General features: G+C 36.9%; 2 protein-coding genes across 3 annotated transcripts in view; both read left to right on the top strand.

Annotated features, from left to right (window-relative positions):
• Nucleotides 1-1439, top strand: part of FBXO30 (F-box protein 30) — a 17900-nt gene extending 16461 nt beyond the window's left edge. Inside the window, exon 3 of the mRNA XM_045544525.1 lies at nt 1-1439. This exon is cut by the window's left edge and continues 764 nt beyond it. The gene's annotated coding sequence lies outside the window, so the exon portion shown is untranslated.
• A 28811-nt stretch (nt 1440-30250) lies between these two features.
• On the top strand, nt 30251-101209 carry EPM2A (EPM2A glucan phosphatase, laforin). Of its 2 annotated transcripts, XM_045544523.1 has the most exons (4): nt 30251-30551; nt 57185-57359; nt 92739-92980; nt 99403-101209. In XM_045544523.1, the coding sequence occupies exons 1-4, from the start codon at nt 30251-30253 to the stop codon at nt 99678-99680; spliced, it is 996 nt and encodes a 331-aa protein (XP_045400479.1). In that variant the 3' UTR covers nt 99681-101209. The 2 variants fall into 2 exon arrangements, with proteins under 2 accessions (XP_045400479.1, XP_045400480.1); XM_045544524.1 differs by lacking the exon at nt 92739-92980 and having other exon boundaries at nt 99403-100070.
• The last annotated feature ends 42970 nt before the right edge of the window (nt 101210-144179 follow it).

Below are 144179 nucleotides of genomic sequence, written 5' to 3'. Positions count from 1 at the left end.
AATGCCGTTTATCTTGATTTAAAAATAATCCACAAAGATATTTTCATCTTATGTACTTATAACTATTATACAAAGAGTAACCAACCATATGCAGCTTTCTTTTTTGTTAGATGCCACATCCAAAGACTCATGGCAATGTGTTATATGACAGGTTAAAGCAAAAACAAACAAAAAGCAAGCCTGTGAATGTAAGTTAAACTGTTCATGTTATTACATATTTGCTATTTGGTGTTTGAAAAGGAAATATACCTCATTTTAAGTTTGAATTGGGCATATTGTGTGAGTAAATTTAAAAAATTCAGAATGCAGAGGGCTTAACTATTCTTTTACATAAGCATTTAAAATTTTTGCCTTTTGCTTATAAAAGTTACAACTGTGTTTTATGACATCTAAAAATGTGAAATTTGGCATCTTCTTTGTAAGACGACAATCATGCAGAAACCTGTCTTGGTGGACAATCTCTTCGAGACGTTTCCAAGTTAATTTCCCATAGACTTCTCTACCAGGAAAGAAAGAATTGCACCTTTGTATAAAAATCAAAGTATAGTAGAAAAATATTCAAAGACCTATTTTTGAAGTATTTTATTATTGTTTTCAAACTGATTTATACTATTAACCTGATGTGGTCAGTTTAAAAAGTGAATATCAGTATTTAGAAATAAATTGCAGAGATGGGGACATAAATAATTTCCCTAAGTAAATTCTGACATTTGGTAGTCTGAAATAGTGACAAATTACTTTGTTAAAATTGTCAAAACTCTATCGCGTCTTCTGTTCCTGCATTTGTCCCTGTGAGTATTCTATGGTTACTAGGTTCTTGATTCCCATATATGGCAATCAGGCTGGGTAGAGACGTTCCTTGGGCATTAGACAAGAATTCTGAACTGCTAAAGACTTGTTTTGGTTGGATCAAGACCTTAGTACAATTAAAAAATGTAGCATTAAAGACAAATCAATTGTTTGGCCTCACCTGTCATTTTAAGTAGAATACTTATTTCTCATTGCTTAAACTTTTTTTCAACTATGAGATTGATGCATAAACAATCTCTATTTCTATGAAAAAGCCAGAAATAAGATCAAATACTGTAAAATATAACTCTGCCTTTTAAAGTTTTGCTGAAGAATGTGTCTATGGTTAGGATAGCACAAGCATTAACTTTTTGTTTTATAGTTATGCTTTTTAAAATCTATGGTTTTTAAGTTTACACTTCTTATTTCCACACTGGATCATGAGATGTTTAACATTTTTCCCACCTTATATTTCTTTTACACATCTTTTGCTGTCTTTTTTGTTATGCCACCATACTATTTTGTTAAAACATTTTCTTTGTGAAACATTTGTTCAAGTTTTAATAAAATTAACATTTTCCCTTTATATGGTTCAGTAACTTAAAAAGAAAAACTTTCATTCAATAAAATTTTAATACTTGTTTGACAAATTCCAAACACAATCCTGTTGTTTCTATAACGTGGTGGGTTTTCTGCATGTTTTTAGGAGTCACTTGTTTTATCATTGCTCACCCATGTTTTACTGGTGAACATTAATTTTCTTAATGTGACAAACTCCTTAGTTAGCTTTCTGTGCCCCTTTGGTGTCTTGAAAGTAGTCTCACATAGGGGTATTGAAAGGCTGAAGAGTTTCTGGCATGATTATATCTCTAATATGTGTAATGGGAACCATGTATTTAGCCTCTTAAGCATGTAAACATTTGTATGTTGGCCTAGTAGATTGTCATTTGAGAAGTCTTTGTTGATTCCTTAATCTTTGCTAACCAGCAAGATAAAAGGGCAAGCATCAGAATGAAGGGAAATATTTGAATTCACTTTTATTCTCTGCCTCCTTCCCTAGTACTACTTGTTAGCTTAATGTCTCCCTCCTTGTTTTTCTCTCCTTCTCTCTCTCCCTCTCTCATTGGCTTTTGAGACTCACAGATACTCTTACAGCAGTGATTGCCAAACTGTGGTCCCTGGACCAGCAACATCATCACCTGGGAATTTGTTAGAAATACAAATTCTGAGCCTCTCCCCAGACTTAGTGAATCAGAAACTCTGGGGTAGGAACCAGAAATCTCTTTTAACAAGGTCTCCAGGTGATTCTGATGCACATTAAAGTATTAGAACTTAGAGGAAAGCCTGGGACATGCCAGCTACCCTCTGATGCATTCTTGGAGTGGATATATATATATATGTATTTGTACTTATATGTGTAATTGAAAATTAAGAGTGGTGATAACAGTTAAATTAAAAGATGTGTCGTCTCAATCTTACAGCCATATGACAAAATACATTGGGTACTATGGTTGTTGGACTTTTATATTTTAAACTAGTATTTACAAATATTCACTAGTATTTTACTAGTGTTCTGTTGAAGGCAAATTGCAGTGCAAACTTTAATTCATTAGCAGTAACATTTAGCCTAGTCATCTCATTCTCTTGTTTAGTGATTGCAGAGTCATGTGAACGTATTTTTAGGATAAGCAAAGAGAGTAGAAGTAGGTAAATACTGGATTAAATCCCACAGAAACATTTGTAGGGATCCTTTCAATCCTATCAATAAGATAATATTAAAGATTGGGTTTCTTATTTATTAGTAGTATAGAATCTTTTTTGACCGTGTGCTGCATATCCTGTCAGTGTTGTTGCTATCAATATCTGTCCCTTAACATTGGATATTGGGATCTTAGTAATGTGGATGATAATGGGATTTTCAACAAAACTTCCATGTCCCTTGAAGATTTGGTGGTTTAAGTTACTATATTGATAACAGATTTACCTGTGGAGATTTAACTAGTTTTAGGTGTTTGGAAGCAAAACAGATTTCTTCATGTTTTGCATCCCAACCTAAACAGAGATGGAGTTTATTTTTCAAATTTCCTAAGGAAAAGTTATTCAGATATTTAAAAATGTGTTTGTTCCATGCATGACACACCCCACTGGAACTTGCAGAGTTGGTTGTTTATAAGTACAGTAGAAAGAAAGCAATTGGCCCTTATTTTCAGGAGAAAGACTTTTGATGGAAAGAATTTCTCTGATAGGTGTTTGGCTGGTTATCTAAATGTTGCTGTAGGTAGTCTTACTTAACATGTTCATGAGGCCTAAGAAGCCAGAGAATATTAGTTATACCTTTAAAGAAAATCAGCTCATTAGTGACTTGGTCGATAGTGTTTGAAATAATTTAATGATGGGTTTTGTTAGGATTTATCTAAACCTGATTTCCAAAAAAAAAAAAAAATCACTTTAGTAAAGGCCAACTCTAGTGAAATTCTTTCTAAATAAAATAATGGGAAAAAAAGAATGGCTTATTTTTGAGATCACTTTTTACATAATTGTTCCTTTTATTTAAAAGACCAAAGTGAGTTCAAAATGTAAGATCTTTCAAATTTCTATTTTATGGATGAGAAAACTAAGGTACTCAAAGTTTAGGTACTGATGAGTGTATTGGGGAGAAATGTGTCCTGACACAGATCACTTTTCCACTTTACAAATGCAGAAAGAGAAAGGACATTTTGATATAAGGAAATTTGAAAAATATTGTTTCCTAGATTATTTGATTACTAGTGTTTTGGAAAGACTTTTGGGGCTATACCAACAGCAAACAAAGTAGAAACTAACCAAGTGTGGTATGTTGCCCTGAGAATCTTTGCAAAACTAGGACTTTTTGCTGAATTTTACAAGTATTTTATTGCATCTGTGAGTGAAAAAATTCTGTATTTATTTGACATGTATAATCTTCGTAATTAGCCAGTACATCTTTTGATGTATTAATGGAGATATACATCTTGAGATGCTTTGTTACCTTAGAACATTTCAAAACTGACATTTTGTATTCAGATTGTTTTGTATCTCAATGTATTATGTGGAGAATGACTTTATTATAAAGAATCTACAAATAGGTTACAAGGAAGATTCATGAACGTGCTTTTATAGAAAGAAATACAGTAAAAAATCATTGATGTGAATCTTCTTTTTTAAAAATGATTTTTGGTCTTTTAGACATGCTGGACTTAAGCTCTTTTACTATGAAGGAAAGCAATTCTAAAGCAAACTGACAACATAAGGAAGATATGTTTCTTTTTTATTAATACCGATAAAAATTAAGTATTTCCAAAATCATTTTATTAACCATTTGCATGCAAATATCATAAAGTGAAATGATTCTTCAACACAGTTTTAGTGGTGATAATAGTTCATGTGTTTGAAAGTAATAAAACTGCATTTCTATTGAAGTCTTACTAAGATCAATTCATCAGGTAAAATTATTCTTTCCCAAGATAGACAAAATCGTCAGGTTTAATTTTTATCTTTTTCTAATATAAATGGTTAGAATTTGTTTCTCAGACAAGACCTGAGAGAAATAGATTGATATTTGTGTTCATTCTTTGGCAGAGGAACTGACTAGAGTTAGCTTTTTATATCCCTTCCAGGCAAAGGATAACATTTTGTTACATTATTAAGTAGTAGTTATGAGGTGTAATGATATAGAAGAACAGTAGCAATAATTTGTTATTGCTCAAAAGACTGAAGTTGAAAGAAGGGGGTCCTGCACTCTGCTGTCCTAGAAATTTTTTCTTTTGAATTTCTTTTCCATATTGTCATTATTGCTTATCTATCCCATGACTTTTCAATTTTCTGACAAGGTAATCCTAAATTTAGTAGTTGTGTTCAGTAATTTTAGATTTAAGCAACTTATCCCACTTTTTTAAAAGTCCCTTTCAACTCACCAATGAAGAAACAAATTTTCTTCATTTGTTTCCTCAAAAACAGCACATATTGCTAAATCAAATTGAAGTATCAGCATTCAGTTTTAACCACATTATTTGATTAAAAGAAATCAAGCCATAGAAATGAAAATAATAAGAGTACTACATATGTTCAAGTAAGATTACCCAATGAATAATTATGTCAAGTGGATGTCATTTATATCAATTGATGACTTCTGAAAATTGTTACTGTATTTTTAATAAAGGATTTGAAATGAGAGAACAGTATTGATTCCCTACAACATTCCAATAGCTTTGTGATAACAGCCCTGACTTATGATATAAGTTGCTTTGAATAGTTAATAATTCAGTGGACATGAATTCTAAAGATTTTTATTCTTCATAAATTCTAACTGCATTCTGAAAGATAATTGTGCTGACTGACTCACTTACCTCAGAGGCCAGTTTCCAGTGTTCTCTTTTTTTTTTTCGTGATTGATATTAATAGTTGTCATTACCTTAAATGCAAAAGGATATAGTATTCTTTGGGGAAAAAACATGCTAAGTGAATAAAGCTGGACACAAAAGGCCAGATATTGTATGATTCCATTTATATGAAATACGGAATAGGCTAATCTGTAGAGACAGAAATCAGAATAGTGGTTGCTGGGGGAAGAGGGGCGTGACTGTTTATTGGGTATGGGGATTCTTTGGGATTGATGAAAATATTATAGAAGAAGATAGTGGTGATATTTGCACAATGTTGTGAATGTGCTAAATGCCATTGAATTCTATACTTTAAAAAGGCAAATTTATATGTATTTTACCACAACTTAATATGATATTTGCAGTCATTACCAAAGCCAAAAAGTACAGTTTTCCCAGGGTTTGTGAAATGCCCAGACTATGGTTTAGAAATAATTTATAGCATTAATAATGTCACAAATTTATTCAGTTTTAAAGTCCAGATGGAATTTATGGATTCTCTTCACAGAAGTACTGTGGACAGCAGCAGAAATAAAGCTGTAATCCATCATAATTTCCTTATATTTAATACATCTGTGACTGAGTAATTGGCTTCTGCAGCAATATTTATTTTTTACCTTTTGTAGTTTATTGTGATTCCTTGCAGCACATCTCAATCATGCTTTTTAACGATCTGTTTTAAAAATCATACTTTGAAACAAATTTGTATAATTTTCAAGGTTATTTTTATAGTTTTATACTTTGTTTCTTTTAAAGAGCAAATGCAATTATGTATGACTAAATTAATAAATTGAACTGATGTATACATTTTGTATTCTTTTGTATTGTCTTGTGGGAAAAAACTATTTGAATCTTGAGATTGGTAGGGACTTTAATGATCATTTAGTTTTATTTTATATTTGGGGAAATTAAAGCTGAGTTTGTGTGTTCTTTCATTCACCAGGCATTTACTGAGAACTCGTGCTAGGTACTGTGTAGGCTTGATTCTGGAAGGTTGTTTCATGCTTAAAGTTTAACAGGTAATTTGTTTCTCTCTTGTTTATTCCATCATCTAGTAACTATGCCAGACACATGGACAGACAAGTTTCAGAGGAGGGAAAGCAGAGATTCACTTTAAATATAATTCTTCTCCAAACACTTTAAAGAGGTGTTCTTTAGTACAGTAAAGTACACATGATCATAGGCAGTCTGTTACTCAAGGAATGCATTTATTTTCATGATTTTGGAAAGGAGGTATTTTCAGATCACTTTAAACCAATTATTTCCTACTGTTCTAAGGAGCCGACTTAGAATTGTTGATTCAAATCAACCTTAAAAAAGTTAAATTGCTTTGTACATAACTGTGCCTCTCATGTAGTTGGGGGTACATACGCTCTAAGTTGAACAACAATTAAGTATGAGCTTAACAGAATGAGGCTGACAGTGTGAACTAAGCTATCATGATAAACATAGACAAGAAGAGACTTGCACTACAACAGCTTTACTTACACAGTGCAAAAGAGTCCAGAGTCAAAGAGAATGAGAGGAAGGTAAATAATTGTGATAATTGGTGCTCTAACAAATTTGTTGTGATTTTTCACTTTGGTGATTTTGTATTAATTTTTTGATACTTCTTACCAAATAGGTTATTTGACCCAGACTTTCTTAATTATCCACTTTCTCTTATTCCATCCCTTGCATGCTGCATTTCTGCTGCACTGTATTTCTTACCACTTTCCAAACACTTTATATCCTCAGTGTCTCTGAGCTTTTACATATGCTATTTCTTTTGCCTAGAATGTTCTCCCCCAACTTCTTTTCCTGGTTCATTGGTGAGGATCCAATTCTCATCTACTTTTTTCCTAGACCCTCTCAAGGCAATGTGTCATCTATGTTCTTATGTTTTGCTTTCATTTTTTTATCATCTTTTTTCAATATTAATCACACTGCACTGCCATTATCTATTTGCTAGTATCTGTGCACCACTAAATTGTGGGCCGCTCTAGGTAGAGACCACATTATCTTAGTCGGCTTTGGATCCCTGTACCTAGCTGAGAGCCTTACACACAGAAGGCATTTGTTGATCTAACAATGAAAAATGTTTAAATAATTTTAATGCTGTTTCAGTTAGCTTTTGCTGCATAACATGCCACCCCAAAACACTGTGGTTTAAACAACAGTATAATTAGCTCATGATGGGTTGGCGGGGCTGCTCTGGTTTGGCCTGACTTGGCTGATATCCGCCTGGTTGGCTCACACATCCATGGTCAGCTGATGGGTCGGCTGGAGGTTAGATGATCTAAGATCACCTTACATGTCTGGCAGTTGGCAGGCTGTTGGCCAGGGGTGATGGGAATGATTAGGCCACATGTCTCTCATCATCCATCAGGCTAGCCCAGGCTTATTTACATGGCAGTAGCAAGAACAGCAAGAGAACAAGCCCCACTGTGCAAGCCCTTTCCAAGCCACTGCTTATTACATTTGTTAATGTCCCATTTTCCAGAGCAGTCATATGGCCAAACCCAGACTCATGAGGTGGAGAAATAGACTCTACTTCTTGATGGGAGGAACAACTAAGTCATGTTGCAAATGAATGTGTATGTAGGAATGAGGAGAATCACATCCACTTAAATCTACCACAAATGCCAGTGAAATTTCAAAACTTAATAGTTCCTCCACCCCTCTTAAGATTTTTCTAACAAAAAATCCTGAATATTAGAGCCAATTCAAAATCAGAATTATTTTTTGCTTTTATTTTCAAACTGGAAAGAGCATTTTAATCAGGGTTCCCCAAAGAGATTATATATATATATATGCACATATATATATATGTATGTGTGTGTGTGTGCTATAAGTGTGTCCATCCCCCAGACCTCACCCAGTAGGTGTGAATATATCCATTCCTTCTTCCCCCCACACCTGTCCAACACCTGATGAATGTTACTACTATATGTGCACATGGGTGTTGATCAATTAATACCAATTTGATGGTGAGTACATGTGGTGCTTGTTTTTCCATTCTTGTGAAAGTTCACTTAGTAGAATGGGCTCCAGCTCTATCCAGGATAATACAAGAGGTGCTAGATCACCATTGTTTTTTGTGGCTGAGTAGAATTCCACGATATACATATACCACATTTTATTAATCCACTCATGTATTGATGGGCACTTGGGTTGTTTCCACATCTTTGCAATTGTGAATTGTGCTGCTATAAACATTAGAGTGCAGATATCTTGTTCATAGAATGTCTTCTGTTCCTTTGGGTAGATGCCCAGTAATGGGATTGCTGGATCAAATGGTAGTTCTACTTTTAGCTCTTTGAGGTGTCTCCATATTACTTTCCATAGAGGTTGTACTAATTTGTAGTCCCACCAGCAGTGTATGAGTGTTCCTATCTCTCTGCATCCACAGCAACATTTATTGTTTTGGGACTTTTTGATAAAAGCCATTCTCACTAGAGTTAAGTGATATCTCATTGTGGTTTTGATTTGTATTTCCCTGATGATTAGAGATGTTGAGCATTTTTTCATATGTTTATTGGCCATTAGTCTGTCTTCTTTTGAAAAATTTTGGTTCATGTCTTTTGCCCACTTTTCAATGGGGTTGTTTGATTTCTTATTGCTGATTTTCCTGGGTTCTATATAGATTCTAGTTATCAGTCCTTTACCGGATGTGTAACATGCAAATATTTTCTTCCATTCTGTAGTTTGTCTGTTTGCTCTCATGATAGTTTCCTTGGCTGTGTAGAAGCTTTTTAGTTTGATTAGGTCCCATTTATTTATTTTGTTGTTGCTGTGATTGCCTTTGGGGTCTTCATCATAAATTGTTTCCCTAGGCTTATGTCTTTAAGAGTTTTTCCAACATTTTGTTCTAGAATTCTTATAGTTTCATGCCTTAGGTTTAAGTCTGTTATCCACTGTGAGTTGATTTTTATGAGAGGTGAGAGGTGCGGATCCTTTTTCAGTCTTCTACGATGTGGCTATCCAATTTTCCCAGCACCATTTATTGAATAAGGATTTTTTCTTTTCCTAAGTGTATGTTTTTGTCTGCTTTTATTTCTTTCTCTTGCCTAATTGCTCTGGCTAGGACTTCCAGTATTATCTTGAATAGAACTGATAGAAGTGGGCATCCTGTCTTATTCCAGTTCTTAGAGGGAATGCATTCAACTCTTCCCCATTCAGTATAATGTTGGCTGTAGTTTTGCCATGTGTGGCCTTTATTTTGAGGTATGTTCCTTCTATGCTGAGTTGTTTGAGGATTTTTATCATGAAGTGATGTTGGATTTTGTTGAATGCTTTTTCTGCGTCTATTGAGATGATTATATGGTTTTTGTTTTTAATTCTGTTTATGTGGTGAATCAAATTTATTGACTTGCATATGTTGAACCATCCTTGTATCCCTGGGATGAAACCCACTTGATTGTGGTGTATTATAATTTTGATTCAGTTTGCTAGTATTTTGTTGAGGTTTTTTGCATCCATGCTCATAAGAGGTATTGATCTGTAGATTTCTATTTTGTTGTTGCATCATTTCCTGGCTTTGGTATCAGGGTGATACTAGCTTTCTAGATAGAATGAGTTAGGGAAGATCCCCTCCTTCTTGATCTTTTGGAGCAGTTTCAATGAGATTAGTACTGTTCTTTATATGTCCAGTAGAATTCACCTGTGAATACATCTGGTCCTGGACTTTTTTTGTTTTTGTTGGGAGATTTTTTTTATTATTGATTCAATCTCACTACTCATTATTAGTTTATTCAGGGGTTCTTTTTCTTCCTGATTCAATGTTAGGAGCTTGTATGTTTTGAGGATTTCATCCATTTAGTCTAGGTTTTCTAGTTTGTGAGCATATATTAAAATAGTTATCCATAATAGTCCGTGATGAAATTTTTGTAATTCTATGGTATAAGTTGTAATGTTTCCTTTCTAATTTCTACTTGTGTTCATTTGAACATCCTCTTATTTTCTTGGTTAGTCTAGCTAGTGGTTTATCAATTTTCTTTATCATTTCAAGGAACTAAGTTTTTGTTTGGTTCATCTTTTGTATTTTGGGGAGGGGATGTTTCTATTTTATTTCTGCTTTGATCTTCGTTATTTCTCTTCTTCTGCTAACTTTGGATTTGATTTGTCCTTGTTTTTCTAGTTCCTTGAGGTGTGATGTGAGGTGGTTAATTTGTGATCTTTCTACTTTTTTGATGGAGACATTTAATGGCATAAACTTCCCTTTTAGCACTGATTTTGATGTTTCCGACATGTTTTGGTATATTGTGTTTTCATTTTCATTTCTTTTGAAAACATTTTTAATTTCTGTCTTTATTTCTTCATTGACCAAGCAATCATTCAGGAGTGTCTTGTGTAACTTCCATGTATTTGTAAACTTCCTTTTCATATTGATTTCTAGCTTTATTTTACTGTGGTCTGAGAAGGTACTTGATTTTATTTTCATTTAAAGACATTTGTTAAGACTTGTTTTGTGGCCTAACATGTGGTCTATCTTGGGGAATGTTCCATGTGGTGATGAAAGAGTATATATTCTCTAGTTGTTGGGTGAACTGTTTTGTAAATGCCTGTTAAGTACATTTGTTCTAATGTCCATTTTAAGTCCAGTGTTTCTTTTTTGATTTTCTTTCTTGACGATCTCTCTAGTGCTGTGAGTGGGGTGTGGGGTTTGGGGGTGGGAGGAAATGGGGATGTAGGTCAAAGAATACAAAATAGCACATATGTAGAATGACCAAGTTTGGAAATCTAATGTACAACGTGAGGAGTATAGTTAATAAAGCTGTATTATATTAGAGATTTTTGGTAAATAAGTAAATTTTAGCTTATCTAGTTATAAAAAAATATGTGAGGTAATAGATACATTAATCTGTATCATTATAGTAACTATTTTACTATTTCTCTATTTCCCATAACATCATGTTATAAACTTCAGATATATACAATCAAATATATTGTTTAAAGAGTAGGCCCCCATTCCTTCAGGTTGAAAAAAAAAGGAGGAAATAAAAAATTAACAAGAAAAAAAAAGTAGGCCCCCAAATCTCTATTTACATTAATTTGAATTGTTGTTTTGGTAACCTAATATTCTCAATTCTCAGCACTATATTTGCTGTCTAGATTAATTTAATGTCATTTGAACTATAGCATCTTCTATGAGGTAGCAATGAAATCGAAGCCTCAGAATATTTTATCAAAAGTATAAGGTCTTTGGAGTCAAATAGTCTTGCGTTCAAATATTGGCTCAGCTACTTACTAACTTGGAACAGAGAAAGAATTTACTTAACCATTTGCGCTTCATTATCTTAACTAATAAAATGGGATAATAATTTCTAGTTCACAGAATTGTTAATGGGATTTTATTATTAATAGACAATGTAAGCAAAGTTTGAAGCTCAGTGATGGCCACAAGGTAGTTCTCATTAATTAGCAGATTTTATTATTTATTATTTATTCTTGAGAAAATCCAAGTACTTCTGAGACAATTAGACTTTCTCCAAAACATTTTGCATTTTTATCCAGATGTTTCACTTATTTAAACAATTATATGCATGATAGACTGTTGTGTAAAAATAAATACTAACCCTGTGAAATTTCTTCATGCTTAAAATAGTTTTGTTTTTGCATTTTTTTGCTTGCAGAAAAATGTCACACTTCCAATTTTCCAAGTAGAAATTGTCAAATAAGTCCTAAGTAAAAGAGAACTGTTTTCTGAAGTCAGTAAATACAAGAGAAGTTAGTAAAATTTTTCCCTATTTAACTTCCTTTTTCATGGTTACTTAGCAACCAGCTAATACTTTTGAAAAATCTCCTTTGAATACTAAATTACCTTTGAGATTTGTGTTTATTTCTAAATTGAGCATCAAATATGCAGTCACCATTTCCCTAAAGAACACAATTGCAAACTAGGTAGTATTACCTCATTACCACTAAGAGACCAATGTTTTGCCCTTCCTCTTTAGTAATGTTATTATGTGCTATTACTTATGCATAATAAATTCATAAGAAAGTTCATGAGAGTGGAATTACAAATAGGAGTGTGTAATGCAGCCAACAACCCCTCTTTAATATTTAATATGCGCAGTCCTTATTTGCTTTGAGAGCACACACACAAAGTGTTATATGAATAAGGTGACAGTACATTCTGGTTTGCCTGGGATGGATCTAGTTTATATCTGCTGTAAATCAGCTAAAACTGTTATTTTAGCACTTTTCATTCCCCAAACCATCTTGTTTTGGACAATAAATTACATGGTCACCTTAGATTGAAAAAATTTGGAGTTACTGCAGAAAAGAACAATGGAAATAATAAGAGGCATTGGGAATAGCACTTATGAAGAAATGACTAAAGGAATTGGGTTTATTTATTTGTTGAAGAAAAGAGAAAACATAGGGAGATTATACTCTTCAAGGAGCAAATATGGAAGGAGATACCCTGATTTCCCTCCCATCCAGGGCTGCATAGTATTAGAATTCACACACTGGAGGTATGCTGTGTAGAAATTAGAGATTAAGAAGCCATTGTACACATTAGCTTGCACTCCCAATAAAGGTTATTTTTTCCTGTTTTGGATATTCTTTAAGGAACAGATAAAATATGAACATACTCTATGATTTAGCAATTCTATTCCTAGGTATATATACCCTAGAAAAACTTGTGAAAATGTACATCACAATGTACCTACCAGGATGTTATTAGCTTCACTGTAATAGGCCCATACTGACAATAACTCATCTATCCACTAACAATATGATTTCTAAAGTATGGGGTATTTAAACAATGGAATATGCTATACATAAATAAAAATAATTGAAGTATAGATACGTGCTACAATATGTATGTATTTCAAAACCATAATGTTAAGCAAAAGGCATAAATTATAAAATAATACATGCAGTATGATTTTACTTATACAAAACTCAAAAAATAGGTGAAACTAATTTTTTAGTATTGGTGACCTCAGAAGCAGCCCATAGATAAAGGATTCAAGTGCAAGTATTAAGTTGAAACATATGAAAAGTGAAGATCTTCAACCATCATCCCTGGTCTCAAAGAATGGCTTGAAAAAGCTGATGCCTCCCTCAGCAGTGCATTTCCTATTGCTTTAGTAAAAAGAGTATCCTTTGGGCACTCCCAAGGAACATGGTCAGGTGGAAGCTTCTCTGACCCTATATTCTGAATACATGATGGCATGTTCACCCCTGTAATCTTTTCATCCCTTTCTAAATACCTAGGGCAATTTCAATATCTTGCTCCATTTACCATATGCCATCGTTTTTTTCCAAATTTCAAGGAGCCACCCCAATAGTGCATTAAGACTGGCTCCAGGAATCCTTAAGATGTTATATCCTGACTCACAGGACAGTGCCCTCAAATTAATAAACTCACCCTTATCTGGCTTATATTCTACTCTCTCAACTTCAGGCATGTACTCTCAGTGAAAGCCCACCTACGCCGTGAGCACCTACTAGGCTTTCCAACCTAACACTCAGTTCCTGCTTATACACATTAGCCTGGTCTGCAACACATCTGGTAAGTAGTCTGTTTCCTCTTAGAGAAGAGCAGTTAATCTCCAGTCAGACTGTGTCAAGATATAACCCTAGTAATTGCTATATAAGCCATGAGTGGGAGTAGCGACAGATTTTAAAGAATATTTAGATATGTTCCTTCTGTATTGAATTACTTGGGTAAATGGCCATATTTCCCTTAAGTGAAAGAATCGGGGGAATCATTGTTTAAATACTTGCTGTAGCATTGCAAAGTCCTTCCTCAAAGTCCTTCCTGATGTCCTCTTCAATTGATGGGTACTAGTTCTGGCTTGGAAATTGGATAAGAAAATATGATTTTCTGTTGTGGGGACCGATGACTGTCTTCTGAAGTCTCTGCATGGTCTCCAAGCAAGGGGAGGCTACTGTACTCTAGCATGGTGGAGTGCAGCATTTATGCACCCCAGAGGATTCAGAATAATCTGGAGGTTCAAGATTTTCAAGCAAAGAAGTCCAGGTGTTTTTTGTCCCAGGTCTCTGGATCCCATTCCTTCTTTATCAGGACTCTGTGTTTGGCATAGGAGAATTACTGGGGCTGTGAATTTAGTACTCTTTGAAATTTAAATACTTTTACAATTAGATCTTGCATCTGAATTTCAGTCTGCCCTCTCTGCATAGGAAATGAGGGTCTTTTCATGCTGTTTTGAATAATCTTCTGAATTTCAGATCCTGCAGTGGGTTGAATTGTGTCCCCCTGAAAGATATGTTCAAATCCTTAGCCCCAGTATCTGTGAATGTGACCTTATTTGGAATTGGAGTCTTTGCAGATATAACCAAGTTAAAATAAGGTCGTACTGGATTAGAATGGGCCCTACATTCAGTGACTAGTGTCTTTATAAGAGAAAGGAGAGGGAGATTTGGAGACACAGACACAGAGGGAAGAAGGCCACCTGGCAATGGAGGTAGATGTTGGAATGAATCAAACTGTGGCCAAGGAACATCAAGGAACATCCGACAACCACCAGAATCTAGGAAGAGGCAAGGAAGGATTCTTTCCCAAAGCCTTCAGACAGTTCAAGGCCCTGCCAATATCTTGATTTTGGACTTCTAGTTTCCAGAACTGTGAGAAAATAGATTTCTGTTGGTTTAAGCCACCCAGTTTATGGTACATTGTTATGGAAGCCCTAGGAAACTAACATACCTCCCCATCGTTCTGATTTTATAATTACCATTGCTCCATATCTTTTCAATGATAGAGCTATCACATAAGTGTAGGAACCCCATCTTCCACAAGTGAGAGTCAATAAATATGATGCTACACCACCAGGAATGGGATTCTCGTTGCTCTGTGCCCAAGGAGTTAGTCAATTTCCAAATCCCTTCCTGAAGGTCTGCTTCTTAGAACAACTTATGATATCAATTATTTTAGTTTGAATGCTCTCAGAGACAGACTTTGAGTTAAGGACTTGGGTGCATATGGTTTATTTTAGCAGGGGGGCGGTGAAGAAAACACTAGTAGAGGGGTAAGGAAGGTAACCACCTACCATTGTGGACAACTAGAGCTTAAGCCCACTAGATAAACTTAGATAGCTGGTGTAAAACACATTCCTCAGTTATCCGCTGGAGGGACAATGGAGGTAGAGTGTATTTATACCACTTCCTATCCATCATTGTTTGAGGGTGCTTCTGGTATTTTCCTGAGCATTCTGGCCCACTTGCACAGCACAGATCCACCAACCATCAACACTCCATACACTGGCTATGCAGTCCTCTTCTTTCTTTTAATACCTTTCTCTTTTTCTCATTATGTACATGTATTAGATATATTTATGATATTAAATGTATATATACTTATATGCATATATATCTATTGTACACACATAAATATAATATACTTTTTAAATTTGTGATATATAATATTCTAATATTACAAATATGTATTATATAATATATACATATCATATATCTATTTAATAAATTTTTTAAAAACTACTTGAGAATGGTTTACCACAGATATTTTTAGTGTGCATTTTCTAATAGAAAAAGGATGTTCTCTTACATGATCATTATGCAGTCATCAAAATTAGGAAATTTATCATCAATATAATACTGTTGCTCAACTGTAGCCCTTTTACATTTTTGCTAGTAAGCCCAATAATGTCCTTCATGGCATTTTTTTTTCCTGGTCCAGGATCCAATCTAGGACTATAAATTTCATTTAGTTGTCATGTCTTCTTTGTCTTGTTTTGGCTGAAAGAGTCCTTTAGACTTTGTTTGTCTTTCATGGTATTGACATTTGTTTGTCTTTTATGGTACTGACATTTTTTGAAAAGTATAGGTCATTTAATTGTATAATAGAATATCTCTCAATTTGGGTTTGTCTGATGTTCCCTCGTGAAAATATTCCGATTATTCATTTTGGGTAGAAATATATAAAGTTCTTCTTACATCATATCATGTGACCCTGCACACTCTTTCGAGGTCATAGATGGTTATCTGTAGAGTAGCCAGTGTTCTATCAGGAAGTGTGGAATGAGTTCTTTAATGCAGGGTAGTCTCACTGGATTATGACAGGCAAGCCAATCAGACACTTATTCTGCAGGAATCGGAGACAATCAAGAAAAAGGTAGGCATAGCAAGAGCAGTAGAAGACAAAGGAGAATAGCTGAGTCACACTCAATGGCAGAACACCAGAGTAGAGCTCAAAGGTTGCCAGTTTCTCAGCAGACAAGTGTTAGAGTTGTTGAGACACCAGAACCACTTTCAGATCTAATAGAACAACTGTTGTATTTTACACAATATTTTGGTTCCTTGTGAGGATTGGTTTTATAGCCATCTGTTTTATGTGAAGCTCTAATTATGTGAGATAACCTAATTGTGTCTCTCTTCCCTCTACATTAAGAATCATAATGATTTCAATAGATGAGGGCTATGACTTGTAGGATCTTATACAATAGAGATGTCAGTGATGGAGGGAAATAATCAGAATATTTATAAACATGTACTATTTTAGGCCGGGCGCAGTGGCTCACGCCTGTAATCCTAGCACTCTGGGAGGCCGAGGTGGGTGCATCGCTCAAGGTCAGGAGTTTGAGACCAGCCTGAGCAAGAGTGAGACCCCTAGGGGTCTCTACTAAAAATAGAAAGAAATTATCTGGCCAACTAAAAATATATATAGAAAAAATTAGCAGGGCATGGGGGCACATGCCTGTAGTCCCAGCTACTTGGGAGGCTGAGGCAGTAGGATCACTTGAGCCCAGGAGTTTGAGGTTGCTGTGAGCTAGGCTGATGCCATGGCACTCACTCTAGCCGGGGCAACAGAGCGAGACTCTGTCTCAAAAAAAAAAAAAAAATGTACTATTTTAATTTTGTGGAGGTATAATAATTCACATAACACAAAACTCACAATTTTAAAGTGTGCAATTCAGAGGCTTTTAATATATTCACCATATTGTACAATAATCTCCACAATATAATTTCAGAACATTTTCATCACTCCAAAGAGAAACCCTGTACATATTCATGGTCATCACAATTTCCCTCTTCCCTCATCTTCTGGTAAGTCCTAATCAACTTTCTGTCTCTATGGATTTGCCTATTCTGGAAATGTCATGTTAATGGAACCATACATTATGTGACCATTAGTGTCTGGTTTCTTTCACTTAGCAGAGTGTTTTCAAGGTTCATCCATGTTTTAGCATGTAACATACTTCATTCCTTTTATGGCTGAATAATAGTTTATTATATTGTAATGTACAATATTAATATATGTTACAGTTTGCCTATCCATTCATCATTGACAAGTATTTTGGTTGTTTCCACTTTGGGCTATTATAAATAATGCTGTTATGAACTGTCATGTACAAGTTTTTGTGGTAACAGTTGTTTTCCACTCTCTTGGATATTTACCTAGGAGTGAAATTGTTGGATTGTATGGTGATTTTATGTTTAACTTTTTGGGAAACTTCCAAACTCTTTCTACAGCATTGGCATCGTTTATGTTCCTAGCAACGATGTAGACAGGTTTCAATTTATCCACATCCTTACAAATACTTGTTATTGTTCTAATTATAGCCATCCTAGTGGGTGTGAAATGGTATCTCACTGTGGTTTTTACATGCATTTTCCTAATGGCTAATGATGTTGAACATTTTTTCATGTGTTAAATGGCCATTTAAATGTCTTTTTGGAGAAATTCCTATTCAAATCATTTTCCTGCATTTTAATCAAGTTGTCTTTTTATTGTTGATTTGTAAGAGTCCTTTATATATTCTGGATAGTAGACACTTATCAAATATATGATTTGGCAAATATTTTCTTCCATTCTGTGGGTTGTCTTCTCACTTTCTTGATGATGTCTTTTTAAAATTTTGATGAAGTCCAATTTATCTGTTTTTAATTTTGTTACTTATGCTTTTGGTGTCATATCTAAGAAACTTGTTAGGGCGGGAACTCTTAACGTGGGATGAGAAAGAATTCTTGACATAAATATTAGGATAAGTTTTAAAGAAAGAAGTTTATTTTACTTTTGAAGAGAGGAAAGGTCACAGCACGAAAGAAAGAAGTGTTGCCCTGAGGATAAGGAGTCTGGGCTCTTTATTGGGATAGAGGATAGAGTCGTTACTGTTGTAAAATGATAACAGGAGGCAGCTGTGTTTGTTTCTTTTTTCTGCTAGGCTGGCTTTATCAGTTTTCTTGGAATGTGTTCTGGCAGATGTGGAGGAGGGTTACATGCCTGCTGTTTGGTCAGTCCTCTTCAAGTGCTGTAAAACAAACTCTTAAAGACAACAAGGGAAGCCTTGGGTGGTTAAGCAAACAAAAGGGCAGTTGTGTGTTGTGATTTTTCTCCTTTTTTTTTTTTCCTCTGTTAGATAGTTTTTTTCTCTGTTAGATAGTTTATTAGTAACGTTGTCCTTTCAAAACTGTTACCTAATCCATGATCGTGCAGATTTACAGCATTTCCCTTCTAAGAGTTTTATAGTTTTAGCTCTTACAATTAGGTCCCTGATCTATTTTAAGTTACTTTTTTGTGTATGGCATGAAGTAGGGGTCCAACTTCATTTTTTGCATGTGGAGTTGTCCAGACCATTTGTTGAATAAACCAGTTGAAGCAGTTGAAGCATCATTTCCCTGTAGAATGATCTTGGCACCTTTGTCAAAAATCAATTAACCATTGATGTATGGGTTGATTTTTGAAATCTCAGTTTTATTCTATTGGTCCATATGTTTATCTTTATGCCAGTACTACACTGTCTTAATTACTGTAGCTTTGTATTAAGTTTTGAAATTGAGAGCTACTCTATGTCCCACAACTTTGTTCTTCTTTTTCAAGATTGTTTTGGCTATTCTGGGCTCCTTAAATTTCCATATGAAGTTTTTAAGATCTAGCCGCCCAGTTCTGCAAAATAGGCAGTTGGAGATTTGCATTAAATCTGTCAAACAATTTGGGGAGTATTTCTATTTTAATAATATTAAATCATCTATTCCTTGAACGTGGGATATTTTCTCATTTATTTAGATCTTCAATTTCTTTCAATCATGTTTCAATACTGTTTTGTAGTTTTTAGTCTACAAGTCTTATGCTTTTTTGGTTAAATTATTGTTAGTGTACACACATACAATTAATTTTGTGTCCTATAAATTTGCTGAATCCATCTAATAGCTATATTTTGTGTATGTGTGAAGATGTATTGCTTTAATGAAAAATTGGGACCACATTGTCTGGCTTCCACATTTGTGCCACATCACAGTTAAACACATTGAAACAGTTCTGTGCTGTTTTGAAGGAATAGAGTAATAAAAGTCCTCCCTTCTTTCTACTATCTTTGAACAAGGGCTAAATGACTTCTTATCACCTCAACTTCCATTCTCTCCAGTGACTCTCAAGGTACCTAGAAGCCACATAGAAGAGAAATTCAATTATTAAGATTTCTACCTTTATTTTTGTGCATATTTCACAAACATACTTATAAAAATGTCAAAATTCTATGTTCTCTAAAAGATGAGAATTCAGCCAGTTTTAAAAGGATCAGATTGGGCAAATAACAAGATAAATTAATTCATTTCTAAAATTTAGCAGAGTCTATATCCATGTCCAATCAAGTAACTTCATGAAATCACTCAAGATAAAAATAAAACAATGATTCAAAGTGGAACTATGAACGCTGGAAAAGAAATAGTAGCATTATAAAAATCTCAATGTAAATTTGCAGCTAATTGTATTCTAGAGAAATGCAAGAAGTGATAGAAGTGTCCATTCCAAAGTGATAGAAAACTGTCTACATTTACATGTTTAACTCAAGTGGATAATGAAAATATAAGTTTTGTATCAAAACTTCTCTTTTCAAAATGCAAACTTAAGAACACAATGTGAATTTCCAGTTAAAAAATGCAATGAAAAACTTGAGTCTAAAATAATACATAGAGTTTTATACTTCATCTGTAAATTAGTATGTATGTTTTATAGTGTCATCTATCTCTCCATCCATTCATCTACCTAGCCATTTATCCATCTTTCTATGTATCGATCTATAGTAAGTCTAAGGGTAGTTTATAAATTTTATGCTTAAACAAAAAGATACATCTTACCACTTTATATTTAGACTTCCTCTGGCCACCTACACATATGTTCAGGTCCTTCCCCTACTCACTTCTTGAGACAAGTAGATACCTCTAATACTTCTTGTGAATCTGAAACTGCCTCCTACTATTTTTGATTCCCTGGTCTGGATGACTGTATTATGACTAATAAATATTTGCTGCCCTTTTTTGAAAAAGCTTTATATTTTCTTGGATTATCAAATGATAGTCTTGACCATGTGGTTGCTTTAGCCAATGAAGTATGAGCATAATTGCCTTGTAATACTTCAAAGCAAAATCTTTAAGAGACATTTTTCTCTTTTCCCTCTGGCTTAATAACCCACAAAATTCTAGCTAGAGACTTCTACCCACCTAGGCCCTGCAGTGAATGTGATGTAGGGCAGAGATACAGCTAACCCAAGATGGACATGAGACATGATTGAGAAATGAAACTGTGGTGGTTGTTAAGTCATAGATATTTTGGGGACATTTGTTACCAAAGTGTAACTGATAACACCTAGTGTTTCAGCCTTTTCCAAAAAGCTACTTGAAGGGAATACAGAGAAAACGAATACAGTAGGAAATATTTTACTGTTTGGGAGTTGGGAGGAGAGATTCCTCTCAAGTGAAGGGGTATGTGCTGGCTTTCCCTTGGCTACAGAGGTAAAGGACAGCTTCGAGATCAATCCCCACCTACTACTAGGTCCCTGGGAAAATGTGTGTGTGTGGGGGGGGCTGGTTTCTGTCCATCTAGAAGGTAAAGTAACATTCAACGACTGACATTGAGTGACAGGTAGCATAAAGGTCAGAAGATAAATGAAACATCAAAGGACCTGTACAATTTGGGTCTGATATCACATCACAAAGGGCTTGCAACCAGAACTTGAGATAGGCAGAACACAAGAAAGACATGGAGGTGGGAAGAAGCTGGTACTCCAAGTTGGGGAACTTCTTCAGCAAAAGCTAACACGCAGAAAATCTCAGAGCATGTAATTTTAGAGTAACAAAGGACAACGATACCAGAAATTGTTCTTCTAAGATAAGTATATGGCAAACATATATTTTGCCTTACTCAATTATATTTTAGACTACTTATATACTTTACCTTATATGTTTCACATATCACTATTTGTAATAAAGACAATGGGTGAAAGAGACAAACATGTTTATGGTAGTTCTATAAAGAAGAACTGGAAAAGAAAAGAGAAAAATAATGTCTTGGGTATTTAATGCCCAAAGAGAATATCAAACTTATTAAAATCAAGAGGTGAACCATTTCATAGACCTCAGTTTAATATGGAGACATGAGTTCAATTATGCTTAGCACACTGTGAATTGTTATAATCTATTTGCTTATTACCTGGGAATGAGTATGTGTGAGTACATGCACCCACAAGCTTACCAGGCAAACAATATCAATCATGGCAAGGCTAATATACATTTAATAATCTCCTTCAGTTATCAAATTTCTGAAGTATTAGGTACATGAGATTGCTTTTTATAAGTGAATATCTTTGGAATGCAGTAACATTCTTTGTAGAAAGTGTGATTTATTATTACTCTGAGGAAAGGGTTGATTTCCAGAATCTTTAATTTTTGATAAATTTCCAGCTCTGACATAGTCACTGCAGGGCCACTAAATTCACCTGAAAAAACATTCTGTGGTTTAATTAAATATGCATTTCCCTGGTGGAGTAGCAATTGATTCTATCATTCAATTTATAAATTCTATAGAATAAATGGAAACATAACTTATTTCAACAGATTAATGCCTTTAATATTTAGTCAATTTAATATAGTTGTACCACTTTATCCTGGACTAGAAAATCCAAAGAAAAAATCTTTTGTTTTTAGAAATGCAGATTTTAAAGAGCCAGAAGAACATCTGTGTTCCAGCCTCTTTGATCTACAGGGAAACTGAGGCTCTTATAAAACCATTTGTAAAGGTTATTTATATATTTTCATCCATAAATCTAGATTCCTGAACCATGAAGGATTATCAGAGAGACATGCTTGCCCTGTTTCCATGCTCTTCATCCTTACTCCTTTTCTTGAAGGACCATGTATTAACCTCAAGTGTCCGTGATATATCCACCAGAACATACACAATGCATGACTAAGAAAAGTAATTTGCTTCAGGAAAATAAACATCAGTGATGTTTTGGTTTTGTGAACAGTATGTTCATAGAGCTTTTTCAGAACAGCCCCTACTACTCTTTGAAGGTAATGGTTCCATATATAATCAGCATATTAAACCCCACTCTTCTCAGGATATTTCAAGAAGTAGTATTGTCCTAGGATACTGTTCCAGAGCAGTCTTAAAACTTTTTAGAGTAGGGTAATTTATTATGCTACTTTCTTTCCAAGTTACTGCCATCCAAAAGAGGAAGAGCATCTTTGATTTTTCACTGAAGTACAAACCATATTCCATGTGCTCAGTAGTTAGATCATCCTCATTATATGTTACTTTACCTTCTAGATGGACAGAAACCACCCCCTCCAACACACACCAAATTCTCATGGGGGGCTCCAGTAGAGCTGCTGGCAACCCATCTTTCTTTCAAGAGTGCAATGAGGCAAAAGGCACTTGCTTTTTTTCCCTATTGGCTTTATTGACTAATAATTTGCATAACTTATTAATTAACCCATTTAAAATATATAATTCAATGACTTTTAGTATATTCACAGAGTTGTGCCACCATCACCACAATCAACTTTAGAACATTTTTATCATCTCCCCAAAGAATCACATACTCTCTAGTAGCTACTCCCCATTCCCTCCGATCCCCACTCCATCCCTACCCAGTCCTAGGCAATGACTAATTTACTTTCTGTCTCTATATATTTGCCTACTCTGGACATTTCATATAAGTAGAATATTATACTATATGGTCTTTTGTGTCTGGCTTATTTCCCTTAGGATAATGTTTTCAAGGTTTGGCCATGTTGTAACAGGTATCAATAGTTCATTCTGTTTGTTGCCAAATAACATTCTATCATATGGACATACCACACTTTGATGATCCAACCATCAGTTGATGAACATTTGGGTTGTTTCCAGTTTGGGGCTATTATGAATAATGTTGCTGTGAACATTGAGGTACAAGCTTTTGTATAGACATTATGTTTTCATTTCTATGGACAAGTGGAATTGGTGGGTCATATGGTAAGTCTATGTTTAACCTTTTGAGGAACCCTCAAATTGTTTTCCAAAGTGACTGCACTGTTTTACATTTTTACCAACAATAAATGAGGGTTTTAATATCTGCACATCCATGTTTTTTTTTTCTTTTTTGATGCTTATTTTGGGGGAGAGGAACCTCTTGACATGGAAGGATAAATAGCAACTTGTCTTCAATTTCAGAAAGACAATTTGAGTGTTGGACACTGGAGTGTCAGGACTTCAAGCCCACACAAAGGGGAGGCAGCCTCTACTCAGTTCCAGCCCACCGTGTCTTAAAGGTTTTAGTCCCATCTCGCCAAATCTAGTTTTTCAAGTGAAGAAAACAATTTGGAATAATTGTATGAAATTTTCCAATTTTTAATTTTGGCAACTAATTAAATAAAAGTTCATGTATGACTGTCAAGTGTGGTCTGCTGTTTTGAACCTGCTACAGAGATCACCAGTGGTTTTTAAGATCACAGACTTAATGACGTTAAAGCCACTGGGATGACTTCCCTCAGAGGGAACAACAATTGCTACTATTACAATGACTTCATCCAGTGGAACTCCTGTCCCTCTCCCCCATGGGGTGACTATAAATTCTGCCAGCTCTTTTTGTGGTGGTATAGAAGCCTCCTATGAATAGCACCTTACTCCAACAGATCACATTTCTACCTGAAATTGAAATAAAATGTTTTAAGTCAAGTTAAAAAAAACTATTCCCCCATCATGGCCTTCTCTGGCCTCCTTTCAAAGATGGAAGCATTAGAATTCTTTTTCCCCTATTTTACTCATTCTTAGAGTTCCCTGAGCTACAAAACGGCTGTGGAGTTTCTGGTGAAGCTTCTGCAGAATTAATCTTAGCAGAGAGTGCAGAATCCTCCACATGGCAGACCCCCAAAAGCAGACACTTACCATCATAGCAAATGTGTATAAAGTCCAGGCTACCGGTCTAAATCTAGTTAGATGCATCTGTGCTTGTCTATGGTGATATATAAGATCTGAATACTGCTGCAATTTTGTTAAGAATCTATCCCCATAAGTAAAAATATTGAAATTTGCCAAACTGCATTTAAATAGCTCTCATTAATTTTTTTCCTAATACTTTGGAGTCAACATTTGGCTCCCTTTGGAAGAAAGAAATACAGTAGGGAAATGTGCCACCCCTAGGCACTTGCAGCCCCCGCTGCTTTAGATATATTTGCTCCATGGCACTAGGCTTGCCAAGGAGCAGGTATTTTATGAGAAGAAAAAGGCACCTAGAGCAAAATGTTTGGCACATGGAGTGTGGGCTGTTCCTTCAGCCCAGTGCCTCTGTTCAGTGCCTGAGCTACACAACCATGTTGTGTGTCCCCACCCCCCAGCTGGAGAGGCTGTTGGATCAGACATTCCTGGTGCAAATCCTGGCTCTGTCATTTATTAACTGTAGGGCCTTAGGAAAAGCAGTTAATGTCTCAAAAACTTGGGGTCCTCTTCTGTATAATGGAGATCATAACTATGCTGCAGGAATGTTGAAACGAATAAATAGGATAAAGTATGTAAGACACTCAGCATAATACCTAGCACATGGTAGACAGGAGCTCAATTAATAGGAAGATGATTATTATTATACATTGTTAATGATGGTAATGTAAAAGAATGTTTTCAAATTCACCTTCTGCTTGCACCCCAGTTCTAGGCTTAAAATACTTTTAACATAACACACATACACTGGTTAGGAAAAATAAACAAAAGGTGAATTACAGAGAGTTCAAGTTCTTAAACAGTACTTGCCATGTTTGCCCCAGCCACACCCAGAGTCTCCATTCTCTATTTAAGTGTAAATGAGACAACTCTGCTTTCAGCCAGTCCCTTTGCCTTTTCTCAAACTCTTTGAAAGTTCCCTTGGGAGTTTCTAATCATCCCTCCTAGCCACCATTCTTTTATTCCTAGGGGTTGAGTTATCAAGCTCTCTACCCTCTTTGAGAAAGGTGTTAACTAGCCTGCCATTCATGTTACCCAGTCATAAGAAGATCTTTTTACATCTGAAGGAAGCTCTAAACTGCTGTCAGTAACCTTGAGGTCCAGCTACCCGGCTTGGCCCTCTACTTTCCCCAGGCAAAGTCATTTGAGGTCATTGCCTAACAGAAACCAGGCTCGAATGACCTGTTGAGTAGAGGTTCTTAACTGAGAAGTGAGGGGGGGCATGGGTTTTACAATGATGAGGATGGGATGGGATGTGCAAGGGAAAAGGCAGGTGAATGTCTTTTGAAAGGGTATATGCTTCATTGTAATTTCATACTTGGAGAATTTTTAAAATATATATATTTTTATAGTATAAATTGCAAAGAAGGAAGCATGACAAAACGGTGGTGCTAATGCAGCATTTCTCTATGGTGGGATGGATGGAAAGTGGAATTATTGGAATCTACTGGAGATAGGAAATTTTTATATATATCAAAAAGGGATATGAAGTTGAGAGATGTTGTGGGACCTTTGGACAAAGCCTTGGTATAGCTTATATCCTTTTATTGTCCCAGATTCCCAAAGGAGTTTCAAGTAGCCTAACCTAAAATTTTCCAACTCAGAACAAAGTTAGCTGTAACACGTAGAAACTTCTAAGCTGTATTCATACTTTTTCCTTTTTTTTAAAGCAACAAAATTGGAAATAGTACATGTGACACATTTAACTTTTAGATGTGTTCTGTCAAATAATAAACTAATACTTATAACAGTCTCTGAACTATTTGGATGAAATACGGTTTACATTAGTGAGTATATATGTGTATATATATATATTTATACACACACACAAATATTATAAGGAAAGATTTATGAAAACTCACTGACTAGTGAAAGATTGCTTCAGAAAACATAAATCACCAGAGATCCAAGGAATAGCTTTCCCTGAGGGGGCGTCAAAAGAATTTGCATTTGAATTGGATCCTGAAACTCTAAGCTTGAATTTACCACCTATTCTTCAAGAAATGTTGTAGTTATATATAAGATAGCACCATAGAAATGAAATTCAATGACACAAAATTGGTTGCTTCTTTTAAAAATTATCATCAGAATTATGTTACTCTACTGAGCTGATTCTTGCACTAAATTCAGCTTGTCCCCATAGCATCAAGAATCTGACTTCAAATGGATTTCATAAATAATCCTTTTTAATAAATATCATGCTTCTGTGAAATGTAGAAAGAAATATTACGAACCCAACAAGACAAAAGATCTGGGACTAACTCTGCTTAATAACTGGTAAAATTCTTCATATTGGCTTCTAAAATCTGTTTCCATTGCCAAAAAATGGGTATATAAAGGCACAAAAATTACAATTTCTTGTGGACTGAGGTCAAATCCTCTCTAAATACCAAGATATTTATGTCTTTACAGACTCATTGATCAGTTTGGACTGCCACTTGTGATTCATCTGGTCCATATCCCTAAGGATGAAGTTGGCTAGAGTGCAGTGAGCATTGTCATAGCTCACTGCGACCTCAAACTCCTGGGGTCAACTGATCCTTTTGCCTCAGCCTCCTGAGTAGGTGGGTCTACATGTGTGCACCACCACACCTGGTTAATTTTTCTATTTTATGTAGAGACGGAGTCTCGCTCTTGCTCAGGCTGGTCTTGCACTCCTGAACTCAAGCAATCCTCCAGCCTCGGCCTCCCTAAGTGGTAGGATTACGGGTGTGAGCCACCACCGGGCCTGGCCTATAAAAGATTTTTCTTATCAGAATATATATCTATTGAATATATATTAGTTATATATATATTTTGGATATATATAATTTTCCCTTCACCCTTGGAAGGTTTGCTGAAAAATCAACTCACAATAAGGCAGATTAGTAAGAGAAAATTATCAAATTTAATTTAACATGTATAACTGAGAATCCTCATAAAATGAAGATTCAACTCCCCAACAGGATTCAGAAGCTTATATGCCTTTCTGGTAAAATGTGTTATGGGAGGGAGGTAAAGAGGAATTCTGTTTAGGGGCAATCAAGGATTACTAGGGAGGATGAATGGATGGGGAACAAAGATGAACTGCCAAATAGTTCCCTTTGGAATGAAATGAGTCTGAGAGATGGGGCATTATGTTCTTTTTTTTTTTTGAGACAGAGTCTCACTCTGTTGCCTGGACTAGAGTGCCGTGGCGTCAGCCTAGCTCACAGCAACCTCAAACTCCTAGATTCAAGTGATCCTTCTGCCTCAGCCTCCCGAGTAGCTGGGACTACAGGCATGCACCACCATGCCCGGCTAATGTTTTTTGTATATATTTTAGTTGTTTGGCTAATTTCTTTCTATTTTTAGTAGAGACAGGGTCTCACTCTTGCTCAGGCTGGTCTCGAACTCCTGAGCCCAAATGATCCACCTGCCTCAGCTTCCCAGAGTGCTAAGTGTCTTCTTCAAGAGTCTCTGCAGAGGTGGTCACATTCCTGGTCTTATAGGGAGGGGAAGAAAAGAACAATTGTTTTCCTAGGTGAGTCTGGATCTCAGGCAGATAGAGAAACTTCAAAGATTTTGGCAGAAAGAGTGGTGGTGGTGGCGGTAGTGGGGGGGCGGGTCAGAGAACTTGAGGCTTCTTCAGACAGTCCAGCATGTCAAAATGCCATATTTTGGGGGAAAAATATTTCTAATTTCCTTTATTGTACATCTGTATATCTTTAACTACAAGCTGAGTGGATGCCTGTTAGCACCTGGCTCTGCCCATTCCTTGCTGTAGGCTGTTTATTGGACCCTTTTGTGCCTCAATTTCCTCACATCTAAAAATGGTGATAACAATTGTAGTTACCTCATAGGACTGGTGAGAGAATTAAATAGATAATATGAGTATGAAAACCATGTGCACATAATAAGGGCTCAATGACTCTTATGGTTAGTATATCCAAATGACTGACAGTCAAAGTATGATTGAGGGCTTAAAACATGTCCTTTAATCCGTATTTTGGTAGTGTTCTTTCCAGTTGCATTTTGTTTGGTGCACAGTGTAGCCATCAAATTTGTACCATATTTAAATCCATGCCATGAAATAAGCTGTTACATATTTTGTTTAGGGGCTTAAGAAATTATTTCTTCCAAGGGTTAAAATTATTCAACCTTTTCCTGATGACAGAGGAAAGGAAATAACATTTGTTGAACAAATATATCGTTTTCTTTTTCAGCTATTGTTTCATCTACAGAATGCAGAACTCACTTTGGAAGAGGTGGTGGGGATAACGCCATTTGGAAAGTACACAACACAGGCTGCGCAGCAGAGCACAATAAAGTCCCGAACTGTTGGTTAGCTCTCAGGTCCTGAAGAAATGAGAGGGTTCACTGGAATCTGATTTTCACTGTAGAGAAACAGTCCTTTTTGCATGGCCAAATGACTCTTATTTTCCTAAAATTACTCTAAGAATATATTGTAACATAAATTTGAATAAACTGACTCACAGGCCCCTGTGATTTAATGTCTGATTTGCTACTGAATCAGCAGTGTTTGGCCAGTCTATCTTCCCGTTTTTTCTGGATGTTTATCCTTAACCTTAGCAACCAACCAAACTTTGAGTGAAATATCAATATTTAAGAGTGAAATACTGGAAGGCATATCAACTTTGGCTGTCAAACTTCCTGTGCCAAAAAAAAAAAAAAAGAGTGAAATGCATTGTTAGTTTACTGATTGTTCCACAGAGACTGAGTTTGCGTAGTTTACATTTTTGTTCTTCTTTCTGCTTTACTTTTGATATCCTGAATGCATGACAGTTTGGCTTTTTTACCCTTACTATTCATCAACTTCCAAATACTGGAAAACATATGCCTTTGTGTCTTCAATTCACATGAGAGATTTGTGTTATCTTAAATGGTAGTGAATATGCAATCGTAAGAACATGAGAATAATTCTGTTAATGAACAAACGATTAACAAATATGTACAATGTACACAGTACATTCGTTTATCTTCTGGCAGTCAAAAATTGAAGTCCCCTTCACCCCAAGATGAAGTATTTTTCTTTTGGCCAGATAGCTACAACCCTCTGTTTCTAAACCCAGAAATGTTTTAAGTTGAAAAAATAGTGCTCACTTTTACTGAAAGCCAATTTTAAACAGAGTTTTTATTTTTATGCCACTTAAAATATTATAAAAGTCATACACTTATAATCACAGAATTACAGTTTTTGTTTTGACCTTGAAAAGCACTTGACACATACAATATAGTAATTTTCGAAAAAAGTAAGTGATCCTGTGTCTTTCCAGGCTTCATACTGGAGCAGGCAAGGGAAAGGCATGAAATGCTTTTGCATTAGCTCCTGGTCCTTAGCGATGCCTCTCTCACGAGTCAAGGAACCCTTAGAGCTTGAAAGATCATTATTTCATATCCTCATTTTTACAGAAAGAACTTAAGGCCAGAGCGAGTAAGCGACTTGGTTAAGACCTGCAGCGCTCCAGGATCTTCTCCCAACTTCACTAGTAGGAGGCCGCTGTCTAGAGGCCATGCCTTTCTTTAGGACCTAATAAAGATAATTTCGAGTCTCTTGGAAAGATGACTGGACAACAGAGGGGCTTGTGAGAAGATTTCCTCCCTCTCCTAATCCGTCTTCTCGTCCTTTGCTTCTGTTCGCGGCATCCCCAGCGCCCCGGTGGACATCAGCCGCCCGCAGGGCTGCGGCGCGGAAAGAGGCGGCCGGTGGCTCCGCTGCCCACTTGCTCCGGCCACAAGCCCCGCCTGGCCGAGGCCCGGGCTCCCCGGCCGCGTGATGCAGCCCAAAAAAGGCGCAGGACCGCACGTGTCCCCGCGGGCACCTGGGGCCTCCCCCGCCGCCGCCCAATCGCCGCGGCCGCCTTGCGCTCGGGCCACCGGGAGACCGGGCCCGGGAGACGCGCCGCCGCCGCCCGCCGCCATGCGGTTCCGGTTCGGGGTGGTGGTGCCGCCCGCCGTGGCCGGCGCCGGGCCGGAGCTGCTGGTCGTGGGGTCGCGGCCCGAGCTGGGGGGCTGGGAGCCGCGCGGGGCGGTGCGCCTGAGGCCGGCGGGCGCCGCGGCGGGCGCGGGGGCGCTGGCGCTGCAGGAGCCGGGCCTGTGGCTCGGGGAGGTGGAGCTGGCGCCCGGGGAGGCGGCGCGGGACGGGGCGGAGCCGGGCCGCGTGGACACGTTCTGGTACAAGTTCCTGAAGCGGGAGCCGGGAGGAGAGCTCGCCTGGGAAGGTACTGGCGGCGGGCGCCTGCCCCTGGCGCGGAGCGGGGGTTCCGGCCCGCAGCCCTGGCCTGGGCCTCGACCTCGGCCTCGGCCGGGCCCCACGGCCCCGCGGCGCGGCTCCCGGGCGCCCCGGGCTGACCCTCCCTGCCGGCCAAGCTGGCGCTGCCAGCCGCGCCTCCCGCTCCCTGCTGGCTCCCTGGATTTGAGCAGTGCCCTGGGAGCGCCTTCCCACCCCTTCGGTCGTTTGACCCTCCGACCTCGTTCCCACACCGCCAGTCCCAGTGTTTTCCTACCGTGCCAGCGTCACGGGCCAGTTTTCCTCGTCGCCCACGCCCGGGGTCCTCTTCCCCCTCCGCGTCCTCCCCGCGGCTCCCTCGGCTGCCTGCGCCGCGCGGCTGGCGGCTTCGCTGCTCAACCCTGCCTCAATTGCTTTTTCTGCCCTCGTTTTCTTGCCCTAGTTCGCTAAGCAATGATCCAGCCAGTGAAGTTAGCCTGTTCCCTAGCTCTAGACTGCAGCGTGCTACTTATTGCATAGAATTCTTTTTCTTGATTTTGAGAATGAATTTTTGAAAGACTTTAAGAGTGTTTCCCTTTTTGGATTTTTTGGCATCCCAGATATATGACAATTGAGTCATGACCTAATTTCTTAAAATATGAAAATAATACATGCTGGTTGTAAAAAAAAAAAAGTAATAAATATGCAAAGTAAAAAAAAAACTTACACTGTCTCCTCCACACAACACCTTAAGCATGCTGCCCGCCCACATCATATATGTGATGTGTATGTGTATATATAATTTTTACAAAACTTGTATAATATAATTCTGAACCTTGCTTTTTCTCACCAATACGTTGTGGGTAGCTGTCAGTGTCACTACATAAAAGATGTATTTTATTTTTAAAATGACAACAAAATATTCTACCACCTACCAGTGAGCATTTAGGTTGTTTTTAGTTATCATTTTTCCTCTGTCAAGTTGGAAGTCCACATGCAGTTATCTTTGAGCATTTGGGAGCGTTTCTGCAGGGTGGATTCAGAGAAGCAAAATGATTAGGTCAAAATGTAAACTAACCATATTTTACATTTTAATAAGAACTTCCCAATTAGACCCTAAACAGGTGATACCGATGTCAACTTCTGCCAATAATGTATGAATTGAGACAGCCCTTTCTTTAAATGAAATGTGCAAGGTGGAAGATTGGAGTGGATGAATAGTTGTCTAAAGCCAATGAAATGAATATTTCTTTAGGGGTTCATATGAAAAAATGGTTCATTTATCCCATAATGATGTGGAAACAAAGAATCATCAAAGAAGATGAGTGTGCTGGAATATGTTCATATTTTATCCTTGTTCCTCCTTTTTACTGTCAGGTAGCATTTATTGTTTTTTTCTTTTACTATTCCAGAATTGAAAGGTACCCTCTTCAATTTATCCTTTCTTTACAGGGTGGTACTATTATTACTAATAATAGTATTCTAGAATTATTTTTCATGATAAAATAATATCTGATAATTTTAATAAAAATGTAAATGGTGCAAAACAGAAATCTTCCTTTTCCCCACTCCCTCTTTATTTTTAGCTTTTCTTATTCCTCCCAAACCTCTGAATAATTTGCTTATGTTGCTATTTCTTAATTTATCATCTTTAACTTTTGATTTTAATTTTTCTAAAACTAGTTATATAAATTATATATAACATTTTTATTAAAATTAGGCAATAGCTTACTTACATATTCCCCTCCCTCTCCTGACTGTGGTTCATTATTACTTTTACATTATTAGGTTTCCTAATTGTTAGTTTGCTGTCTTGTTTTAGGTTAACAGATTGATTCTAAGAATTGTAAGTTAACAAATAGCATTATAAGAGGCCATGTAGTCATGTGTTTAAGAGCTAGTTTTTTTGGAGCCAGATTGCCTGGGTTCACCAATCAGTATGGGCCCTAGGGAAAGTCACTTAACCTCACAGTGCTGTCATGGAAAGGATTAAACTGCCTAATAAATGAACTTCCTTCATTAGAATAGGATATATATGAAGAATTTAAAAGAGGACATATGTTAAGTGTCAATAATAGGTAGTTATTATTTTTACTATTATTATTAGGAAACCAAGTAGTGCAATTAGACTCATAAAAAAAGAAAATAAAATTTTGTGACATGAAAACCATACCTCTGGAAGAAAAAATTTTCTTTTCTTCACTATAAATCATACTCAAATTTTACTTAAAATGACACTAGAGTTTATTTTACTTCATATTTGGACTGTATTGTTCTACAACTTATTTTAAAATTTGTTGTTAACTTCTTTTAACCTAAGAACTACACTCATTCTCAAAATTTCCTAGCTTAATTACACTATTTGATGAATGCAAATGAGCAAATTGCTTCTTTTTTTATTTATAAAAATTTACGGAGTACATGTTTAATTTTGTTACATACATAGATTATACTGCAGTCAAGTTCAGGCTATTTGGGTACTCATCACCTGAATAAGGTAGCTTATACCCATGAACTGGTTCCTCATCATCCACCCCCAGCACCTCTCACCCTTCTGAGTCCCTTGTCTATCCTTCCACTCTCTACGTCCACATGTACACATTTTTTAGCACCCACTTATGTGTTAGAATGTGATATTTGACTTTCTGTGCTTGGCTTGTTTCACTTATAAATTGCTTATTTCTTGAAAACATTTTTTTTCTCCTTAAAGAGTTAGGATTCCTGTTCTAATTTACATTAATATATAGCTTTCTGAGCACAGCTAAAAACCTGAGATTTAAAAAAAAAATGGACTCCTATGTTAGTTGAACTGTTTTGAATTCTCCGTCTTCCTTTCTCTTGAATACATTCATCATTTTGTTGGATTGTATTCTCAAATAATTTTTAAGAAATAGTATATGGGAGATAAAATATCTGAGTCCTTAAATTCCAGAAATGTCTTTATTTTGTCCTCACACTTGATTGATCATTTGGTAGAATATTCTGGTCTTAATTTTCCTTTTGAGGGCTTAGCCTCAGTACATTCTAGCACCCATTGTGGATGATACTTCTAATGTCAAACTAAGCTCATTTCTTTGTAGGCAATCTGTTTTTCTTCCCCCTTTTAAACTTTTCTTTATATTGTTTTATTAGGATGCATCTGAGTCTTTCTTGTTTGTATCACTTGGTACTTGGTTGTCTCTTTTAATTCCAGGGATTGTTTCCTTCAACTCAGAGAAATTTTCTATTATTTCTTTGAGTAGTTCTTCCTATTTTGTCTATTTTTTCCTTTAAAATGTCTGTTAGCCATAGAGTTTACCTTCTGATTATGTATTGAGCATCTCTTAACTTTTCTCTCATATTTTCTGTCTTTTGTGTTAGAATAGATTTCCCTGCCTATGTTTCCCAGATCGCTATTTGGTTTTTAATAAAATTATTTTAATAAAATTATTTAGTCCTTACACTGAATTTTTCACTTTTGAAGTTTATATTTTTAATCTCCCAGATTATTCTGTTATTCTCTGACTTCTATTTTTTCCAGAGCTGCTTGTTTTTTACTTATGGATATATTTATACCCAAACTTTTCTGAGGACATTAAATAGAATTGGTTAAAAGTTGTTCTTGTTTTACATTAACTTTTTTTTTCCCTCTGCAGTCAATTGCTTTTTCATGATGTTGGTTTCTCTTTAATATCTGGTAATCCTTAAATGCCATTCATTTTTATGAAAAAAGGATATGTTGATCAAGGCAGCTGTGCTGGTTTCCTGTTAAAGTTGTTTATGTTTATCCAAAATCTTTAAATGGGAGGACACTCTTGGTATACTGGTTACTTTGGCAGATTTTGTGGAGGAGAAAGTTTCCTTCCTCAAGGTGTGTGGCTGGGGAGCTCAAGATCTTTACCATTACCGAAGTAAAAAGAACTTTACTATAAGGTGGGATGTTTTAGCATATTTTATTCTTGAATGGAGTTGCCTTTTTCTTTTGCCTGCAGGTCTACTGGGTGGGTCTATAGACATCTCAGAATCTGCTGTACCCAATCTCAAATCCCCACACCCACACTAGGACTCTTTGGAGGAAAACCTTTCCCTGCTGTGTTTAGAGCACACTTATTTTAGGTTGGTGATGGCATAGGGTGGAAGAAGGCAGGTGGGAAACTTTTCTTTCAACTTTTCTTCAGACTGGCATGTGTTTAGTTGTTAAGTTTCCTCTTTTATGTTGTTTTGTACAAGTCTTTCCTAACTACCTTCTTATTCTTTCTCATAGCACCTATTCTTTTTCCTTATACCTCTTATTGCAGTTCAAAATCACATTAGTTATGTTGGCTTGCATTCCTTAGTTGCAAGTAATAGAAACTGAATGTGAACCAGCCTAAAAAAAGAAAAAAACATTCATTCATATAGCCAAACTGAAAGAACCATGGAGTACAGCCTCTTTCTCCTTACATGCTTTCTAACGCTTTCTCTCTTTCCCTCAGATTTGCTTTTTTAAGGTCTTGGCTTCATTTTCTCAAGCCAGTTGACTCTGCCAAGCTAGACTTTCCCACAAGGAGCTCAGGCTTACATGCTTAAAGTCATAGAGAAAAAATATTGGATGTCAGGTGTAGTGTCACACTGCATTCTCTTGGCTTTTTCCTCAAGGCAACAAGATGGTTGCTGCAGCTCTAGTTATCACATCTGCATTCAGTGGAATAAGGGAGGAGAAGGAGGGGTGGAGGTATCAGCCACTGGTATCCCCTTTTGTGTAGAAAGCAAATAATTTTCTGGAGTATCCCTCTATCCCCACTTTTTATGTTTACAATTGGCCAGGACTTTTGTGCTTGACTACCTCTACTGCAAAAGTGACTGATCCAGCACATTGCTGTCCTGAAAAAAAATAGGGTTCTGGTTACCAAGAAGAATGAGAAGAATGGATTTTAGGAAGGCAATTAACAATGTTTGCTACATTTGAAAACAAAAGATACCATGTACATTATTTATTTGTTTGATTTATGTCTTACCACCAGACTTTGAGCTCTATAAGGGTAGGGACTATGGGTATTTTGTTTCATATCTTACAATCATAGTTGAGGCATGGTTGCTGCTCAGTAAATATTAGTTGAATGACTGAAAGCACAGAGCAGAAAGAGATGAGGGTTTTATCATGTTTATAATATACTAATTACTTCTTTAGTCCTTTCAACTAAGTTACTCTTTGTCCTCACAACACTACAGATACTCATTTCTATGTTATATAAATAAGAAGAGGGAGACTTTCTGTAGGGTATAACATGCTGTTAATTCCATCCAGTGAAATTTTCTTTTTTCTTTTTTTTTTGTTTTGAGACAAAGTCTCACTCTTTTGCCCTGGCTAGAGTGCTGTGGCGTCAGGATAGCTCACAGCAACCTCAAACTCCTTGGCTTAAGCAATCCTTCTGCCTCAGCCTCCGGAGTCGCTGGGACTACAGGCATGCACCACCATGCCCAGCTGATTTTTTCTATATATTTTTAATTGTCCAGATAATTTCTTTCTATTTTTTAGTAGAGACGGGGTCTCGCTCTTGCTCAGGCTGGTCTTGAACTCCTGACCTTGAGCGATGCACCCCCCTCGGCCTCCCAGAGTGCTAGGATTACAGGTGTGAGCCACCGCGCGCCTGGCCATCCTGTGAAATTTTCTTTTCAGGTACTATATTTTCATCTCTGCAAGTTTCATTCAGTGCTCTTGTGCATCTTTTCCTTTTGTTCTTATTTAGTTTATGTCTTTCTGTAAATTCTTGACCATATAGAATAGATAGGTAGAGTCCTTGTCTTCTAGTTACCTTGTATCTATCATATTTGAGCATGGTTTCTAACAGATATTGATAATATTTTGCTTCTTTTCATGCCTTTTTTGGCAATATAGCTGAGCTTTATTTGTGGATTTTTTTAACATATGTTGGATCATATATATGTATTGTTAAAAATAAACTGTTTATTCAGAAGAGTTTTAGATTTACAGAAAGGTTGCAAAGATACACTCCTTACCCCATTTCCTCTATTGTTAACATTTTATATTAGTATGGTACACTTGTGAAAATTAAGGAACAAATACCGACACATGATTGTCAAACATCAAGTACCTTTCTAGTGAATTTTCTAGGCACTCCAGTGATTCCTCAACCTGGCTGTGCATTCGGATCACCTGGGGAGCTTTTTAAATGGACAGATTCTTGGGCCAATCACAGACCTACAGAAGCTTCGTGGGTGGATCCTGAGAATCCAGTTTTTAAAATAACAGTTTTATTGAGACATAATTCACATACCATAAAATTCATCCTTTTAAAGCATACAGTTCAGTGGTTTTTAGTACAGCTGGCCTTCCATATCTGTGCGTTTTCACATCCATGGATTCAACCAATCTCAGATTGAAAATACTCAGAAAAAAGAAATCTAGAAAGTTCCAATAGCAAAACTTGAATTTGCTGCCTGTAGAGTGCTGCACTGATTCCGCTTGAATAAAGTGATGTGTAGGCATTATAATATTATATATTATAATATTAGGTATTATAAGTAACCTAGAGATGATTTAAAGTACAGCAGATCCTCGAATCACGTCTTTCCTATAACGTTGGTGAGAAAAAAAAAAAAGAATTGATCAGGCTAAGATCCCTGTCTGTGTGGAGTCCGCAGTTCTATCCATGTCTGCCTGGGTTTTCTCCCGATACTCAGGTGTTCTCCCACATCCCACCTGTGGCCATAAGGTTCATCGACGTGTCTCCACGGTCCCAGTGTGAGTGAGTGAGTGTGAGTGTATCCTGGCCAGGGCTGGTGCCCACCTGGCACCGTGAGCTGCCCTGTGGGCTCCAGCCACCTGCCACCAGAACTGTAATGAGAGGGTTGGAAAATGAATGAATGAGTGCAAGTGATTGTAAAATAAAAATTGCTAAAGTCTATGATAATCGTCCAAATGCACGACAATAAGCAATGCGGTCCAAAAGAGCTCAGGCAGCTGCTGTGTTTGGAGCAGGGTGATGGGAGGAGGCGTCCTCATAGATTTTGGTTTGCAAACATTTGTTCCTTGATCTAACCCACCACTAGGATGACTGCCCTCACTCGCTGATTCACCAGAAATTGGGTAAATAATTATCTTACTTGCTTTTATTGATCTTTCTTAAATGTAGGTATAGCTCACATTTACTTCAGTGTGTAATATTACAAGAGTGTTGGTCTTTATCTAGAAGTTTGGTGATGTTTTTGTGACCCATGCTGCAGGAACTTCACTCTTGTTTATATCACTCAGCCTATGGTAAAATTGGTTTTGTTATATGTCATTTCACTTAAGGTCACAGTTTCCAAGAACTTATGAATGACCTTGTGAGGACTTGCTGGGCATGGGAGGATGTGTGCAGGTTATAAGCTAATATTATACCACTTTATATCCGGGACTTGAACATCTGCAGATTTAGGTATCTGCAGGGGGTCCTGAGACCAATCCCCTGTGGATAACAAGGACAACTGTATGTTCATAAAGTTTCGTAACCATCAACATGAATTCTACAACACTTTTGCCACTTTTAAAAGAAACCCTGTGCTCATTACCAGTCAGCCCCTATTCCTCCCTTCCCCGCCCTCTGACAAACACTAATGTAAATTCTGTCTCTGTGGATTTGCCTATTCTGGTTATTTCATACAAATGGAATCAAACACCATGTGGCCCATTGTAACTGGCTTCTTTCACTAATTGTAATGTTTTCAGGGTTTATACATGTTGTAGCATATCTCAGTAATTTCATTCACTTTTATTGCTGAGTAAATATTCTGTTGTATGAGTGTACCACATTTTGTTTATTCATTCATTAGTTGACGGACATATAAGTTGTTTTCACTCTTAAAATAATGATGCTATGAATATTTGTGTACAAATTTTTCTGTGGACATATGTTTTTACTTTATTTGAGTATATACATACCCAGAAATGGAATGGCTGAGTCATATGGTAATTCTATATTTAACTTTTTGAAGAACTGCCAAACTTTTCCAAAGTGACTGCACCATTTTCTATTCTTGCCAGCAGTGTATGAGTTTCAATTTCTCCACATTCTTGTCAACACTTGTTATTGTGTGTATTTTTTATTTTACCCGTTCTAGGGGATGTGAAATGTATCTCATTGTGGTTTTGACTTGCGTTTCCCTAATGACTGGTGACGCTGAGCACTTTTTCATGTGCTTCTTGACCGTAGGTCAACATGGAAGATACACATTTGTGTGAATATCTTCTTTGGAGAAAAGTCTATTCAAATCCTTTGCCCGTTTTAAAAAATGGGATTATTTGCCTTTTAATTGTTGTCTTGCAAGAGTCCATGGTTTTTACAAATCTACCTCAGGTGACATTGTTACAAATACTTGTTGGATAGGCGATAGGAAACCTCAGGGTAGGCAGCTGATGCACCTAACTTGGGCTGGACATTGACATTTTCACTTTGAAATGCATGATTTAGTTTTGTATAGTGCTTTACTTTGTTGTAACAAGGAAATACGGTTTAGTGCTGGTTAAGTGGAATTATCTGTTAGGTACATTTATCCTTCCTTTGCCAATTTTATTATTATAATTTTTCTGTGCACTATCTTTAAGTGTAAGCGCTCTTTGAGTTTCTTTACTCAGATCACTTCTTATCTCAAGCTAAATTCTCTTTCTGGAGGACTGCCTCTGATCCTATGGTGATGTAGCTCTAGCTCTAACCTCTCTTCTGGGCTCTACACCTATATGTCCTATTGTCTATTAGACTTTTAATTCTAGATGTCGCATAAGTACTTTAAACTCATTATGTCCAAACCTCAATTCATTATCAACCTTTGCGAAGCTTCTTTTTCTGTGTTCCTGATTTAAAGACACTGCAGCTCCTTCACTCAAGCTCGGAGAAACATAAGAACTTCTTAGGCTGGGCTGCCTGCATCATAAGCCCCTGAGGTATCATAAGCATTTCCTAGGCCACATCCTTAGAGATTTTGATTTAATAGTTCTGGAATTGGCTAGGGAATAAGAATTTTATAACTTCCACAGGCGCTTTTGATAACCAGCTGGTCTGGAAGACTGCTGTTAGAGATTCTGCAGTTGAAATATTTCAATCCCCCAGTTTTTTAAAATTTTCATCCTATTGCCTCTGCTCTAGATTGTTTCCTTATCATTTCAGTGGCCTTTGACATGATCCAACTCCTTTGCCTTCCTTCTCTGTTCAATCCTTCCTCTGCACTGCTACCAGAATTACCTTCCTAAAATACAGATGCCATCAAAATTCTTTGATAATTTTCTATTTTTTTTAATAAAATAAGTCCATGCAATCCTTTCTTAGTGTTGTCCTCTTTTCTTGCATTTCTGTCAAAATGGTGGCAGTTTTAGTTCTACAATAAACCATGCTACATTTATTCCATTGCTTTGGTGTAATAATATGAAAAACAATTAGAGATATTGTCTTAGTCTGTACTGCTATAGCAAAAATACCTTAGATTGGGTAATTTGTAAATAATAGAAATTTATTTCTCACAGTTTAGGAGGCTGGGAAGTCCAAGATCAAGGTACCAGCAGAATCAGCCTCTGGTAAGGGGCTTGCTTTCTGCTTCCAATATGATGCCTTCTTGCTGCGTCCTTACGTGGCAGGAGGGGAAAAAGGACAAACTCACTTACTCAAGCCGTTTTATAGGGCACTATTTCCATTCATGACGGTGGAACCTTCATGACTTTGTTACTTCCCAAAAGGCCCCACCTCTTAATACTATTGCATTGAGGATTAAGTTTCAATGTGAATTTTGGAGGGACACAAACATTTAAACTATAGCAAGTAGCCTCTTCAAATAATTTATATTTATTATACAATTCTTAAACACAAATAATTAAATAATATAAACCTATCAAATCTATTTAAACAAAACCTTCATATTAATATACCACACTCACACATGCATTACACATTCCTTTAGACTAAGGACAAGCACTGAGGATCTTAATCTCTATGTGGTGTCTGCCATGGACTATTAGTGGCAAGGTATGTGTACTTGCTCTCTTTTTCTCCAGTGGCTACCTGGGTCATGAGTATTGACTGGATTCAGTATGAAGGCTTGCATTAGAGCTTCTCTTCTGAGGCTTAACCTTCCAGCATTAGCAGAAGGAAGGAACAACATGCAGTCTTCCAGGGAACTCACATATTTTAGTCATATAATTAGTGTACTTTCTGGATCTGTTGCTCTCATTCAATTGTTTGTGGGTTTTACATGTATATAAACTGGGCAACCCTAATGGGTGGATACAACATATTTGTGTTGTATAATTTGTGTATCTCAGGCTCTGACACCCCCACTCACCTGGCTATAGTTTTGTATATATGCACAGTAAGCAATCCTGCAATGTTTCTTCTGAAAAGATGTGGTATCCTTCACTGGACACACGCAGGTCCTGTAGTTTTGTACTAATAAAGTACTGTGTCCAGAACTGGGATTTAGAGTTCATACTCACATTCTAAATACATTTTTTCTCTGTCTTCTTGTTTAATATATACTCATTTGTATCTCTCATGTCTGAAGCCTAAACATTCCAAGTCCTCTGGCCTTCTACGATAAACCCTTTCTTTTCCTATTTAAATAAAATTGTTTGAATTCCCATCTCAGATACTGAGGGATCTGATCTCTTTCCTCTCTGTTACCCCAAACCTCCTTTCCTCAGTGGAAAGGTGGAAAAGTTGTGGTGTGGCAGATTATTACTGTTTACCAATATCCATTTCCTCTCCCCAGGGATAGGTTGTTCTTCACTCCACTGAAGAAGTATATCATTGTCATGTGACCTCCTGTGGCCAGTAAAATGTGAGAGGAAGTGCTGGGCCTCACTTCCTGTTCCTTTGCCTCACTCTTTTATCCCTCTCCGAGACTGCTGTTGCTGTTCCGAATAGAGATTGCTGTGTCTGACAGTCCCAGCTGAAGATGAGGGCAATGGGAGGAAGAGCTTTTAGCCAATCTCTGGTGAACTCTACTATGGACAAAAAGTAAACGTTTGCTCTTTTATACCACTGGTATTTTTTTTTTTAATCACAGTATATTCAAGGACCTGGCATGCAGTAGGTATTCATTAAATACTTGATGGATGAATGAACTTGAGCAATGTAGTATCTAGGTATTCAAACTAGAGTGCCCATACTATCCGTCTTTCCTTCTTCAGTGTGGTCATGTGCCAGGAAGTTTGTAACACAAGATAAAGATGCAGTATTAAAACATCAGTTTTTCTCAAAGACATTTGAGAAAATAAAACATTAATTTAAAATTAAAACAGACATGTATATCATATGGAACAGAACGCAAATCTCACAGGAATTTTAAAGGAAAAATAGAAGTCTTCTAAGAATATTCGTGCCGGTAGGTTACTGCTTTAAGCTATGTTTCTGAGACTGCTTGGACATGTTTGAGAAGCCTTGATAATGTCTGAGTCTCAGTTTGATCCCCTATGAAATACAGTGTTTGGACAAGAGTAGAGATGTCAAAGGCCCTTTAGGAGGGGCTACATTGTGTGAATAGCAGTGGACCTTGCTTAGCTACTAAATAAGCTGAGGGATCTGTCAGGTCATGTAATTTTGAACCTCAGACTCAGGAAAAGATTTACTAACACTTCTGCTATCTGTCCCACTGGAGTTTTTTGAGGACTAATACATTTTAAAGTACTTTAAAAATTATTAAACTCTATTATTTTAATTGAAAAGTGATATGAAATTCTCACAATCTTTTCAAATTTGAAGATTTTATTTATATTCTAATTCCACTGGGTGGCAGTATTTTACTTGTACTCTACTATAATTTTTATAGTTTGTATATAATCTCATAGAAAAGAATTTAAACACCATTTTAAATAAATACCTCTCTCCCAACCTTATCTTTCTCCTTTCTTATCCCATATGCTGCCTTCCTCTCAAATAATTCTGAAAAACCATTCCCATTCATTTAAAAAAGATTTATTGAAGTAAGTTTGAGGGCAGTCTCCCTAAGACTTAGCAGGTTATTTAGCACTTCTGCTTCATTTGGGAAGAAATATTAGATAGCTTAATTTTGCTCAGATGTAAGCAGATTATTTTGATGCAGATAATTAAAATCAGTTAAAATCACCTACAAAAATCTTGCCCACTGACTTGTAATTCCACCATAATTCTATCAAGTAATTTTCTTAGGCTGAGTGGCTCATTTTTGACTAAAAGGGCTAGACAGATTTACATATACAGATGTACAGAGAGGCTACTCCTTATTTATCCAATGTATTAATATACTATTTGCCATAAAAATCGCAATAATCAAGAATAATCAGTTTTCTGAGGCAGGAGGATCACCTGAGGTCAGGAGTTTGAGACCGGTCTGAGCAAGAGTGAGACCCTGTCTCTACTAAAGAAAAAAAAATCTTGCCATTGACTCTTTATTAATTCTTTAACAATTAATTTTTCTATAGCCTCACGTAGGCATGTTTGAATGACAATACCAGTGATGCCTATGTTATTCTGTGTATCAGAAGATCATCAAATACCAAATCCTCTGATGTTTATGACATGTTTGAAAAACACTTTATCACACTTCCATGTCAGTTTACTTTGTGCCAGAATTTCCTAGAGAATTAATGCCATGAGATGAGTTAAATCAGAAAAGTACATTTGTAAAACTTGATAGATAATTCTTTGCTGACTTCTGTTGATATTGAGGTTTCAATATAAGTAATGGCATGAGTGTATTGGAGTAGTCTTGTCTTATAGCATGAAAAAAATCAGAATTATTTGTCAGTGTAATAGATTGCTAGTTTTCACCTGTAAGGAGACCATGAATACAATTTTTAAACTGCCGTAATCACTGTGTTCTATACGTTCTATACTGTTTTCAAAGAGCATAGCTGCTTTGAAAAATTAGACTGTGTAGTTTATAAAACTTGATGTAGGTAGAAGAAATATTTATTTTAAATGGCTAAAATTTGATAGAAAATTTTAATTGTTTTGTGCCAAATAAGTCTTTGCTGTTTCAGAAAGGAAAAAAAAATTTTTTTAAAATAATGTCTAAAGTTGAATTGATATGTAACTGAAAATTTTGGATCTTTCTCTTATGGTCATAAGTGTGAACCACATTTCCTCTCTTCTAATGTATAGAATAATCATAAACTGTATGTACTGTGTGTATAAGAATTAAAATAATTTTTTAGGAAGATGATCCATAGCTTTCACTGATTTGCAAAGAAACTTAGGAACCACCTAATAGTTTAAAAAAAAAAAACACTGATATTTTACCATCCATCATTGTATATTTTTGAAGTAGGTTTACAAATTACTTTAGAAGTTTTACCTAATCAAATATCAATCTCCATTTGTACAACAGGTTAAATGGAGGAAGAGTGTGTCTTAATTTCACAAAAAGATTTTAGAAAAATCTCACAATTTCTTTGTGCACAAATTAGACAACAAGACTTGTTGGCTAATAGATTAACTAGGTAGAATCATTGCAAGTTGAACAACTGAACCTACAGTGCTCTGATTAAATAAACCAGTAAGAACATGAGGTGTGTGCAAATAGCATGTCAAGGCACTTTGTTCTAGGTTTTTCCCTGCTAAATCTTTTTTTTTTTTTTTTTTTTTTTTTTTTTTTTTTTTTTTTTTTTTTTTTTGAGACAGAGTGTCACTTTGTTGCCCGGGCTAGAGTGAGTGCCGTGGCATCAGCCTAGCTCACAGCAACCTCAGACTCCTGGGCTTAAGCGATCCTACTGCCTCAGCCTCCCTAGTAGCTGGGACTACAGGCATGAGCCACCATGCCCGGCTAATTTTTTTGTATATATATTTTTTAGTTGGCCAGATAATTTCTTTCTATTTTTAGTAGAGACGGGGTCTCACTCTTGCTCAGGCTGGTCTCGAACTCCTGACCTCGAGCGATCCACCCGCCTCGGCCTCCCAGAGCTAGGATTACAGGCGTGAGCCACCGCGCCCGGCCCTAAATCTTTTTTTATCAATGACTTAGGAAGCATGTTTATCAAATTTGCTGATAAGAGAGAATTGGGAGAGATTGTTGGTATTTTGTTTGAGATAAGTAGTATTCAAAATATTATGTCCCAAAGATAGGAATAAACCAAAAGGAAGAAATTAATAAAAGTCATCTCTTATATTTTCATTAATAAGTCATTTTACAAAAATAGAGAACAAGAGAAATTTTCCTTCACAAACAATTCAAAGAGAAGATATTTGGTAGTTTTGATTAGTTTCAGTTTTAGGGTAACGTTAGCGTGGGCTGGGGAGGGATTGGTTAGAATTTGTAAATTAGGTGAGTTATTGGAAAAATCAATGGTTTTGTCTCGGGAACACATAAGCCCATGTGAAGTTACTGTTATTTTGGTCTTGACTTGATGCACATAGGTCTGAACAAGGCTGTTTTTAAAACTATTTGAGTGTGTTTTAGTGGTATACCTGTTTGGCAAGTCAACGAACCATTTTGCAGAGACTAGAAGGACTGGAGGAGATGGAAAGGAAGAGTTGTCATTGAGCTATTGAACACCAACTGTGTCACTTCCTATGTTAAATCCTTGTAATGCATTATCTGATTGAATTCCCTCACAAAAGCCCCATGAGGTAGATAATGCAGAGGCACAGGTTGCTTAAACTATTTTCTTGTTACTCATTTACTTGTTACTATTTACAAATAGTTACTAGCGTAACTCAGAGTGGAGTCCAAGTCTGAATCTTGAGCCCATGGACTTCACTGCTGTAATATACTGCCTTTTAGTAGAAGAGTATTATGGAAGCTACATAGGAGAGTTTTTGACAGAGGGTGGTCACTATCCTTAAATGCTGCAGACAGACAGATAAAGAAAGATGAAAAAAATAATATGGCAGTTAGGAGATGACTTCACTGAAAGTTTTCCATTGAAAACTGAGGGCAGATGGCATGTTGAAGTGCACTGAAGAATGAATGGGGAAGTGAGGGTGTTGTGTGCGCGCAGGGCTAGGTAGCAGCAAGATAAGGTAATAAGAGATGATTGTGGGGCAGAAATGATTGGAAAACTGGAAGAGGTGGGATTTGGGGGTGGTGGTGTTAAGGCCAGGAATACAAGGATGAGTTTCTGTGTTATAGCAAAGAGGTTGTACAAGCCAAACACAATCAAGAACTAGACAAATATCCTGTACTCTCTTTCTTGCTCTCTTTTTGCGTGTCGTAATTTTTGTTTTGAAAGTACATTAAAAATACTTTTACTTTTACTGCCAATTTATTTTAATAAAAATCACGTGCAATTAAAAATTTAATGCATCGGGTACTTTTGAATTAAATCAAGTAGAGATATAATACCTAAGGAAATATGGCTTATACTCCATAGTTATTTGCTGGAAGATGATGTGTTCCAACCCATCACTTACCACCATCAGTGACTTAGTGTTGGTTTCTTCTCACTCTCCTCAGCTAATGGAATCCTGACGTGTTTAGGTAGTGATGGAATAAGTCATTATTGATCTAACCAGTTATGGTAATCTTCTTCCCCCTGGCTAGCAATTTGTCTAAGGGTGTCCATATCACCAGTTCTGGACAATGAGATGTGGGCAGGTTAGGTTCCTAGGAAAGCTTTTGCTTTTCTCATGAGAAGGAATAGAGGCTCAGCTGACATGGCCCTTCACCCTTCTTCCTGGCTAGGACTCCAGACATTATGCCTAGAGGTCACCCTCTCAATGTGAGGTGACAAGCATGACAGCAAAGTCAACATGTGAAGGATGACAAAGGGGACATTTAGAAAGAGTGTGGTATCGTCTAGTTCCGGGCTTCCTGGTTTTATACCTCGTTACGTGAGACAGAGTCCTGCATTTGTTTAAGTCACTGTTAGTCAGCTTGTGTAGTCCTGGGAGGAACAAAATCTTCTTCAGTTGTTTCTTATGTATGTGTAGTTTATGATCATGGCAAATTTTAAGATAATCTCACTAACTGCTAGGATTAAGCCCTCTTTTATTTTCAGTTTATCATGTCTTATTAAATAATTTAAAACAACCTGGTTTCTTAATTTCAAAAACAATTTCATCTTTAAAAATTATATTTGACCACTCTATTCTCTACTTCAATTAGCTGTGCACTTCTAGTTTTTTCCCCAGTAACAAGGGCAGTGCTATACAATATTCATGTCAATTATATTCCCATAATATTCATAAAATATTTTTGCCATGGAAGAAACCAAAGCATTAAGCCATCAGAGATGGTTTTCACAGCAGAACTAGATCAGCTCAAGGGAATGTTTTATTAAACTATTTAGTTCACATTCTAAAATATCTTAATTGAAGAGATATTTCAGTCCAAAATATTTACTTACTATGAAACTGCCAAAATACATGTTTGCCAGGCTAGCTGGGTTAGGATGGAGTTAAATGTAAAATTATCCTCAATGTTCTAAAGAGTTCTTGGGATGAATGTAATTATTCTATGTTCTCTGCATCTAAATATTGGACACTCTTGAGATATGATTACTAGGGAAGGTATATCTCCTGCCTCAGCATTATTTGTGTATTTGAGTACACAAGGATAGGTGACATCAGAGCTTTTTTTGTGGTCTTTAAGATATGGCAAATGAGGTAAGGAAAGCTGGTTAGAAACATTTACTTATATAGTGAGACGAATACTAATATAGAGGCTTTAGCTATTTTTACAGTATGGCTTGGCTTTCCATTCAGGCAATGAAATAGTGAAATTTCTAGCCAATTCTGGGAGTGCTGTGGAGAGAAAAAATGAACTGACAATTTAACAACAGCGACAAAAGTCTAGACACTGCTATAAAAATTGTTTTGATGAAAGTGGGAAAATGAGCATTAAAAGTTATTAGAATAATTAAATCAAAATTTATTAAACACATGAATAAACATCTCTGCATGTGCCATAGAAAGTAAATGCAAATCTAGCAAATACTTCTAGTTATGCAAAGATGGCACATTTTAATACGTTGAGCTTTTCGATTAATCCCTTGAGTCATGGCATAACTAGCTACCAAAAGATTTGATCACTTCAAATTAGGTGGTCATATCTTTTGGTATCCCTTGAGATGATCATCACATCGAATGAGTTAATAATTCAGTCTTGGTGCTTTGGGTCAAGCCTATTAAGAAAATCTAAGTTTCAGATTTTTGCTAACAATTATACATTAAGGAGAGTTTTGTTGTGTTTCATTTCAAATGGAAGCATAATTGCCCAATAATGCCATTATTTGAGATGTTTTTCAGGAGACTCTACAATCTTTGAGATACTTTCCATTTTGAGGTGTGTGTATCATCATGAATCACTAATTACTGTAAATTTTTTTGCATGTAAAAATATGCTTTCTTAAATAATGGTTAGAGGTGTGTATAATTCTGTTCTCTACTTTTCCAAGTCATGAAATCCATTGGTTTTACAGTGCTTGCTTTAGAATTTGGTAAATAATGTGAACACCCTGTGGGCCATTATGTTGTCACTCTGTCCACTGAAATAAACAGATTTGTTCTTATCCATTTCCTACTTTGAATCATACACTATTGTACTGTTTGTCATATGTGTAAAGCATACCCTGTTGTCTGTCACAGCTTAACACCCATCCCCTCTATTAGAAATCTTTTCTCAGTAATTCTAGCTCACTCTGACTCAAACTTCTCCAAGATACTCCATTTTTGGTTTTCTAAATTCATGTAGACGCCACAAATCTATCACAGCTATCTTTCCCAGGGAGCCAGTTGCTCCTTAGAATACATTTCGACATAGTGTTCCAGTCGTCATACCTTGAAAATGGCATTTGAGATGAAGCCTATTTGCAATCCTTGGGTATTCTGTTCATGTTTCAGTTGTCACATGGTTTTTGAATTATGTTCATACTTTAGTTTTGCTTCATTCACTAATTGCTTTGTGTAACCTTTGTCTAATCAACAAAGGTCCATTCATGGTGGGAAACGTGTTTTAAACCTTGTTACCTCAGTCTAGCGCAGGACTGGATACATAACAAGCTTTCAATAATATTTGATTATTAACTGGATTAAACTCTGGAATATTTTGCATATATGACTGTATTAGTCTGCTAGGGCTGCCATAACAAAATAGCACAGACTGGGTGCCTTAAACAACAGAAATTTGTTTTCTCACAGTTCTGGTGACGGGAAGTCCCAGATTAGAGTGCTGGCCGGCAGAGTCGGTTTCTGGTGAGGTCTCTCTTCCTGGCTTGCAGAGGGTCACCTTCTCCCTGTGTCCTCATACGGCCTTTCCTCTGTGTGCTCGAGGAGAGAGAAAGCGAGACCTCTGGTATTTCTTCCTCTTCTTACAGGGACACCAGTGTGATTAAGACCCCACCCTATGACCGCAATTAACCTTAATTACTTCTGTAAAGGCCCTGTCTCCAAATACAATCACATTGGGGCTTAGGACTTCAACATATGAATTTGGGGCAGGGGGCACAACACAATTCAGTCTATAACTATGAGATATTAAATTATTAGTAAATCTCTTTAAAAAAAGACTATTGAAGTTTGCTTTTCCCGCAGGTTTTTTCCTATTACATTTCTTCAACTGAGCTTGATACAAACCTCCATTTTATCCACATCTTTCTCTAATCATGGATGTTTTCCCTTGTAGTATTTTCTGTTCTGTATGGGTTGGTAGGTGTTAATTAAGTCTTTCCTTAAAATCCTTAGCTGGAACTGATGAAGGTTCTTCTGGGGGTTTTCCCTCAAAGATCCCCTCTGGAGGCTTGGCAAGGATTGAATCCAAGGCTAAGCTTTGCTAATCAGTCCTCTGTTCCCCTTTTCTGCACACCTCAAGCTCACCTTTGAGAGGACTAACGCATCACATTGGGCTGCTAAACAACTGTCTCAAGGACGTTTGTTGATTTTCTCATAGAATTTGAAGCGTATGTGAATGACCTCAAGTCTGATTATTAATGAAAACAAATGAGGCCAAAGGTATGTGTGCACTGACTTGTAATTCCGCCATAGTTCTATCAAGTAATTGTCTTAGCCTGAGTGGCTCATTTTTGACTAAAAGGGCTAGACAGATTTACACATACAGATATACAGAGAGGCTAATGCTTATTTATCCAATGTATTAATGTACTATTTGCCATAAAAATAGCAATAATCAGGAATAATCAGTTTTCTACCTTGACACACACACACACACACACACACACACACACACACACACGTGCCAGATGTTTGATTCATGACTATGATCAACCTATAATATTTGATATTTTTTTCTAGTCCTCTAAATTCTAGCCTCTTTAACAAATAATATTTTCAAATCTGTTGTAGAAAGCTTCATTATCTCTAAATCTAATACCTGTTTTAATCATTGCTGAGTGGGTTACTTGTCTTTGTAGTTCTTATTATTTTTATGACTATTATTTTTAATTGAAAAATCATAATTATAGACATGGGGTAAAATATGATATTTTCATATATGTATACAATGTGGAATGAATAAATCAAACTAATTAACATAACTGTCACTACATTCACTTATTTTTTGTGGTGAGACTTTTGAAATTTATACTTTTAGCTATTTGCAATACATTATTATTGACAGTAATTATCCTGTTGTGCAATAGCTCTTACTGTCTAACTGCAACTTTGTCATCTTTTCAAAACCAACTCCCTATTCTCTCTCCAAGCCTCTCCCTGACCCCAAGCCTCTGATAACCACCTTTTCCTACTTCAATGAGTTTGAATTTTTTAAATTTCACATGTACACGCGATCATGTGTTATTTATCTTTCTGTGCCTGCTTTATTTCACTTAGCATAATGTCTTCCAGGCTTATTCATGTTTTAGCAAATGACAGGATATTCTTATTTTTCATGGCTGAATAGTATTTCAGTGTGTTCATGTACCGCATTTTCTTTATCTATTCATGTGTTGATGGACACTTAGGATTTTTCCGTATCTTGGCTATTGGGAATAGTGCTGCAATGAACATATGATGCAGATCTCTTTTTAGCATATTGTTTTCATTTTCTTTGGCTATATACCCAGAAGTGGGATTGCTGGATCATATAGTAGTTCTATTTTTAGTTTTCTGAGGAACCTCCTTCCCATTTTTCATAATGACTGTGCTAATTTACATTCCCACCAACAGTGAACACATTCTCACCAACATGTTATTTTTTATTTTTTTGATAATAGCCATTCTAACCGGTGTGAGGTGAAGGCTCATTATAGTTCTAATTTTCATTTTCCTAATAGTTAATGATGTTGAACATTTTTTTCATGAACGTGCTGGGATATTTGTATATCTTCTTTTGACAGATGTCTGTTCAGGTCCTTTGACCACTTTTAATTTTTTTTTTTTTTTGTTTGCTATTGAGTTGTTTGAGTTTCCTAGATATTTTGGATATTAACCCCTTGTCAGACATAGAGTATGATAGTATCTTCTCCCTCTTTGTGGGTTGTTTCTTCACTTTGTTAATTGTTTCCTTTGCTGTGCAGAAGCTTTTTAGTTTGATGCAGCCCCATTGTTGCCTCTGCTTTTGGGGTTATATCCAAAAATCATTGCCAAGATAATAAGTATCATGGAGCTTTTTCTCTGTGTTTTCTTCTAGTAGTTTTACAGCTTCTGGTCTTACATTTAAGTCTTTAGTTTATTTTGGGTGAGTTTTGTATATGGTATGCAATAAGGGTCCAAGTTTATTTTTCTGCATGTGAATATACTGTTTTCCCAACACTATTTATTGAAAAGACTGTCCTTTCCCTATTGTGTGTTCTTGACAGCTTTGTTGAAACTCAACCCACCATAAATGTGTGGATTTATTTCTGGGCTTTCTGTCTTGTTCTGTTGGTCAATGTGTCTGCTTTTAGCTTAGTAACATACTGTCTTGATTATAATAGCTTTATATTTTTGAAACCAGGGAATGTGATGCCTCCAGCTTTGTTCTTTTTACTCAAGATGGTTTTGGCTATTTGGGGTCTTTTGTGGTTCCATACTAACTTAAGGATTGTTTTTTCTAATTCTTTGAGAACTGACATTGGGATTTTGATAGGGATTGCATTGAATCTGTAGATTGTTTTGGGTAGTATGGATATTTTAACAATATTACTTCTTCCAAATGATGAACATTAGAGTATGTTTTCATTTGTTGTATTTCCTTCAGTTTCTTTCATCACTGTTTTGTAGTTTTCAGTATACAGATCTTTCACCTCCTTGGCAAAGTTTATACCTCAGTATTTTATTTTATTTTTATTGCCATTGTAAATAGGATTATTTTCTTAATTTCTTTTTCAGATAGTTTATTATTAGTATAGAAACTCTACTGATTTTTGTATATTGATTTTATATGCTGTAACTTTACTGAATTTATTTATCTAACAGTTTAACAGTTTTTTTGTGGAGTCTTTAGGGTTTTTTGGTGGAGTCCTAGGGTTTTCTATATATAAGATTTTGTCAACAGAGACAATTTCACTTAATCCATTCCCATTAGGATACATTATATTTCTTTGTCTGCCTAATTTCTCTGCCTAGACTTCTAGGACTATGTTGAAAAGAAGTGGCAAGAGTGGGTATCCTTGTCTTGGGTCTGATCTTAGAGCAAAATCTTTCAACTTTTCATCATTGAGTACAGTATTAGCTGTGGGCATGTCATATATGGCCTTTATTGTGTTGAGACACAGTCCTCTATGCCTATTTGAATTCTGTCAAATGCTTTTGCTACATTTACTGACATGATCATGTGGTTTTTATTCTTCATTCCATTAATGTGTAGTTGAATTTGGTTTACTAGTATTTTGTGGAGGATTTTTGGATCTCTATTCATCAGGGGATGTTGGTAGGTAATTTTCTTTTCTTGTAGTGCCCTTCTCTGGCTTTGATATCAAGATAATGCTGGCCTTATAAAATGAGTTTGGAAGTACTCCCTCCCCTTCAGCTTTTTGGAAGAGTTTGAGAAGAATCGGTATTAGTTCTTTAAATGTTTGATTGAATTCAGCAGTGATGACATCAAGTTTTGGGCTTCTCTTTGGTGGAAGACTTTTATTACTAATTCATTCTCCTTATTTGTTATTGGTTAATCATATTTTCGATTTTTAATTCAGTATGATAGGTTGTATATTTCTAGGAATGTATCTGTTTCTTATAGGTTATCCAATTTTAGGCATGTAATTGTTCATAGTAGTTTCTTATGATTCTTTGTATTTCTGTGATATCAGGTATAATATCTACACTTTCATTTCTGATTTTATTTGTTTGCATCTTCTCTCTTTTTCTTAGTCTGGCAGAGTTTGTCTGTTTTGTTTATCTTTTCAAAAAACCCCAATATTTTGTTTGTTTATTTTTAAAGTATTTTTCTAGTCTCCATTTCATTTATTTCTGCTCTGATCTTGTTATTCCTTCCTTCTGCTAACTTTGGGTTTAGCTTGTTCTTCTTTCTCTAGTTCCTTGAGGAACTAGATTATTTATTTGAGATTCTTCTTTTTTGATATAGCCACTTATGGCTATAAATTTGCCTCTTCAAACTGCTTTTGCAGTATCCCATAAGTTTGATGTTATATTTCCATTTTTGCTCATCTCAAGGTATTTTTAAATTTCCTTTTTTATTTCTTTTTTGACCCTTTGGTTGTGATTGTTCAGGAGCACATTGTTTAATTTCCACATATTTGTGAATTTTCCAAGATTTATTCTGTTACTGATTTCTACTTTCATTCCATTTTGATTGGAAGAGATACTTGATGTGATTTCAATCCTTTTAAAATTTTTAAGACTTGTTTTGTGGCCTAACATATGATCTATCCTGGAGAATATTCCGCATACACTTGAAAAAAATGTGTATCCTGTTGCTGTTGGATGAAATGTTATATCACTGTATATATTTGTTAGGCCCATTTGGTCTAAAGTGTAATTCAAGCCCAATGTTTACTTATTGATTTTATGTCTAAAAAAATGGATGATCTATTACTGAAAGTGGAGTATTGAAGTCCTCTGTTGTTATGATATTGTAGTGTATCTTTCCCTTCAGATCACTTAATAACTGCCTAATTTATTTAGGTGCTATGATGTTAGTTGTATATGTATTATATCCTCTTGATGAATTGAGCCCTTTATCATTATATGATTACCTTCTTTGTCTTTCTTTACAGATTTCAACTTAAAGTCTTTTTAGTTACATATAACTACAATTACCTCTGCTCTCTTTTGGTTTCTGTTTGTGTGGAATATCTTTTTCCATCCCTTTACTTTCAGTCTATGTGTTTTTACAGGTGAAGTGAGTCTCTTATAAGCAGCATATGGTTGGATGCCTTTTATTAAATCCATTAAGCTACTCTCTGTCTTTTGACTGGAGAATTTAATCCATTTACATTCAAGGTCATTCTTGATAGGTAAGGATTTACTGCCTTTTTGTAGTTTGTTTTCTGGTAACTTTGTAGATCCTTTGTTTCTTTCATCCTCTCTTGCTGCCTTCCTTTGTGGTTTGATGATTTTCTGTGGTGGTATGTTTTTTGAATCCTTTTTTTTATATTTTGTGCAACTACTATAGGTTTTTGCTTTGTAATTACCAAGAAGCTTACATAAAACATATTTATAACAGGCTATCCTAATTTATTTTTAATCAAATACAAAAGTGTAGACACTTTTACTTTTCTCCATGGCATTTTATGATTTTGATGTCAAAATTTACATCTTTTTATAATTTATATCTCTTAACAGTTTATTGAAGCTACAGTTGTTTTTAATAGTTTTGTCTTTTAACCCTCATCTTAGAGATAAAATTGCTTTATGCACTACCCTTAGAGTATTAAACTATTCTAAATTTGATTATGTATTATTTATACCACTGAGTTTCTTACTTTCATATGTTTTAAGTTATTAATTAGCAGTATTTTATTTCTGCTTAAAGAACTCACTTTGACATTTCCTGTAGGACAGGTCTAGTGGTGATGAACTCCCTTATTCTTTATCTCAGGTACCATCTTCTCTCCCTTCACATTAGAAATGTGTTTGTGAATGTAGTAGTTTATACTGAAGGTTGGAGAGGAGGAGAAAAGAGGCATATTGCAGAAGTGCAAAAACCTTCAACTTAAACATTAAAATGCTTGCCATTAACTGCTCTTTGGTGGTCTCATGATCAGATTTTTTTGACTATTTATTTCATCTTATGTAGTTTGCTAGATGAATCTTCTCTTTTTTCTTCTATTTCTGCATCTCACCTTTCCTTCTTTTTGTAAGTCTTCATGCCCCTTTCCCATCCTCTTTTTCCGTGATTGACCTTAGCTCTCCATTCCATTATGAAGGACAGTTCAGCTGTCGCTACCACTGCCCCCAAACTCAGCTATTTTCTGCCTTTGCATTTTGAAATTTATCGAAGTGTTCAACTGGTACAGAATCCCCCGTCTTGACCAGGTAGTTGAACAAAAAGATGTTTTTATGTGTTTTATTTTCTTTTGTTTTTGCCATCAGAAAAGAATATCAAAGTGCCCAATAGTTTGTAATGATACCATGTGTATGCAATTTTATGCACTAATAGCTTCTGAGGTAGTAACAGATGGGGCATGATATGGTATTTGCCATGATATGGTAAATACCTAAGTCCCAAACATGACCTAGCACAGTACCTGTCTCAATAAGTATTTGTGGAAGAATGAATAGATAAACTTACATGGTTTACAGTATTTGTTATTAAAATAGTATTACTACACACATTTATCTCTGTATGTATCTCTCTTTAATTAATATTGCTGTTGGCTCTATTTCTAGAAGTAAGGTTGCTAGTATAGTTTGGTTTTTGTCTATTAAATATGAAGGTTAATAGAGATGCAGTGCAGTGCCTTATAGCCGTCAAGAGAAAAAAGCCATTAAGAGAAAAAAGAGGAGACTGATCTAGAAAGATCAGTGATGATTTATTAAGGGAGTCATCCTCTACCTTCTGTCTGATAGAAGGGAGTTATAGCCCAAAGAATCAAACAATAACTTAAGGTTGTTTTTTCTTTTTTTTCTTTTTTTTTTTTTTGAGATTTTATGCCAAGCAAATTCAGGTTAAATATTCGTAAGACAGAGCAAAGGGCAAATGAATCAAATTTTTATATTCATAACAAATGTGATTTATTTCTATAAAACACTCAGATGTTTATTTTGTTTATATGTTTTTCTTATGATATTTAACAGGTAGGTAGTATAAAGAAAATAATTAGGTAGTGGATGGGGTGGTCACTTAAGAAGGTAATAAAAATAATGTGTGAATTATAATTTTCATAGAAATCAAGGCTTACTATCATGTTAGACCATTCAGGCCGTGTAATAAAACACCATATGCTGAGTAGCTTACAAACAGCAGAAATTTATTTCTCACAATTCTGGAGGCTGGGAAGTTCAAGATCAAAGCACCAGCAGATTCAGTGTCTGGTGAGGGCTCACTTTTTGGTTTATAGATGGTGCATACTTGCTGTGTCCTCACATGGCAGAAGGGAACAAGGGGTCTCACTCAGCCTTCTTTTACGAGGGCACTAATCCCATTCATGATGACTCTGCTCTCATGACTTAATCATCTCCCAAAGACTCTGCCTCTTAATACCACCATCTTAGGGGTTAGGACTTCAATATATGATTTTTTTTTTTTTTTTCGAAACAGAGTCTTACTCTGTTTCCTGGGTAGAGTTCAGTGGTGTCATCATAGCTCACTGCAACCTCAGTCTCCTGGGCTCAAGCAATCCCCCTGCCTCAGCCTCCCAAGTAGCTGGGACTACAGGCACATGCCACCACACCTGGCCAATTTTTCTATTTTTTTGTATAGGTGGGATCTTACTCTTCTTGCTCAGGCTGGTCTTGAACTCCTTAGCTCAAGCAATCCTCCCACCTGGGCCTCTCAAAGTGCTAGGATTGCAGGCATGAGCCACCACGCCTGGTCTCAATATATGAATTTTTGAAGGGACATAAACATTTGGACCATAGCAACTACTGTAGTTGATACTAGGCAGGATTGTGAAGTAGGCAAATGATATTTTCACATATGTGTCCCTCTCTTTCTGCTTCCTTTGTTCCTTGGCCCTGGAAGGAAGATGATGTGTCTTGGTGCATGTGACATAGGCAGTGCGCAGCATGAAAGTGTCAGGTGCCTAAAAGTTGGGTAACTGGAGGAATCAGGTTACTATTAGTTCTGCACTACTAGTTCTGTGACCATGGGCAAGCTAGTTAATCTCTGTGACACTTAGTTTCCTCATCTGAAAATAATAATAAGCACTGTTTTATTAACGCCTGAAAACTAGATTAGATGGGATATGTTTTATTATTTATTAATGCATTTATTTATATTTATGTATTTATTGGTTGAACTGATACTATAACACTTTATTACTGATTTTAGTCATAAATTTGCATATCAGAAAGATAAAAGTATGTAATATCGGGGCATTAATGGCTTTAAAAACCTTTTCCAGCAGCTTATCAGGCTGCAAATTGACTCACAATGGGCTCCTAGGGCACCGAGAAGTCCCATGAAGTTCTGAAAGAGTTAAAATGCCTTTTTAAATCCATGTATTCAAAGGGAGCACGGAACCCTGTAATTTTCCTAAGTAACTTCTTACAAATGCCTACTGTTCTCTCTCTTACTCTAGTCTATTTTTGTTTGTATGAAATGTGGAGATTAAGCAGCTTCATGTTTATTTTCTTCATGCTATTAATTTTGCATCAGCCACTTTGAGGCTGCTAAGCAAAACACGGGTTTAATTGCTCTGTTTGTCATTTCTTCTTGTTCTAGGCAATGGGCCTCATCATGACCGTTGCTGTACTTATAATGAAAACAACTTGGTGGATGGTGTTTACTGTCTCCCAATAGGGCACTGGATTGAGGCCACTGGGCACACCAATGAAATGAAGCATACAACCGACTTCTATTTTAATATTGCAGGCCACCAAGCCATGCATTATTCAAGGTAAAAATAGTGCCATGTTTATAAGCATAGAAGTAGGACAAGAGGTAGCATTAGGACAATGGAAATATTTACTGTGTTCAAAACTGCAGTGTCTCCCTTTGGAGGGACTTATAGGTCTATAGTGCTTTGAAGAGATAGATTACAGTGAGTCAGTGTGTGAGCTTTTCTGGGTCCAGATGTGAAGGATTATTTCTTTACAGAATTCTTTTATTAAAATACCTACCCTGGGATCAACATGTGTTGACCAGACAGTAACTGACCCAAATCTATACTGATACAGTGGATTAAAAATAAAAACTGTGCTAAAATATCCTAAATCAGTATTTGTGTCCCTTTTATGCCACTGACAGGGAAACAAAAATCTCCTTATAAATCTTGTCCAAATAAATATGTATGAAAATCTAGGCATAAAATTAGATTGTATGTGATCATTTGCTTTATTATTTATTAATATTTTCATTTGTTCATTTAATTGTTATATCAGCAATATATGCCATAATAAAAATTCCAACATTGAAGGGTTACTAAATGGAAAGTAAGGCTCATTACACTTTTCTCCATTCCTATGCATCAGAAGTGATTATTTTTAACCATTTTGTGGATGGTTTTTCTGAAGTTAAATCCAAATCTTTAAATAATATGCATATACTTTACTTGTTAATGTATCAATTTAAAATACCTATTAATTCCTTTCTGTTACATATGAGAAATTCCCCTCTGTTGTACTTGTCCTCTCTCTTGACTCCGATCCCAGCCTGACATAGTTTAAAAAGTTCCATTGCTACTTATCTTCATAAAAACTCTATGTCTTGACCCATCAGTTTTTTTACAGTGCCTTTGATTTCTTTCTTTGTAAGAGTGGAGGGTTTTTTGCCACTTCATTTTCTTCCACATCTACTTTGACCTACTAACTCCTGATTTTTATTACCTTTCCTTTTCCTTTTTAGGTATATAGAATTTACACTTAATTTAGTAAATATAAATGTCTTTCTTGCTTTGATTATTTAGAATTTGAAACCAATCTTAACATTTAAAATATTATGTATGTATTATTTACTGTAGAACATGCTATGTTTGTACCAAAGACTAGGAAATGCATTCCTATGTTATTAAAAATGTATTGCTTTGAATGAGAGGTACGATGACTATAAACAAGAGTTGTGAGGTGTAGGAGAGGAAAAATGCAATTTCATCATAGTGTTAGGGAATTAATATTCTTCTTGAACACACTTTTCTTTTGAATTTATGTTAGATGTTGGCCTTGCTGATGTATTGTATACATAGAGTGAGGGAGAGAGGAGTTAAGCATGGTTTTATGGCTTGAGCCGTTGAATTAATGGTGTTATTGCTTACTGAGATGGGCAAAACTAGGAGGTGAGCAATTTGGAGTAGGGACTGCGGTAAAAATTCTATTTTAGTCATATATTTGAAATGTGTGTTAGATTATAGAAAGGAAATTAATTTGGTGTCAGGAGTTTGAGGAGGAGATTGGAAGTAAAGATGTAAAATTGGGGGTTACCATAGACGGCATTCAATGTGATGCGTCTTGATGAGATCATTTATCAAATGAGTTAAATATAGAAGAGACAAAGAGAAGAAGCAAAAACACTAGCCTTGGTTCACACAATTTAGAAGTCAGGAAAAAGCAGAAGATCCAGAGAAAAGAATGAGAAGGAAAATTTGTTGGAATGGTCTGATGTGTAATGAAGGTGTGTTTAGGGGTTATTTTTCATTTATCTTGAACCACATTTACTGAACATTGTATCTAAAGAGTCATGTCTTGGGCTCTAGAGATTTTCTTCTGCTATATGGTTATTTCTCCCCCTTAATTGCCTTTGTTCTTTGTCATTTTAAAGACACTCCTTAGATGGTTGTTGGACCTGTTGGATTTTTATTTTATATTTTTCATCTCCTGGTTTTATTGATTTACATTTTGGGAGACATCATTTTTTTCTAATTCAGATACTTTTTGCTTAATTTTGATAATTGTGTTCTTAATTTTCATGGATTCTTACTTATTCTGTTATTCCCCTTTCACATATTGGTTTGTTCTAGTTTACAAATGGATATATTAATGAATCTTTCTTAGAATACTAATGAGAGTTGAAGTTCTCTTGGCTTACTGGACCTATCTTTTTTCCTCCCAAATCAGTTGTTCTTTATTCATTTTGATCTTTCTCTTTTGTGTTGTTAGTTTTTTAAATTGCTGGTGATTCTAAGTTGTGCATAATTATGACATAAAAGGTTAGGTTGATTATTATATGTGGCTGGGCATGAGTTTCCTCTGCCATTACTGCTTCTGTATCTGTGAGAGTGTTGGCTGCAAGCCATGTGTATGTGGACAGGTCATGCCTCCCTCAACAGACCCCAACAGACAACCTACCTGCGCACTCCCACCACCCTACCCTCAATGAAAAGAGAAGGAGGACCTGTTGTGGGGTGCACTTGTCACTCTGACAGCCTCTGCGCCCCCCTAGTAGATGTTTTAATTTTTAAAATTCAGCTTCACATATGGTATCAAAGCTATATGTGGAGGTGAGAATGCATCTTAGGTCATGTACTCAACTATGCAAGAAAGGTTACATTTATTTTCTTTAAAGCAACTTAGTTTTATATCCAAGTTTCTATCCTACTGAATTCTCAGGTCATGCAACCTGTTATTATTCACTACAGGTGTGTAAATATATGTACTAATATATATAATATTAAAATGTACATGTATTATATAACATTATGTATAACATATAAGTATATATACATTTATACCTGGAGTGTAATATATATGTTATATATGCAAGAACACACACACACTTTATGTATAATATATAAATGTATATAGACACCAAGTCTTGGGAATCTTCATGTGATTCTTATGTGCATAAAAATTTGAAAACTACTGAGATTATTCCAACAAAGGTAGTATTTTAGAATAAAAAGGAATATTTTTACCTTCAGTCCTTTTAGTCTAACTCCCCTTGAAAATTCCAACCACAATTCACCCTCACTTGAAACTGGACAAGATAAAAATGTAAATTCTGTTTAAAAGAAAAAAGTTAAAAAGACATTCATATATTTCATTATTAAATTGAAAACATCTAATTGCTGTCTGCAGTTAGATGCATTCTGTTCATCTGATGATGTGTAATGCTAAGATAACTTGTAAATTTATCTTAGTTGCTGAAATAGATAAACACATGATAGTTTATGTGTTTGAGCATATATAAAAATAGAGGTGTTCAGACTCACCTAAGAATTTGTAACCATAACCAATCACCCTTTAGTTTGAATGTAGGAAGGGAATTATGCCTAGAATTTTTTTATGGTTGGGATAAATCTTATCAGAATTGAATTGTCAGTATCCTTCACAATGATAAGACTTAAGAATATAAATATCTAATGACTAAATTTTACATGGGTAAATAGTAAATTTATTCATTGAACAAGAATTGTGTGGCTCACTCTATGCAGCCCCTTTGTCGAGTACTGGGTGATCAATGATGGAGAGACAATGATCTTGCTCTCCTGCTCTGGGGGAGACAAACACATAATGCTGCAATGGAGTGAAGTAATTGCTATAATGTGGTTGTATGTGCAGTGTAATGAGGGACAGGAGGATTTTTTTTCTAGGAGGATATTTGAAAAAGGGAAGCCAAGGTAAGGAGAACAGCAAGTGCAAATGTACAGAGGTGTGAGAGAGCAATAGTAAAGGGACCAAATAACGTTGGCCAGCCAGGATACTTTTGAAAGTAAAAAGAGGTACTTCAAATAATTAGCCTGGACAGCAGGTGTAAAATAGGACTGTATTGGGTACCCCAGGACCTATGGCAACCTAGAGAACATGCCATGTAGAAGAGAACATTCTGGTATCTCTTAGCATTCAGGTTCAGATTAGAGGATTTCCTTGGATGCCTAGAAATTCTCAGTTCTTGGCTTATGCTCAAGTGTGTGAGTCAAACAGGCTGATTGGAGGCTCCGAGCACATGGGTGGGCATGTGACTGCAGGATCCAGCTGCCCCATTTAGATGGGGAACCTCTGATGTCAGTATCTTTAGATCTTTTCTTCTGGGCTGCTTTAATTCCCTAGACAAGGCTTTGCCAAACTCCTGCCTGGAGGGTGAAGGTCTGTTCTGGGACCTGAGTGTGGGGGCCAGCTGAGGGCCTCTCTGCTTCCAATATACATAACACACTTAATTCCTTTGTTTTCAGTGTGGTGCCCCTGCCCTGTGCCTGACGTCCTCACAGTCCAGAGATTTCTTTAACCTTTCCCAGAGAAAAAACCTCCAGTCTTTTGTCAGGATTGGGGAGGGAAAGTTTCCCAGCTGAGGAGGGTGAGAAAATGAACCTGGGCATGTAGCTTCTTCTTAAACAGACTTTCCACCAGCTCTCCTTGTTTCTTTTCCTCACATCCAGAGCTATCTGATGATACTCTAACCCGAAGAGCCTGTTGGGGGTTCTACAGTGTCATTCTTGTCAGTTTGCAGCTTTTCCTACTGATGGACTTAGTGGGTTTTTTTGTTTGTTTGTTTTATTTTCCAGCTCTGCTAAATTATTCAGCAACCAACCAATTGTTTTCCAACTCCCATAATTTTGTTATTAGCATCTTCCCCCTGTTCTCTTCATTCTTGAGGTTTTATGGGCTTTAAAAAAAAAAATCCTTTAATTGTTTTAATGCAATTTGGGGAAAGAGTCAAGAATTTGGTTAAAGATTCTATTAATAGATGTATGGAATCAATTTGTCTGCAAAAAAATTAAAGTGCAATAAAATATTCAAAGTATCTAACATAAAACTTGGTAAATAATAGCTCAATAAATTTTAAAGCCATTCTTTTTTCCTCCTCACATTTAGCTTGTATTGTATTCCTCTGACACAGGTAAGATATTTTCATGCTGGAATGTGATTTAAAAAATCAATGTGTACTTCCATATTCAGGCTACACTTAGTTCCAGACTGCATCTCCCTCTTCAATAGAATTATTTTTCATGCAAAAGAATGAATATTTGCATTAAAGACACAGATAACTAATTAAATAAGATGTTAGTGGTAAAGAACCATAATTTCTGTACCTTGGAAAGGCTTATTGCCAGTTAAACACACCTCCAGAGACATAAATTAGACTTTAGGAACATCACAGCTTACACTCTTTTAAAAATGTTACAGTTTAGAAAATGTCTTGTAGAAGCGTGTGTGTACATTGCAGCCCCTTTGGCTCATAAAGAAAAAGATATATGGTAATTTTTAAAACTCAAAATTATTTTAAGCGCCGTATAGAACAATAATTTGACACATTTAAAATACAGTTTTATCTGGCATATTTTCCAAAATGAATGAAATTAATTACTCTGGAGAAAAAAGGAACTTGGGTTCTAGCCCCAGCTCTCTCATTTACTCCTTAGGACAATCCTGTCACAGTTCTGGGAATTTCAGTTTCCTGATTTGCAAAGTGAGCTGGTTGAGCTATGATTACTAAAGGTCTAGTTCTGGAAATAATCAAGGTTAACTGGTGATTAGTGTTAATGTTAATTTCAAAAACTAAGGATTGTATGACATTTTGCCAATGTGTTATGTTGACCTAACAGTGACTACACTCCATATTAGCTTCTCTGATTTCAGATCCAGGGACCAAATGCTTGAATTCTAGTGCTGCTTCTAGGTGCTATTTTCCCTTATTTTTGTAGCCCAGGACATACATTCAGTTCAACTCTACAGAAGCTATGTTTGGAAATTCACATATTTCATAGCCAGTATACAAATAATCTTTAAGAATGTATATGCTTCTTGTATATTGATAAGATATTTTTACATTGCTCACATTTATAATCAAACTTTGACAAGAATTCATTTTTGGAATAAACAGAGAATAGCCACAAAATTCTGTTTGCAATGGGACCTCATTACATTCATTGTCCTAGTTCTGTAATTCACAATCTAGACATTATTGGCCAAGGGAAAATTTTAATTTCAGTTGGTATTTACATCTGATTGAGTGATTTGAGATTATTTAAAACCTTCAAACCAAGATTATAATTGTTTATGTCAGTAAGAAAGGAAAGCAGCATGCTTTTCCTTGATGAGCTCTTCTGATTGGGCGATGATTTTTATTGAGTATTAACCAGGTGTGTGAGATTTCTCTAACAGTTCCTTTTCTTTGTCTAATGCCGTTCATATTTTATGTGGTCAAATTAACCGATGGTTGTCCTCTTTTTCTTATGATTTAAAAATATATTTTATATGAAACATATTTAAATATATTAAGCAAAATATATTTGTATATTATATGTGTAATTATACTAGGGTAATTTATTTTCAATATCATATCAAAGAAAAAATATTAGTGATAGATATTAGCATCCTAATGCTATAATGCAAACTTACCCCCTTAATTCTTGTTTCTTAGGAGTCATTTAAAACCTATCTGCTAAAGTGTGTGATAAAATCAGTTTTGGCTGATAGTGCTCTTGTGGAATCAGTACAATTATGAAGGAAGCATCTGGATTCTGTGCTGCCTTGAATATTATCAGCATCATTGTTATTTAAATGATGATAGAATCACATCTTTTACAGCAACATGGATAGAACTGGAGGTCATTTTCTGAAATGAAACAAGCCAGGCACAGAAAGTCAAATATCACATGTTCTCACTCATAAGCGGGTGCTAAAAAATGTGTACACAGGAAATAGAAAGTGGAGTGATAGAGAAGGGAGACTCAGAAGGAAAAGGGTGTACGGGGTTTGGATGATGAGAAATTAGTTAATGGTTACAATGGAATATTCAGGTGATGGGTACCCTAAAAGCTCTGACTATGCATGTAACAAAATTGCACATGTACCCCATAAATTTGTACAAAAATATTATGATAGAAATGTCTTGATCACTGGTAGACAAAAGGGAGATTGGAAAGGAGAGAGCTTGATTGCCATATCTCAGATTGTGTATATAGAGATGATAGTAAGAAAGAGGGACTATTTTATCATATAAATTAAGCAAATTAGATTGATAAGTCATTATGTGGGTAAAATATGGCAATTTTATTATAAAGTATGGGATTTTACTACAGAAGAGAGACGAGCAATGAGGGCAGGTAGGATAGAGTGGTAATTAATAAGATGGGAGTCATTACAGAATATTTTCACGTTAATGAAAATAATCCCATAGAGTGGAGAAAAATTAATGATTAAGAGGAGACAGGGGAGAGTTGTAGGAGCAAAATCTTTGTGTAAGCAAGAGTGAACAAAATTCAGGAGAACAAATGGTTCATGTGACCAACCATGGTCACAGGAGGAAGGCAGAGAACGTGGACACAGATGCTGATGTAGCAGTGAGAGGATGTGGAAGTTCCGTTTCTGACTATTTCCGTTTTCTCAGTGAAATAGGAAGCAAGGTCATAGGATGAGAGTGAGAAAAGAGTTTTAGGTTTGAATGAGATATATAGGTCATGAATTTTAATTTTTACAAGCCTCCCAATTCCAATATTACAGTGGCCATGACAACCAATGAAGAGTTATTCTCTCATATTAAATGAATACAGAGGACAAACAGAATATTTTTGACAAGTTCAGATAGGCTTTTTTTTTTTTAAGGTTTTCTGTGTGACTCTAGCCCAGTCAGAAAGAAGTCTAGGAAACACACTAAAATGGAGTCTTGATAGCTTGGGAATTTTATATTATGTTTTTCAGAGGTAGAATTAAATGTATTTTGCCAACCTTTTTAGAAGGTCCACTTCAGGAAACCCAGTCAATCTATGTGTATTAGAATCCGTGAACACATTGGGAAACATTTATAGCTTGTTGGTATTTAGAGCACTTTGACAATCATTGATTATGACCATTTAAATTGGTTTAAAATGATGAGTTTCTTAGATCATAGTCTCCTCTTTGGCTCAACAGAAGAGAAGGCTTATCAAACCCTCGGAGGAGAGATCAATTAAAAAGCAGTAGTCTAAATGCATATGTTCCTCACTATATGTGAGAATCAATGTTGCTGTTGGCTATTTCTGTATCTTAAGGCCCTGTTATGACTTTTCTGTTCACAGACTTTTTCTTAAAAGTGAGATCTTTATTTTTGTGTTTTGATAAGTTGTAAAATGCCTTTCCATCCTTCTGTTCCCAAGTCCTTTTAATTTTTCTCTTTGAATGTCATGCAGACTTATTGTTCCTGATGAATGAATCAACAGTGATGAAAATATTAGCTTAATTGATTACATGTATAAACATAACTCTGAAAAAATACTGGGTGTATCTACACGCAGGCACATTCACGCACACTGATAATGCCTACTTGTATAGGCTCTCCATTGTGTCATGAAAGAATTGTTTTCTATCCAAGGCTACCACATAGATAATATTTATAGCCAGAAAAAGGAAAGTGAGGTACAGAAAATAGAAGTGAGGTACAGAAACAGCTGGATTGGTTATAGCTTGGTGTTTGCCTTATTTAAATGTGGTTTGAACAGTTGGCCTTCTGTGATTGGCTGAAACTCGTCCTTAGTACAAGAGTAGGTTAGTCTGTTTACACATCCAGTTAGGTTACAGTTCACCATGACTCAAGAGCCCTTTAGGTTAAACTTAAAATAGGTAAGGAGGCAGCTTTAGGCTAAAGTTAATTTAACACAGTTAAGTTGCTTTTTCCTTTTCTGTGATTTTTGAACTTATTTTCTTTAAGTGGCCTCTAGTGCAACAAGGTCTTGAATTCTTGTGTAAATCTTGCTGCATTTAAAATGTAACTTTGCTTTAAAAAATTTAGTTAATATTTAATTTTCAGGAACAAGTTTTTTTTTTAATAAAGGGAGAATTCGTGGTACTTAAAATTTTATGAAGTAAGGAAATTAATAAAATTTTTGTTTACCTTACATTATTTTCTCATCCTAATAAAATATTTTTAATAATTATACTATTGAAGTAGAGCAAAAGCCTTCTGGGTAAAGTACGACACTGTATTAAAATTGTGTTTTAGATTTTTATCATTATTAAAAAATATAATTTCATAGAGTGGTTGCTTATAGGACTCTTGCCTTGCACACCTTCAGAGTGTATGATTCATGGAGTAGTTTACGTGAATCTGCCTACCCTATTCCACCTGCTCTGTGCAGTGCTAAGCCTGCCTTACTATATGTGGAAGACTGGTTGGGTAATTGCAGACACGATACAGAACTCTAGTGGTGGACATTATAATCTTTGGATTGACATATACTTAAAAATTTTATGGTAGATTTTTTGATCCAAGGCTTAGTAATAGAATTTAGGAAATAAACTATATTCATCTTTTTTAGTTTGTAGTCAAGTGGCTAATATTCCATTGCATCTCCTTTGGAACTGTTTGAATGAGTAATGCCTCTTATGTTATGTAATTTGCAAGCATATCCAACTTCACAGTCTGAAAAATCTTTCTGGAATTTGTATAGGAAAAAGTATCTAAGTCTAGAAACAAATATATCTAAGCCCGATAGGCAAATGGAGATTAAAAATTATATTACTCCATTGGTACATTAAACAGTTGACATTAACTTAATTAAAAATCACTTTTGAGTTTTGAATTTAGAGAAATATTATGGCTTTTTACTACTTTAACTTATAAAAGGCAAAATAGATTTTCCTACATATTTAGGTTTGTAAAATAGCTTTATAAGGCATGTGTCATTCCAGAGTAGATTTTTTATTGCTTAATTATTAATTGAACTTTAATGAAAACAACATAATCTTTATCTGGAATTCAGTGACCTATGCCTTTACAGAATAAGATTTAAATGAGATCTTTTGGTTGTATTTTAAATGAAAAGAATAGGAAAGGCATTTACTGGGATTTCTGCTTTCTAAAACAACTAACTCTGACTGAAAATGTTTCAGACTTCTAGTAACAGTAATGAGGAGAAATAATGAGTTTAGGAGCAAAAGTCATCCATGGTGTTGTAAATGGTGAATCCAAACTACAGATCCTCATTAAAAATCAGACACTCATAAATTTTAAAAATGCTATAGAGTGTAGAACAGGTCAGTCATCTAATGGAATATATCTATAAATAAAATGCAAAATAAAGAGAAGGTAAAGAATGACTGCATGCTAGATAGATGCCGACAGTGTTTACTATCCAAATTGGCTCAAAGTGTTTCGTCTCATTGACTTGACTAATTTCTTCAACTTATTTAGAGATATTTGTCTTGGGCTGCTATTTTGCTAATGCAAATAGCTTTTTTGGGAAAATTAAAATAGTAAATAGTGCACATAAAGGTAGCTAGAGCCTGATAAAAATTAAGGACATGTTGTTTTATTCTTGACACTTGAGGAAGCAAACAGTCTTATGATATACTAAGCTGATGGGAATTCAGTATTATCAGTTTAGGACAAAGTTGAAGGGCAGTCCAAAAGCCGTATCACCTGAGTGCCCGTATGTCTGAGTTCAGCAGTCTGGGGACAGAGACTGTAAATCTTCTACTGTTTTAAGAGCGAATGACAGTCTTTTGATTAGAGCATGAAATTGGTCCTTAAAATGTACTTGAAAATGTTAGCAATAGGCTGCTCTGTATTCTGAAAGTTCTAATAAAAATCTTCCTTGTGGCAACCTCTGACCTCCGCTGACCACACAGGTTGTTAGCAAAATGCCACTTACGTTGAAAGTCAGATCTATTATTATGGATCAAGTAGTTAAGAGAAGCTAGCATAGAAGAAGAAGGAACAAATTGAAGAAAGGGAAGAGAGAAGAATATAAATGAAAAGAGGCGTAGGGAGAAAGAAAAACCAAATGCATCCTAATGGTGAGAATAAATCCTGTCAGTTATCAGGAAGAATAACTCCATAAAAAACTTATAAGCCTGGAAAAAGAGTCAAAAGAATTAAATTTCTCAAATGAAAAAAGAAAGAAAAAAATTATGGACATAATTCTTTTGTTTATTGTAATTTCTTACTCTTCAAATTTTATTGTTGACTTTAAACATATTATTGAAATTCACTAAAATGAATCCTGTCTTATTTTATTAGTAGACACTGGAAAAATTTCTAGATTTTCCTAAAAATTAAATATAAGAGTCAAAGAATATATTACCTTTAGCAGCACAATATTGAATTGTGTCCATTTTTATTTACAAGATTAGGCAAATTAATTCTGCCTGGCCATCAGAGAAATTTAAAAGGGCTTTGTGGATCAGAGATTTTTTCTGAAACTTCAAATAATGTACATGGGATCCTGAGAATAAGAACATATAGACACACTGGACTAGGAAATTATTCCATCCAGTTCATGTGGCTCCTTTGGCAACAGCACTGTAATCATGCCAACTGTTTTCCATCATGTTGACATCATGTCATCATGTTGGCATATCCTGATATTGACCAGGCCCCCTCTCTAATGCCACCTTCTCTGTGAATCCTTCTCTGGTAATGAAGGTAGAAGACCTTGTCTATTTCGTTCACTGTTGTATTCCCAGCCTCACTGCCTATACTTTGATTACTTGATATTAAAGTTATTTGAGTGGGTTAGTTAACTGTTGAACGTCATCTGTAAGGTTATGATGATAATAACACCTTATGAGGTTGTTGCCAAGGTTAAATGAGATAAAACATTACACACTTAGTAAGTGCCTAAGACATGTTTACTGGTTACCAAAATTGGTATTATAAACAAGCAACAGTGTTACTTTGTCTTCCAAAACTCAGTAGTGAAGTTCTTCCCTTGTCCCTGGATAAAAATTTGAGCAGGTCAATAATTTCTTTGAAACATTCTAATATTCTTGTTTTAAATTCAATCTTATCTGCTATTAAAATCTTAAGCCTTGGCCGGGCGCGGTGGCTCACGCCTGTAATCCTAGCTCTGGGAGGCCGAGGCGGGTGGATCGCTCGAGGTCAGGAGTTCGAGACCAGCCTGAGCAAGAGTGAGACCCCGTCTCTACTAAAAATAGAAAGAAATTATCTGGCCAACTAAAAAAAAATATATATACAAAAAAATTAGCCGGGCATGGTGGCTCATGCCTGTAGTCCCAGCTACTCGGGAGGCTGAGGCAGTAGGATCGCTTAAGCCCAGGAGTCTGAGGTTGCTGTGAGCTAGGCTGATGCCACGGCACTCACTCTAGCCCAGGCAACAAAGTGAGACTCTGTCTCAAAAAAAAAAAAAAAAAAAAAAAATCTTAAGCCTTGATTTATTTTTGCAAATAATAATTTAATTATAAATAAATTTGTGATGAAAAACAAATGATGATTTTTGCCTATCTATCCATTTATTTTACACATTTACAAATTGTTTTGTTTATGGTATGCCTTTTATGTATGCCAACATGTAGTTGGTTTGTGTTTTGAGTCAGTGAGAGAGTAGATTTCTTTGCATAGGTAAATGCATCCCATTGATATTTGGTATTATAAAATGTTTAATCTTAATTATAACATCTTATTTTAAGTTTCCTGCTTTTAATGCTTTCTGAAAATTTCCTTTTTCTTTTTTTTAAATTTATGTTCATGTTTCTGATAAATTGGAAGATATGTATAATATTTCTTCCTCTACTGAAGGTTATCTTTTAAATGTTAGCAGTCTATTACTTCAAATTCAATTTAATCAATGGAAAGCACCAATAGAATCTTCCATTTAAATGACCATAGATATTATCACACAAACAACTCTCCCCCACCTCTGCCCTGGGCTGCAACCTCAGTTTTTATTATTATTTGCTGGGATTTTTCCCTGTTCCTCATAATTATTTATTTTTATTTTTATAATGCACAGTTTTACAAGTGATAACACATTATTTCATCATTATAATTCATTATTTAGTTTTAATTATTTACTTAAATAAATTGCTTGTTATCATGTGTCTTTCCTACAATGCCATTATGGCATTATCATTCCTATGTCTCTTGTTTTTAAAGTTATCATTGGGTTGGCTGTATTAATTCACTAAGTAGAGTTTTTTAAGAAAGGTTTATGGGGGTTATATTTCTTAAAGCCTGTACTTATTTAATATGCCTTCATGTTGTCTTTGTACATGAATGACAATTTGGTTGGATATAGAAATTTTGAATTACTTTCAGATATCTTTAGATACTATTTTTGATCTCCCGATTTGATTGTTGCTATGGAGAATTTTGAAGCCAGGCTGTTGTTTTTTGCCCCTGTGTAGGTGACTTATATTTTCTGCTCGAATCTTTAAAGTTTCACTTAACTTTTTCAGAATATATTTCAGTTTTGATAGTTTTATATTAATGCTTCTTATCCTTCCTCTGTGCTGCATACATATCCCAACCTTGTCTCACCAATCTGGGTTGGGGGCTGATCAGTGAGGATTTATAGAATTTAGTGCACTTTACCTTTGACCTTACTGATCTTTAGGATCAAGAGAAATAATGTGTTGGTTCTTTTGATTTGGTTCAAATGGTTTTACATTTTCACCATTTCTTAGAGTTAGTAAGATAAGGTTGGGCTCTTGTATTAGTTGCCAACCTTGGTGATATATTCTTGACTATTTTTATTTTGTCTGTATTTGGTTTTGAGAGGAAGGGTTTGCAAACCTGTGTCTTTGCTGTTATTTTCCTGGAAGTGAATTTACTTTCATATGTTCAAAATTAATATAAATAAAGTATAAGATGCTGATAATTAATATTCTACTGTTTACATATTTTTCTTAGTTCACAAGTAGCAGGAAAACACTGAAAACCATAGACAACATCAACATTATGAATAAGAAAAGAAAAAATTTATTGAGCATCTACTAGCTACTAGGTACTATGCTAATTAAATATTTGCACTAATTCATTTAATTCTTTCAAAACTATGTAATACAAGCATTAAAGGCCCCACTTTAATGATTTGGAAATTAAACTACAGAGAAGTTAACTACACTAATGTGGCCAGTAAGTTGCAGAATTGGGATTCAAACCCAGGACTGTTTGACTTTTAAGGAATGTTGTCTGAGTATCATGCTGTCTCATTATTAAAAAAACGAAATGAAAATAAACACTACTTTTCAATGAAAATGAAGAGCAGAGAAGTCGACTCCTATATTTACTGAATATACTTTTTTGCCACATGAACATGGCTAAATTAGCCCTACGTCCTGAGATTTTTCTTAGCAGAATTTGGCGAGTTTTCTGTGGCTTCATTTTTATCATCATTATAGACTTTTGAAAAGTAAAACTTTAACTTAACTTCCACACTCTTTTTCATATTAGTAGACTTCTGGATTTGCTCCGAACATTTCCATTTCAAATCCTGCAGGAAAAATGTGTCTTAGATGAACCCGCAGATTGCATTTTTGGATCAAACACCTAAAGATATCCAGTAAGAGCAGTAATAGATCTTAAATACACCTTCCCAACATGAAGAACTAAGCTTATTTTATGGTTTATGATACAGTTAATTTTAATGTTATAAATTTATATATTTATGACTTACCTTAAAAAATAATTTTTGAATGAATGAATGAATGCCAGTGTTCTTTTATTTTTCTTTTTTTATTCAGTACATATTTCAGTTTTATCAGGACCATTTCAGTAGAACTACCAAGCAAAATATTTTTATCTATGCGTATCCCTGAAGAAATTCTTTTTTAAAGCTTTAGGGAAGTCTAAAGCCTATGAAACAGCATCCTCATCAAGTACCATATTTCTCACAAATTTGCATTCTTTAGATATTAAATTATTATTTTTTGGAGTAATTTTGCTTGTAAATTTGAAAATAAATTATGACTTCTAGCTTTCAAAATTATTTTAGAGGATGGGTGCCACTGTGAGCTTTTTGAATTTAGGAACTGTATCTTATTTACTTTGTCCCCTTGCAACTTATTTCAGTGTCTGGGTGCAGAGAACATACTCCAAACTTACTAAACAGTTCCCTGGATTGCTTTTTTTTGGTTATAGAAGGTATATGTGAGTAACTTTTATATGGTTAATAGCTATTTTGCGCCTCTCTAGCTCTTTTGGACAGTATCCAAGATACACAATAATAGATGTTTGGACACTTAAATCGATATCACAGAATATAATGGTAATAAACCACTGGAAAATCCAATCCTATTTTCATTTCACAGTAAAATGTTGCTGACTGGAATACCAGGTTCCTGGAACTTCTAACAGTCTAGATTTGCTGTAGAGTCAACAAAGTATGACCACACCCATGTGTGTGTGCGCACACACAATTTCAATAAAACCAAGTCAAACAAACAAAGCAATCTATACAGTCTTGGGGAATGAAAAAGCAACTCACAATGGTAAATAAGAATGTTACCCTCAAGGAGCTGACAGTCTAGAGCAAGAGATAGACTTATAAATGTAAACTATCATTGGTGGCAAAAGTCCAACTTTATACTAATAAATAAGAGACTCAAACTAAGCAAAAATTGGTTTTAAGTTAATATTAGTGACTCACTAGACAGTTACCAAATTGTAAGCCAGATCCTCTGCTTTATTTAATGCTTAAACTTTATTTACATAACCAGAAAGTGATATCATTGAATAGATTACTTATATTACCACTAAGTAAAGAACTGTGTTAGAATCTAGGTCAGGTGTAATTAACTTGACAGACTTTGTAATGCTCTGTAGGCAACTGGGAATTTCTGCTGGACTTTTAGTACAGCAGATCAAAACCTTTTTTTATACTTCCTACAATCAAGAAAATTTTCAGTAACATAGAAAGTTATGTTACTGTTTTTTTTGGTTTCTGCTGCCTGGTCCTGAAATGATTTTCTGCTTGTCTGTGCTTTTATACAGTATTAGGATTATGTAGTTTGTGCAGAAAATACTAAAATTGACACTAAAAATATATCACTTGATCAATAAACATATGATGAGTTCTGAGATCAGGACAGTGGAGGATCAAGGAAGTTCAAGAAAAGCTCCCTGCCCTACTGGATTTTACTGTCCATTTGGGATGATAAGGCATTAATGCTTCATCATTTTAGTGGCACCACATAAATTAAACAAGTCAAGACAAGATCAGAAAAGCACCTGAGAGTCAGCATGTGACACATACCTGTGATGGCTAATTTTATGTGTCAACTTGGCTAAGCCATGGTACGCAGATATCTGGTCAAACATTATTCTAGGTATTTCTTGAAGGTATCTTTTTAGATAAGATTAACATTTAAATCCGTAGACTTTGAGTAAAGGAGATTGCGTTTACTTATAATGTGGATGAGCCTCATACGATCAGTTGCAGGCCTTAATAGAAAAAAATTGACCTCCCTGGAAGAAAAGGAAATTCTGCCAGCAAACTGCATTTGGACTTAAATTGCAATATGAACTCTTCCATGGGTCTCCAGCCTGCTGGCCCACCCTACAGATTTTGGAGTTGCTGGTCTCTGCCATTATATGAGCCAATTCCTTAAAATAAATGTTTTCTTTAGTGTACATACATATTATACATATCCTATTTGTTCTCTTTCTCTGGAGAATGCTGATTAACACAAAACCAGGGCAGTTGGGTACTGCGGCTTGAGCAGAGGAAATCAGCTGTGGGCTCGATTATCGTGTATCTCTTGTATCTTCCTTTTCCCACGTTTAACCTTCTTTCCTAGATGGTGAGCTCCTAGAAGTCAGTGGGAACAACATCAAAGGTCTGGTATGGATAGACTTTGAAAGGGAGTATCCTTTAATCCTTATGTTAAAGCAGTCAGAAATTAATGTGCAAAAAAGTTGGCTTGTCATTTGGATTTCTCTCTCCACTTTAGAAAAGCTTTTAGAGGCCACAGGCAGTCTTGTGGAAGCTACTAGATGAAAAGTCTAGATTTTGCTCTTCAAGAGTTGCATGGTATTATACGCATTGCTTCATGTCTCCATGCCTGTTTCTGCCTATAGATTAAGCAAGGTAACAGAAGTTCCTGTACCCATGAAAATAGGCAAAACTAATCAATGCTGTTGTAAGTCAGGATAGCGGTTATCCTTGTAATAATTAGAAAGGAGCATGAGGGGAGCCTTTTAGGGGGCATATTCTGTTTCTGGATCTGGGTGCTGGCTGTAGAGATATATTCAGTTTGTAAAAAATTACTGAGCAGTGCTCACATGTATTTTTAATGCAAATTACATTTCAATAAAAATTTTTTTAAAGTTCGTATACTCAGTCTTGTAAATACTTTAAAAAGATTGATAGGATGCAAAAATCCTGATGTGTCATAAATGTAACCAAAATAACTTGTTTCAGCATTTCCCTTTAATAGTTTTGATTGAAAAATTAGATTCCCATTAAAGGCAAGCAAAAAGAGCTGGCAAAGTACAGGCTAAGGAAAACAAATTTCTTCAAAACCCATTAACTGATTTTCAGTAGAGCTACCTAAATTGTGTTTTAGATCTTCGGTACTATACCTCTTTTACTTGTTGATGCTTATCACAAGAATACAGGGAGGCCAAATGCTTGTATTTGTGAAAGTGCTTTTTGATGTTTGCTAAAACATGATGGAAAAGGCGGGTAATAGTGGCATGGGCTTTTTATAGATCATAAAAGGAACAAATAGAACCTCTTAAAAGTATATTTGGAGCTTCACAGTTCCTAGTCAGAAAATGGAATTAGTGTTTCAATACTGTGATGAGACCATCCTTCCTTTTATGAATAACAAATATCATGCCACCTGCCTACTTTTAATAACAATGAGAAGAGGATGGATAGAATTTTCACACACACAAATATGTGTTAGAAATAATAAAACACACAGATCCCTGTAGAAATGTGTTGATCACGAGGGTTGGACATCAGTGTATCTCAGTACTCTCAAGCACGGCCACACTCCCTCTTCTCTTTTGGTTATTCTATTACTATATTCACGACCACTCTTATTTCTTTTTCCTTATGTGAAATATAAAGAAATACACCACCTAATTCCTGATTTCTTTTAATGAAAATGTGGATGGAGAAGGCAATTCATTAATACATCACTCAGTCTTTCTGGTTGCACAAATGCTATGCATGAATAAGCAGAGAAAAAGGCTCTCGGGACAAGCATCCTTTACATTGATAGAAACAGGTGTTCTCTTTTAGTTGTCAAGTCAGCTCCCTTCTGTGAATCTCAGATAAGTGGTCCAAATTACATCTAAGAGGAAGATTCGCCAAAGCATAATTACTTTTCATCAGGGTGCCGCAGATAATGAAAGGAAAAGAACACTGGAAGTACATTGTAGTGTACTTAATCACCATCATTTTAAAAAGCTGATGTAGAATTCCTTACTTGATTCAAGACAAATTGTATAGCTTTGGTGGCAAATTAGGCATATTTTCTAAACACTAAATTATATTTCTTCTAATTCACATTGGGCTAAGAAAAGCTGACTAGTTTTTGTAGCCGTGGAATATAAGAGATAAGGTTTGCAGCTGCCATTTCAAACAGTGCATTTTTTTGTCTGTTCTTAACAGCTTCCTGTGTTTCTATTCAGATTGAATGAAACCCCTTCTCTATCTTTCCTGGGAAGATAAATTTCATTGGGGTTGCTGTCTATGCAGGATGCTGGCAGATTCCTTACTTCACCTTGCCACTCCAATCCCTATTTCTTGCCCTACTTTTCATGCTGATGGGCTAAACTTGTGGACAGCAAGAGATTATTAGTATGGGTAGAAATTGCAAAGCTTTGCCCAGTGATAAATAATTGTCTAGCACAGTGCATAAGAAATCCTGGTAATTAGAGTTTTATGTAGCATTTCTTTGCATTTAAGAGAAATTCTAGCCCTGAATAACTTCAGTTGAGGAACAATGGAAAGTCGGAGACTGATAAAAGTATAATGGTTGACGATAAGCTCAACTATTGATTAGATATGGAGAAGTTGCTTAAGCTTTGCATGGTTTATTTATCTATAAAATTAGATCTATCTGTCTATAAATACCTACCCTTTAAGAATCACATGGCATAACAAAAAACAATTTTTCCAGTATTGTACTTGATGAATAGTAGTAATTTTAAAGGAAATCTAATATTTTTGAGTGAGTATATAGGCATTGGGGAAGTGATGGGAGAAAATGTCCATCATACAAAAGCATTTTTAACCAGGGTCAAAGTCTTCAAGTCACCTTATGTTTTCCTAACTGCTTCCTGTTTCTTCCCCGTCAGGAACTCTCCTGTGAGCTCTCCCTCACTGTTTATTCTTTCCAGCTCATGTCACTGAGAGCCTCCACTCCCATAGCTACTCGCTCTTTGTACCCTATATTTGATGACTCTTTCTCCCTGCACCCAATTGGGTAGATGGCATAGAAATGCCCATTCATAACATAAAATTTGCCTTGATGATTAAGTTATTATGGGGTAGAGCTATAGGCTTCCCAATGCATTATACATCTAAGGCAGGGATCAGCAAACTTTTTCTGTGAAGAGGAAGAGTTACAATATATATATATATATTTTTTTTTTTATATTTTTTTTTATTTCAGCTCATCATGGGGGTACATAAGTTCAGGTCATATACATTGTCCCTGTCCTGCCCATCCCCCCGAGTCAGAGTCCCAAGCGCGTCCGCTCCCACTCTCCAGACAGTGCGCCTGGCACTCGCCATGTATTCATACCTCGATCCCCTCCCCCCCCACCTCCCCGGGTCTGCACCCTCAAGCATGACCATTCCCCAGAGGGTGCGCAATGCACTCGTCATGTAGGCATACACCCATCCCCTCCCCCCACCCCCCCATCCCAGTCTGATATCCAATTGGTATCCTTCCCTGATGTACATTTAGGTGATGATCAGGGAAACCAGTTTTCTGGTGAGTACATGTGATGCTTGTTTTTCCATTCTTTGGATACTTCACTTAGTATAATGGGTTCCAGCTCTCTCCAGGAGAACCAAAGAGATGTCGTATCATCGTTATTTCTTATAGCTGAGTAGTACTCCATGGTATACATATACCACAGTTTACTAATCCATTCGTGGATCAATGGGCACTTGGGTTGTTTCCACATCTTTGCGATTGTGAATTGTGCTGCTATAAACATTCGGGTACAGGTGTCTTTGTTAAAGAATGACTTTTGTTCTTCTGGGTATATGCCCAATAATGGAATTGCTGGATCAAATGGTAGGTCTACTTGAATCTGTTTAAGGTATCTCCATATTGCTTTCCATAGGGGTTGCACTAGTTTGCATTCCCACCAGCAGTGTATGAGTGTTCCTGTCTCTCCGCATCCACGCCAACACGTGTTGTTTTGGGATTTTTTGATAAAGGCCATTCTCACCGGAGTTAAGTGGTATCTCATTGTGGTTTTGATTTGCATTTCCCTGATGATTAGGGATGTTGAGCATTTTTTGATACGTTTTTTGGCCATTCTTATGTCTTCTTTTGAAAAATTTCTATTCATGTCCTTTGCCCATTTTTTGATAGGATTGTTTGATTTTTTCTTGCTGATTTTCCTGAGTTCTAAATAGATTCTTGTTATCAGTCTTTTATCTGATGTGTAGTATGCGAAAATTTTTTCCCATTCTGTAGGCTGTCTGTTTATTTTCGTGACTGTTTCTTTGGCTGTGCAGAAGCTTTTTAATTTAATCAGGTCCCATTCGTTTATTTTTGTTGTTGCTGCAATTGCCTTAGGGGTTTTCTTCATAAATTCTTTGCCTAGACCAACGTCTGTGAGAGTCTTTCCTACATTTTCTTCTAGAATTCTAATCGTTTCCCATTTAAGGTTTAAATCTGTTATCCACCGTGATTTGATTTTTGTGAGAGGTGAAATCTGTGGGTCCTGTTTCAGTCTTCTACATGTGGCTATCCAGTTTTCCCAGCACCATTTATTGAATAGGGACTCTTGTCCCCAGAGTATGTTTTTGTCTATTTTGTCAAAGATTAGATGATTATATGAGGATGGTTTTATATTTGGGTTTTCTGTTCTGTTCCACTGGTCTGTGTCCCTGCCCTTGTGCCAATACCAAGCAGTTTTAAGCACCACAGCTTTGTAGTATAGTTTGAAGTCTGGCAAATCAATACCTCCCATTTTGTTTTTATTGCTTAAGATTGCTTTTGCTATACGGGGTCTTCTCTGTTTCCATACAAAGTGTATAATTATTTTTTCTAAATCTGTGAAAAATGATGTTGGTAATTTAATAGGAATTGCATTGAATCTATAGATTACTTTGGGTAGTATAGACATTTTAACGATGTTAATTCTTCCAATCCATGAGCATGGTATGGATTTCCACTTATTTACGTGTTCTGCAATTTCCTTCCTTAGCGTTTCATAGTTCTCTTTATAGAGGTCCTTTACCTCTTTAGTTAAATATATTCCTAGATATTTTATTTTCTTTGTTGCTATTTTGAAAGGTATTGAGTCCTTAATTTGGTTCTCCAATTGAATGGTATTGGCATATATGAATGCCTCTGATTTGTGTGTATTGACTTTGTAACCTGAGACATTACTGAATTCGTTAATTAATTCCAGGAGTCTCTTGGTTGAGTCCTTGGGGTTTTCCAGATACAACATCATATCATCAGCGAAGAGTGAGAGTTTGATCTCTTCTGTCCCTATTTGGACACCTTTGATTCTGCTCTCTTGTCTGATAGCTCTCGCAAGGACTTCCAATACAATGTTGAAAAGTAATGGGGACAGTGGGCAGCCTTGTCTGGTTCCAGTTCTGAGTGGGAATGCTTTCAATTTTTCCCCATTCAGTATGATGTTGGCTGTGGGTTTGTCATATATGGCTTGTATTATTTTTAGGTAGGTCCCATTTATGCCTATGTTGTTAAGTGTTTTTATCATAAAAGGGTGTTGAATTTTGTCAAATGCTTTTTCTGCATCTATTGAGAGGATCATATGGTCTTTATTTTTGCTTCTATTTATGTGGTTAATTACATTTATAGATTTTCGTATGTTGAACCACCCCTGCATCTCTGGGATGAAGCCTACTTGGTCGTGATGAATTATTTTTTTAATCAGCACTTGGATACGATTTGCTAGGATTTTATTGAGAATTTTTGCATCTACGTTCATGAGAGAAATTGGTCTGTAGTTTTCTTTTTTTGTTGCATCCTTTCCTGGTTTTGGTATCAATGTTATATTGGCTTGGTAGAATGTGTTGGGGAGAATTCCATCCTTCTCAATATTAAAGAATAGTTTATGTAGGATGGGCACCAGTTCATCTTTGTATGTATGGTAAAATTCAGGTGTGAACCCATCTGGACCAGGGCTTTTCTTTTTGGGAAGGTTTTTTATTGCTGTTTCAATTTCAGTTCTTGATATTGGTCTATTCAGGAATTCTATTTCTTCCTGATTGAGCTTGGGAAGGCTGTGTGTTTCTAAAAATTTGTCCATTTCCTCCTCATTTTCCAATTTGTGTGCATAAAGATTTTTGTAATATTCATAGATAATGTCATGTATCTCTGTGGCTTCGGTTGTGATTTCTCCTTTCATGTTCCTGATGGAAGTTATTAAAGATTTTTCTTTTCTGCTCTTGGTTAGTCTAGCCAGTGGTGTGTCTATTTTATTTATCTTTTCAAAGAACCAACTTTTTGTTTTATTAATTTCCCTTATAGTATTTTTGTTGTCTTTTTCATTTAATTCTGATTTGATCTTAACAATTTCTCGCCTTCTGCTGGGTTTGGGGTCAGTCTGTTCTTCTTTCTCCAGCTCTTTGAGTCTATTCATTAAGTTGTCTATTTGTAAGTTGTCTGTCTTTTTGAAATAAGCATTTATGGAAATGAATTTTCCTCTCAGGACTGCTTTAGCTGCATCCCATAGATTTTGATAACTTGTGTCACCTTTGTCGTTTAATTCAAAGAATGTTTTGATTTCTGACTTAATTTCTTCCTTTACAAAATTGTTATTCAGAAGAAGGTTGTTTAGCTTCCATGACCTTGAGTAGGAATGAGAGTTCCTGTTAGGGTTCATTATTACTTTTATTCCATTGTGGTCTGAGAAGATGCAGGGTATGATTTCTATTTTTTTAATTTTTTTAAGACTTGCTTTATGGCCTAGGGTATGGTCAATCTTAGAGAATGTTCCGTGGGCCGATGAGAAGAATGTATATTCAGTGGATTTAGGGTAGAATGTCCTGTAGATGTCAGTCAGGCCCATTTGTTCTAGCCTTCTGTTTAAGTCTACTATGTCTTTGCTTATTTTCTGCTTGGAGGATCTGTCCTGTGCTGTCAGTGGGGTGTTAAAGTCTCCAACTATTAAAGTGTTGTTGTCTATCATTTGGTTTAGATCGAGTAGGATTTGCTTTATGAATCTGGGTGCACCTAGATTGGGTGTATATATATTAAGTATGGTTATGTCTTCTTGTTGAATTGTGCCTTTCACCAGTATGTAGTAACCGTCTTTGTCTTTTATTACTTTTGTTGGTTTAAAGACTAAGTTATTGGAAATTAAAACTGCCACACCAGCTTTCTTTTGGCTACCATTTGCTTGAAATATCAAGTTCCATCCTTTTATTTTCAGTCTAAATGCATCTTTGCCGGTTAAGTGTGTTTCCTGAAGGCAGCAGATACTTGGTTTGTGTTTTTTTATCCATTGGCCCAGTCTATGTCTCTTGAGTGGGGAATTCAGGCCATTGACATTTAGTGAGAGAACTGATAATTGGGACAGATTTCTGTTTATCTTATTGGGTAGAACTTCTTTTCTATGTTTTCTCTCTTGAGCCATTGTGGTGGCTAGAATTTGATCTTTAGTTCTTGGGTGGCTTTACATTCGTGGGCCTTTGTTGTGATGATCCGTGTGTAACTCTCTTTTGAGTACTTCTTGGAGGGGTGGTCTTGTCTTGGTGAATTCCCTCAGTCCTTGTTTATCTGAGAATGTCTTAATTTCTCCTTCATATAGAAAGCTTAGCTTAGCTGGGTACAAGATTCTAGGCTGGGCATTATTCTGTTTCAGAAGAGTGAGAATGGGGCCCCAACTTCTTCTTGCTTGTAAAGTTTCAGTTGAGAAATCTGGCGTAATTCTAATGGGTCTCCCTTTGTATGTTACTTGTTTCTTTCTCCTTACAGCTCGAAGAGGTGTCTCTTTAGTGGATATTTTGGTCAGTCTGACGACTACGTGGCGTGGTGTTTTCCTATTTGCTATGAATCTACCAGGGGTTCTTTGAGCTTCTTGAACCTGTATATCTAAAGTTTTAGCAAGGCCTGGGAAATTTTCTTCTATTATGTCTTCAAATAGTTTATCCAGCCCTTGCTTATTATCTTCTTCACCTTCAGGGATGCCTATAACTCTCACATTAGGTTTCTTCACATAATCCCACATTTCTTGAAGACTCTGATCTTTTTTCTTATTTCTTTGCTCTATCTCTGTGACTGTCTTATTTAATTGGAAAGAGTTATCTTCGATTTCTGAGATTCTGTCTTCTATTTGATCTACCCTGTTCTTGAGACTTTCCACTGTGTTTTGTAGCTCCCTGAATAAATCCCTCATTTCTAGGAGTTCAGTTTGGTTTTTTTTCAATACGTCTATTTCTTTAGTGAATTTTTCTTCCAAATCCTGGAATTTTTTTGCGGTTTCTTTGCGGTGGATATCAATTTTTTCTTGTATATCATTCAGCTTATTTATAACCCAAGACTGAAATTCTTCTGGTAACATGTTGGTATTCTGAAACTGGCTTGTGCCAATTGGAGGAGAGTTGGTATTTCTCTTTGGGGGCGAGGTTTCCGTTTGGTTTTTTGTGCTCCCCATATTTTTCCGCTGAGCCCTTCCCATCTGGCTCTATCGTTAGATCTTTTCTCACAGCTTTAGTCTAGTTAACAGCACGTCTTGTACTCTGTTCTTAGGCTGTGGAACAGTCTAGGAATGTTGCTTCCTTTATCTATAGGGGGAGACTGTTGTGTGCTGTTTAGAGTTTCTTTTTTCTATCTCAGTTGGGGGACTGCTTCTGATGGGTCCACCCCCAGAGGGTTGGCTTGACCTAAGACCAGTTTGGCAAGTTAAATCACTGTGTTGTGGACTTTCAGTTAGTAGGCAGGATTCACACTATTTGCAAGCAGAAAGCCTCTTCTCCCTCTCTTTTTCTTTCCCTTCCTTCTTCTTTTTCTTTTTTTTCTTCTCCCTCTTTCCTCTTTCTTCCCTTCCTCTCTCTTCCTCTTCCTTCTTCTTCCCCCCCTGACTTTTGGTTCTTCCTCTGGATGTGTGGTTTCTGTCTCTTTCTGCAGGAAAGACACTGGCTAGGCAGAGGAGGCAGTGCCCTCACTCCCTCAGTGCCCCAGCTGCTGCAGCTCCCACGGGCAAGGGTCTACACTGTCCCAGTGTTCCCAAGGTCCGGGCTCCACACTCTTGCGTCTGGGGAAGCACTCAGTGTTCACACCTGGGAAGGGGACCTGGAGAGGGTCTATGGATCAGGGGATGGAGCCTCCTGGGGAGCCGCCTGGCACCCTATGGCTCTGCAGCAGTTAGACCTTGGCCCTCACAATTGCTGCTGCCCACCCGCAGATCACTGGTACTGGGGGGCAATATTCAGGGACCAATAGGAATCAGACCTGGGGGTCTGGAGCACTCAGGAGTATACAGTAGCTCTTGGGCTGGAGGGCCACCGGAAAGGAAAAAAGAAAAAAAAGAAAAAGAAAAGAAAAAAAAAAAAGAGAGAAACAATATGAATAACAAGGAGAATAAAGAGAAAACAAGAAAGAAAAGAGAAAGAAAGAAAGAAAGAAAGAAAGAAAGAAAGAGAGAAATAAAATAAAATAAAAAAAGAGAGAGAGAGAAACAATATGAATAACAAGGAGAATAAAGAGAAAACAAGAAAGAAAAGAGAAAGAAAGAAAGAGAGAAATAAAATAAAAAAATAAAAAAAAAAAAAGAAAGAAAAAAATCTCGCTTTAATATTTCACACTCGCGGCCCCTCGCCTCGGCGCAGGCCCGCGTCTGTCCCTTTAAGAGATAGGGCTCCAGAGACCCGTCAGAGGCTTAGCTGTGGGAACCAAGATGGCGACCGCGCATCCGCCGGTTGCAGGCGCCCGGAGAGAGCGTTCAGAGCTCGGCAGGCGCCAGGGCCCACAGTAGCTCCCCAGCCGGAGAGCTGCCGTGGGGGCAGAAAAAAGCAAAAAAAGTCCCGCTTTAATATTTCACGCTCGCGGCCCCTCGCTTCGGCTCAGGCCCGCGTCTGTTCCTTTAAGAGATAGGGCACCGGAGACCCGCCAGAGGCTTAGCTGTGGGAACCAAGATGGCGACCGCGCATGCGCCGGTTGCAGGCGCCCGGGGAGAGCGTTCAGAGCTCGGCAGGCGCCAGGGCCCACAGCAGCTCCCCAGCCGGAGAGCTGCCGTAGGGGCAAAAAAAAAGCAAAAAAGTCCCGCTTTAATATTTCACGCTCGCGGCCCCTGGCCTCGGCGCAGGCCCGCGTCTGTCCCTTTAAGAGATAGGGTGCCGGAGAGCCGCCAGAGGCTTAGCTGTGGGAACCAAGATGGCGACCGCGCATGCGCCGGTTGCAGGCGCCCGGAGAGAGCGTTCAGAGCTCGGCAGGCGCCAGGGCCCACAGTAGCTCCCCAGCCGGAGAGCTGCCGTGGGGGCAGAAAAAAGCAAAAAAAGTCCCGCTTTAATATTTCACGCTCGCGGCCCCTCGCTTCAGCTCAGGCCCGCGTCTGTCCCTTTAAGAGATAGGGCGCCGGAGAGCCGCCAGAGTCCAAGCTCTCGCCCGCCTATGTCACCTGTCCTCGGAGCTCCACGTCTCCCGTGGTGATTCTGCACCGATTTCAGTCAGATCCTTGACCGAGTGGATGTGGGGGTCAGTGGGGAGATCAAGCCGCTTTGCTGTGGGGCTGAACCCGCCCCACTGTCCGGTGAGGCAGGTACGGCCCTCCCGCACTCCGCTGTCTGTTTTCCGTCCCGCACTCTCCAAATTATCTCGGTCTGATTTCCCACTCGCCTCTGTTTTTTACTGTTCCCTGTGTCCGACGGTGATTCTCCGTGGGTTCACCTCACCCTTCCTGTGGAGGAGCAATCCTCCAGTGTTGTGGCAGGTGGAGATCCACGCCTTCCTCTCCGGGAGCACAAATCCAGGAGGTCACCTCCACTCCGCCATCTTCTCTCTCCCCCAGTTACAATATATTTTAGCCTATGTGGGCTATATGATTTCTGTGCCAACTGTTCAACTCTGCTCTTGTAGATATAGACAATATATACACAAATCAGCATGGCTGTGTGCCAGTAAAACTTCATTTACAAAAACAGGTGGCAGGCTGAATTTCACCCATGGGCCATAGTTTTCTGGTCTCTCTAAGACATAGAGATGAATCAAATTATACTAGAGTTTAAAGGGCCATACCAGTCATGTAGTACAGCTTTCCCCAAAATATGCTCCATAGAGATCTGTCTCCCCACAACCAAAAGCTAACTGGTCAATATAATTTTGAAATGTTACATAATTTGTCCCCATTTTAGAGGCCCACCAGCACATTAGCATGCCAAAAGCCCCGAATTTTTTGGGTGTGGTATTCATTAACAGGATGATAGCTCATGCTTTAGTAGTGCTTGCTATGTGCTCAGAGCTATTCTAAATGCTTTTACTTGTATTATTTCATTTAATCTCACAACCCTGTGAGATACGCAGTGTCATGAATCCCATTATATAGTTGCTGAAGCTGAAGCACTGAGAGGTAAAGTAACCTGCCCAAGGTGCCATGCCTGGTGGAGCCAGGATTCACATTTAGGCTGCCTTCCTCCAGGGCCTGTGCTCTCAGTCGCCCTGCCACCTCCTTGGAACATCTCAACACCTGCGAGAATTGCTGTGAGACCTGGGCAAGTGCTTATTTCATCCAGTTCTCTCAGTGGATACCTTGGAAAAGAGAAACCTAGAGAAATTGAAGTGACTTTGCAAAGGTCACAAGCATAATTAATAACTGAGATAAGTCTACAAATCAATTAAATCACTACCTGGTACTTGAAGACATGCTTAAATTAATTCTTCATAAAGACAGAAAATCCTTTTAAAAATGAGTAATCACCTCTAACTTCCTCTTCTTAATTCAGATTTTTATAACCGGTTTCCACTTCAATGGAGTAAATACACGGTTTGATTTTTAAAAGGTAGAATTATTTTCATTTTTAAAATTTTGATAGGCGATTCCCTGTCAAGGAGGAGATGAGAAATATTTATCTGCAACTCTCTTTCCCAGGCTCTAAATCAGTGTTTCCTAAAAACTTAATGTACATTAGAATCACTTGGGGATGCTTAGAAAGAATGATGCTGGGCACCGTCCCACCCCTCAGATATTCTGATTTGAACTGAGGATCTAGTAAAGGTATTTTGAAGGACACCTCCAAGAGATTCCAGTATGTAGCCAGCCAGGGCTGTGGACCACTGCTTTAGAATCACATTTGTTATTACCTGCTAAACTTGTCTACCTGTGTTAACAGCTAACATTTAAAATACTACATGGCATGAAACGAAACTTATGGTTATGGTCCATGGGTTATAATTATTAAAAATGTGACCACATTCCAAGCACGAATGGAACTTTATTACTGCAGATGAAACATACTGGTGGCTGTAATATTCCATCAGTTTCACATGAGTGAGACCTTTGGATTGACATGCATCATTGCAGAACCAGACTGACCAAAAGACCCAGGGATTCTGATGGCTTGCTACAAATCTCTGTGGCTCAAATAGAGGCTGGTCTCTACCTTTTATTTGGCTGTCTTAATGCAAGGAACTTAAGGTGGAAGAAAGAAGTATCTTGGAGGGTTAGGTTTTGCCTCCATCCTTCACCTATTACAAATATATATAATCATTTATAATAGAAGACTTTAGAAAAGAAATCATGTATAGTGGCAGAATTTAGGATAGAAATAGACTATCTATGAGAACAAATAGAATGGAAATTACCAGGGACTTGAGACGATCTAATTACTACTATTGAACACTAAAATTTATCTATAAGTTTTCTGGCAGTTAAGGCGAAAAAGGAAACATGTTGAGCAGCATAGTTTTATATTCTGGCTAAAAACAACTTTCACATTTGTCTGCAGAGAAAATTATTATTTTTGAGCTAAATTCAACCAATAATTTAACACATATGTCCTTGGGATAACACAGTTGAAAATGTCTTTGCCACAGTTTAGCAAAAGTCAAAGAAATGCTTTTCAATCAATGATAGCTGAATGAACCATCTAAAATATCTTCAGTTAGTAAAGCTATTTCTCTCATTCATTCATTCATTGATTTATTTCTTCATTCACCTATTTGCTTTTACCTGTAGGCTGGATATGATGTTAAGTTCCGGGGATGTGAGATATCTTCTCAAAGATCTCACAGTACAGAGTAAGAAATGCTCAGAGTGAGAGAGGCCAGAGCCTGAAATAAAGATGTGTGATTATTTGTACATACCTTTAACAAAGGTATGTGTAAGACGTCATGGAAACACAAAGAAGGAGATAACTGAGTCTCAGGGGCATCAAGGAAGGTTGAGTCAGCTTCATCAGATAGATGAGCAGTGGAATTCAATGGACGATGTGTTCCGAGAGGAAGGATAGGACAGGAGGCGAGGGAAGGGGAGTGCTTGGCATTATAGGAAAATTACAAATATCTCCCCTAAATTGGAAGGTGGGATTTATGTGGGGATGTGGGATTAAAGACATACGTAAGGGTCAGATTCCAAAGGGTCAGGTCAAAGAATTGAGAGTTCATAGGAAAGTGATGGGCAATCATGTCAGTATTTGAGGAAGCGGGGAGGGGGGGTGTCACATGATTTGTGTTTTAGAAAGATCACTCTAATGACAGTGTGTAAGGGAGACAGACTGGGAGGTCACTTAGGAGGCTTCTAGTGTAATTCACTTCTTATGTGTTGAGGATCTGGAGGAAAACAATGGTAATGGACATCAGGGCACAGATTCCGGAGCTATTTAGGAGATTGACTTGTGTGGCTGGGTTAGTGGCTCTGGGGAGAGGGAGAGGGAAGAGACAAGTTTCCTGTTTAGACCTTTATTGGTTTGCTAGGGCTACTTTAACAAAGTGCCACAGACTGTGTGGCTTAAAGAACAGAACTTTATTGCTTCACGGTCCTGGAGGTTAAAAGTCGGAGATCAAGGTGTTCACAGGGTTGATTCCTTTTGAGTGCTGTGTGGGAAGTATCCGTTCCAGGCCTCCCATTTTGGCTTGTATGTGGCCATCTTCTCCCTGAATCTTCACATTGTCTTCCCTCTGTGTCTGTGTCCAGATTTCCCTTTCTCATACTGACACCATTCATATTGGCTTAGGGCCTTCTCTAATAACATCAGTTTAACTTGATTACCTCTCTAGAGACGTATCTCCAAATATGGTCATATTCTGAGTTACCAGGGGCTAGAATTTTAGCATAGGAGCTTTTTGGGGGTATGATTCAACCCATAACAGGCCTTCATAACTAATTTAATTATATGACATTTCATAATATAAAAAGTAAACAAGTATTGTGCCAAAAATTATTTGCTTCGTATGGCTATAAATCACTTAGCACATGCAAAAAAGTTTAAGACACTTACATTTATAGAAACACTTATAGAAATTAGCATGTGCTCTACATACACTGTAGTCTATGAGCCATAAGCAAACTATAATAAAACTATGTTTTAATAAAGAAGCTAATTAGTATCACTCTCTAATTTGGAATTTGTCTTCGAGCAGTTATTCTGCTGGAGTCTGTTCAAGCACCCTTTTGAGGTAGAAGTTTGGCATTAATAACTTAACAGTTGAAGCTAGAGGACAAATTTTCAGCAGAAGGAACTCTATGGCTAATGAAGCTTGGAATTTACTGGAAGTTGATTTTAATGTTTCTTTTGCTTTCCCACTAATGAGATCTAAATTATAGGACTGATAGACTTTTTTTTTCCACCCATTATTTAAAAGCCAGATCACATTTTAATTTCACACTGAATTGCTCATAAAATATTAAATAAGGTAAATGCAGCACAATTATCTAATTTAGGAACTATGCTTTTTTTTTTTTTTTTTGCTCCTAAATTCTTAGCTGGGTTTTGTAAAGAGCTTCAGCAAAATCTATTTTCTGTGTTTTGCAATCGTGCTATGTTTGTACGGCTAGGAAGAGGGTGCTGCTATTCAGTAGCGAGCGTCTTTGGGTGTGATAAACAAAAGCCTATGTTCATACATCGATTCCATCATTCCTGTGGCTTTCCTGATCTTTTTTTTTCTTCTATGGACACAAAATAATGCTAATTTCCACCTTCAGGATAAAGTTATTCTTCCATTTCTCCTGGCCATTAGTAATGGAGCCTCTGATGTTGAGTCCATGTAATGGATCTGTCTGCTGATACGTTTTGTCTTTTACACACCCACTCCCCCTGTCACTACCCTAGGGGATTTTTTTGCAAAGGGCTTGGATGATCATTTTTCCTGATGTACTTTTTATTGCCATGAGGCCTCCTGTGACTGACAGCTGAGGCAAACGGTGTAGTGTTGTGATGTGATTACCTGGAACCACAAATCCAGATTCCCTCAAATAAATTAAATTGATTTTGATTTGCAGTCCAAGAAAATGAGGTTCCAGAATGTCAGCCATCTATTCTTTCCCCTGGTCTCTCACTAAGTTGTAATATTACTAGGATAAATTTTATTTGAATCCAGTCTGGTTGAATCACAGCAGAAATAATCAAAACCCAAATTAATAAATTTTTTTTCTACAGAAGTACATTCTTAATGCATATGACTATATTAAATATTTGTCATGACTGAGAAGTAGATTTAGGTTTGAATGTTTAGAAGGTACTATGCATTAAACTATACATGGACACACATTGTCTCTCACAACAGATAATTTCCCATTTCTTGCTCTCTAGGAATCATTTTAGTCTTGAAACTATTTCTTGGACAAGGGTAAGAACTTAACTTTATATGTACATGTAGAGAGCTGAGCAAGTCCATGTTCTCTCCTCTCCATAGTTTTTGCTGCTATTAAAAAGTTGAGCTGTACATAGCAAGCTTCTGTCATATGTGCGTTGGGACTTGCCAGCCTGCTGGTTCTAGTGTCTGGCTGCATACTCAACCTGGTCAACCTCTAAAAACCAAACAACAAACAATCCACAGAATCACAGGCTTCACTCCAGGATCTCTTCATGAGTATCTCGAGGGTGGATCCCTGTAATAGATACTTTTATAAAGGCATCTCATGTGGCTTGAATGCATAGCCAGGTTTGGGAACTTATGTTCTGGGTTGACTGAGTGTCCATACCCACTTGGTACGGTTGATTTCTCTTTGACCTTTACAAATAGTCTACAGTGGAGCTGCTAGAAATCTCTGATAGTGATTTATTCATAAAATAATTCTCTGGAAATTTTTACAATGTAATTTATAATAAAATTCTAAACTATAACTTTTATTTCGTTGTATCTTTGAATCTTGGTCTGTCTTGCATTAAAACTGCCTTGACAGAGAATTTTTATTCTCTAAATCTCATATTTCAATAAGCTTCTTTTCACCCTAAAAAAAAATCCCAATTTAAAAAATTGTTTAAAATATCATTGACACCAGATGAAGATTAAAACTAAGATGAGATGAGTTAAAATTGATTTTTAATGGTGTCAAGCCATCCTCTCCCGAATGGATAAGTAAAAGTTTAATTACTGTTTAGAAAGCACATCATGCATCTTGTTACCTCCAGTGTACCCTGAAACTAGAAATATATTACCTACTTTTGGAAAACAGACTGAAATGGAATGAACATAAAGGGCACTTTAGCTGTCTGATTAAGCGAAATCCATTGATTTGTGTGTTTCCAACAAGCCGAGTCTTTGTCTCTGTATCCCATGTAATGGTTCAGTACAAAGCAATTTATAACTTTGATTTTTCATCCTTCAATGCGGTGCTTGTTGTCAGAGTTTGTGTTTAGTTATCTGTCTCCTAGGTTTAGAACGTCTTGTTTAAAAAAGTCAGAAATTACTTTATATTCATTTCTTAAGTATGGACTTGGACTTCTAGCATATCTGGAGGAAGAATCATATGTTATCAAAACATTGGAAATATTTGATACAGAAACTTGTGTTTCTTTTTAAAATTTTTTTGTTGTTGTTAAGAAACTGGTGTTTCTATGTATGTGAGACTATATGGGTATGTACTTTAAGGGCTTCTTTTCATTAGAAATGTAATGTGTGAAATATATATGTTAAGGTACCAACTTTGGGCCTCTTTGTCTTTGACTTTCTCTGAGTTTTCCTGTGATTTTAAAAACATTTAAAAATCAGGAATGAATGAGATGATAGAATAACACTTCTTTTAGCAACAACATTTGATTCTGTATACTGACTTTGGTTTGAGAATTCTGACTTAATCTGTAGGCTCAACTGTCCTAATTAATCCTTTGTATATCTCTATGAAGTGTTCTTTAGCTTTTATGCAAATCTTGTGTGAAAAATCAGCCAGCCACTTTATTAATACTTTCATATTTATTGATGACCTAAATACTAAGTGCTACCCACTTAAAGAATACAATACTGAAAAAACGGCTGAGTAACATGTGGAATTAGGCTTGCCTGTCATGAGTATTCATTTTAATATTTTACCAGTCCACTTTAAGATTTTGACAGTAAAAAATCCATTACTGTTCAATTGTTTATATTTCTTGGTTATACAACTGAGTTGTCTGCTTCCCTCTTTTCCAGCTTAGGATGCTTTAGTGTGCTCAGTTCAACCCAGAAGTGTACATATGGGAGCCCAAGACTACCACGCCTCTGGGCATCTAGCAGGTTCCTAGAGCAGGAATCTTTAAGGGATAATGGAAAGAGAATGGAACATATAGATACAGACAGATTCTGCTCCCACTAACAGCCAGAGGGAAGGGGCATTAACCCAGGGGGTGTGATGTTTCCTTTCCTGTGAAGACTGAATACTCAGCTAGCAATGTCCTGGTTAATCACAGCTTTTGGGCACTCTGTAGGCGTCCTAGCTCAAGGTCTTTGTCTCGGTCCACGGGGTCCAATGGAGCACCTCAAAATTCTCTGGGGTCAGAAATAAGGTGAATAGGCCTTTGGACCCCATGCCCCTCTTTCCGACACTAATAAGTCTTTCCTGAATTTCTAACTTTTCTTTTTCATCCCTTTATTTTTTTCCATAATAACCCACAATAAATATTTTCACAAGGAAATTCCTAATAACCCTTTAGACAAGAACTCAAGCAGAAAACAAAACTTGCTTTATCCTCTCCTGTAGGGTCAGTAGGGCTCAGGCTTTAGAAAGGTGGTGCTAAATCTTGTGAGATATTTTCACTGAGGATGAGTAATACCCACATTCGAGCGTTAGCCAATTGGCTTCTCATGTTAACACTAACAATGACAACAACAGCCAAAAGGGAAAAAAGCAAAAACCAAAAACAAGATCGATTTGATGTTAAAAAATACTGTAAGTATTCTATATCCTGCAGTATTCAAATGAAGGATAGAACAATGAATGGTTGTTAGAGTATAACCCAATGTAAATTACTAAAATAAGTCATTCATTATAGTAGACATAAACTCCACTTGCATTTATTGTGTATCCACTAATGTCAGTCCTATTCAAATATATTATTTAATTATATTTATTCCCTACAAAATACCTGTGAATTAGTTATTTTTAGATTCATTCTAAAAATGAGTACATGAAAAAACTTAAAGATGATGAATAACTTGGCCTGACAACATACAATTATTATGAAGTATTATAGGAAATCTAGCTTGTTTTAGTTTTTGGCTTTTTTCCTTTTGGCTGTTGTCATTGTTGACGTTAACAGGAGAAGCCAATTGACTAATCCTCAAATGTGGGCATTACTCATCCTCAATGAAAATATCACATGATCTAGCACTACTTTCTAAAGCTTGAGCCTAAAGAAGAGGAAAACCTGTTTTGTTTTGTTTTTTCTACTTGGATTCTTGTCTAAAGTGTTAGTAGGAATTTCCTGGATTTTTAACTTTTCTCTATTATCTCTTTGTTTTTTCCACAATAATCTTCAATAAAGATTTCCACAAGGAAATTATATTGCTGTTTCTTCTTCTTACCCTGTAGCATTAGGTGAAACAGAACAACACTGGGCACTAATGGAATTAATGCTGATTTTGATTTTCCTTAAAAGAAGTTTGTTATTTATTAGTTTCTGGTGTGTAGCACATTCTAAAGGTCTCATACTATTTGAAATTTTTACAAAGAGTTTTAAATAGGAATTAATGCTGAATTTTAGTCAGTGTCTCCCAGAATTTATTGATATAATTATAGAAGTTTTCACCTTTAATTTATTAGTTTGAAGTGTATTGATAGATTTTGTAAGGTTGAACCATTTATGCATTCATAAGGTATATAACTTGGTGGACTTATTATATTTTAATATATTGCCAGGTTTGATTTGCTAATGCTTATTTCCTGGCATTTAATTAGTTTGAATTGCTTGTTTTCCCCAAAACAGCAACACCAGTACTTTTCCTTTCAATTATGACATTGGTTCTCATATTCTTAAAAATCTGGCTTTTCATGTGCCAGATTTACAGGTTAATCATATTTTAATACAACATGTTTTATGCAGTTCCTTAGACTTCAAATCAGAACAACAATAGTAACAGTTGACTCCATATGTTCTCATTAGAATTCTACCAAATATCTGGCTGGGTAGCTGCCCTCGACAAGTGGAACATGTAACCATCAAACTGAAGCATGAATTGGGGATTACAGCTGTAATGAATTTCCAGACTGAATGGGATATTGTACAGAATTCCTCAGGCTGTAACCGCTACCCAGAACCCATGACTCCAGACACTATGATTAAGCTCTATAAGGAGGAAGGCTTGGTCTACATCTGGATGCCGACACCAGATATGAGCACCGAAGGTAAGAATCCAAAGAATCATTCTGGCTCCTTGCTGAACGTGTTTCAGAGAAACCCTTGCTGTCTGTCTGTCTGCCTGCCTCTCTCTCTCCCTAGCTATCTATAACTGACTATGCTAAATAGGAATGGTAGAAATGGACTGAATATAAGATTTTAGATTTAATATATTTGATACATATCTTTTAACACTGTGGCTAAGATTCTGTTTAATGTGACTTCTTTATTTATTAAACATATATTTGTTGTGTATCGACTGTGTATGCGGCATTTTGCCAGGTGGCTGGGAACACAAAGGTGAAGAAAGACAGACACAGCTCCCGTCTTCACAGAGCTTATCATCCTACAGGGGTGGCAAGTGTTAATCAAATAACTATTAATAAAAATAGAAATTTAAAACTATGATGAATTTTTTTTGTTAGAAAGATACATAGACATTGTTAGGAGATTATGTGCAGGTTATGGGGCCCAGGAAGGGGGTCAGGGAGGGTTTTCTGGGGAAGTAGTGTTTGAGTTAAGATCTGAGGGTGGGTAGACTGGGAGAAGAGTGAATGCAGAGCGTCCCAGGCACAGAAAGCAGCTTAGGAGAATCCCTGTGGCAGGAGAGCACAGAGCATTGCAGGAACTGAAAGACCAATGTGGCTGCAGATCAGAGAATGAGGGATGACAGCCTTGCAGGATTTGGGTCACCATAAGGACTTTAAGACTCCATCCTAAGGCAACGAGCAGCAGTTGAAAGGGTGGGAAGCTGGGAAATGCCACGATACAATTTTTTTCTCCCGAAGTGTACTTGGATTGCTGTGTGGAGAATGGGCTGGAGGTGGGCCTGGGAGGCCAGTTAGGAGCTCAGCGCAGTAGTTGAGGTGAGACTGAGAGAGAACGCAGCTCTGGGTGGGGTGGTGACAGTGAGCCTTCATTTACTGCACGAGTACTTGCTGAGCGTGTCTTTGTGAAAAGGGAATTATGGTGTAGCTTGGGTGCTGCCGGGGAACAAAGACACCTAAGGCATAGTTTCGACCTCATGGTAAGACGCGGTAAGACAGGTCAGAGAAGAACGGGCCGGAGAGGAGTGGGTGAAGCACCGAGGAGGATGGGGAGGAGCACATTCTGCGGAGGAGGACGGTGTTTGAGGTGGGCGTGGCCTTGACAGGTGACAGGTAGATGTGGAGGGAGAAAGGGCTCGCTAGGTGGAAGCAGCAGCTCAGGCCGAGGCACAGAGGAGTGGGATTTTAGAGCAATGTCATGTATTTCAGCCTGGTTGTAGAATAAGTTACTTGTTGAAAAGGAACGGACATAACGGCAGCCCTCCGCGGAGAGAGCCAGCTGACACTGATACTATCAAGAAGATGTCAGCAGGGGGCAGCAGAGAGCTGTGGAAATGACACGGGCTAAGGGAATTTGGTGACCTGCTATTTCGGGGGAAAGAAGGCAGGCAGTGACGCCTAGCCTGGAGACGTTTCTATTTGCAACCCTCTTCCCCCAAACACACATTATGCATCAAACATAAGCAATTTACATGCATTAACTCATTTAATTCTCATAATAACACCCCGGGAAGATACTGCAGTCATCTCCATTTTGCAAAGAAAGAGATTGAGGTACAAAAAAGTTAAGTAACCTGCCCAACTCATAGAACTAAAAAGAGGCACAGCGTGAGTTTCAAGGCAGACAGTTGGACTCGGACTATTGCTCCAGACACCAGCTATGAAGCTTCTCTCTATGTTCTCACACAGACTCTTCATGCAGACTCTACAGACCAGCATAATTTCAATCCCTTATGTTCACGACCAGCTGGAGTTATGTTAAGCCATGGATTGCACAGGAGGTAGCTTGTCTCCCCATGAGTCAGTGGCCTGCAAGATGGAGCCCTGTCAACCACAAGAAAACTTTATGGATCTCAGGTGGTCCCCCTGGCCACGCTGGGCCCCTTTGTGGGTCTGTGTCTGAACTGAACTATCACTGGGATGGGGTATAAATTTTGTTCCTGAAGGCGGGGAGAGCTATTGACAGTTTGATTATTCCTCTTGGTAACTTGATCCAAGGAAGCCTGATTTAGCCATAAAAGCTCTGCCCCTTTTCAAGGAAGGAAAATAAAAACCAAAAAACTTTATTTGCATGTAAGAGCATTGGTTGAATCTATGAATCTAGGTTATACTTGCCCTGTCCAGATGTTTTCTCTGGTTTCAAAACAGGAAGTTGTTAGGACAGTAAGACTGTAGCTTCCAGAGAACATTTTGGTTTTAGTGGCTTTGATTCTGATTTAGTAGCATCGTTATCCCTTTAGAGTATTATATGAGATGAGGCTGGGAGAAGTTGAGCTACTAACTATGCCAGGCATCCCATCCCACCACATGCATGGATTACCTGAAGGTCCTGCTGATTAACAGGTAATTTGCTTGATAGTCTGGGAGTCAGGAGAAGCATGAGGGAAAACTGTATCCCCAAGGATCCATTGTAATTTTAGTCAAATCTTTTTTGGGGTCTCTGGGTCACCAGGTCCCAGTCGTAACAGTGCAGCAGTGGAGCACCTTTCATGCTGAGATGGTACAGTAGCACAGTGACAGCAAAATGCAAGCTCCCTCTTGAAAAAGGCCAAACTGTAAGACTGAATGAATAAAGGATTTCTTTGGTTCAGCCTAACCTGGGGGAGTAATCAAAGGGTTAATGATTTCTGAGTGGCAGGGGGACTTTTTACCAATAGATCAATCTTTGTGGCTCACAATATTAGCACAATGAACATATAGATTAATTCAGCTGAATATTTTTAGAACTCTAGAGAAAAATCCATTTGGAAGTGTTTTGAGCTACAGCATAATGCTGTCAGATGAAGTCTGAGAAAGAAGACAGTTTGTTAGGCTCAACTGTCACCACTGGTTGTCACAGACCTGTTACAATCAATTGTGCTATCGATCCTTACTCTTGTACACTTTGTCGTATGTGGAGGAGTGGTTTAGATTTCTTTTTCTTATCTTCTAAAAAAATTTTGATTTGTGTCTTTCATCTGAGAAATGAAAGTCTCCCAAATCTAGCACTCACCTGAGCAACACAAAACACAACAACAAATCTGCTCATTAAAATTTACTTCACATAGAAAGTATTCAGATTGTGTTTTGACCTCTGTCAGTGCAGTGCTATTTATAACAAATGGTCTACTCTCACCTCCCAAATGAGTTCATATGCTTCCTTGTGTCCTCAGCTACCTCTCTGTTGTCACAGTCTGAGTTCTTTTCTCTCACTCAACAGTCAGAATTCAGCTCTGCCATCGTGCAGAGACATTGACCTTGGAGCCAGAACACCTGGGCTTGAGTCCTGCCACCACTGAATAGCTGTGTGATATTGGCAGGCTGGTTCCTGCAGTGGGAAAATGGGGAGAGTAATTTCTACATTGTGGGATTATAATAGAGTAAGATAATTCCTATGAAAGGGCTGTGAAAATCACAAAGTTGGGACTATGCGATTAGTCCCAAGTCTTTAAGTTTCCACCAGAAGATGTTATATTAACAGATACCATCAACCATATCTATATTACACTCCAAAGATGGAAGAGAAGCTATACCCAAATAAAATAATAATATATTCATCCATATAGTTGCTTCTGGAGTAAGAAAGGAAAGATGTGTGTGTGTGTGTGTGTGTGTGTGCGTGCGTGTGTGCATTAGAGAGGCTGAAAGTTGTGCCATGCACAATTTCTTTCAGGGTCAGCTTTGGATAAAGCTTATCTTTAGGGTCTTTTGACCCTTCTCCCTTATCTCTGGCCCTAATGCCTCAGGCTGCTCCGTGCACCTGCCAATGCTCTATCCCTCCCCCTCCTCACAACCTTACCTTGCTTGGTGCCGCGTCCAGGACACTCCAGGGTTGGATTAGCCTGGAGCAGGCGTGGGCCACAAGCCAGGTTAGAGGGGTCTAGCAGTGTCTCAGATCAAACAGATATTATTGGGCTTTTGTTGTTTGTTTTGTCTTGTTTTTATCCATGCACTTAATGAATGTTCATTAGCATCTCCTGAGAACCAAGGCCTGTATTAAATTTCAAAGTAAGAAACATAGACAGAAGACCATTTTGTTTCCTGCACAGGGTTCACAATTTCTCAACTTAGTTGCCAATATGTAAAGTTTGGACTATTTTACATAAAAAAGATCTGACTTTCTGTCTTGACTTGAGGTATCATTGTTTTTAAGAATGGAAATATTTTATCAAATTAAATTCTACATGGAGCCTATATATAGGGAACAAAAACTAGATGCTGTGGTTGACACTGCTGTGTTGTGTGGGGTATATCAAGTTGAGCCCTGATTCTTGGGCCCCTTTGTTTATTCCTTGGTGGTTAGTATTAGCTTGGGTTTTCAAGTTGAGGGAGATGGGCCCCTTGAGAGGGCTTCTCTAGGGTGGGGCAGAGGTGCTAACCCCCAAGGAGGTTGTTGCTCTCACAGAGGGCTAAGAGCAGCAGTGTGACCAGGCAAGTGGGGTGCAGAGGGACTGACTGATGATCCAGATTGACAAGATGGAGGACAAAATGCACCATTAACCAGGTAGGTGAGGGAAGGACCATCGTATAGTGGTTAAGAACTGGGCTTTGGAGTCACACTGGCTGGGTTTAAGTGGCCACTTAGGGAATAGCCTTGGGAAATCTCTGTGCCTCGATTCCTTCATATATAAATAGAGGATAGCAATAGTGCTGACCTTGTAGTTGTTAGGAAGTGGTTGTAAAGGAGTTATTTTGTGCAAAATGCTCAAAACAGTGCTTGGCAGGTAGGAAGGACTCAGTAAATATTATAGCTCATCAATCACAGCTGGTGATTTGCAGTCACTAGAGGTTAAAGTAAACAAGGGCTCCAGCTGAAGCCAGGCTGAGATGGGTGGGTGCCCTGGACTGGCTACTTCTCTGGTGCCCCTCTTAATTATTCATTTATTCTTTGTGTTATTTGAGTATTTGGCAACTCTTCAGTGGGATGGTTGAGTGATTCTCAGGGAAGACCACTCATGGCTGTGCCCTGTGGGTGAAACCTGTGTGAAGCTGTGAGCCTTCAGAGCTTCTACCTGGGAGCTGATACCAATAGAGACTAAAATATTATCCTGGCTGTCACGTTGGCTCTGCTCCTGTCTCAGAGCTTGGTGACCCTGAAGCTGAGGCAGATGTTCCCCTGGGTAGGACAGAGACCGAAGGGGCTTTTAAGCCACTCTGGGGTCTTTGGTAAGCTTTGTCCTGCTGAGGTGCTGATGCCTGATCTCAATGTGTTGTGTTGGCTCCTTCAAGAGCACTTGCTGAAATGCAAGAGGGCATCTAAAGAGGGAAGTGTCAACTTGCTTGGGTGGCTCTCGGGGGAGAATTCCAGGGCTCAGTGAAGATCTGCAGGTGAGATTGTTTGAGGAGAGGCTCTCCCGCCTCTTCAGTCATCCAATGAGGATGGCACTGTGAGGCCAGACAGGGCTCTTCTGTATGACCCCTGGAGGATCCTTCTGGGGCCATTGTGTCCCTGTGAGGTTGAGGACAGAGAACACCACATCATCAGCACAGAGTTGTAATCCAGCACTCTGTATAGCATCCTTCGTCCTTTCCCTTTTGAATTAATTTACATTGACTGTCTTCCCCCCAAAACAAATAAACTCACTAAGTATCTCTGCACTGAGAACTTGTGAGCAGAGGCATCCAGGAGCGCAAAGCGACAGCAGCGTTCCCCTGCCGTGTGGGATGAGGGCCGGGCAGGGTCTGTCAGGCCTCAGCATAGCACGTCCTCTCTCAGTGTGAGCAGAAGACATTTGAATAATGTAATAAACAAAATAGTGGTCCTGAAGCAGCAATAACTATTAATGCAACTGTAATTGCTCAGTAATGTAGAAATTAAATCAGTTTTAGTATTCAGTGTGTCACAAGGGAATAAATCAGTTATCCCATGTGTACAGAATAACAACTTAGTCATTCCATTGGACAAGTGAAAATTAGCGTATGTCAAATGAACAAGATTGATTCTTTTGACTAATATGGATGAATTCTGCGTTTTACATTTACCCGGAAGACACTTTTGGATTAACTGAAATGCAGGTGATTGGACCTGACAGATCTTCTTTGGAATCCTCCACACCTCTGACCAATCTCGGCAAACCCTTCTGACAGATGTGGAAAAACCTTACTTTTGACGATAGGCGACAGGTAACTTTTCTTTGGAGGGCAGTTTGCATCGATGGGGAAGTCACACAAAGGGGCAGCAATATCCAGGGAAGGTCCAGAGAGGACCTACTGCCTCTGGAGTGCTCTCTCCAGAGCACTTACATATGATCAGCTTTTAAAACTGCCTCCCCTTTTCCTTCACAGCACAGGATTGAGGCAGCCTGCTACCTTCACTGTGATTTCTCCGTGTGCCAAAGGACCCCTCAGTGGTGGGACGGGGGTTCTGTGGCTCACGTGTGCGCGCTTTGCTTTCTCCACTGCAGGCCGAGTGCAGATGCTGCCCCAGGCCGTGTGCCTGCTGCATGCGCTGCTGGAGAACGGACACACCGTGTACGTGCACTGCAACGCCGGGGTGGGCCGCTCCACCGCGGCCGTCTGCGGCTGGCTGCAGTACGTGATGGGCTGGAACCTGCGGAAGGTGCAGTACTTCCTCATGGCCAAGCGGCCGGCTGTCTACATTGACGAAGACGCCTTGGCCCGGGCACAAGAAGATTTTTTCCAGAAATTTGGGAAGGTCCGTTCTTCCGTTTGTAGCCTCTAGCTGGCTCAACCTGCCTCTGGTCCCTGCAGATTCCCTTAAGGATCCCGGGGTGATGTGAGTCAAATGACCTGGAAACAAAGATTCTACCTGAACTGAAAGGGCTGTGTGTCCTCCCCCAAGCCACCCCCTTTAATCTTGGATGACTCTCTAATATGCTTTGGTTGGGCTGTAACTTTGAAATATTTTACAGAGAATGCTGTGACGGACACATGAGAAAAAGCCCAAAGCAGTTCGACTGGGCTTCAGATAAAAAGGCAATGCGCGCTCTTCCTGCTGCCTGCAGGCCGGTGAGTCTTTTGCTTTGCAAGCACTGCGTGTGTTGTATTATGGATCCGTGACAGCACTTTCTTGGTGCGTTGTAACTCTTTGGTATGCAGAAGAAAAGTTAGGGAGTTTTGTGGATTGTATCATGGGTGTGTGTCCATGTGCACACACACACACACACACACACATTTGCACACTGCTTTCCTGCTGAACTGAACTGACATTATAAAATGAGAGCTGCTCAGTTGCCAAGGGAGGAAATAAGGGTAGAAGCCTGGAGTGTGAGAAGGGAAGAGCTCAACACGGCCAAAAAGTGATGGCCTGTCTAGATTGTTTTTGTATCTTGCTTCGAAGGCAACACCTTCCTTATATACCCAACAACCTGCGAGACAACCGAAGTAGAGTTATTATTATCTATTTGTTTTAATTGAGGCATAATGAGCATAGGCAGCTTACCCGCGATCTCATGGCTGGTCCAGGCTGAGCTGGAGTTAGTAATCCATGTTTATTTGAGTCGGTGCTTTTTTCAACACAACGTGTTGTTTTTCCAGCATTGTGTTGTGAATTCAGTTTTGTCTTTCTCAGAGTAAGGTCGATATCCCTGCAGGAGTTCCTACAATGAGAAATAGAACAATATTCTGATCAGTTGCCAAAGAATTTAGGAAAGTAGTTGTATTTTGTGCAAACTAATTTAAAACATGGTGAGCTATCTCAAGGCGATGTGTCCTGAGCCATAGCTCATAAGAGGAAGTATATTACCAAAAGAGCCCAAAGAGCCAAAATCCACAGATAATTGTTCCATAGCCTAAGACATCCTGGTTCAGCACTCAATTTAGTATAAGCCACAGTTGCTGTGCCTGGAGAATATGCAGTTCACTCTCCTGGTTTCTGTAGGAAATACAGAGATGAACAAAACCTCAAAAGTGTGCAGCCTAGAAACAGACCTGTGCTCAACCAACCGTAATGAAGGATTGAACCGTGAATGATAGGCTAGAACAGAAAAGGGAAATATCTTTTTATTGAGAGCCTCTGTGTGCCAGGTGCTTTACAGTTGTATCCAATTTAATCTTCACAGTACCCAAGGAGGGAGGTTTCATCATCTCTGTTACCTAGATGAGGAATCTAAGGCTCAGAGAGGTTAAATCAACTGTTCACAGTTACATGGTGAATAAATAGATGAAATGAGATACAAAGCTAGGCTTGTCTGACTCAAAGCCTGTATTTTCTTCTATTAAACTATTTAGGTTATTAAATATGAAATGTCCGACTTCAAATCAAAAGTGTAGTTTAATATATCTCGAACAAGAAGCAGTACAGTTAATCAAAGTATGTGCCTAAACTGTCAACACAGTTTTGCCATCTTAGTGGTAGCTTGTTTATGCCAGCAGCGAAGAAGCCTGGAGAGTGAGTGGCAATGAAATCACCAAGGGTGTTTCCCACAGTTTGTTAAGAATTGAATATTTTTCCTTGCAAGAAGTGGTCGAAAGCCTGGGAGACTTGCTAGTCAGTTGGTGCCAGGTCTGGTGAATACGGTGGATGACAGAGAGTTTCCAAGTCCAGCCTCTGTAGTTTGAGCAGTGTTGTTTGTGCGACATGTGGTTGAGTGTTGTCTTGCAAGAGGATTGACCTGTCTATATTGATCAATGTCAGTTGCTAATCACAAGCATCCTCATCATTTCATCTGATTGGTTGCAGTAGACATCTGCGGTAATAGACTGATCAGGTTTCAAGAAGCTGTAGTGGATAATACCAGTGCTGGACCACCAAACAGACACCATTAGCATTTTTTGATGAATATCCGGTTTTGGACTGTGTTTCGGCACTTCATCTTTATCCAACCATTGTGTCAAATGCTTGTGATTATCCAAAAGAATCCATTTTTCATCACATATCACAATACAATGTAGAAATGGTTCTCCTTTATTTCATGACAGCAAAGAAAGGCAAGCTTCGAGATGATTTCTCTTCTGATGCTTATTTAATTCATGTGGAACCCATCTATCCAGCTTCTTTACCTTGCCAATTTGTTTCAAATGGTCCAATATTGTTGGAATAGTAACATCAAACTTTGCTGGTAATTCATGTGTGTGTTGAGATGGATTCGCTTCCACTACAGCTTTCAGATTGTCATTATCCACCTTGATCTCAGGTTGCCCACATGCTTCATTTTCAATATTAAAATCACCAGAACAGAACTTCACAAACCATAGATGTACTGTGTGTTCATTAGCCATATCCTTCCCAAACACTTTGTTGATATTTCAAGCTGTCTGCACTGCATTAGTTCCACAATGGAACTCATATGTAAAAATAACACGAATTTTTGACTTATGGTTTGACTTAAGGTTTCACAAAAATTGCTCTAAAAAAATTTGAAAGATAATCACAAGCCAAAGTGTGCATTTGAAGGAATGAGAATGTACCTTCACAATAAAAATAAAACAAGGAATGTCACAGTGAAATGTTAGACATATCAACTCTCACACTTGGTACTTAAGGAAATCGGAGATTTCATGCTTAATAACCTATACCGTGCTTATTTTTCTCCTCCTTTTCTTCCACAAATGCATATCAATAAATATGAGAGACTTTGATTTAGGAGGCATGGGGCATAAGGACACAAGGTAAGGTTCAGTAGGGCTCAGAGGAGGGGGAGATGTCTTACAAATGGGACATTTGCTTGGGGGATGGAAGGCTAGACAGAACACATTTCTCCTACAGTTTTAAAAAGTTAAATTTATAAGCCAGCACTGAGTAATGTGAAGTCCAGCTCTGTTGCTAAAAATAACTAAAGGTAACTATTGTGTTCAAGTAAATCACAGTCATATGTGTTGTGTAAAATTTAATCTGAAAAATGGAATATTTTTAGTTTGTGTGTATATGAATTTCATTAATATCTAGGAAATCCAGCTGCATAATTTCCACCATAGAAAAATGTTTTTGGGGTGAATTTTTTCCATTTGCCCCTTTTTGCTCTGATAGACAAAATCAATTTAGGACTACTAAAGAATGTTTTGGAATAAACTCTCTTATCTTCAATGAATGGGATGTCTAATGTATTTCAAAATCACCTGATTTTTTTTGTTAAATAAAAGCATTAAAAAAGGCCTTTGTTTACAAGATTTTTCAATAGTATCATCTTAGTATGAACTCTAGAACAAACTAGTTCCTTATTTTTAAAGGGGGAAGTCAGCTGAGCTAAATTGTTTTTTCCTTGTCACTCTTACTCTGTTGTTAACTGATCAAATTGGCAGTTTAATGACAAAGGAAGTCGAGGTGAGGGCACCACAAAGAAGTGAGGATGAAAACTTCAAGAGCATGTCGGGGAAAATCAAAGCAGATAGTGCACAGTAGCTGCTTGTCACAGGTGTTAGCAGAACTTTCCAATTATGGGTTTCATTCATGGGAAAGCAATGTCCATATAGGGTTGCTTTCTTTTAGACGTGCAACAGTATCCCTCTATTATTTTGTTTGCCAGCCTTAGGAAAAATATAAAAAAGAAAAAAAAAAAAAACACTCTCTTCTGACCAACAGTAAGGTGTGGGGGGAAAACCACTTGGCTTGTCCTAAGAAATAATGATGGAAAAAGTTGGGACTTTGGAAACGATAAGGAAGTAATGAAAAGAGAGATTTGAAAGCAAGTTAAGAAATGGGAAATGAAATGAAACTTGCCACACTTGAAAAATCACTTGATAGCTAAACATAGAGTCAGTTAGATCACAAGTTAAAACTGAAAGGATCTTCAGAGATAATCTACTCTAATGCCTTTATTTTACAGAGGAACAAACAGACCCAGAGACATCAAATACCTTTCTCTTACAGCAAAGAGTTTTAACTGAGGACCAGAGGAAAAGGATAAGTCAGGCAGATAGGTCAGGAGATTTATTTTGAGGTGGAGGAATCGTAGGAGAATTAATGGGAACAGGAGCAGACAGTATCATTAGTGGAAAAGAATTGGTGCGAGGATTAATGGAAATTGGAGTGAGAGAAAAATGGCTAAAGTGAGAAAAAGCAAAGACCAGTGTCATTTCCAAAAGAAGAAAAAGAGGTGCTTTCTGGGGGACGATTGAAAGAGAAGGTGTGACTATGGAAGCAGAGAGGGAGAGTCAAGGTTATGTGGCCAGGAAAGAGAAGCAGCAAGCCGTCCTCCTGCCTAAGCCTCCCAAAGCACCAGATTACAGGCGTGAGCGGCCGTCCAGTACAGCCATTATGAAAAAGAGTATGGAGTTTCCTCAAAAAAATAAAACCAGAACTGCCATTTAATCCAGCAATTCCTCTTACGTGTATATATCCAAAGTAAATAAAATTGCTACCTTAAAGAGATTTCTTCACTCCCATGTTCATTGCAGCATTATTTACAATAGCCTAGATATGGAAGTATCCAATGACAGATAAATGAATAAAGAAAAGTAGTGTGTATATACAATGGTATATTATTCAGCCTTAAAAAAGCAAGAAATCCTGTCATTTGCAACAACGCGGGTAAAACTTGAGGACATTATGCTAAGTGAAATAAGCCAGACACAGAAGGACAAATACTGCATGATTTCATTTCTATATGGAATCTAACAGAAGGTCAAACTCATGGTAACAGAGAGTAGAATGGTGGTTACCAGGGGCAGATAAGTGAGGGAAAGAGGAGGTATTGGTCAAAAGGTACCAACCTTCAGTTATAAGATGCATAAGTACTGGAGACCTAGTGTACAGCATGATAACTATAGTTAATAATGTATTATATACCTGAAATGTGCTAAGAACAGAGTAGATCTCAAGTGTTCTAACCACAAAAAAAGAAAAAGTTAGCTATGTGAGTTGGCTGTGTTAATTAGCATGATTGTGGTAATCATTTCATGACATATACATATATCAAGACATCACGTTGTACACCCTAAATAATACAATTTTTATTTGCCAATCACACCTCAATAAAGCTGGGAAAAAAGATTGGTATCATTTAAAAACTGAAAAATGGATAATTAGTATTAAATGACCTGGCATGGCATCAGAATGGAATGGGTTACAAACAAAATACTTAGCAGAAACTAGACATTGAAAGAATAGATATCTGGACATTGAACAGAACAGAACAGGTAATTGTCCTTGCCATAACTGTCAAGATTTTATCAATTCCTAGTGAAAGAAAACTCAGAACTCACTAAATGGAATTTACTGTTTGCTGTATATGATTGGATAAAAGATGGAATATATTTTTGTTTAATGGAGATCTTTATTGTTGTCTTCTTAATGTTAAATGATAAATCCAAAGATGGATATGTAGTCTAAACAGTTTGAGAAAAGACTGTACACTCATAGTGGACAAACAAGGTGAGCATCCCCATTCCCACATTTCTTACAGAGTCGTGTTTAAACAAAGCCGGTCACTGCCCAGCACCTGTCATGTTTCAGGGGCTTAAGCCATTTATGTTTATTGTAATTACAGTTATATTTGGACTTGTTTATATTTATTTTTTAAAAAATTCTTATTTATATTTACTTATTTTTAATCTCATTTTTTGCTTTTTCTATGTTTTTCTTTTCTTGCCTTTATTTTTAATAATTATGTCTTCTCCTTTACAACAAAAGAACTCTAATATTGACTTTTGTCTACTGGCCTTTGTACCTCCTTCTTGTTGACATGATTACAATTATAATTATGAGTTGTTTTAGATATGCTTCCTCCTTTTTGTGTTCTTAAATTGTTTTTAAATTGTTAGAGAAGGCAAAGAAAATGTTGGTGGGGACCTACTCTTCATTGCCAGACAGACCTATGATCACCACCCCACCCCATTTTTAACTTTCTTATTAAATATTTCCCACAGCTTCTGTTATTACTGAGGACTTTAATCCCAGTGACTCCCAAGGTCCCAGGGAGCATACTATGGCCCACTTCTCCTGCAGTACTGCATCCCCCAAGGTATTCTGAGCCACATCTTCCTTTGCTTTAGTTCATCCATCAACTCACTTCCAACATCATTCTATCACGCTGAAGTATCTGTTGGTAATCCTTCTAACTGTCTCTTCATTGTTGCAGGTGGATTTCTGTCTTCAAGTTTTACATGGGAATTTTCATTCAGATGTCAGGAACAATAGTGTGTTTGCCAATTTAAACCAGAGTTTTCTCAATCATTGTATATACCGATGACACACCCAAATCTCAATCCTCATTTTAAAGCTCTTTACGCAGTGCCAGGCTCTTGTATCATTTTTTTGTTTTCAGAACATTTCTCAGGCTATCTCCCAAACTTAATATTCCACAAACTGAAGTTTTCTTCCTTTTGCCAAACCTCCCATACTTCCTCTGGTGGGTAGACATTGGCAACATCTTGCCCCTAGTTGCCCAGGTCAGAAACTCTGATGCTATGTTTGGCATCTCTCTTCCATTTACCATGCTCCTAAGCATTCAGAAAATTCTTTCAATTATACCTCCTCAAATATTTCTTAAATACAGTGACTCCCCTCTAGCAGCTCTGACCTGGATTACTAAAGCATCCTGACTTATCTTCCTATTGCTATTATTACTCTTCCCAGACTAGTCTTGATACTGCTGCTGGAGAAACCTTTCTAAAGTTCAAATATGGTGCTGTCTCTTCCGTGCTTAATTCTCCTGAATGGCTCCTCATTGTTCTCAGGAAAAAGTAAAGCATCCTTAATGTGACATACAAGGCCCTTTATGGTCTGGACCATGCCTTTCTCTCCCATCTCCTTGTCATCCTGATAACCATCCCCCAAGAGGGCTCTCCAGCCACAGAGAATTACTTAAAGGGCTATGATCTTTTTTATCCTCTGGTTTTGCACATACTTTTTCCTCTGCCTGGAATCCTCTTCCCTCCCATGTATATGTGGCAAACATTGAATCATCCTTTGGGTCTTCAAGGTCACCCCACCTCTGAGATATCTTCAGGAGTCCTCAAGGTTCCTCCTCTTGGAAGTTTTCGTAAGGGCCCTTCTTAACGCACTGTGCTTTAACATCCTTAGGTAGGAACTGCAAGTAGTGTGTACCATACATAGGCTTTTACATATTTAAGCCAAGTTCTTCTTTGGATTTTATGCTCTGATGTAGTGTATATATTAATCTAAAAGAAACATGAACAAAATATTTCATGAGAACTTTTTTCATATAAGTTAATAATGAAAGTACTATTAAAGGGTTAATTTTAATCTTTTTTGTTTTAAGCATTTTAATAACCACTTCTCTTAATATACTAATAGTATTTAATGATATTGTCATAGCAATATGTCAAATCAGAGAGCCATGATCCTATACGATGTTATGTAGCATTTTCTACCTATCCTTTTGCTGAAAATTACATTTATTCAATCCCCTTTTGGCTTGCAATCATGGTCTAATACTAATGGTCTTCAAAAAATAATAGCCTTATAAAAGACATTGCTATGTGTACTAAGTGTATAAACAACTTTGTGCTTCACTTCATTGCACTTCACAGATATTATAACTTTTATAAATTGAACATTTCTGGCAACCATATGTCACCCAAGTCTTTAGGCACCATTTTTCCAACAGCATGTGTTCACTTCCTGTCTCTGTGCCATATTTTGGTAATTCTCACAATATTTCAAACTTTTTCATCATTATTATATCTGTTATGTCAATTTTTTTTTATAAAATTTTTTTTTTTGAGACAGAGTCTCAGCTCTGTTGCTTGGGCTAGAGTGCTGTGGTGTCAGCCTAGCTCACAGCCAATCTCAAACTCCAGGGCTCAAGTGATCCTCCTGCCTCAGCCTCCTGAGTAGCTGGGACTACAAATGTGCACCACCACACCCGGCTAAGTTTTTAAGCCCACTATTGAGACTTACTTCTCAGAAAAAAAGATTCCTTTTAAAATATTACTCCTCATTTACAATGCATCTGGTCACCCAGGAGCTCTGATGGAGTTGTACAGAGAGATTAATGTTTTCATGGCTGTTAACATCCATTCTGCAGCCCATAGATCAAGGAATAATTTTGGTTTTCCCATCTTATTATTTAAGAAATACATTTCATAAGGCTATAGCTGCCATATATAGTGAATCCTCTGATGGATCTGGGCAAAGGAAATTGAAAACCTTGTGGAAAGGATTCACTATGCTAGATACCATCAAGAATATTCATGATTCATGGGAAGAAGTCAAAATATCAACATTAATGAGTTTGGAAGAAGTTGATTTCAATAGTCATAGATGACTTTGAGTGGTTCAAGATTTCAGTGGAGAAAGTAACTTCAGATGTAGTGGCAATAGCAAGAGAACTAGAATTAGAAGTAGAGCCTGCAGATGTGACAGCATTGCTGCAATCTCATAATAGAGCTTAAATGGATAAGGAGATGCCTCTTATTGATGAGCAAAGAAAGGGGTTTCTTAAGTTGGAATCTACTCCTGGTGAGGATGCTGTAAACATTTCAAAATTATAACAAGGGATTGAGAATATTACATAAACTTAGTTGATAAAGCAGCAGCAGGGTTTGAGACGATTGACTCCAATTTTGAAAGAAGTTCTACTGTGGGTAAAATGTTATTAAATAGCATTACATGTTACAGATAAATCTTTCATGAAAGGAAGAGTCAATTTATGTGTCAAACTTCACTGTTGTCTTAAGAAATTGCCACAGCCATCCCAGTCTTCAGCAACCACTCCCCTTATCAGTCATTGGCCATCAATATTGAGAGGCAAGACCCTCCTCCAGGAAAAAGATTGACTTACTATGTTTTGAAGGCTCTGATGATCAGTAGCATTTTTCAGTAATAAAGTATCTTTTAATTAAGATACATACAATGTTTTTTCAGACATAATGCTATTGAACACTCAGTAGACTGCAGTGTAATGTAAACATAACTCTTGTATGTGCTGGGAAATCGAGAGCTTTATTGTGATACTGTCTTTATTGAGGTGGTCTGGAGCTAAGCCCACAATATCTCTGAGTTATGCCTGTATTGTTGATTGTACTACATTGTACAGTATTCTCCTAGCGAGGGACCTCATGGAATAAGTTTTCTTCTGGCCAAGGAATAAAACATAGTTTTTATTCTTGAGCAATAAAAAAGATACTTTATGTAACTTTGGGTCTTACAAATAATTATATTTTTCCCATTCCAATAACAATGAAGATTATAAATATGTGTTTTTTGAACTTACTTTACTCCTTTCTATGCCTTGTATTTCTACCCGTTTTTTTCCCCTTTGCCACATCTATCTTACTTATTTTAAATTTTATTTTCACCATGCTATATTGTTTGATCCATTACACTACATTTGCTCTTAATCAAAAGGCCAGGAAGTGATTGTTTGATCCATTATAAAATGTTATATTTAATTCTTTTTTAAATAGGAAGTATAAATACATAAATAAAATAGTTGCCATGTTAAAGCCCTTGTACAATAAAGAGGTTGACATTATGAATATTATTGGTATAAGTGTCAACAAAAGATGAAATGGTATGTTTCAGAGTAAAATCCTATCTTTTGGATTATTGGTACACTAATAATAGAATTGTCTTTTATTCCTCACCTTATGGACACAAATATCAGAGGATTATTTCATATCTACAGAATGTCCCCTTGCTTATGTGTTGATTGATAGATGTATTGTCATCAATAAGCAAGAATGAACTAGAATTCAGACCATCAATATAAATTTCCCCTACATCTAAAACTGTACAGATGGAGGAATGTGTTTTTCTTTTCTTCTTCTGACTAATCCAACAATTTTCCTAATCGTAATGTCTCCATAATTTCTCTTAAAATCGATGGAATAAATAACTAGATGTGACCACCTGTTCTTCTTTCATTTATTCTGTTGAGCATATAAACAGCTGCAGGCCACAGAAAGTCATAAATGAAACTCACAACTAAAAGATTAAGCAAACCGAGTGACTGGCTACATTTGTCTGAATGGTGAAATTCTCCCTTCTAAAGAAAATTACAGTTTTAATAGTCAGCATTGTTATTAATCACATTGACAGTATTCCCTTTTGATTGTAACAGCAAGTTTAAATTTTTCCTCCTATTTTTAGTATATTATTTTTCTCCAAGGGTAATAAAAATTTGTTGACTCATTACTTAAAAATATTTCTATTCCTGTACACACAAGAAAATTTGGGAATTATTAATTATATTAGGCTGATGATTTGAAAATGGAGATGACACTCCTTGGAAATGTATTGGATCATTGTACATGTAAACCAACTAGGTAAAGGTGTACTGTATATATCACTGGCAAGCAATAATTACAGATGTGTAAAGAAAATTTGTTTTATTATTTAGGTATTTACATGGGGATATACATTATTTAGGATATACATGAGGAATAGTAACTGATCTAAAACAAAATAAATCTGTAAGGTAATTTTAAAGTATCAATAAGCAAACACCTTAGTTTATTTTGAGGCATTTACCAATATTCTTTTTCTGGAAATTACTTTTACGTCAGAAGAGCTTTAAAAGAGAAAGAGGGCCATTGGCTGCAGGAGAGCAGAGGCCATCTTTGCCATAAGAATCAGACCCTAAAACCATTTAGTGTTTAAGTAACTGTCTTGATTGGGTATAAATCACTATCTTCCCCATGTACCTTCCATGTCAAATTCTTATTCAGAATTCTTCACGAAGATAACACTTTAAAACATCTCCAACAAAAATCTAATCTGGTGGTAGTAAAACAAATTTAAATTTGTTCATTCCTGGACCCAGTTCCAGTTTATTGGCTGACTTAATTCTGTGGACTGTGTTAGATTACGTATATTGACTAGTTAAGTCCTGCTTTCCTATTCAATTTTTGTTTTAACTTTGCACCAAGCATACAGTCAGATCAAATTAATTGACTGAGAGCGCTACTTAAGGCAAGTGTATGAAATATGCTAGGATTTTATATTTACTTAGTCTTATGATTAAAATACCACTCCCCTACTCCCACTGGAAGAACTCACTTCCTTTTACTGTTTCAAAGGACAAGAGCTGCTTGCTGAGACAATGTCTTAGCCAAGTACATTAAAGACAAGCATACTTGTGAATGTGATCACATTTCTCATATAAACAACTTCCTGAGTAGTTTTCTCCCAGTTTTCCCTGCTGTTTAATTTCTTCCCTTTGACATAATTTGCTGCCTGTTTGGTTAAGGCAATTAGATATTTGTGTTAATTACTTATTTGTTGTCTGAACCGAAGTGGAGGCACTTAGCTTCTGATGGGAGCTGGGTCTTAGATGCTCATTGTGAGAGGAGCTCTTTTCGTTTTGCTTTTTTCTTCATGGCACACTTGACCATTGTCTCTTCAACACTGTCTATGGCTCTCTGAAAATACAACAAACTTAACGTGGGCCCCGCAAACAGCACTTCTCTTATGACTGTGCTGTTTTTTTCTTTCATACCACAGGAGAAGAGAGATATCAACTGAGGAGGAAAATAGGAACATTTACTCTCATTGACCAAGATCTTGAACTGTTTATGAGGTGGTATGTGTGAAACATGGAAGAAGATAATGATTTACACCCCATCAAGACAGTTGCATAAACTCTAAATGATTTTAGGGTCTGATTCTTATGGCAAGTGATTTTCTGTATGATTAAGTGCAGAAAACTAAAATAATTTACAAAAGAAAATAACATAAAAAGGGCAATTGTTTTTAAAGTTTAATTCCGATATTGTTTTCTAGCTTTGGAAGGTGTGTGTGTCATTGCAGGCATGCTTGAGTATGTGTTTATGTAAAAGTGGTTTTGTTTGTTTTTCTCTTTGCTTATTTTACTTTTATTTATTTATTTTATATTTCACTCTTTTTTTATTTATTTTTATTTCAGGATATTATCAGGGTACAAACATTTTGGTTACATTTTATGTCTTTGCCTCACCCAAGTAAAGATTAGAGGCATGCCCTTCCCCTCTACGATGCTCACCACGTCTATTAGTTGTGAGTTTACCCCTCTTCAACCCCCTAATCCCTGGAGAATATTCCTACCGTGTGAGCACCATAGTGTTGATCAGTCGGTGCCAATTTGATGGCGAGTACATGTGGAGCTTATTCTTCCATTCTTGTGATACCTCACTTCGGATAACGGGCTCAAGCTCTATCCAGGAAAATATAATAGGTCCTAGATCACTATCGTTTCTTATAATTGAGTAATATTCCATTGTATACATATACCAAATTTTAATAATCCACTCATGAATTAACAGGCACTTGGGTTGTTTCCACATCCTTGCAACAGTGAATTGTGCTGCCATAAACATTTGTGTGCAGATGTCTTTATTATAGAATGTCTTTTGCTCTTTTGTGTAGATGCTTAACAGTGCTATTGCTGGATTGAATGATATTTCTATTTTTAGCTCTTTGAGGTATCTCCAAATTCTTTTCCACAGAGGTTGCTCTAATTTGCAGTCCCACCAGCAGTCTAAGAGTGTTTCTGTCTCTCCACATCCTCATCAGCATTTGTTGTTTTGGGATTTTTTGATAGAGGCCAATCTCACTGGGGTTAGGTGACATTGTGGTTTGATTTGCATTTCTATAATGATTAGAGATGTTGGGCATTTTTTTATATGTTTGGTGGCCATTATTCTGTCTTCTTTTGAAAAGTTTCTGTTCATTTCCTTTGCTATTTATTAATGGGGTTATTTGATTTCTTCTTGTTGATTTTTAAAGTTCTAAATAGATTCTTGTTATCAGCCCTTTATTGGATATGTAGAGAGAAAATGTTTTCTCCCATTCTGTAGGCTGTCTATTTGCTCTAATGATAGTTTCCTCATCTGTGCAAAAGCTTTTTAATTTGATTAGATCCCATTTATTTATTTGTGTTGGTGTTGTGATTGCTTTGGGGGTCTTCTTTAAAAATTCTTTGCCTAGGCTGATGTCTGAAAGGGTCTTCCCTACATCTTCTTCTAGAATTCTTAAGGTTTCATGCCTTAGGTTTAAGTCTGTTTAATGAAAGATGTGAGAGACATATACAGGGAGAACCACAAAACACTAAGAAAATAAATTGTAGAAGATGTAAACAGATGGAAAAATCTACCTTGCTCATGGATTGGTAGAATCAATATCGTTAAAATGTCCATACTACCTGAAGTGATCTACAGAATTAATGCAATCCCTTTCAAAGTACCATCATCATTCTTTATAGATCTGGAAAAAATAATTCTATGCTTTGTACGGAACCAGAGAAGACCTTGCATAACCAAAGCAATCTTAAGTAAAAAGAACAAACTGGGAGGTATCAGTCTACCAGATTCCAAGCTGTACTACAAGCCTATAGTAACTAAAACAGCATGGTACTGGCACAAGAACAGACACATAGACCTTTGGAACAGGACTAAGAATCCAGAGATGAAACCATCCACATATTGTCATCTAACCTTTGACAAAACAGACAAAAATATACACTGAGGAAAAGAATCTCTTTTCAATAAATGGTGCTGGGAAAACTGGATGGCTACATGCAGAAGATTGAAACTGGATCCCCATCTTTCACCTCTCACAAAAATCAATTCAAGATGGATAACAGACTTAAATGTAAAAGTATTTTTTAATCCTGTGTACTGGCTTCTCCTTGTACTGTAGCCCCACAATCCATGGGGCTGTTCTAGTCTAAGACCTTCAGCTGATGCCTGAAACTGTGGACAGTACCCAACCCTGTATACACTATGTTTTTTCCTATATATACATACCTGTGATAAAGTTTAATTTATAAATTAGGCACAGTAAGAGACTAACAACAATAACCAATAATAAAATAATAGTTATAACAATATACTGTAATAAAAGCTGTGTGAATGTGTTCTCTCTCTTTCTCTCAAGATATCTTATTTTATGTAATATTTTTGGACCACAGTTGACTGAAACCACAGAAAGTGGGGTGACAGCTAATGGGGGACTACTGTACTGAGAAACAACAGCCAAGTGGGCAGTTGGCAGTGACAGAGTGTTCAGGACAGGAGGGAAGCAGCAAAGTGCTAAGATAGTAAGTGTTGGCCTTACGTGATAGAGCTTTGAAGTACAGTTTTCCTTTCACCTGCTCACCCTCTTGATTTACATTCCCCTGAAGGTGGGAAAAGTTTGGATGGAGACCCCATGGCAGCAGTGGATGCGAGGAAGGACAGTGATGTGACGTGTTTCCCCTTCCATGTCCTCTGCCCTGTCCCACTGTCAATCGGGGCAGTTGTATCATCAGCTGTCTCCTGTTTCAAGCCACACATTAGTGTCATTTTCACCTCTTGTGCATTCTTCATTCTGTACATGCACTTAATTGCTAAACTAAACTTCAATTTTATTTCCTCTTTCCTCCTCATCTCTCTCCCACTTTTTCTGGACTCCCTGTCTACCGCTGTTCAATGTTATTTCCTTCACCTATCCCTTTTCCCCTTAAAGTTCCTCCTAAACTGCTTTTTTCTATCTGCCCTGAAAGCTTCGTGGTGTCTCGTCACTGATTATATTCTTCAGAACTCTAAGAGCCATGACTGTACATCGGAGCCAGATGGAGTAAGACTTGTGTGGAATTTCCTTGGTTTCTCTTCTTTGGTTTCTGAGTCTTCAATTATGTTAGACAAACCTGTCTCAAACTCTCCAGATGCAGCCATTTGAATCCAAATGCCAAACCTCTAAGAAAATAGCCTCATAAACCTCAATTAGGTTTTTTTTCTTTCAAACTGTTAAAAGGTAAACTGAGGCACAATAAAATTTTTAAGGAGTTTATTTGCCCAAAGAACAATTCACAAATTGGACGGCTCTAAACCAGAAGTGGTTCAGAGGTTCTACTGAGGTAACTCAAGGAGAAGGCTTTTTTATAGAGTGAACATGCAAGTAAAGCAAAGAAAATATTTGATTGGTTACGGCTATACACTTGCCTTATTTGTCTATCTTTCTGGAAAGTCCTAATTATATAACTATAAGTTAGTTGGTGGCTTCTTATTGGTTAACCTTAAGTTTCATTTTTCTTTAATATAGACATTTATAAGAAATAGCTCAAACCAAGTTTCACTTATATTTGCAAATCAAGCAAGATTAAGGTCACTTATGAGGTCTGACTGGCTTTGTCTGCTTAAGGATTCTCCAGACCTGGTCTCCATTTTATTCTACTTCAGTGAAACTGACCCACCAAATTGTGTCACTCTTGTCATTAAACTGACACCAAAACTTCTGCTGTTCTGTGAAACCTTTCTAGAATAACCAGAGAGGGCTGGCACTGTCTCTTATAGAGTAAAGGATTCCCAGTGACTCCCATGGTTATCCCAGCAACTCTTTCCATTTGCTTTTAACCTGTCTGTGATGTCACAACAGCACATCCCTGGATAATGTTCTCAATTGGGTGTCGCAGAGTTCCAGGTGGCCCACTCTGTTGCAAGGTGTGCACACGCGCATGCGTGTGTGTGTGTATGTTCATGCACACGTGCATGAGAGTTTACAGATTTTAAGAAAACTCAAGCAATAGACTCATTTACGTAGTGTCTAGAAAAGCATGTATCTATAAGCACATGATTGATTCGTTGGGATGATGATGAAAGCAACACCGAGATATCACCTTTGTTGGCACTAGACACGAGAGTGATAGTTATAGTTTAAAATTATTTAGGTTTTATAACAATTCTTTGAGATAGATAGTGTTATTGTTCTCATTTACTGATGAAGAAAGAGGAAATTGAGTTAAAGAGATGTTAATACTTTTCTCCAACAGCTTGTAAGTGTTGGAGACAGAATCAAAATCAGCCTATCCGATGGCATAAACCCCACTCTTAACCACTGTATCACGTTGCCATTATGGTAGATTTATTTTTTAAATCCATATAGAAGACAACCAAAACTATATTCATGATTTTAAAATAGAAAAATAACATTTAAAATATTTAATAAGAAACTATAAAGCCAATATTTATGTTTTGGCATAGCTCAAATGGATTCTGGTTAGCAACCTAGAAATGTTTTCCACATAAAAGTTTAATACAATATATAAATATTTAAATATAAAAAATTAATATAAAACACATGCTTTAAGAAGATAAATTTTTTATTTATATTAAGGGACCGAGTATTATTTTTCCTCTGTGTTAAGAAATACAACTGGAGGAAAAAATGAAGATGTGTGGAAAAATAAAATAAATTTATTAAAAATAAAATAAATGAGTTACAGAATGCCAAATTAAATTCCACATGTGTTCTGACTCCAAAATTTATGCACAGCACTGAAATAGCTGAATAGGGAATACAAGAATCATAAGCAATTAGTTTTTTTTAATATAGAGTAAAACTGTTGTGATTTTGTGATTTGATTTTCATTTTCTTCTTTTTCTTTTTGGTGGCTGTGAAATGGAATAAAAATTTAGAATATTGCTAAGGAAATTATCAAGTGGTGGAAGTAAGTTTCCATAGCCTGTCACTTGGTTGGAGAAGTGTCTTATAGGATAAAAGTTGAAAAGTCGAGTAGCTAGGACTACATAAGGCTTCTTTATCAATGAATCCAAGATGTAATGAAAGTCTCCTGTAGTTTTTTCCCTCTACAATTTTTTCCTAACCGTATTAAATGTGCCATTGTTTGATGTATCATTTTTTGAATTACTTCTTCTGAGATTCAAAGCAGTTTTTTTTGCTTCATCTTGACCATAGAGTTTTTCATTTTAATTTTTAATCTTTTAAAATTTAATGTAAATAAATGTTAAAATATGATATAAAATTTGATGCCAAGGAATATCACTCTCTGTTTGTATCTGTAAAGCAGCACTATAAGCAATGTGTCTTTCCCTGCCTGAGGATATTCTCTCATGAGTGTTAGTTTTTCTGAACTGCAGTGATGTTGGTCCATCTCTGAGCCTTATACATTACTTTTTGATATTTGTTTTCAGAATAATCGTACTCCTAACTTTTCCTGTGATTGAACTTCACAATTAAGAATTCCAGCATAGCGCCTATGTGTCAGAGAAGAGAGGAGAGTAATGAAATAGTCCAAGCTAATCAAACACACCTGTCGTCGTCCAGTGCCAGGGGTTAAAAGTTAGGGCAGTGCCCAAACTGGTCAGAGTATGTCTTTCTGTTTCTATAAAAGATAAGGAACAGAAAAAAAGTCCTTTAAATACTCAAGTGAGAACATGTTAAGCCAAAGGGCATTTCACTTCCCAAGTATGGCATGTTGCTGTAACTGATAGGGAATTTTTGTTGGAATTGCAACTGTTGAATAACCATCGTTGCTTTTGAAACTTCTGAGCAGTCTCAAAGGAAAACAAAGTATAAGTTGGCATTGAAAGAAACTTTCTGACTTCCAGAAGTAACTTTTCTAAACTAAATAGATTGTAAAATATACAATCTGCCCCTGGCAAAATAGTCTATTAAATTTTTGCTGTGATCTTGTTCCGTTAAGCAACTGTTACCCTTCTCCGTTCAATACAATGGCAGATGAGGTGAGTCAGTCTTTAGAGGTTAGTGGTTCTTGTCAGTGTTTTTCAAACTTAGATCTTTTTTAGCAAACCATGCACATACTTGTATTTAAGCCTCTCACAATTGTTTAAATGGAGAGATTGGAAGGAGCTGGAGGTACTATGGTTTATTCTATTTTGCAAAAGGCAGTATAATAATATTGCTGACTAAGGGACATTTTTTTGCACGAGGGTGTGAGAAGAAATACAACAGCTGCTTCTTTTCTGTTTCTGTGAAACATCCTGATAAACTATTCCATTTATGAAAATTATTCTCAGGCTCTGGAGCAAGTGCCACTAAATACTGTACAGTTTTCAGTAAATAAGTGTTCATTAGTTATTTAGTTTGAAGATTGGTGTAAAGTGAAACGGGGAAAGGCTTTTGTTATGGAGAAAACATTATTTCATGTTGAACAGAGTATTTCAAGACACTCTTCTGTGACTGGGTTAGCTTTTTCAGTAGGTGTATTTTATAGATTCAGTATAAAATTTACATTTATAAGAGCTGGGTGAAAGCTAAAACTGAATCATTCAAAATATATATGTATATATTTTGCATATGTTTTATTCTTTACCAGAAATCAAATTTGTTAAAAATGAGTTCTCCTAAATGGTCCAATGTGCCCAAAAGTCTAATATATTTTTTAAGAGTATAACAATAAATTCCCAAAGGAAGCCTTCAAATCTTTGTTTATGGTAATATTATCCAGTAAGCATAATAACATTTCTCAAATTCCCAAGGAGTACAAACTACTTTATTTCCTAACATGATATGTTTAAAAAATGCAAACTTAAATTTTTGGAATTTTTCTTCATGTCCCCAAAAGAGCATAAACTTTTTATGGTTATCCCATTTTGCTTCCAGGAATAAACATTTTATTTTTTATAATTCTGATGGATTAAAAAAATCAAATAATCAACAAATTTCCATCCTATGTATTTTATTGACATTTCTTTCTACTTCTTCAAATTTACCCTGAAGGCCTTTTTTTCATTTAAATTGCTTAAGATGTTGTTAGTGGTCTGATACATGAGAATATATTTTGCTTTTAGAATTCATATAACTTTTACCTTTTTACTGGAATATATCCTAAGAGATCATCTCTAGAATAACTTTCAAAATGGAATCTCAAAGAAGTTAAGTAAGCTGTCTGAGATTCATGACAGATATACTAATTCCCAGTTCATGGCATAGATCAGTTCAATCAATGTTTACTGAGTAAGTACTGCGTATTGAGTAAGTACTGAGTACTGGACAGTTTTAGATAGTTGAGAATAATGTTGCCTTCTGAGAACTTATACTCTAATAGGGTGTGTAGATGTATAAAGAGATAATTTCAATAAATAATAATGGTAAGTGCAGGGTAAAAATAGGAAAGAAAAAAGAGGAAAATTGATTCATTTAATAAGTGCTTTTATTTTTTAAATTAACAGTTATAGAGCACCTAATACATGCTGGGAGATAAGTATTGCTTACTAAAATAGACATAGTTCTTGATCTCAGGATGCTTAGTATTTTGGGGGACAGATATCAATTAATCAATGATATAAAAATGTACAATAAAACTGAAATAAGTGCTTTGAAAGAAAGAATGAATGCAGTTCAAGGGCACATAACAAAAGAAGCTGATGGGCTCAGGGTTTAGGAAAGTCTCCCCTCTCGTCCAGTCACTGACGACTCACAGGTCGAAGGTGTCAGGCTCCCTGACTGTAAGAGTCAAGTTTTTTATTTCAATTAAGAAATAACAGATTCCCTTCTACGTAGCTTAGAAACGAATTTCATAGTTTGGAGGATGTCACAGATGGAAATAATGCCCAAGTTGCACCCCTGGGCTACTTGAGCAGATGCTGTGTCTCCATTGCCAAGCACAGGCACTGCAGAGGGCCCTGCCAACACAGGGCGGAGGTGCCAGCCTCCTGTCGCTCTGTCTCTGGACCCAGGATGTCTCTGGCCACTCCACTGAGATGAATTCCAGGAGGAGCCTGCTTCTTCACACTGCTGCCTTCCCAAATTGCAGCCTCAGGCACAGAGGTGGGATTGCCATGAGGCTACTGAAGCTTAAGCCCCTCAGTTGTGTGGGTCTCTTCCAAACCCTGGGTATGATCCAAGCAGTGTGTTCTTTTGGTTCACGTATTTTTATAAAATTTGGAAAAGTAGGGTATTTCAATCCCATTAAGATTGTTGTTTTCTTCCACTTCAATTTCCCTTCCATTATATTACTTTTTCCTGTGTTAGATGGTTTTGAAATGTCCCCAGGAATTTTTGGAACCTATCTAAGAGGAAATAGAGTTGGCATATTTAATTTGCATGTAATGGGATATGTTTATGTAGTTTTCAGGCACTCTGGGCAGAATCTAACTACTGACAGCCATCCTGGTATAGGAATGGCCTCCAGAAATATTCCCGTTGCCCACGGGGCTGACTCATCTTGCATAATACACAAAGGTGCAGAGCCAGAGGTCATATATGAATGTGTCTCACAGCCGCCGGCACCATAGGTATGTGGATAATGGAAGAGAAACAAGGTGTGAAAAGTACAAAGTCAGAGCTAGTCTGGGGAAAATCCTTCCAATCATAAAATCTGTAATAATGTTTTAGCAGAGGATCTGGTTATCACTGATGTCAGGTCCAAAGGAAATTTCTCTCTTTTTAGGTATAAAAGTCATTGAAAAGTTTTCCATATGGCAATAACAATAAAATGGACAGCATAGGCACACACACACATATGCAAATCCTGATTTTTAAAGAATATTATGTTTTGACTTTTAAAAAATATTATTAGTTGTTTAGGACTTTTAAATTTTCATTGTTATTGTTTGGGGTTAATATTTTGTTATTAATGTCCAGTTTCATTGCACTGCGTTCTGGAGGCCAGATACTAGCATCCAGCTTTATTATTCATCAGTGTTCCCATTAAAATAAAAATGCTAACCAGTATGCACACTATTATTTTTATTGCACATTGTCTGGAAATGCTAGACAAGACATTAGGTGTAAGAAAATGAGAAGAAAAAGAAAGTATAAAATCTTTAATAAAAGTAGACAAAAATTATTATAATTTGCAATAATATAACTGTCTACCTCAAAAAAATTCTCTGGAAAATAATGAGTTGAAAGGTGGTTATTTTAAAATAGCTTTATTCTATGCCAAGAATAATAAATGGCTAAAATCCAAATTTTAAATATGTTTGTTATTTTAAAAAGCAACAAAATATGAAATAAAAAACCCTATGAGGCACATACTATGTCTTTGTATATTTGAACAAATGAATAGACAAAATCTCTGGAAAGTATATATTTAAAGCTGCTGATTCTCTCTAAACTGTAGTCCAGTTTAAAATAAATCAGTATAAATATCTTTTTCTGAGAACTTGATTAAATGATTTCTCATATACTCTAAAAGAATAATCTGAGTAGCTGTAAAACATTTTTTAAAATTAAAAGACAATACATAATTTCCATAGTTAAAACAAGGTGTTCTAATATCAGAGAAAATAGTCATATCAAAAGAATGGAATAGAGAATACAAAATAGACCCCCAAATTTATAATTGAGTAACAATAAATTTAAAATCTAAAACCAGTGGGGAAAACAGATGGAATTATAGTTCCAGTACAACAAATGATTCAAAAAAAAAAAACAAAGAAAAATCACTGCTCATCTTATAACAGAATAAATTCCAGATGCACAAGGACCAGAAGAAAGAAAATTTAAAATTTGTAGTCTTTGGATGAGAATAATTTTTTTAAAGTATAGCCCAGTGTTTGATACTACAAATTATTTAGGTTTATAATTACATAAAAGTTGAAAAAAAACTTACTGTGGCAAAAACAAACATAAAAAAGAGTTAAAAAGCAAATGTCACAGCAGAACAATCAGTTACAAAATATATAAAATACCTATAAATTCCTAATATATAAATCATTATGAAAAAATTGGGGAAAAATCTATAGGAAACACAATTAATTAATTACAGAAGATATATCAAATGGCTCAAATAGCTGTTTGATTCTTATGGTTGAAATAAAAATTAGATTAGGTCTTTTGTAAGAAATTTAACAATATTCATTAAATATTCAGGTATTTTAACAATAGTCATTAAAATTCTTCAGAATATGCATACCCTTTTATCTACCAATTCTATTTCTAGGAATATATCCTAAGGAAATAATTGAATAAGTACAAAAAAATGTATGTAGAAAGATGCTGATCCAATTTGGTCAAAGTGTAGAATTCTTTTTATATATTATTAGATTAAATTTGCTAATATTTTATTATAGATTTTTCATGTCTGTACATAACAGATGTTGGCCTATAGTTTTCCTTTCTTTCAATGTCTGTTTGGTTTCAGTATTAAGGTAATGCTGACATCTTTGAATGGGTTAAGAAGTAGTCCCTCTGCTTCTATTTTCTGGAGGATGTTATAGGGAATTAGTATAATTAGTAGAATTTCTTATTTAAGTCAGAAATTAGCCTGGTTGCCTCCCTTTTATGAAGGTTATTAATCTTGAATTTAATTTCTTTAATAGATATATTAATAGGTATATATTAATGTGTATTCAGAACATCTATTTATCCTTATGTGAATTTTAATAGTTTATGTCTTTTAAGGAATTGCCCCATTTCCTCAAAGTTATGAAACTTGTGGCTCCAGAGCTGTTTTTTAGAATTCCTTTCTTATCCTCTTAGTATCCAGAGAATCAGCAATAATAAGACTCTTTTATTTTTTATATTGGTAATTTGTGTTCTCTCTCAGGTATCTTGGCTAGAATTTATCATTTGTCTGAATCTTAATATTTAAAGTGAGTTTCTTCTAGACGACATATAACTGAGTCTTGTTTTTTATCTCCTTTGACAATCTGTCTTTTACTTGGTGTGTAGACCATTCACATTTGAAGTGATGATTGATACGGTTCGATTAATATCTGCCATATTTGTTACGTTTTTCTATTCATTGCACTTGTTCTTTATATCTTCTTTTGCTTTTATGCTTTCCCTGTCTTTAATTAAGCTTTTATTATGATTCCATTTTATCACATCTCTTAGCATATCAATTATACTTCTTTTAAAAAGCTTTTTGTTGTTTTCCTAGAGTTTGAAATATTCATTTTTAACTTATATAAATCTACCTCAAATAACTCTATACCACTTCAAGTGTAGTGCAAGTACTTCATAACAGAGTATTCCCAATTCCTTCTTCCCATCTTTCACGATATTCATTTCATTTTTCTATTTGCTATACTCATCTAGTACATTATTATTATTAATAAAACTAAAAAGTGATCTTTTAGATCAATTAAAAATAAGTGACATAAATGATTTTATTTTACCTTAATGTATTCCTTTCTTCCTTTCTTTATATAGATCTGAATTTCTGACCTACATTCTTTTCCTTTTCTCTGAAGAACTTCTTTTAACATTTCTTGTAGGTCAGGACTATTGCTGATGAATTCTCTCGGTTTTTGTTTATCTGAAAAAGTGTTTGTCTTTCACTTTTTAAGAATAATTTTGTTGGATGTAGAGTTTTAGGTTGGTGACTTTTTTCCCCAACACTTTAAATAGTCCTATGCACTCCTTTTTTGCTTGCATGGCTTGTGATGAAAAGTCTGCTATAATTTTCATTTTTGTTCTTTAAGTAAGGTATATTTCCTCCCTCTGGCTTCTTTTGGTAGTTTCTTTTTGTCTTTGGTTTTCTGAAGTTTAAAAATGATATGTTTATGTGTAGGTGTTTTGATATTTATCCTGTTTGGTGTTCTCTGACCTTCATGGATCTGTGAGTTGGTGTCTGTAATTAATTTCAGAAAGTTCTCAGCCATTGTTATTTCCAATATTTCTTTTGCTCCATTTAGTCTTCCTTCTCCTACTTGTATTCTAAATTTGTATATGTTACACCTTTTGAAATTGACTAAAGTTCCTAGATATCCTACTCATTTAAAATATTTTTCTTCATTTTTGCGTTTCAGTTTGTAAGTTTCTATTCTATAGCTATTCTGTAGCTTCCAGTTAACCGATTTTTTTCTTGTCTATGCCCAGCTTACTGATGAGCTCACCAAAAGCATTCTTTATTTCTGTTACAGTGTTTTTTACTTCCAGCATCTCCTTTTGATTCTTAGAGTTTTCATCTCTCTGTTTACATTACTCACCTGTTCTTGCATGCTATCTGTTTTTTCCATTAGATTCTTTAACATATTAACCGTAAATATTTTAAATTTCCTGTCTGATATTCCAAAATCTGTGTCATATCTGAGTCTGGTTTTGATGTTTGATTTAACTTGTGGTAAATGGGCCTTTAGAGTGAGGTTTTATGTTAATCTGGCTAGGAATTAGCATGTGTTTAATGTTTGTTGTAGATGCGATGGCTTCAAATTACTTTAATGTTTGTGTTCTGGTTTCTCTTGTTATCTTTGGGACTCCTTAAGAACTTCTCTTTAAATAGATTCTGTGCCTAGCAGCTTTTTAAGATGTAATCCATTATTACTATACTGGAACCCTGTAGATATGGTGGTTAGATATAGGTAGGGAAGGGAAAGTGATCTATCTTAGGGTTCAATTTCAGTCTTTTAGTTAGCCTGTTGCTCTTTATCCTTGGCCTATGAACTCCACAAATGTTTCTTAGTTTTTCCTCCACTTAGGTGAGACAGGAACGCTAGAGGGTGCTGGAGTAGGGTAAGTGCCTTTCCCCCAGATATATTATATAAGATGCTGGTAAAATCATTTCCCCTTCTTATGGAGAACACTCTGAGCATGTTTCAAAATGGTTACTGCTGCTTTTTCCCTGACAGAGCTGTGAGGGGGTCCTCTTGGCTTTTGACCATGGGAACCTGGAGAGATTCCTAGAGGTAAAACCCCTAAAAGTGTGAGGGTTTCCCAAGGATTGTGGCTCCCAGGAGTTTCTCATTCTCATGCTAGTCCATACTTAGCTTCCATAAACTTGTCAAAATTAACAGTTAAGTATTCTCCAGCAACTTCTGCTCTAAATAAACACATCTTGGCTGTGTTTCTCTGTATTCTCCTGTCTCTCTAGACTTCAGTGTGGTGGCCTTATGACCTCAATTCTCTGATGGAGGTTGTTGATTTTTTAGTTTGTTTAGGTCTTTTTCTTATTTTAAGAATGGAAGTGACTATTTCTAAGCTTTTTATACGTCAGAACTGAAACTGGATGCTGGGGTCACTTCTTAAATGTTTTATTTTGCTTTTGTCATGTTTCTTTCTTCTTAAAAATTGAATTTTACAGTGACCATGCATTGGTTGAGTTACTCAGATATTTGTGATCTTTTCATCCATACAAGTTGATCCTCTTTTGGCCTAACATCAATCAGTTTCAGTAGGTGAAACTCAGACCCTTCACTAGTTTTTACGTGAAATCCAATTCCACTTACCATTTCATCATTATCCTTTTCTTTTCCTTATCTTTGTAGTCTCTACTTAAGATTTATAGAGGCATTGGGGAGGATGACAGTGACACATCATGTCTCTAGACAAATCCTTATTAAATGCATCTTTTACAAAGCCCCTCTGTGTAGTGGCTACTTCAGATATTCCACTTCTTCACCAGCCCCTGTACATCCTCTCCAGCAATGATGCTCAGCCTCCCTTTCTCCAGTAAAAGTTGCACTTTATAAGTAAAGTACTCATTCTTTCATGAGGGCAAGCACATTTGTCAGTGGGAAGTGAAGTAATGAAATGCTCTGTTCAGCTGAACCCCAAGCCATCTTTTCCTCACCAACGGCCACTTCTAAGTAGCTCTAATCCATTCATACCCTTTGGCAATGCTTCTGTGAGCCAGCTCCACACTGCCCACACACTCTAGAAACGTGGGCTATTTCTACAGCACAGCACTGTCCCTTTCCCTCTGGCAAGATTCTGCTCTACCAGCAGGCTTTGTGTTCCTTGTCATCGATATGTCTTTTTGAAGAGATCCAAATCCCAGCCTTGGTTGGAGGCAGGGTCCTCTCTTAGTCATTAGTTCCCTATTTTCCACTCTTCCTCAGCCTGGAGGTAGTAGCTTCTCTTCCTTGTGGTACCTCTGGACCCCTTAGAGTCCCCCTCCATCCCTTTTGGTAGTTAACTACCTTCAACTAGTTAATAGCACCTTAGAGTACAATTTTCCTGATCAATTAACAGTGTGATTTCTGTATTCTTTTGGGCTTGATCTATTTGTCACAATACATTTTTCTTGAGTCTTCACTTGTCTGTTTCCTTCTTGTATTGAAAGTTTTAAGTTTGTAGACTGTAAAACATAAGCCATAGACTGTATTGTAGTCACCTGTTAATCTTTAACATCTTGCACTGTTCCTAGAATGCAATAAGTACTCAAAAATAGTTTGAATGAAGGCATGGATAATGGTGATGATTTTCATATTGACAAAGTGAGAGTGTTTATGTACATTTATTATACAAAAGGGAAAACATAGAATAGTGAGTGTTAATTAATGTGATTTTTTTTTCTAAATTTTCAGACTTAAAAATTTTTCTTACCTCTTTCCCCAAATTCCATTCACTTCTGAATTAACTTTTGTATTAGTAATGAAAATTAGAATAAAGTTTCTTGAAGGACATTTCTCAAAGAATGACTTAATTTTCCAAGTTAAACATATTCCAAATTAAGAATTTTAATTATGTTTTCTAAGGAATTAACCATGAATTGAATAATTTGTCCATTCTTGTTAAATGAAGAATAAATAGGCCTCTAGAGTAAAACTAATTATTTCCCTGCAGTACTTATGGTTTTTATTAGGTTCTTTCCAATGTTAGAGAATATTACACTGTGAGATTATATTTTTTTCCAGAGGATAAACGTATCAATACCATAATGAGGACTACAAAATGCTGTATTTTGCAATGAAGGTACATTATTAAGGCATTCCAGTCATCTGTGTAATTCATTATGATTCATCAGAAAAACTTATCCTGAGGCTTTTGGTGTTCATTGTCAGCAATTGATAAACATTTCCTTAATAAATTTTGTGAAAGACTGAATGACAGCTGAATTTGAGTGATTTTGCAAACAGACTAATATCTGATTTGTGCATATATAACCTAAATTCAGAAATTTTGTTTATGAAATTTCACAAACATTAAATTTTCATTTCTAAATCTCTTGATGAACTGAGTTATTGAGAATAGAATGAATTTATTTAAGAAAAAAATGGCGTGGCCTTTAATGTGTTAGATATTTTGTTATGTTTTATACCTCACCAAAAGTTCCTTTAACCAAAATTCTTGTTTTTTCCTCTCCTCATAAATGATAGGAGAGTTAGATTAAGTGAGAGTTCTGCTCAGTAATGAAAATTAGAATATATGAATTAAGTATCCAACTTGTATGATATAATGCAAGGAGTTATAAACCATGTTTTGGCCCTAGCTTTACCTGTTTGAAAAAATGAGTCTCTTCTCTCCCCAACTTGCTGTACTGAGAGAATTCTTATCTACAGAAGTCAAGGAACAGCTGTTTACTAATGGATCACAGCAGGAGGATAAACACGGAAGTCTGGGCAGAGGATATTTTTCACTCTTGTGCAACTTGTTTCTCAATATTTTGTCCTCTGTTGTGGATTATAAAGTGTGTATGTGAGAGTAAACATCATGCAATCACTCTTCTTCTCCCTGCATGAGGAATAACACTTCAAGGCATATTAGTAATTCATATATTCTGAGCCATGTGCAACACAGTTCTTTATTGAATAAAATAGGTACAAACAGAAACATGGTTTGAGTTTACTTTTCTCATTAATCATAAAAACAACATATTAAGATGGTAGCGTTTCATTCAAATGAGCCATCCCTGATTTGCCTGTTTCTACGTTCTATTATGTTGTTACCAATTACCACATGCTTTCTGCACTCACATGGCTATTGCAATGGTCTAGGTAAGATAAGATAGGAGTGAATCAGAGGAGCAGTGACTGAAATAAGAACACTTCAAGAAGACAAGAATTTCCAAGAGTTTCAAATACTTCATATATAAAAGGAAAGGAAGAAAGAAATCAACAACAGTCATTGGATTTGACAATTAGGAGGTTTTGCATCACATTGGGAGCCACATTATGAGGAATAAGGATTGATTATCAATTATTTTTTCAATAACAGTAAGGACCCTTAGTATTCATTTGGAGTTTTGTTTTAAGTAAATAGTATACATTTCTTTGGAACAATCCCTATTTTCTAAAATTATCTGTTTGGAGGTTAGGTTAGGGTTGTGGAGGATGCTCAGAAATTACTATTAATTAAAAGGAAGGATCATTTGGGGGAACACAATAAAGGTCTAAATGAGGCATGCATCTTTGAATTTACATCTTCTATATAACTTTCTATATCATTTTATCTTCAAATATAGTGGTATTAATTGCTGTCCTATTTCATCTTAATGCTCAAATACTAGGTACTGGGATCAATCACACAGATTTAATATAATTTCAAAGCATAAGCAGTGCTAAAGGGACATTTTGATATTGGCAGCCTCCTATTACACCTGTGAGCTGTTTACTTCTTCCCTGAGGGCAAGCCACCATTCTCAGCACCAAAGTTTATCTCAGAAAAATAGTAGAAAGAATAAGATCTCTAAAGGTACGATAACAAAAAAGACTTTAAGATTGTTTTCTAAGAAAGACTGTGAAGATGGTATAAAAGGGAAAATATTTACCACCCCACATTAAACAAGCAAAGCAGTAGACAAAGCATATGAAAAAATGATTTTCAAGACACTATACAGCAGACAATGAAGTACGCTGATCCCTGAGTGATGAAAAACAAGTGACTTGAGCACAATGAGTGCCACAGCTTGCCACATTAGGAGAGTTTCCAGGCTGTGGCCCAGAGAAGTGGAATCCAGGTGAAGCCCAGAAGGCTTCCTGAGTTGCAGAGATGAAGCTGAGGATCTGGGTTGAGTGAAACAGCTGGAGTTGGGAGGACAGAGTACTGAAGAGGCAACAGCTATACACAGAGAAAAAAAATACTAGATGTGAACATTCCCAGTCACAGGGCTAGGAATAGTTCCTGTTCCTACCAACCAGACTGTAAAATCTAATAATTTATGGAAAATTGGGTAAATACACAGAAAGGCTTTACATCAGTGATGAGGCAAAATTAGCCTTAAACTAAAGGCTTCTCTGATCCTGCTTAATATATTTTATTTGATTTATTTTATTTTTATTTTTTTAGACAGAGTCTCACTCTATTGCCCAGGCTAGAGTGAGTGCCGTGGCGTCAGCAACCTCAAACTCCTGGGCTTACACGATCCTACTGCCTCAGCCTCCCGAGTAGCTGGGACTACAGGCATGCACCATCATGCCAAGCTAATTTTTTCTATATATATTTTTAGTTGGCCAGCTAATTTCTTTCTATTTTTAATAGAGATGGGGGTCTCTCTCTTGCTCAGGCTGGTCTCGAACTCCTGACCTCAAGCAATCCACCCACCTCGGCCTCCCAGAGTGCTAGGATTACAGGCGTGAGCCACCACGCCCGGCCTGTTTAATATATTTTAAACACAACAAACACCCCAAAATATTAAACTGTTTTCAAGTAACTTAATTGTATGCCAAAACAAAACTCAAAAATATTCATAGATATACACAAAAATAGCTAGCATTCAATAGATACAAAATTTACAATGTCTGGTGGAGAATTAAAAATTATCAGATATACAAGGAAACAGGAAAATACAACCCATGATGAACAGAAAAATCAATCAAAAGAGACCCATAATGTTAGATTAGGAAAGACATTAGAAAAGTTTATTATAGATGGAATTTATGTATTTCATAGAGTCAACAATTTAAGTAGTGAGAAGAAAGACATAAGAGAGATCCAATTTGGACTTTTAGAGATGAAAATTTTAATGTGTGAGATGAAACATATATGAATGGGATAAGACATTGCAGAAGAAACCACTAGTGATCTTGATCATATAACGATAGAAACTGTCTAAAATGAAACCCAAAGAGAAAAGATAATCTGGAAAAAAATGGAAAGATTGTTATGGTGCTATGAGGGAATTTCAAATAGCATAATATGCTGGTAATTTGAGTCCCATAAGAGAGTAGAAAAATTATTTGAAGAAATAATGACAAATTGTTTTCCAAATCTGATGAAAACTATAAACCTACAGACCCAAGGAACTCAAGTGACCCCAAGCAAAATAAACATAAACAAAACTACATCAAGGTACATCATACTCATATGAGGAAGAGAAAATTTTAAAGAAAAAAGCAATAATCATAAAGCAATAATAAGAAAAATAAATCTTAAAAACACCCAGAGAAGAAAACTATGTTACATTTAGAGGATGAAAAGTAAGAATGATGGAATATTTTTCATCAGCTACATAACTGAGAAGATAGTAGAGCAATATCTTTAGTGTATTGAAAGAAAATAATCAGGGAGGAAAATACATATCCAGTGAAAACACCTTTAAAATAACAGCAAAATAAAGACATCCTGACACAGAATATCTGAAGGAATTAATCTCTGGCAGACTTATACTACATTAAATTTTGAAGGAAGGACGATGATACCAGATGGGAATATGAATCTAATCAGAGAAACAGGAAATACTGAAAATAGTAACTACGTGGGTAAATTTATAAAAACCTTTTCATATTATATAAATATTTTAAATCCTAATTGAATCTTTAAACAAAAATAATAACAATGTAATCAGAGGTTTAAAACCTACATAAAAGTACAAAGATTAAAGGCCAACATGAGAGAACAGGAAGTATACTATTAAAAGGCTATTATATTATGTGTGAAGTGATATAGTATCACTTGAATATAGACTGTTATAAGTTAGAGATGTCTAACATAAGCCTGAAGCAACCAAAATGAACCCAAGTTTAATGTAAGGGGATCTACAGACGTGTAAGAGTCTCTGAAGAAGCTGTTTCAAGGTATTTAGACACAGTCTCTGCACCTGGGAGGATTTTTAAGAATAAATCTGACTGGTAAACATTGGGACGATGGGACTGTACTGACCTTGTAGCCTTTAGAGAAGAAGCAGGAAGCAAGCCTTGGCTGAGAATATCAGTTTTATTTCCTGCTAGCTGTGTGGTCCTGGTCAAAGTACCTAACATCCCTGAATCTCACAATTCCTCATTTTTGAATATGGGGATAATAATTTCAGTCCAACCTACTTTAAAAGCATCATTTGAAGCTCAATTAAGACATTGTTAAAATCTGGCTATATAAGAGCAACTCTATCAAATGTGAACAATTACTCTGCATATAAAGGCAGACTGTATAAATCAAAGAGGGCTTTTAAACGATGCATTTGGATGTTATGCTTTTGAATGGGGACAGATGAGATTGCTTTGCCTTTCAGAGTGATCAAGAAGCCAGGTAAGATACCAAGAGTACTTCTGTACTCTTCACAAGAGCAAATATCATAGGTGAATGGCACATTTCTTTCCTATAATACATTTGCCATCACCACTGAGGTCTCATGAATTTTCCAGTTTCTTCAGGAGCTTTTTGTAATCCGATGCCTGATTCTGCCACAGGACGCGTGCTGGGGTTGTATAAGGTCCTTAAATGTGCTGTCATGAATGTACTGTCCCTTCAGTAATCGTAGCTCACATCATCATGGACTGCCCAGATGCTGTCACAAAATGATGCCACCTAGTACCAGTGAAAGAGTAAAAGATGTTTGCAATTTCCATGGCAGCTTAAGAAGGGCTTTTTGAATTACCTAGCCATACCGTTATTACAAAAGTGGATGTTGACTACTCCCACCTTGCATGAGTCAGGACAGAGTCCACGCTGTACAGTGATTTTGCCTTTTTCTTTCTCTGAGTGTAAAGCTTTAAAAAGGTGTAAATTTTCCTGAACAGCAATCATATATCATTTGGTTTTGGAAACTCCATGCCTGTGGGGCCTCCTCCCCCTTCAATTCTATTGTGTTGGCTGCAGTGACATCTCCAGTGCAAACTCATTTATAGTCTGGGCACCAGCAAACTAGAGCCGCTTGAACACCCTACCGGGAAGCAATTATTCCATCCAAGGCCTCTTATTGTCCTCATCATGCCACTAATTTCTGCCTGATTTACATGTGCTTTTGCTGCTGCCTGTTATTTGCCTGGCGCTGACCCCACAGGTGCCATTATCAGAGCAGGCCCGGCTGTCTCTGTTTCTTCCCCGCAGAGTCAGGTTGGCATTCTGACATTTGAAAAGAGAGAACATGGAGGAGATTGGAATACTAGTTCTTGGCATGCTCTTAACAAAGCGCTTTGCACTGGATTAGAAGGCACAGATTCCGGGTTCCTGTTCTGATGTGGCCATTTACAGGTCATGTAAACACAGATAAATCACTCAGTCTCTCTGAGGCTCAGTTTCTCATTTGAAATGGAGTGGACAATACAAGAGTTTCAGCCTGTTGGAGAAATCTCACATCTATTTCCTAGATATCGTCTCCTGCTTAGCCCCTTGGGAATACCTGAAATGAAGAACAGGAACACTTATGATAGAGCTATTATAATATGTTTAATTAACACAGTTTTAATTAACATAAATGACATTAGTTACACGGTATCCTTCCTTAACGCTGTCAAATTCTTGATCTCTGGGTCTGGGGATACAAAGATGAAATTCTCCCAGGCAACAACAAGGGTGGATGGCAGGATAGCACACCACCAGGCCCTGTGAGCACCCAGCCTGTCCTGCAGGGAAAGTCACAGAAATGAGGAGCCATGGGAGGTGTACGGGTCCTCGGCTGACCGTCATATTCTGGGCACTGCACAGAGACAGCAGGGCCAGATGTCCGACTCTGCGAGAGCGACGGCTGGACTCTCTCTGCATGATCAGAGAAGCACCAGCTGTTCTTTGATGTGATCTGGCTCCGGGATTCATTATCAATTTGATGCATCAAATCTTACTACCTGCCTCATCCTTCTAGTCAGTGTGCTTGGTTGGGGAAATTGTGTGGCAGATACAGTTAATGTCCACCAAATTCCACATGCTTTCCTACATTTCCCAGGCTCCCCTGCAGTTAGGCTGGGGCCTTGTGGCTAGTTCTGGCCAACAGACAAGGAGCAGATGTGTTGGTGCCACTATGGAGCGGGGCACTAAGAGCCAATCTGCCTCCATCACATTTCTTTTAGCCTGCCATGGCAACTGTTCCAGATGATGTAGCTATAAGATGGAGCTGACGGCCAACTTGCGCTGGACTTGACCTGAGCAAGAAAAAAAACCTTTGTTGTTTTTAGCCACCCAGAGTTTGGGGCCTGTGTGTTGCAGCCGCTAGTGCTAAATATGCCACCTAAGACAGGGTAAAAGATGTGGAAAAGTGAGATCCAGCATAAGAAAGTTATCTAGAGAAAATTTCGGTTCTTAAGGAAGTGTATTCTAACAGAACTTTTCAATAACAGATTTGTCAAAAAAAAAACGTTGATCCTTCCAATGAGAGGGTGAGGTCTGGGTCACCACAGTGTTTAAGAAATGCTTGCATGCAAGAGATACTGTTAAGCAGCTCCTGCGAGTTTTCCTACTGCACCTTCTCACCTTGATTATTGGAAGACTCAAGAGCATGGGGCCTAGGAAAGGCTGCATGAATGTAAGACAGTGTTAATGCATAAATGGTGGGTTTATGGAAAATGCGCCGAGTATGTTTCTCCTGTACCAAAGTCAACTCACTCTTTTGTGATTTCTAAGGAAGAAAATGTGTGCTGTCCTTTCATAGGACTGCTAAACCAGAATGATTTTGACACAGGTACCAGACAATTTTCTTTCCTAATTTACTAGATTTCTTCAGGCCAAGATACTCTTGTCTTCAGGGTTGTTGCCAGGCAACAGCCTAAAACCCCTGGTTTAGAGCGGCTCAGAGTAGCCTATCTTTGAAAAAAGTAAAACTTCAGTAGTTTCTTCTGACCCCCATTAAAAACAAAAGATTTACTGGTATTTTGCAAGGTGGCCTTCAGTACCTTCAGAAAATTCTTTGGTATTAGTGTGTTGGTAATAACTTTTTTGCTCTCTTAAACTCATGCCACGTAAAAGCAACTTACCTTCCACAGCCTTCTAAGGTTATATAACCGGTTTATGCTTAGAAAAGGAATCGACATGGTAGTCAAGGTGATCAGCAGAAATTCAAGACAACAGGTGGTGTGCAAACCTAACACATCAGGGTAACAGAACTGCCCACAAGACAGGAGCTGTCCGGGGGTGGAGGTGGGGCAGTGAACATTTCCATTTTAACCCAAAACAATTCCTCAGAAAGGAATAGAATATAATGTTAGTGGTTGAAGGAACTTAGTGCTCTTTTAGTCCAGATTCCCCAATTTTAGGTGTTTGAAAATAAGCAGACAAAGATATGAAGGGATTCTCTGAATGTCACAGAATTAAAGGGAGATCCAGGACTAACCCTTGAGTCTCCTAATTTCCAATCATTGCCTTTTGACTTATGCCATGAATACACTCCTTAAAGAGGTACTATGTGGTTAAGTTTGGTAAAACTCATCCACCTAAGAAGAGATAGACTTATGTTGCAAAGTTACTACTGCATTCATTCATTGTTCTTGACCTCAGGAAGCATCTTTTTTTAAAATTTGGAAGTAGTATTCACTGATCCAGACATTGCCTTTGAGGAGAGATTTGCATATTCTTTTTCCTATTAAGCACATCAGTGTTTTTTGCAGGGTTCAAATCTTAAGCACAGTGATCCATAGTGTGCCCCATTCCTGATTCCTGATGCTGCCCTCATTGCCTCATCACAGAGAGGATTCAGCTCACCTGTTATGCTCTTCCAGAGCCCCTCAGGGACAAGCAGATGGACTGTCCTCCAAGGACCATTCAGGCAGGTGGAGACCCACCCTTCTTTTAGGACTATGTGGAGCTCACAGGGCCACACTCTTTCCAGGAGAAGCAAGTGCTGCTATCCTCACCCAGGATGCACTTTCCTTCCTGGGTCCCTGGGTTCTGTCTGGCTCAGAGGGCAAATAAAGTGCTGCACAGCCCTTTGGCTTTAGTCCTGGCAGCCGTCTTGCTCGGGAAGTGGGTTGGCAGATGGCCTGGAGCCGCGAGGGCAGAGGAACAGGTACATGTTTTAAGACCATATTTTTTAGAGTTCCAGTTGGAATCTAAGTTTAGTTCTTGTTTCTTCTTACCTGAGGGTCCTCTCCCCACTGCTTCATAACTAGCTGCTTCATCTGAGCTTAAAGATGAGGTTCCAGCTGCCTGGGTGCCCTGCTGTGATCTTTCATTTGCACCTGGTATACCACATGAGGTCACCTTGCCATGAGCACTGCTTGTGAATACCATGTGATAGGGATGTGCCTCTTTGGAGGCAAAGTCAAATAGCATGTAAGTTAAGAAAAACCAAGGGCCTTACTTTCTGGGATCATAAAATGGGCATTCCACTAGAAAGGATGGTCAGTTCGAAGATGCCAAGCTGAGAGACAGAGAGGAGACGGTTCTCAAAGCGGGCAGGAGCCTGGAGGACAAACAGAGAAGCTCAGACAAGACAGAGAAGGAAGGAATGGGGCAAAGTCACCAGTGAGCATCCTGGCGTGGCATTCTAACCCTGTCTTCATCAGGGAGGCCTCTTCAGACACGCATGTTCACTGAGGAAGGACGGGAGCAGTGGTACAAACACAGAAATAAGCTTCAGGCAAATTTAAGGGGCTGCAGGTTGGCTGGGTCACCTTCCCACGGGATGCAATCCTTGGTTTGATGTCAATTTGTTACCTCCTTGTCCACTACAAAGCTTCCAAGCTCCTTCCCCACCAAATACACACACACACACACACACACTCACGCACAGATCTGTATGTGTGTATACTGCTATAAATATCTATGGGTGTGTTAAGTTAAATAAGCAGGAGAACACTAGCCTGAGGCTGTTTCTGTACTTTGAGTTCCTATGTAACAAACTGCAACCTAATTTACACATAAACAACCCAAAATTTGGACTATTTTTTGGTAACAAGTAGCCAGGGTCCTTCTGAGTTCTGTCCCAAATGAACTGCTAGCAGGGCAGGGGTGGAGGGGTGAGGGGTGGGGGAGGGTGAGGCAAGTGAGGTGCTTAGGATGCAAAATTTAAGGAGGAGCTTGCACAACTCTTAGAGTGACTGCCTCCCTGGACTCTGTGCCTCAGGAGCTTCCTTGCCTCACACCAGTTCAGGCCCTGACAGCCAGAGGGTGGAGACGTGAGGCCCTGTGACCAGCATGAAGAGAGAGTCGCCTTGTAGCCTCCGGAATCACATTTCATAGATACCTGCTCGCTCTAAGTATTAACCCTGGGATAGCTTAAGTTTTATATTCATTTGCTAAGTCAAAATATAAAATGTCCCATGAGACATGTCAATGTGTCATGCTATTTCTTAATGCTTGATAATTTTGAAATATAGTTGAAAAAAAAGATTCTGGGCAATAATAACAGAAGGGACTTGGGCTGAAAATGAGACTGATTTGGCACCAAACTAGTTTTATTTTAGTAGAATAGAAATCCTGGAAGTGTATGGCATTAAGGATAAATTTAAGATATAAAGTTACTAGACATAATAAGGAGAAATGAAGGTTATAAGATGGAAACATGAGTATATTTCTTAAATTTATTCATTGCCTGCAAAGGCAAAATTTACAAAATTCCCAGGGAGTACAAATTGGAAAGCACATATCCTGTCCCTAAAGTGGAATTTGCCCATTTCCAAGTACACAGATGTTCAGTGACTTCTGGTCACCTTAGGCCTTGCCTTAGTCACAAACGTTAAGGTAATGCTGTTATAATAAGGAATACGTGGTGCAGTCATTTTGAGGGTTCTAAAAATCATTCTGGTCATAAACGTTTTATCCAAATGGGAAATTAAATGAACAGGAAAATATTACATTATATTCATATTAAAGAAGTAGTGATTTTGAAAACAATTGCTTTTGGAAATAAATAGGCAATTATTTCAGATCTATCACTAAAGGCTAATTGTATCAGCTAAAAATAAGTGATGTAAGTTTTGTTGCAGGGATTCCCGTTAAAGAGCAATGGTACGTGGGCAGATGAATTCCTCCAGCAGGTGCATGCTAATGATCTTCCAGCCTTAGACGCTTCCTTTTGACTTCCAGCCATTCTTCTCCAAGGGATTCCTGATAGATTGGAGCTAGAAATATTATATAACCACAGAAGTGGACAGAAACACTGATGAGATAGTACTAGAAGTTGCTGTATATCTTTTCACCAACATTAAAGAAGGGATGGTTAAGAGTTTGTTACTTTTCTAGATCATCCATTTTTTCTTATTTTCTCTATTCATGTTTGATTATTTATTCAGTACCCAAAGAGTGTTGTGGTAACCATATTGAGGGTGGGGGTGATGCAGGGAGACTTTTGTAGAAATCCAAACCCTGTCATAAACCTGAGGCTGGAACTCTTTGGTGCAAGTGGGTTAGGTTTATTTGGACAATGTCTAAACAAATAAAGTAATGTTAGAGATGTTCCATTGCTTTGTCTATTTTTCCTCTTTCACTATATCCAGATAACAGGTTTTGTCAAGTTTGCAATGAAATTCTGATGTCACTCCTTCAAGCTACCATGTTTTCATGGCTTCCCACTGCTCTTGCTATCAAATTCAAACTCACAGCCATGGCTCAGTAAGCCCTGCGTGATCTGGTCTCTTTTCTTATAGCTTCTCTAACCTTATCCCTCATCTTTCTCTGCTTACTATGATCCAACCACTCTGGCTGTTTATAGTCATCAAATATTCAAGGCCTTTGAACACCCTGAGCTTTTGCATACATTCCCTTTGTTTTAGATGCTCTTCCTCCAGTTCTTGCATCCTTCAGTCTCAGCTAAAATTCCTCCTTTTAATAAAGAGTTGGACTCCATTTTTGAGGTTTAACCACAGACAGCTTCAAGCCCCGTCCATCTTGGCAAACCAATAAGAAAGCCTAGCAAGCTCACCCAGCACAGGTGCCATGAAAAGGTCAAACCACACAGTCCCAACCCACACATGGGGACCCTCACCTTGGCCCCACCCTCTAAGTGCAACACAAAACAAAGCCACATGCCCCTCCCTTTTCTCAAGCCATTTTGGACTGGTTGGAGTGTTTGCCTTGCTCTCCCCAGAAAGCCTCATTATGTGAGTAATAAACCTTGTCATCACTCCTAGTGCCTGTTGGCTTCATCAGTCTTCACATTAAAACCAATTTTGAGTGGAAAGTTTGGTCTCACCTTCTATGGTGCAACCTCAAGACACACCTCCTCAGAGACACCAACTCTAACAATCATCCTAAGGTGGCTTTGCTCTATTTCTCTACCTCATCCAGTCTCTGCATGGCCTCATCTGTCCCTACCTGCCTGGTTTCATGCAATTAATTTATTTGCCTTTACCTGCAGGCATTTAAGTTTGTGGTTTATAAAAGTCCACTAAACCCAATATGTCAACGTTTGGGATTTTGCTTTAGAATAAACATTAGGCAATCTCCTTACCATCAAATTGCCTAAAAAGCCTTTGCCTCTAATTGTGACCTCTAAATGCTCGGAAAGCCAAAAGTTTTTTCAGTACTCATTTGGCAGCTAAACTTGACCTGAACTGACATTAGGTTTTTACAGCAGTTATCAAAAATTCTAGTCTCAAGACTCCTTTCACTCTTAAAAATGTGTTTAGGATATCAAAGATCTTTTACATATGTATGTTATATCTATTCTTAGTTATCATAGTAGAAATTAAAACAGAAAGTTAAAAATATTTAAAGTTTGTTTAAAAATAATAACAATTTCATTACATGTTGAAATAAATGACATTTTTAAGGAAATAGCCATATTTTCCAAACTAAAATTTTAAAAAGAATAGTGACATTATTTTATATTCTTGCAAGTCTCTTTATAGTCTTGCTCAATATAAAACAGCCAGATTCTTGTATCTGCGTCTACATTCAATCTGTTGTGATATCACATATCACTGAGTCCCTTGAAAACTTTATACTCATGAGAAAATGAGAATAAAAAAGGTATATGTCTTAGTATTTTTATGAAAGTAATATTGAGTGCATGGATTCCCTGAAAATGTCTTGGGGATTCCCAGGAATCTTTAAATCATACTTCGAGACTAAATGGGCTATTCATACAATTCCCTGGAGACATACTGTTATAGTATGTTTGATTACATGGTGCTGCCCCAGACACTGCAGGGTATGAGGACATATAATACAATATATATACTGTATAGGGCTGGGCGCGGTGGCTCACGCCTGTAATCCTAGCACTCTGAGAGGCCGAGGCGGGTGGATCGTTTGAGCTCAGGAGTTCGAGACCAGCCTGAGCAAGAGCGAGACCCCGTCTCTACTAAAAATAGAAAGAAATTATATGGACAACTAAAAAAAAATATGTATAAAAGTTAGCCGGGCATGGTGGCGCATGCCCGTAGTCCCAGCTACTCGGGAGGCTGAGGCAGGAGGATTGCTTAAGCCCAGGAGTTTGAGGTTGCTGTGAGCTAGGCTGATGCCATGGCACTCTAGCCCGGGCAACAGAGTAAGACTCTGTCTCAAAAAAAAAAAAAAAAAAAAAATTCCTAATTAAAAAAAAATCCATCCTTACGGTTTTTGGATAAGCGTTTATGCACCCTGCACATTTTCTTAAATAAACTATTTATATGGTAATGATAAAAACTAAAAAAAACTCAACACACACAATAATAAAGAAAAGTAATAATTACATAATTATTACATAATAAAGAAAATGTCAGCATAATGCAGTGGCAGATATGCTTCACTGAGTTTAAAAATTTTACAGTATGAGGAGACACAGCACACTTGAAGTGCTGTTTTTTGGTATATCGCATCCCTTTATTCACTAAGCAAATCGTTATTAATCATCTACTATGAGTGCTTTATGGCCATGAAGTTACTAAATTACTGAAGTTACTTGGAGATGGTGAAAAAAAAAAAATCACACAGTTTCATAAATGTTCTGACCAGAGAGACTGATGAATTGGTATTTAAGTTTTGTAGCATGATTTAGATTTTGATATGGACTTTGCAGGGGTTGACAAACTATGGCCTGTGGCCCAAATTCTGCCCTCCATCTGTTTTTGTAAATACGCTTCCTCCCCATTGATTTATGTATTATTCATCATGCTTTTGTGCTATGAAAGCTGAGTGATGAGTCTAAAATATTTGCTATCTGGCCCTTTACAGAGAAAGTTCACCCACCTCTGATATATAAATTAATTTGAATGTTCCCCAAATAACTGGAAAAATAAGATCCAGTTTATTATACGGTAAGGGATCTATAGCTCATATGTTTCGGGAAATTTCTGATGATTTAAGTTCCTAGTGTAGATTGCGTCAAAAAGACTCTAGGTTGGTGGAATATAGCCTAAGTAGAAATGATTTACTGAGAGAAGAGTAACAATTGAGGCCAAGTATCCGTTCTAGCTGAATTTTATTGATGATCTCGCTGTTGCCCTTCTTGGTGATTTCTGAGGCCAGGGTTTCTTTTTTTTTAAAAAAACTATTGTTTCTCTTATAGGCTTAAAAGGTTAGCTATCATTAATATTTTTATTAATTTATTTATTTCAAAATGTTAAGGGAGTACAAATGTTTTTGGTTACATGGACTGCTTTTGTAATGCTTGAATCATGGCTGTAGGTATGCTATCATCCAAATAGTGATCATTATAACCATTAGGTAAGTTTATACTTGGCCCAAATCACAATCAAGACATAGAAACTGGGATGAACCCAGGATTTATTTACTGACTATGGGCTTCCTAGGGCCATCTGGTCTTTCTGGATAGTGCTTTAGGCTCCAGGCATTGCCTGTCTACCTTCTCTATCGACTCCCCATCACAACCACCTCCCAGATAGATTGCCAATTGTCAGGGATGAGAAAATTAATTCACACTGGGACTGACTGGGATTGATATATTTTATAAAAGTTATTGATGACTTCTTTTTACCAATTTTGCCTGCCTCTGGATTATAAAATTGAAGACAATATCCCTGCCCTCAGAGAGGCTCCTGGGTCACAGGCATATAACCTGGACAAATAATAAGCATCTATTATCTCTCTCTGTTGTAAATCCATTTTACCAATAATAATGCTGTTATAAAGGAACTTGAAGCTCCTGATCACCAGTCTTATAAAAGTATAATAGAGGGATGTGTGCATGTGTCGTTGGTATGAGGGGATGGGATGAGGAGTGGTCCAGGGAACCTCAGGACCTGTAAAACATGCTTTGCTTCTGCATAGGTCTGATCCTGTTAGAAAATAGTCCCCTTTAGACTGTTACCATGTCTAAAATAGTAGTAACTTGAAATTTTGTCAAGTTTCATCTCTTATTGAAATCTAAGTTCTGACAAAAAATGAGCAAGCGATAGGACTAGAAATTTCTCAAAAGAAGACATACAAATGGCCAACAGGTATGTGAAAAAAAAAATGCTCAAAATCACCAATCCTGAAAGAAATACAAACTCAAAACCACAATGAGATAACACCTCACACCTGTAAGAATGGCTCGTATCAAAAGCCCAAATGGTAACAAGTGGTGTTGAGGGTGTAGAGAAAACGCAACCTTTTGTACACTGTTGGTGGGAATGTAAATTAATACAGATGTTATGGAAAACAGTGTGGAGGTTCCTCAAAAAATTAAAAGTAGAACTACCACATGATCCAGTGATTCTACTTCTGGATATATACCCAAAGGAAATGAAATCAGAATATTGAGGAGATATCTGTATTTCTATGTTCCCTGCAGCGTTATTCACAATAGCCAAGACATGGAATTAACCTAAGCGTCTATCCACTGATGAATGGATAAAGAAAATGTGGTATATATGCACAACAGAATACTATTCAGCACATAGAAGGAAATCTGGTCATTTGTGACAACATGGATGAACCTGGAGGACATTATTGTTAAGTGAAATAAGCCAGCATGGAAAGAAAAATGCTGCATAATCTTACACAGGGAATCTAAAAAAGTCATACTCATAGAAGAAGAGAGTGGAATGGTGGTGACCAGAGGCTGGAGAGGCAGGAAGAGGAAATGTTGGTCAAAGGATATAAAGTTTTGGTTAGGAGGAATAAGATCAAGAGATATCGTAGAACATGGTGACTACAGTTAATCACAATGTGTCATATTCTTGAAAATTGCTTAATTTTAATTGATCTCACCACAAAAAAATGGTAAGTACATGAGGTAATACACATGTTAATTAGCTTGATGTAGCCATTGCACAGTGTATACATCTTCCAAAACAACATGTTGTACACAATACATATATATAATTTTTGTCAATCAAAACATAAAAGAAAAACATTTAAATTCTGTAATGTAACCTAATAAGTTAGTTATCTTCAACAGCATTTAAAATCATAACTTTAGTAAAATAAAAGGTAACAAGACCTTTTAATCTTGAGATTTTATGTGTTTTCTGTTACCTTCTCTCTACGTCTTTCTGCAACCATACAGTTGTTATATTTCAGCCAACTTCTGTCAGAAAATGAACTGGGAGATTACTCTCAAAATATATAAGTTATGAATTGAAATACTAAATAAAACACTGTTGCAAAGATATGATGCTTGCATATTTAGAAACAGCTTTTTTTGTGTGTGTAGTGAAATATGCACAGATAATCTGTTAATATTGCCATACTTTTATTTTCTATTTTGATATGAATGCATCATTCCACTAGAAATAGAATAGAACCCATGCATAATATGATTTGCTATGAGCTGAAGGTCTTCAGGCTTGCTATTTTACATGACTGTGTATGATATTTCCATATATATATATATACCACTGGACTTTCTTAAATGACTACTATAGATAAATAAAATTATAAACCCAATAATGCACCCAATAAATGCATTGTAAATATTTCGAACATGTTCAAATAGGGAATGGAAGTCAGAAATACGAGCTGTTATGTGGTAGGGTTGCATATATTTTTAAGGAGAGGAAGGTCAGCTTTTTTCAGCAAACAGGTGATGGTCACTCCAAGGAGAATGTGACCTTGGAGATGTAAAAAGATGAGCTGAGCACTTCAAGGTGGGCACTTCTCAAAGTTTCCAGGAAGTCTTCACAGGGCTTGGTGCCAAAGGCTGCTCTAAAGTTGCTAAATGGGCTCGTTCTTTTTCCTGTACAGCATTACTTTATATTTATAAGTGCTTCTCCCCCTCCTCCTGTTACCTCACTTCCCAGAGCTCTAAATACTTTCTGCCTTCTAAATACTCCCTTATTAACCTTAAAGCAGTGGTGAGGCCAGCAGGGGAATTTGGAAGGGCTATTCATCTTCTGAGCTCGGAAAGTTCTATCACGTCAGGGTCAAGTAACTTTTGTAAGATCTCTGCTCATCAGAAATAAATTTATACCTGCTGGCTTTGCACAAGGAAATGAGAAAAAACTAAAATACATCAGTAGGAGCGAACCCTTCTTCCCCCCAGATGAATGGAATGGAAGAGTTTTCTGTAGCTTGTCAGTCGAAGGCATCTCCTCAGGCACAGTCTGAGGCCTCAGGCACTTTTATCGTATCTCCTATTCACAACGGTCATTACTGGTTAAAAACATAGCCCTGAGACAGAAATCTAATATGTAAAAATTTGTTTGTTTGTTTTTTACTTAATAGGGTGGCTGTAACTGTAGAATACAAAGTATAAGCAGATAAAGAAGTAATTGAATCTGGAAATAGATTATGGGTGCATAAAATGCTATGACAGTGAGAAAAGGTTAATGTGACTTAATTAATTTCCTCCATTACAGAGCCTTTGTCTTTGTTAGGCTGTGCCTTTGTTAGGGAGGCACAACAGGGCTGAGTTGTTTACATCAGAAAGGTCAGGAGACTAGTTATGGGAAAACAAAGGAATAAATCTAGAAGGTGAGAGGGGAGGAAAAATAGATGCGAGAGCTAAGTCAAGCCAGGTCAGAGCAACAGATTGGGCTGCTGGCCTTGTTTCATGTGATACATAAATACAGACACAGACGGATATGCTGCCTGTGTAGAAATATACGCATATACAGACAACTGTCTATGTGTGCGTGTGATTCTTGAGAGACAGAGAGAAAGAAAAAGAATTTCAGAGATTTTATTTGTAGAGTAAAAATTTAATTCCCCTGTTTGCTTTCAATATTTTTTGGGTTTTGACCTGGGGTTTCTTTTTAATCCATGCTGATAGTGCTACAAAGTAGCTTAGTTTTATTAAACTGAATCATATGAAATTGCTGATTTTTGTAAGTTAAATATGGTCAAATATGGCCATTTTTTTCCTGACTGAATCTAATTTATGGGCCCTGTTAGATTTGGATTTAGCTAGTTCATGCACAAAGACAAGCAGAGGAAGCCACATGCACAAAGGCTTGGAGGAGCGGAAGGTGGGCATGGCCGGGCCTTCTGCCCTGTGGCTGTTACAGGGTTATCGGTGTGAGGAGCAGAGGATGAGCTGACACCAACGGTGCAAACATGGTGACACCTTGTATGTGCTTTCTCGTAGGCACTGTGCCAAACACTGATAGCACGGTTCCCATCACAACCTCACAAGGATCCTATCAAGCAGATATTATTATTGTTTCCACTGACCATTGAAGAAATGAGCCTGTGATGGTTAATTTTATGTGTGAATTTAGCTAGGCTATAATGCTAAGTTGATGTGATTAACATGTGAATTATTGGATTTTGAGTAAAGCAGATTAATCTTCATAGAGTGTGTGTCCCCCACATTTTAAGTGTTGGAAACATAATCCCGAAACTCATATGTTGATTGGAGTTAGGGTCTTTGGGAGGTAATTAGGATTAGATAAGGTCATTGTCGTGGGCCCCCCTGATAGGACTGGTGGCTCTATAAGAAGCACACCATTCCTTTTTCACCGTGTGATGTCTTCTGCCATATTATGGGGCAGCAAGAGGCCCTCACAAGAAACTGATCCCTTGATATTGGACTTCCCAGCA

Source organism: Lemur catta, chromosome 2 (genome assembly GCF_020740605.2).
Source record: "Lemur catta isolate mLemCat1 chromosome 2, mLemCat1.pri, whole genome shotgun sequence".
Lineage (NCBI taxonomy): Eukaryota > Metazoa > Chordata > Mammalia > Primates > Lemuridae > Lemur > Lemur catta.
Note: the sequence above shows the minus strand (reverse complement) of the source record. Positions and strands in the feature narration are given on the sequence as shown.

Excerpts from the sequence above, each read along its gene's own strand:
- EPM2A (XM_045544523.1), top strand. The coding sequence starts at position 30,251 with ATGCGGTTCCGGTTCGGGGTGGTGGTGCCGCCCGCCGTGGCCGGCGCC. Across the intron at positions 57,360-92,738 it reads CAAGCCATGCATTATTCAAG|AATTCTACCAAATATCTGGC; the intron begins GTAAAAATAGTG and ends TGTTCTCATTAG. Across the intron at positions 92,981-99,402 it reads ACCAGATATGAGCACCGAAG|GCCGAGTGCAGATGCTGCCC; the intron begins GTAAGAATCCAA and ends TCTCCACTGCAG.